This window comes from Lynx canadensis, chromosome B1 (assembly GCF_007474595.2).
Source record: "Lynx canadensis isolate LIC74 chromosome B1, mLynCan4.pri.v2, whole genome shotgun sequence".
NCBI classification, from domain to species: domain Eukaryota; kingdom Metazoa; phylum Chordata; class Mammalia; order Carnivora; family Felidae; genus Lynx; species Lynx canadensis.
This window is the reverse complement of record NC_044306.2, coordinates 442,852-584,940: the sequence shown is the minus strand read 5'-3', so window position 1 is coordinate 584,940 and position 142,089 is coordinate 442,852. Positions and strand designations below refer to the sequence as shown.

Genomic DNA, 142,089 nt, shown 5'->3' with positions numbered 1-142,089 from the left:
AGGGGGTAGGGTCAGGGTCACCCTGCTGTGTATGGTTTGATCACATTACCTCCTGGTCTGACCTGATGTTGGTAATAATTTAGAGTTTAGAAAGTCAGTTCTTAAGTGGAATGAATAGTGTTTCATGATGTTAACACCCTATGTCTAGGAAAGATAATTTGCATATGACACTTACGTATTCACGTTCTACATTATGTCCCATTTCTGATATAATTTAAATCTAAGAAGTTTCAATTATGATGAAACAAAGTTGAGCACCTTGTCAGCACATATGCTGTTGTGTTCTTGAGGGTGAAAGATGACACGTTGTTTGAGGAAGGTCTGAATGTACCTCATTTCCGGGCGGCTCGTTCTCCCTCCAGAACGCACTTCTGACAATCTGTCTTCCCCAGCATCACAGCAGACACTGTCGTGGAGGCCATGCCTGGGACGCTTCTGGCCCCTGCTACGATGCGCACTGACCACGGAGGGTTTAGTGAGAGCGTACCGAGGTGTCAATGATGAAAGCTGTGCACCATCTCACACACGATCCAGAAACAAAGAGCTGATTTCTAGCTTCTCTTCGAAAATAAACAAGCAGGGCGCCTGGATGGCTCAGGCTTAAGCATCTGATTTCAGCTCAGGTCATGATCTCACAGTTCATGAGTTCAAGCCCCACGTTGGGTGAGCATGAGCCGTGCTTCTCTCTCTCTCTCTCTCTCTCTCTCTCTGACCCTCATGGGATCCTCTCCTCTCCTCTCTCTCTCTCTGCCCCTCACTCACATGTGCCCTCTCTCTCTCTCTCTCTCAAAAAAAAAAGAAAATAATAATAATAAAAAGCCAACCAGACAAACGTAACAGAACATGGCAAATGAGTGTTATGGCCTCAACCCAGCGACGCTGTGAGCTGGAGAAGGGAGAGATGGAAGGAAAAATGAGGGGCCCGTTTCGGAGCCCATGCGGAGGACCGAACACCCAGTTCTTTTCATCTCTCGCTATAGCCTGTGAAGTGAGTAGGATTAGGGTCCTTTGCAAGCAGGGAAACCAATGTTTAAATTAAGTGACTTACGCCAGGCTCTTAAGGCAGTAATCTGTAAATCTGAACTTAGTAAATCTGAATTAAATCTAAATTCAGCAAATCTGAATCCGATTTACATGGTTTATGCCCATGTTCACCACTCTTCTTCCCAAGAGCTTATACCACACGAGGACACGGTGTGTCACTGACCAAAACAGGTCTACAGAGGGTCCCCGGCCCAGAGGCTCTGACCGCTGAATGGGGTTAGAAGTGGTGGGACAAGAGACTGGGAAGGGGAGGGGAGAATCTCCAGGGAAGGCGTCTGCAAACAGAAACCAAGATGCTGGGGGATGCTCGTTCTCCACTTTAGGGCACAGACAGATCCTTTTCCGCTTTATTTTTAAATATAACAGGAAAAGTCTATGTGGCAAGAGTTGCCTGCCCTCATACTCACTTTACATTCTGCGCTGCGGTGGACGAGCTGGGATTACTGTTCCCCTCGGCCTGCAGCACACAGCATCCACATTATTTCTGGATCTCCAGGCAAGAAGGACCCACAAACCCATCTGTGATAACACACATTCAGTGTGATGCTGTGTGATGTACCGTGTGTGAAAAAGTACTTAGAGACTACAAAGCATACATTTTTTTAAATTATTTTCATAATTAAATGCGGAAGGTCCCTAAAATGGACGTATGTCATTAAGCTGCAAGATCACGTGAAGAAAACTTATTTGAGGAGTTCCAATATACCAACAATTATGTAATTTAATCCTTTAAAACCTAAGACATAATAGGAAACATTAAGTGTCCCACTCACATAGCCTCTTCAAAAATCTCCACCTGTCATCAAAAAATTGCTACAGTTATTATAAATGACAGGTGCAAAGTACTATCTTTGTATTACTGTGTTGGCTTTTCTGGTATCAGTTTAAAAAGAAAGTCTATTATTCAGGAAACCATACACTCAACATCTATCTACACGCTTTGTATTGTGGTAAAACAGACATAACATAGTGGTGCCTGGGTGGCTCCGTGGGTTGGGTGTCCGACTTTGGCTCAGGTCATGATCTCACGGTTCGTGAGTTCATGCCCCACGTTAGGCTCTGTGCTGACAGCTCAGAGCCTGAAGCCTGCTTCGAATTCTGTGTCTCCCTCTCTCTACCCCTTGCCTGCTTGCACACGCAGGTTCTCTCTCAAAAGTAAATAAAAATTCAAAAAAATTTTTTAAACATATATAACATAAAATAACCATCTTAACCTTTTATATATGTATATGTATGTATGGGCATATATATATATGTGTGTGTGTGTATATATATATATATATATACACACACACACATATATATACACATATACACACACACACACACATATATACACACAATTTTATCTCCATTTTTTTTAAGTGGGCTCCACACCCAACATGGGGTCTGATTGAGTCACGGGCCCTACCAACTGAGCCAGCTGCCTGCACCCCATCTTAACCCTGTTAAGTCTACCATTCGGTGGCACTAAGGACATTCACAGCATTGTACAACCTTCTCCACTACTTACGTACTTTTTAAGGTATTAGTGGCAAAGAGGTTCGGCACACACAGGAATAAGAACACATCAGGTACAATCCTAAGCACCTCCATTTCTGTTAAGATCACAGGGACTACACCCAGTGTGGCTTCAGAAAGCCCCATCGGGACCCCAGACCATGTCCAGCCTGCATGTGACCTGTCTGCATGAACATCCCCCCGACCCTGCACGAGCTGACCTGTCGCAGGGGCTCAGTGTGCAGCACCTCAGTGCAAGCCTAGCCTCTCACGGTAGCTCGAACCGGAGCTGCAAAACAGGTAGCACTGAGCCTGCTCAAAACAGCCAGGCCCTTCGTGCCAGCTCCGTGACCCCGCCTGCTGCCCACCCCGCTCCCCCACACTGCTTTGCTTTACTCTGGTTTCTACGTCGTGTCTCTGCTCGTCTACAGGCCCCATGGCTGCGACGAAAACGTGTGAAGACCGAGTCCCTACCTCACCCAAGTTCTCCACGGCTCCTGGTCTGACCAGGACATACCGCTGTACCCAGGCCACACTCTCAACGGCCTTAGAAACATGTTTTCCTCCTACAATCCACTGTATGTACTGATGAGCATCAATGCATTCCCAACGACACAGAAAGGTACCACCTGGCAGTTACACACCTGTGGCAAAGCAGCGCTAGGACACCAGCGTCCTTAAGAGTCTCACGTCCCACACGACTGGAGGCCACAGACCAGCAAGCTCTGGTTTTCTTCTAAACACATCCTCCTCTCCCAGCTTTACTGAGATATACCGGACCTAGCACACTGTGCAAATTTGTGCACAGTGTGATCATTCGGTATGCGTGTACCCTGTGAACTTTGTGCCACAATAAGGTGAGCTAGCACAGCCTTCAATGACGTTCAAGCACACGACACGTGTTAGGCCAACCATATTAGTACTGCCGACTGTGGTCACCATGCTGGACTCATTCACCTGTAACCGCAGGTCGGTTCCCTCAGACCGGCACCTCCCCAGCCCCCCAGCCCTGCTAACTACAATCCTCTTGAGTTCACAGCTTTCGCGTCCACATACAAGCGAGACCATCCTCTGCCTGCCTTACCTCACTTAGCATAGTGCGCCAGGGCCCATCCTCCTGGGTGCACTGTCAGAAATGGCAGGGGTCCTTCCTTCTAGCGGCTGCTCACCATTCTGTTGTGTGCACGCCCTTCTTAATCATCGGTCCGTCGGTAGACACGCTGTCGTGTCCATGTCTTGGCCGCTGTAAATAATGCTGCAGTGACCAGGGGAGTGTGAATACCTCCATGGGACAGTGATTTTATCTCCTTTGCGTATGTACCTTGTATCTTTTTTTATTCTTTAAAAAAATGTGTATGATGCAAATATGCAAAACACACACACACACACACACACACACACACACACATTTAAAAATATTGACAAACTAACAGGACATTTGGGGTTTTTTTGTTTTTTTTAATTTTTTGTTTCTTTTAACGTTTATTTATTTTTGAGACAGAGAGAGACAGAGCATGAACGGGGGAGGGTCAGAAAGAGAGGGAGACACAGAATCTGAAACAGGCTCCAGGCTCTGAGCTGTCAGTACAGAGCCCGACGCGGGGCTCGAACTCACGGACCGCGAGATCGTGACCTGAGCCGAAGTCGGCTGCTTAACCGACTGAGCCACCCAGGCGCCCCGACACTTGGGTTTTTAAAGAACGAATAGTAAAAGCACAGCTATTATCATCCAAGGCTCTAAACTTTCTAACGTTGTCATTGTATGCTGCTATTCAAAAGGAACTGACACACCTAAATAAATACTAATATAAATAAATATTTATTTATTTAGTATTTCAGTATTATTCAGAAATATTTAGTATTTCATCTAAATAAATACTCATAGGGCAGACATTATCAGAAGACTGCTGAGTGGCCATGGGGGGATAGGAATTTGTGGAGGCACGGACACTTGTCCCCTAGCACCCACTCTCTTTTTGTCCTTAGTAACACAACCCGAGTTTAACTTCTTCATTGTGCTGGTGGCAAAATGTAGGTAACATAAAATTTGCCATTTTAACCACTTTAATGATTTTTAGGTAAAATCATTACATTCACAATACTGTGCGGCCACCAGCACGAAATCCAAAATTTTCCAACACCCCCAACAGAAACTCTGTACCTAATATGAAGTGAGTCCCCATGCCCTTCCCCATCTCCTGACAGTCCCTGTTATACTGTCTTTATGTATTTTCCTGTTCTATGCATTTCACGTAACTGGAATTGTACTGTAAATACTTGTATTTCACTGACTTATTTCACTTAGCATAATGCTTCCTTTTTTTAAAAATTTATTTATTTTTGAGAGAGAGAGAGAGAAAGAGAGAGCATGAGTGGGGGAGGGGCAGAGAGAGGGAGACACAGAATCCAAAGCAGGCTCCAGGCTCCGAGCCATCAGCACAGAGCCTGACATACGGCTCAAACCCACAAACCGTGAGATCATGACCTGAGCTGAAATCGGCGCTTAGCCGACAGAGCCACCCAGGAGCCCCACATAATGCTTTCGAGGTTCATCATGTTGTGCAAAATGTGCCAGAACTTCACTCTTTTTCAAGACTGAATAATATTCCACTGTGTGGATAGACCACACTGTATTTATCCACTCTTGCATGGATGGACACTGGGGTGTTTCTACCTTCTTACTACTGTGAATAAGCATCTGTTAACATTTGCATACAGATATCTGTTTGAGTTGCTATTTTTAAATCTTTTGGGCATATACTTAGGAGTAGAATTGCAGGGTCATAGGGTACTTCCACTAACTTTTAGAAGAACTTCCAAACCTTTTTGCCGTAAAAGGTGAACCATTTTAAGATTCTCACCAGCAATGTATAAGGGTTCCAATTTCTCTTAACCAAAACTTGTTACCTTCCTTTGCTGTTGTTTTCGGGTCTTTTTTTTTTTGTTTGTTTGCTTGTTTTTGACATCTTGGTAGGTGTGAAGTGATATTTCATTATGGTCTTGATTTGCATTTCCCTAAGGACTAACAATATTGAGCATCTCTTCATGTGTGTGCTCACCATTTGTATATCACTTTTAGAGAAGTATCTGTTAATGTCTTTTGCCCATTTTAAATTGTGTTGTTTACCTTTTGTGGTTGGTTGTAGGATTTATACATTCTGAATATTAAACCCATACCAGATATGTGATTTGGAAATATTTTCTCTTATTCATGGACTTTTTATCTCAATAGTGCCCTTTGTGCAGGAAACAAAGCCCAATTTATCTTTTATTTTGTTGCCTGTGCTTTTGGTGTCAACATGAAGAAACCACTGTTGTCAAATCCAAGGTCGTAAAGATCTGCCCTTGTGTTTTCTTCTAAGAGTTTTCAGCTCTTACAATGGTACTGATCCATACTGAGATAATGTTTGTATATGGCGTGAGGTAGGGGTCCAAATTCATTCCTTTGCATGAGGACATGCAGTCTATCAGCAACACTTTTTGAAGGTCCAATTCTTCCCCCATTGAATAAACTTGGCACCCTTGTCAAAAATTAATTGGCAGTAAACATCAGGGTTTATTTCTGAACTTGCAGTTCTATCCCATTGATGTACATGTCTATCCATATACCACCACCATGTTGCTTTCATAACAGTTTTATAGCAAGTTTTGAAACAGACAGTATAGTCCTCCAACTTTGTTCTTTTTTAAGTCATGTATCTTAGATATGTGGGCATCACTGAAATTCTATATGAATTTTAAGATAGATTTTTCTATTTCCGCAAAAAGGCTGCTGAAATTTTAGTAGGTATTTCACTGAATCTGTAGATTGCTTTGCATAGTGTTGTTGTTATAATAATATTAAGTCTTCCAACCCACGAACACAGGGTATCTTTCCATCTACTTGTGTCTTTATCTGTTTTAGCCATGTCTTGTAGTTTTGAATGAACAAGTCTTTTGTTTAGTTAACTTAATTCCTAAATACTTCATTTTCTTTGATGTTACATAAATACAATTGTTTTAATTTCCTTTTTAGATTCTCCATTGTTTGTGCACAGAAAATACAACTGACCTTTGCATGTTAATTTTACACACTGAAACTCTGCTAAGTTTATTTTCCTAGGTTTATCAGCTCCAGCAGTTTTCGGTGTGTAGGTTCTTTAGATTTCTTCTTTAAAATTTTTTTTAACATTTATTTCCTTTTGAGAGACACAGAGAAACACAGCACAAGCAGGGGAGGGGCAGAGAAAGAGGGAGACATAGAATCTGAAGCAGGCTCCAGGCTCTGAGCTGTCAGTACAAAGCCTGAGTCAGGGCTCGAACCCACAAACTGTGAGATCATGACCTAAGCCAAAGTCGGAAGCTTAACCGACTGAGCCACCCAGGTTCCCCTTTAGATTTCTACATGCAGCATCACGTCATCTAGAAATAGATTTATTCCTTTCTGATTTGAACACTCAACAGAAATGATGGAAGCAGGTACTCTTGATTTGCCCCTGGTCTTAGGGGAAATTTTCAGTCTTCTGCCACCAACTTGTTAGCTACAACTTTTCATATGTGACTTTTATCATGTTCAGGAAGCTCCATTCTATTCTTAGCTTAATGAGTGCTTTTATCATGAAAGAGTATTGGATTATTTAAATGCTTTTTCTGCATCAAGATGATCATTGGGCTTTTTCTTCATTCTATTAATGTGGAGTATTACATTGATGAATTTTCACATCTTGAACCACACTTGCATTCCTGGGATAAATCTCATCCGGTCATGGTGTAAAATTCTCTTACTGTGCCAAGGAATTCTCGTTTGCTAGTATTCTGTGGAGTATATTTGCATAGATATTCTCCAGGAATAGTTACATATAGTTTTCCTGAAGTATTCTTGTCTGACTGTAGTGTCAGGTTAATGTTGACCACATAGAATGAGACAGAAGTGTTCTCTCCTCTTCAATTTTTTGGAAAAATTTGATGTTAACTCTTCTTTAAATTTTTGGTGGAATTTACCAGTGAAGCCATCTGTTCCTATGCTTTTGTTGTTGTTGTTGGAAGGTTTTACTGATTCCATCTTCTTACTTCTTACAGGTCTATTTAGGTTTCCTACCTCTTTACATTCAGTCTTGAGAGGTTACGTATTTCTAGAAATTGATACATCTGGGTTATCCAATTTTTTGGCATACAGATAGTTCCTGATTTATGATGGTTCAACTTATAACTTTTTGACTTTATGAAAAATAGTGAGAAACTAATATCCATTCAGTTGAAACCAAATGAACGTCAAGTTATATTTCAAACTTACAAGGGGTTTGTTGGGATAGAATTCCACCTTAAGTCAAGGAAGACTGGACAGTTGCTCATAGTTATGTTATCTTACAATTCTTTTTACTTCTGTTAAGCCACTAACATTCAATTTCTGATTCTAGTAACTTGAGTCTGTGTTTTTCTTAGTCAAGCCAACTAAAAGTTTATCCATTTTGTTTGTATTTTCAAAGAACCAGCTTTTTATTTCATTGATTTTCTCTATTGATTTTCTATTCTCCATGTGTTTATCTGTACTCTAATTGTCATTGTCTCCTTCCTTCTGCCTACTACAGGTTTAGTTTGCTATTCTCTTTCTTGTTTCTTAACACGTACAGTGAGAGTTATCAGGGAGATGCAAATCGGAGATCACCTGATACCTGCCAGAATGGCTAGAATAAAAAGGAAAGAAATCACAAGTGTTGGCGAGGATGTGGAGAAAAAGGAACCCTTGTGCACTACCGCTGGGAATGTGAATTGGTGCAGCCACCATGGAGAGTAGCGTGGAAGCTCATCAAATATTTAAAATACGATTACCACGTGATCCAGTAATTCCACCACTGGGTATTTACCCAAAGAAAACAAAAACACTACTTTGAAAGATATATGTGCCCCTGTGTTTACTGAAGTATTACTGGCAACATCAAGCTATGGAGGCAGCCCAAGTGTCCATCCATAGATGATGGATAAAGAAGGAGTGATACATATACACAATGGAATACTACTCACCATAAAAAAGGGATGACATCTTGCCATTTGAGACAACATGGATGGGCCTAGAGGATATAATATTAAGTGAAATGACTAGAATAAAAAAAACAAAAAGCAAAATCAGACCTATAAATACAAAGAACTGACAGTCCCCAGGTTGGGGGGGGGGGTGCAGAATGGGTGAAGGGAAGCAAGAGGTCCAGGCTTCCAGTTAAGCCATGAAGAAGCCACAGGATGAAACGAACAGCAGGGAACAGTCAGTGGGGCTGTAATGGCCCTGTGTGGTGACAGACAGCAGCTACACTCATGGTGACTTGATCACTATGCTGTACGCCTGAAACTAATGTAACATCATGTGTCAATGGACAACTAGGTGACTGATTTGAGATCATTTTCATTGTGAAATGTAGGCATTTGAAGCAGTAAGTTCCTCTCTGAGTGCTACTTCCCCTGCATCCGATGAGTCTGGGCATACTGTGGTTTTCTATTCATTTGTCTCCTGGCTTCTGACTTCCCTTGCAATTTCTTCTTTGACTCATTCGTTATTTAGGAGTCTGTTGCTTAATTTGCACACTGTGGTCTTTCCTTTATTTCCCTTCCATTACTGATCTCTAGTTTCATTCCTCTGTGGCCAGAAGTTACTCATGTTATTTCAACATGTTGAAATTTACTGAGGCTCGTGCTGTGGCCCTACATTTGGTGCATCTGGAGAGAGTCACATATACACCTGAAGAGGCTGTGGTTGCTACCGGATGGCGGCTCTGCACACGTCTGTCAGGCCTCCTGGTGTTCAGTGTCACTCAGGGCCCTGGCCCCGTACTGCCCTCCTGCATGTTTGCTGTGCAGAAAAAGGGTCACTGACGTCTCCAAGTATTGTGGTAAAACTGCTTATTTCTCCACAACAGAATATACGTTTAATTCTGTCACGTAGTCTTCATATATTTTGGGGATCTGTTGTTAGTTGCCTGTATGTTTATAATTATTACCCTTTTTGAAGGACTGAACCTTTTATCAATATGTCATGTCCTCCTTCGTCTCTAGACCCGCTGGGTTTCAACGGGATTCATGGTGCTCTAGAACGAGAGCCCAACAAACTCTGACCAGCAGGCCAATTGTTACAGCCTGTTTTCATAGGACTCTCAAACCGAAAACGTTTATGTTGTTAAATGCTTGAAAAAAACATTAAAAATAATAATACGACATGACACGTGGAAATCATACGGAATTCAAATTTCAGCGTCCATCATGTTTTACTGAAATACGGCAACGCTCAGTTACATGCTGTCTGGGACTGCTTTCACGTGAAAATGGCAGGCATGAGTGCTGAAGAGGCCATGTGGCTGCAAAGCATAAAATATTTATCATCTGACCTCGTACAGAAACCGCAAGTGTGCCCCTGCTCTAGGATAAAAACTACCTCTCCCAGTTACCTGGAAGACAGGAAGAGCCCCCGGACTAAGTTCTGAACAGTAAGATGTCAGCAGAAACGTTGTGTGCGACTCCTGAGATATGTGCTCAGCGACAGGGGGCGTGCACATCTTAGTTCCCTCTGACTTTGCTTAGAAAGCAGGTAAGGGGGCTGGAGCTCCAGCGTCCAACCCAGCCCATGAGATAAAAACACAAGTTCAGGATAGCAGACCAAGAACACATAAGCCCGTATACTTGATGATGAGGGAATTCTTACAGAGCCCAGCATAGCCCAAGTGTGGCCCTTGCTTACATTATGGAAAAATTAATCACTCTGTAAGTCACTATTTCATTATCTTTTTTGGATATGTTAGAACCTCATCTAGATGAATATTCACCTGCTCCTAACTGCTGGTTTCTTTCCTTTTTTTTTTTTTTTTTAATGTTTTTATTTATTTATTTTGAGAGAGAGATGAAGAACAAGCAGGGGAGGGGTGGGGGCGGGCGGACAGAGGAGCCAAAGCAGGCTTTGTGCTGACAGCAGAGAGCCCCATGTAGGGCCAAAGTCCGAGGCTTAACCAGCTGAGCCACCAGGCACGCCCCTGCTAGTTTATTGCAAGGTCAATGGCATGGCAATTCACCCAATGTCATGTATTTTGGCAAATAATTATTTGTTCCTAGCACAAAAATTAGCAGAAACTACCTCTACCAATGATGGGACCCACACTATTGGAATCACTTGGTGAGGGATTTCTTTCCTTTTTCCATCCACTCTGTAACAGATCTAAGAATATTCTCAACGATCTATATACATACAAAAGGAAAACAAGGTCTTTACCAAAAATAGTACTTGAAATTTATCTATTATCGTATCATCTTAGTCCTAGAAGGATGCTTGAAAATCATACTGTTCATGTTACCACTTGTTTTTTGCCACTGAATTATATTTTAAATAAACTAGTACACAACCCACCCCACCCCACCCCCCCGTCATAGAAAATACAGATAAAAGCAGAGACGTTCACAGTGAAATCTAGGTAAGGAGGCTGGAGCACCTACCCACTGGGGCTCCCCCCTGATTCCTAAGTCCCATGTGCAATGCTCAAACACTCCCATGACACCTGCTCACCACCCCTAGTCACTAGTGCATTAGTAACAGCCACAAACTTTACTTCATCTGCTCTGGTTACTGAGAAGTATTTCTTCCCTTCTAAAGCTTCACTCTTCTCTGAATAGGTTAAATCACCAAATATCTAGACCTATAGGTGGATTTTAATACTATTTCTTTTCAAGTTCGGTGTTTTGTACTGGTGACAGAGGAACTGTTCACTGTCCGGGTCATGCTCCTATCTCCGAGGGGATCTGTGATGTGTATGCACCAGACTCACCTGCTGAGCAGACAGCACTGGTCACTGACCTACGGTTACCAACAGGCTGTGTGTCAGGGCCCTATACTATGGAGCATGTGGGACAGGTCACCCTGTGTGGAACCGGAAAAGTAACCGGCCAACAGCATGTGGCTGAGCATTACGGCCTAACGATAAAACAGAACAAGCTGAACTCAGGTAGCAACACCAGGCCTCGACAGCACCGGGGCAGCCCAGAGGCTCCAGCAGTCACTTCCTAGTCATTCTTCTGTCAGGGGACAAGCTAATATTTTTAGAAAAAAAACTCACAGTTCTTTCTTTAAACACCAGCATGGCAAAAGTATACGGTACATGTTTACGGACCTTTGATGTCATATCTTTTCCCAGATGGACTAACTCATAGGAAGGAAAAAAAAAAATTAAGGATTCAAAAGGCATTGTGATTAGAAGTAATTCTATAAACAGAAGCTAAAATAAAAATCTTGCACCACTCACTTGCTCATTTTTCTGCAGAGAGAACCCTTTCAACACTGTAACCTTAATCCACACCTCTGACTCGTCTTTGTCAAGATGAAGCGAATGGATGGCGACTGCCTGCAGAGAACAATGAGCCCTAGAACTCTATTTAGACACCATGTCAGGATTTCTGGAAGGAGGGATCATGACTCAGTATCTTGCCAATATATTTAAACCATAAGAACTAAATCTGTTTATAGATTAGGAAGCTGTAAGACATCAATGTCCTATTGGAATGAACTCCCAGGCTCTCAAAAGTGAAGCTTTCCACTTAAAAGCTGGAAGCACGGCCAAATAAGGTATAAATCCTAACATTCCAAACCCACTTCATTTACTTTATGAGACTGTCATTTTTGTTTAATTCTCAATGTTGTTTTACATAAGGAAATTATCAGTTAAAGTTCAAAACTTCAACTAGAAAGAATTTTCTTCTTTCAATGTCCCTGATTCTTCTTACTCTCTTTAAATCCAGCTAATGAGTCTTGAGTTCTTTGTGTCTCACGTGCACGCAAGGCAGTGTGGTCAGCATGGATTTTCCCCTGCAAGAGCACATCTGTCTCTCTTTGAAAGCATATACCAAACAGTCTGCTAAGTAAGCACCTGTTCTGAACCAGCATCCTGTCTTTGGATTGCTACTGACCAGCCACCATCGGCTCATGTGCCTAAATCATCTCTGACATTCACCATGGATTCATATCATTATAAAGTTTTTTAACGTTTATTTATTATTGAGAGACAGACACAGAGTGTGAGCATGGGAGGGGTAGAGAGAGGGGGGACACAGAATCTGAAGCAGGCTCCAGGCTCTGAGCGGTCAGCACAGAACCCGACGTGGGGCTCGAACTCACGAACTGTATGATCATGACCTGAGCCGAAGTCAGTCGCCTAACCGACTGAGCCACCCAGGCGCCCCGATTTGTATCACTATAAATGGTCACTCCTTAACTCTTATTCTCCATAGATCCTTTTAGGCAAATTCTACTAGGAATGGTCTATAATGTGGGAATCACACCACAAAACTCCATTTCAAGATGCCATTTATATGCCATGCCTTTCCAATGTTCCCTTCTGAACGATCCCTAATAGGACAGTAGTGTACTCCAGAGGGTCGAGCACAGCCCTTCAGATTCAGGCGATTTCTCCAACGACACCTGAGCAGAGAACTCTTATCTTGATAACAAAACTATTACTTAAGATGGTAATACTGTACTCTGCTTAAATGAGATACCACTCCTTAAAACTTAAGGTTCTCAAGTAAGTATCATAAGAGCATGCAAAGACGAGTGCGTGTTAAGCCCGGGCCTGGGGTGGTGAGGCCATCACCCTCGCTGCACCACTGACTCTCCACCCTTGTCCCCAGGCATGACCAGCCTGAGCTGGATTTCCTGGTGTTCCCTTCTATCCTCATCCTCAGATTCCTGAAACGGCCGGACTTCCTGATTCCACATTCCCTAAACTAGCGGTTCTTTCACATTTGTTTCCCCACTCAAGGGGCCCTTTGAAGAATTTTGAATAACTACCAAAGCATTGCAAATGATTGAATTCCTGGAATACTGTAACAACTGCCATTTTAAACTAAACCATTAGCCTGTTCTCTTGAGCGTACCCAGTGGCCTGGAGATGGCCATGTCCACGGGAGGCCCCCACCCTCAAGGCCAAGGAGATTGGACAGTGCCCCGGGGCTGCTCGCGAGGTAGCAACTAAGAATCAACCCTCCTTAAATAGCGAACCAAGCAGTTAGAAATCATACATTGTTACTTTTACTCCTCGACTCTTAATTCCACTCCATTGACCCCGGAGAATTTCATCCTCAACTAATATATTTTACGCAAGAAAGTTTTTACTGACTACTGTTTCATCTGTCCCTATAGCAAAGATTCTATGTGAGCAAATTAAAGTGTATGTTTTAAGACATCCCATGCCCATGGGGTCCAGGTGTTTACACAGATTTTGAAGTAAGCATCAGAAACTATTTTCGCAGAGACAGGGGTTTGTTATAGTAATGTCACCCCGGCCATGGATTCCCATGATGTCACATGCCAAAGCTGACAGCGATCTCTCACCTGTTCTCAGTGATCCACCAAATGGCAATATGATTAGGTTCTCCCTCAGTTTTGTTGAAAACAAAGAATTCAGAACAAGCTGATACACAGCAAGACCTTACCTGGTCCTTAGAACCATGGACTCTGTCACTTCTCACACCAGGGTTCTGAGTTCCCCACAGATGTGCCCACCAGGGGCAGGTGGGGACGTGTGACAAGAGCACTGTGACGATGGACTCCTCCACCCGAGGCTCCTTCTCAAGCATTACTGCTAAGGCGCAGAGACAACATGGGAATGGGGAATGTCATGCGTCTTGCTGAGCTCTGTTCTGTGATGCAGGACCCTCACCGACGTGTAACACAGGCTTATATACGCAGAAGGAAGTCTCTGCCCCCCGGGCTTGCGAAAACGCCTGCTTTCAAATATGACAAGGGGGGCGCCTGGGTGGCGCAGTCGGTTAAGCGTCCGACTTCAGTCAGGTCACGATCTCGCGGTCCGTGAGTTCGAGCCCCGCGTCGGGCTCTGGGCTGATGGCTCGGAGCCTGGAGCCTGTTTCCGATGCTGTGTCTCCCTCTCTCTCTGCCCCTCCCCCGTTCATGCTCTGTATCTCTCTGTCCCAAAAATAAATAAACGTTGAAAAAAAAAATTTAAAAAAAAACAAAAAACAAAAATCAAATATGACAAGGAAACGCTCCCCACGGCAGACACACACACAGGACTTACTGCTTCTCTAGCTCAAAGCCATCAACACTGATTTTTCAAGTATGTCCGTGTCTACCTGTGAAATACTAAGATCCACAGATTTTCGTAAACAATGCCCTGGAGAAATAAAAAAAAAAAAAAATGATGATGATCTTACAGAATTTGGGCACAGACCTCCCAGAGCGATGGAGGAAGGCCAGCATTAAGGAACCCACGTGAACGGTTCACAGCATGCCTGAAACACAGCAAGCACTGGGTGCCAGGCAAAGCTTAAAGCATCACTAGGGACCTCATATCCCTCCACATAAAATGCCTATCAGCCTAGCAACCAAACTCACAAAACAGGGCCATTCTTTTTCAAAAATAAAATTAATTTACTCTAAATGAAGACCTGAATTCTAGAATTTAGGGATTCTCCAGCAACATGGCCCACTTCTGCCCATCACCCTCAGGAGAAGGCCTGGGTGATGAGTTCTGTTTGCAAACTGAGAGCTAGAGCCAAAATGAACAGAATGAGCAGCCCAGGGCAAAGGAGGAAGTTTAGAGGATAAAGTAGCTATCTGAACGCCCACCCCCCAAAAAGAAGGCAAATTAGTCTCCATGAAGAAACCTGAGATGGGCGCCTGGGTGTCTCAATTGGTTGAGCATCCCACTTCGGCTCAGGTCATGATCTCACGGTTCACAGGTTTGAGCTCCACGTCGGGCTCATTGCTGTTGGCCTAGAACCCGCTTCAGATCCTCTCTCCCTCTCTCTGTGCCCCTCCCCAACTTGCACGAACATGCTCTGTGTCTCTCAAAAAATAAATAAAAACATTTTATAAAACAGTAACCTGAGTAGATAGATATTGGGTCATTCAAAAAATGTTTCTGTAAAAACAGAAATAGAGATGTTTTAGAAAATAAAAATAAATTGTAAAGATTAAAATTTGATTAGAAATGTTAGAAGACAATGTTGAGAAAATCTGCCAGAAAGTAGAACAAAAAAATATAAAAGAGACCTAAAAACATGTAACAAAACACACAAATCAGAAAGAATAGATCTAGGATGAGTTCCATATCCAAATAACAAGAATTTGGAGGGAAAAAAACAAACCAGCAGGAGAAAAAAAAGCAGATGGGAAGAGATTATCAAACAAACACTACATGAGAGTTTACAAAAGCCAAAGGCACATAACTTTTAACCAGAAGAGTCCACACAGGCATCTTGACTGAGAGGGGAAAAAAACCTACACCTGTGTACATCTTCATGATTTTTTTAGAACACAAAGATAAAGAGAAAAATCTATTTGCAGAGAGAAGAAATCACTTAAACAACAAACGAACAAGAATCAGACTTGCCAGCAACAACACTGAATTAAAACAAAGGAAAAATGCCTTCAAAAGTCATACGCAAAATTATTTAGAGTGTAGAATTCTATACCCAGCCAAACTTTCACACATATGAGGGCAGACAGGCAAGATCAAAAAATTTACCTTGTACTTTTATTTTCTTAGGAAATTACTCGAAGATGCACATTAACAAAGTGAGGGTGAAAATAGAGACAGAAAAAGGCAAGAAATGTACCGAGCAATAGGTCTAGCCAGGAGAGAAATGAAAGAGATGTAAAGGGTGAGGCTCACCCTCATGGCTGGAAGGCAATGAGTTCTGAGTGAGCAGAGCTTCAGGAAGTAGCCCTTATAGATGGGGGAAATGAGGTGGTTTCAGGAGAAAAATGGACACTACCCCGTGAGCATTTGGAACAACTGTAAAAGCAATAAAGAAAGAAAATGCAAGAAAAGTGAACACCATCAGAAACTTCAGGCAGAACAAGCAACCACCTGAGAAAGAAAATAATCGACGTGCACCAGGCAGCCCTGCCCTGAATAATATCTCCATTCAGATAACAACACACACTCCTTTATTTTCAACCTACTGAAAAGCACGTAACCATGATCACTTAACAGAATTTAATGGTGTCAGTGATGGACACGTGTCAGCTAAGTGAAACGGGAAAGGAAGGAAGGATCTCCTCGTTACAAACCAGGCTGTCGATCTGGCAACCTAGAGTTGACAGGGTAAGAAGTAAAAGTGGAAGCTGTTAATTAAGCAAATGAGCGAGCTAAGAGAAGAATCTAAAAGGAGTAACTTCCTTAAGCTGAGAGAAGGGGCAGATGTGGTGCGTGGTGAGTAATGTCTAAAGTGGATTAGTCAGGACCCAAGGAAATCACCCTGCAAAGCCCTGAAAACACAGCAACAGCTAAAAGCGAGTCACACGGTGAAAATACTCTGGGGGACACCACAATGGTGGATATGCGCCCACCCCATTCACCAGACCCAGAGAACACACCACACCAGGAGTGACCCCAAGGTCCACTGTGGACTCTGGGTGAGGGAGTAGTTACCCCTAGGTAATCTGCACTGATACAACCTGTATCAGGTTGTAACATACAACCTGTATCAGTGCAGATTACCTAGGGGTAACTACTGTCAACAGAGGTTGATACTGACAATGGGGGGAGGCGGCCATGGGGTCCATGAGAAATCTCAGCATCTTCCTGTCTACTTTGCCATGAACCTGAAACTGCACCAAAAAACAAAGTCTATTCAACAATTCTGAGTTACTCGTGATTCTGCCGGGCCTGGTTACAGGGAGAAGCGGAGCAAGATGCTATTGCTTTCACCGTCATTCCTTCCGTGCTGAGTTTTTTTTAATTATGTGCAAATGTTACTTCAAAATATATGCAAAGATATACATTAACATTAAAGTTTTCATATCAAACAAAAGAAACAAGTGTTAAGGTTTTTCCTGACCTAAAGAAAGGCTTTCATTATTGTTTCAAGGTTTATGCAGAAAGTACCAAGACACAGATGATTTTTATGAAGGAAACACCTGGCAGGCCTTCAGTACAGCCAACCTCAGTACGGCATCCTGCCTCCCCATCCCTCCCAGCTCCCACATCCTCAGAGCAGGGCAGACCCCATCCACCCCAATCTGCTTTGAACCTTTGGGCAGTGATAGTGTGTGGCTCTGGTTCCCTCACGGTTGAACCAGACTGATCACAGAGATACAGCCTGTGGCTCTCTTTTCCTGTGGGATCTCGTCTGGCTTTGGTGTAAGGGTGACGCTAGCCTCATAAAATGAGTTTGGAAGTGTTCTCTCTGCCTCCGCTTTTTGGAAGAGTTTAAGAAGAACTGGTATTAATTCTTCTTTGAATATGTGGTAGAACTCAGATGTGAAGCCATCTGGTCCCAGGCTTTTCTTTGTTGGGAGACTTTGATTGCTATTTCAATCTCCTTGTAATTGGTCTGTTCTGGCTTTCTCCTTCTTGACTCAGGCGTGATAGGCTGTATGTCCAGGAATTTATCCATTCCCTCCAGGCTACCCAAAGTGCCAGCATATCATCACATATGATACTCCCACATGACCCTCTTATTTCTGGACTTCCGGGATAAGGTGTTCTCTTTCATCTCTGATTTACTTGAGTCTTTCTCTCTGTTAGTCTAGCTAAGGGTTTGTCAACAGCAGGACGGCTCTCACAACGACATCATGGAACTCGGCGAGCTGCTGTCTACACGGCATCTAGCACCATGCCTGGTGCACTTGCTCGGGAAATGGTAGCTTAACCTCTACTATCTTTAGTGGTCAGGGTAAGGTGGCCCTTTAAAACCACAGTGATTAGGGGCACCAGTCCCCCTGTGCAGTCTAAAATTCACATATAGGGAAGCCTGGGTGGATCAGTTGGTTAGGCGTCCAACTTCAGCTCAGGTCATGATCCCACAATCCGTGTGAAGGTTCAAGTCCCACGGTGGGCTCTGTGCTGACAGCCCGGAGCCTGGAGCCTGTCTCAGATTCTGTGCCTTCCTCTCTCTCTGCCCTTCCCCTGCTTGTATTCTGTCTCTCAAAAGTAAATAAAACGTTAAAAAAAATAAAAATTAGGGGCGCCTGGGTGGCTCAGTCGGTTAAGCGTCCGACTTCGGCTCAGGTCACGATCTCGCGGTCCGTGAGTTCGAGCCCCGCGTCGGGCTCTGTGCTGACAGCTCGGAGCCTGGAGCCTGCTTCGGATTCTGTGTCTCCCTCTCTCTCTGCCCGTCCCCCACTTACACTCTGTCTCTCTCTCTCTCTCTCTCTCTCTCTCTCGCTGAAAAATGAGTATTAAAAAAATTTAACAAATAATAAATTAATAAATAAAATTCACATGTAACTTCTGCCTCCCCAGAAACACAGCTACTAATAGCCTACTTTTGACCAAAAGGAAGTCTTACCAATAACACAGTCCATTAACATATTCTGCATGCTGTATGTATAATATACTGTATTCCTAAAATAAGGTAAGCTAGAAAAAAATGCTATGAAAATCAAAGAAAAATATATTTACAGTATTGTAAAAAAAAAAAAATAATAACATATTAGCAGACCATGCAGTTCAAATCTATGATGTGCAAGGGTCAAATCTATGATGTGCAAGGGTCAAATCTATAAGTAAACCAAATAAAATCCTGAACAATTAAACCCAAATAAATACAGAAGTAGAGAAATTGATGTTCAGAACTGAACTGTAGAAATTATCCAATCCAGTTCCACATACTTAGAAATGGGGACCGCAGAGCTAAGGCTGATGTGCACATAATCATGGCTGTTTGGCCGAAGAGGCAACAGCAAAAGGAATGGGGATTTAGTGCTCAAGTCAGCGACCAGTAAAGTCATCAATGAATGCATTATAGGAGAATGACCTGTGGGCATAAAAGACGCATGACTATCAGGTGGACAAGTTGAGTGACTCAGGTCTCAGGGGACACCCAGCAGGACTTCGCTATGACTCAGAGAGACTGTCAGGAAAACGGTGTGGACTGTCTGCACAGTGGCACATGGCCGAGAGGGGCCGACCTGTGATCAGGTGTGGCTGGGGACTCACCCGGAAAAGACCGCGTGACAACAAAGCTGAAGGAACCAGACAGACGTGACATGAGGTTAGCGTGGACAAGCCGAGGCAGCCCCCCGCCTGTTCCATCTCTCTGCACACGGACGAAGTTTACACCAGACACACACACAGCATCTGGGGCGACCAATCTAAGGCAGTATGAGTAATCTGTGGTTAATCCACCTTCGTTGCACGTGTGCAAACGGAGCTGGCCAGGATGCTACATGAGGAGGGACACAGAAGGTGTCAGTCAGGTGCAAAGACGCAGGGAGGGATGTCAGTCCAGGCTGCACTGAACCTCTGGCTGGTCATCCAGGCTCCTCGGACCTCGGGACCCTCGGTTTCGCTCTGCTCTCCATGCGCGTGTGCAGAAAGGATGAAGCCATCCTCACCCCCATTCCACGGAGAAGATGACTGAAGCTCAGAGACACCGTGATGGGGGCCAAGTGCGCTCAGCCAGGAGGCCAGGAAGCATCAGAGCCACTGCCGACGTCACCCACTCCCCACCATGCCCCGTGGTCACCCCACACTCATGATCGTAATAGAGCTGCGGGCCACCCGCTCCTGAGAGCACCTGGTGTAGATGGTCTGACGGCTTTGAAATCCACAAAGAGAACAGACTCGGCCTCTGATTACATAGTGAATTTCACAGAGTTTCTGGGGAAAGGCACACAGCTTCCCACCACGTTCAGCACTATCTGCGCTCTGCTGAAATACGACTCTAAAATGGGAAAATCAAAGACATCTGATCTTAGATACAGTAGTGTGGGGTCCACGACTCCACCGGGGCCCATGGACCACACAGCCTGGGAATCAGCACCATTTCCCAATTGACAAGAACAGCACAGGATGCTGAAGGAGACACTCCCAGGCCCAGATTAGCCACGACCTCATTCTGAGGAGGGTGCTGGAACGTCCTGTCAGCCAGGAAAACACAGCTGTAACTCACATCCCTTAAAGCCTGGTGTGAAATAAATCTCATGTCACTGCACCATTGACAATACATAATGGAAGCAACTTATTGAAAGCAAGCTCATTGTGGGGTACCACCCTGTGTAATTTTACAAATCTAGCTCGCCGTTATATGATGCCTGGTTTGCAGATTAAGGTATCTTGCATAGGACATCTTCTGCAGGTTATAAGCTGAATGAATAATTGCGAAAGGGGACCACAGAGGACAGGAAAGACTGAAGGTGGAGGAGGGAAGCATAGGAGTTCCAGGATAAAAAGGGTCTCAGAGTCAGATAGCAAAGAGAAATGGACACAGATCAAGGGAGAAATGTAACACAAGAAACAGGCTGATACAGAATTTTCCAGGTGGGTGATATGGCATGTGCAAAGACCCAGTGGCAAGCAACAGTAAAACACGAACAGGAATCCCACAGGAGCAGTACCCTGTGCAAACGCTCCATAAAGCCTCATGTGGAATACTGTAGGAAAGAGGCTCTGAGAGCCAGAAGGGAGAAATCTGGATTTGACAAAAGGCAACAGAAAACAGCATGCAGAGAAGTGACATGATAAAAATGGCCTTAGAAAGATGATCCCAGCAGCTGTGTGTAGGATGGTTTCAAGCCGAGGGAGACTGGAGGCGGAGACCTGCTAAGAGAACGTTCTACTAATTCAAGCACAGTGGGGGGAGGGTGTGGTCAGGGTGCAGAGCCTGGCGGAGGGAAAGAGCACTCCTATGGAAAGGCCATCCTCAGTTTCTCCATCTGTAAAATAGGAGGCTTGGCCAGACGTTTCATCTAGAGCACTTTGAGATCCAATACGTTCTAGACGATCCAAAAGGTAAGATCTGCAAGTGGGCTGGATAGGAACAGGGATCGGGGGAAGAAAGAAAAGCAAACCCCGAGCCACAGCTAAACAATGAGACCAGTTTGGCAAACTGAGTTCTCGCATTTAGTACTCTCCTAAGAGCCTAACTATACGACTGCATCCCACTACCTCAGAGCAGATGAGGGAACGTTCGCAAGTAGGGGGTTAATGGTGCCAACCTTACCAGACCCTCGACATGGCCCAGGATGGCACCATCTTCCACTGGCTCAGGCAGAAGCCACAGAGAGTCCTTGATGCTCCCTGCACATCCTTTCCTTGGGCCAGAAGACAATTACCTTTGCCACCCTAACAGTGCTCCTAATTCCTACTTGGTCTTCAGAACCCGCCTGAAATGCCGCTTCTGCCCCCAGGCTCCAGGCCACCAAACATCAACCAATGCTTCTCCTTCAGAGCAGTCCCCAGGGTAGACTTGCAACTGTAATTGCAGATACACCCCTAGGAATTGTTATATATTTATTTAACATTCACCTCCCTCCACAGACCTTTACTCCAGCAAGAGCTGTCCTGTTGACTAAAATACACATGATGCTGAGCACGGCGCTTGGCCCATTGGAGTTCAGAAATCACCACATCAAATGAATGCATAGACTGTAATGTTCTCTCTCGTACCCACCAGACATGCACCAGAAAGTACCTTCCAAAGGACCACATAATCACCAAATGTCTAGAAATTCAGCCTAAGTTCTCCAGATTATTACAAACTGCCAGGAAGATTTACCAGACGGAATAAAAATACATATCCTGCTGGCAAAGACATGTGTCCACTCTGTGGCTGCAGACATCGAATTGCTGAGTATTCCCTTCTCTGGGAACAGAGACTGCGAATACTGCAGCCCTGGTTTCTAACCTCTGTTCACTCGACCCTCCATGAAAGGCTTCCACACACACACACAAAGAGAGCTGAGACACGCAGAAATCCACACTGAAAGTTTCTTTGGTGTGCAATGGCCATCCTCCTGGACGTGTGATTCTCTGCTACTTAAGGAGATATCTTTCCCTTTAAGATACAGTGAAAGGTGCCACAGTCCAGTGGAGCTGCGACTTGGGGAAACTCCCCAAGTGTTTGCAGGTGGAGCTGGCAGCTCGCTACGGTAGACATCCATCGGGGCCCCAGGAGAGCGTGGACGTATCATTCAGACACTGCCGCCGAGAGCTGGCTCGGAAATTCCTGTGGGACCAGCCCACCCGCTCCCGATGCACTCGTGCCATAGCTCAGGACCATCTCCTCCCAGCACCAGGGATTGAGGGCAGCAGCTCACTGGGGCACTGAGCCCGCCCCTCAGGAAGAGGGCTGGAAACAATGAAGGCTGTTACTGGGGCATCACTTTAAACAGGGAATCAAAGTCTATACTGTACTGTCTCCATAGCTCTGGCTCTCAGGAGCCCTGAAATGCCCACCCCCCTCACAGTCACACGGACAGGGCCACCGTCCCTCATTTGCAGCAGACCCTACAACTTGCCATGCTTTCTCCATCGCTCATCTATAGATACCTCAAGGAAAATAACGATTATTTATCTCATTTTATTATCTTGGATCATCTTAGAGGTCACACAACCATGTTTAAAAACTGGTAAATCTCCATCTGGTGCATTGATAAATTCTTTATGCCTACAATATTTGACCAGATGAACAAAGATCTCAAAGACGCTTCTGGGCTCATATGCTGACTGCACCAAGTAGTAATCTCCTCTATTCTCTCTCCGTGACTCCCTTCAATTTTGTGAGCACCTTCCACCCTCCCTATTCCTCTGGGGTTGCCTCACCTAGAACTTCTCACTCCTCACAGACCTGCCCATAATTTCTGAAGACCTTCAGTGACACCTGCTATCTCACAGATATTCTTGACTCCTCTTTCCTACAAGGAAATGTTTACTGAACATACTGACGATTTAAATAACTTTTTTCTTCCCAGGCATTGAATGCCCCCATTTTCCTACAGAGAAAGCTTCCGTATAAATAAATTGGGCCATATTCGCCCAGAAGTAACACTAAAGAACACCGAGACTTGCATCCAATAATACATGAAAAGGGTCATTCACCACAATCCAGTAAGATTATTCTAGGGTTGCAAGAATGGTTCAATATCCTCAAATCAATCAGTGTGATACAACACATTAATAAAATAAAGGATAAAAGAAACACATGACCACCTCATGGGATGCAGGAAAAAAAATTGACAAAATTCAACATCTGTTCACGATTTAAAAAAAAAAAAAAAAAACAACCTCTCAACAAAGTTGGTTTAGAGAAAACACACCTGAATGTTATAAAGGCCATCTATGGCGAACCCAGAGCCAATATCACACTCAATGGCGAAAAACTGGAAGCTTTTCCTCTAAAATCAGGAAGAAGACAAGGATTCCCATTCTCACCACTTTTATTCAACACAGTACTGGAAGTTCTAGCCACAGCAACCAGACAACAAAAAGGCACAAAAGGCATTCAAATTGGTAAGGAAAAGTTAAACTTCCGCTATTTGCAGATGACTTACGTAGCAAACCCTAAGGACTCCACCAAAAACTATGGAATTAAAGAATTCAACAAAGTTGCAGGACACGAAGTTAACATACAGAAATCTGTTGAGTTTCCATACTCTAATAATGAAGTAGCAGAAATGGAAATAAAACAATCTCACAGACAATTGCACCCCCCAAAAAAATAAAATTCCTAGGAACAAACTTAACCAAAGAGGTGAAAGACCTATACTCTGAAAGTTATAAAACACTGACGAAGAAACATGGTGACAAGAATGGAAAGACATCCAATGCTCATGGACTGGAAGAACTAATAGTGGTAAAAAGTCCATAATAACCAATGCAATCTACAGAATCAACGCAATCCCTATCAGAAGATGAAAGCATTTTTCACAAACCAGAACAAATAATACCAAAATTGGTATGGAACCACAAAATACCACAAAAGGCTCAAAGCAATGCTGAGAAAGAAAAACAAACCTGAAAAACAAAAACAAAAAACAAAAAAAAACAAGAAGAAAACAATCACAGACTTCAAGAAATACTGCAAAGCTGTAGTGAACAAAACACTATGTCCCTGGTAGAGAAACAGTCACATAAATCAATGGAATAGAACAGAGAGCCAGGAAATCATCCCACGCTTCCATGGTCAATTAGTCTTTGACAAAGCAGTAAAGATTGTCCAATGGGAAAAGACTGTCTCTTCAACATGTGATATTAGGAAAACAAGAGAGCAACATGTAGGAAAATGAAACTGGACCACTTTCTTACATGATACACAAACTCAAAATGGATTTAAAGACCTAAATGTGAGACCCGAAGTCATAACACTTCTAAAGAGAGCAGAGGCAGTAATTTCTCTGACATCAACTGTAGCAACATTTTTCTAGATATGTCTCCTTTGGCAAGGGAAACAAAAGCAAAATTCGACTATTGTGACTACACCAAAATAAAAACCTTATGCACAGCAAAGGAAACCAACAATGAAAAAGTAACCAACTGGATAGGAGAAGATATCTGCAAATGATATATCCAATAAGTGGTTGATATTTAAAATATATAAAGAACTCATCCATCTCAATACCCCAAAATAATAATCCAATTAAAAAATGGACAGAGGACATGAATAGACACTTTTCCAAAGAAGACAAACAGATGGACAACAGACACATGAAAAGACGCTCAACATCACTCATCATCAGGGAAACGCAAATCAAAACCACAATGAGACACCACCTCACACCTGTCAGAATGACTAAAATCAACAACGCAAGAAGCAACAGGTGTTGATGAGACTGTGGAGAAAGGGGGACCCTCGTGCACTGTTGGTGGGAATGCAAACTGGTGCAGCCGCTCTGGAGAATAGTATGGAGATTCCTCAGAATTAAAAACAGAAATGCCCCATGATCCAGCAATTCCACTACTTGGTATCTGCCCAAAGAAAACAAAAACGGTAATTCAAAAAGATACACAACCCCTATGTTTATAGCAGCATGATTTACAATAGCCAAGATATGGAAGCAGCCCAACCATCCATCACTAGATGAATGGATAAACGTATGATATACATACACACACACAATGGAATATGTCTCAGCCATAAAAAAGGATGATATCTTTTTTTTTTTCCCAATAATTAACATTTTATTTTTTTTTTATTTTTCTGGAGTATTTTATTTTATTTTATTTTATTTTTTAAGAGTCTCTTATGTTTTTTTTTTTTTTTATGAAATTTATTGACAAATTGGTTTCCATACAACACCCAGTGCTCATCCCAAAAGGTGCCCCCCTCAATACCCATCACCCACCCTCCCCTCCCTCCCACCCCCCATCAACCCTCAGTTTGTTCTCAGTTTTTAACAGTCTCTTATGCTTTGGCTGTCTCCCACTCTAACCTCTTTTTTTTTTTTTTTCCTTCCCCTCCCCCATGGGTTCCTGTTAAGTTTCTCAGGATCCACCTAAGAGTGAAACCATATGGTATCTGTCTTTCTCTGTATGGCTTATTTCACTTAGCATTACACTCTCCAGTTCCATCCACGTTGCTACAAAGGGCCATATTTCATTTTTTCTCATTGCCACATAGTACTCCATTGTGTATATATACCACAATTTCTTTATCCATTCATCAGTTGATGGACATTTAGGCTCTTTCCATAATTTGGCTATTGTTGAGAGTGCTGCTATGAACATTGGGGTACAAGTGCCCCTATGCATCAGTACTCCTGTATCCCTTGGATAAATTCCTAGCAGTGCTATTGCTGGGTCATAGGGTAGGTCTATTTTTAATTTTCTGAGGAACCTCCACACTGCTTTCCAGAGCGGCTGCACCAATTTGCATTCCCACCAACAGTGCAAGAGGGTTCCCGTTTCTCCACATCCTCTCCAGCATCTAGAGTCTCCTGATTTGTTCATTTTGGCCACTCTGACTGGCGTGAGGTGATACCTGAGTGTGGTTTTGATTTGTATTTCCCTGATAAGGAGCGACGCTGAACATCTTTTCATGTGCCTGTTGGCCATCTGGATGTCTTCTTTAGAGAAGTGTCTATTCATGTTTTCTGCCCATTTCTTCACTGGGTTATTTGTTTTTCGGGTGTGGAGTTTGGTGAGCTCTTTATAGATTTTAGATACTAGCCCTTTGTCCGATATGTCATTTGCAAATATCTTTTCCCATTCCGTTGGTTGCCTTTTAGTTTTGTTGGTTGTTTCCTTTGCTGTGCAGAAGCTTTTTATCTTCATAAGGTCCCAGTAATTCACTTTTGCTTTTAATTCCCTTGCTTTTGGGGATGTGTCGAATAAGAGATTGCTACGGCTGAGGTCAGAGAGATCTTTTCCTGCTTTCTCCTCTAAGGTTCTGATGGTTTCCTGTCTCACATTTAGGTCCTTTATCCATTTTGAGTTTATTTTTGTAAATGGTGTGAGAAAGTGGTCTAGTTTCAACCTTCTGCATGTTGCTGTCCAGTTCTCCCAGCACCATTTGTTAAAGAGGCTGTCTTTTTTCCATTGGATGTTCTTTCCTGCTTTGTCAAAGATGAGTTGGCCATACGTTTGTGGGTCTAGTTCTGGGGTTTCTATTCTATTCCATTGGTCTGTGTGTCTGTTTTTGTGCCAAAAAAAGGATGATATCTTGGCATCTGCAACAACATGGATGGACCTGGAGTGTATCCTGCTCACTGAGATAAGTCTAAGGAACACAAATATACAATTTTACACATATGTGGAATCTTAAAAAAAAACAACAACAACAAAAAACAAAGAACTAACAATCAAAAAGCAGAATCGGCCTACAAATACAGAGAACAAACTGATGGTTGCCAGAGGGCAGGTGGTTGAGGGGATGAACAAAATGGATGAAGAGGAGTGGGCGGTACAGGCTTCCAGTTCTGGAATGAGTAAGATAGGGAGGGGGGGCGGAAAGGCACAGCACGGGGAACACAGTCAGTGACGCTGGAACATCTATGCTGACAGACTCAGCTGCACTTGAGGTGGGCACAGCGTGACATATAGCTGTCCAATAACTACGTTGTACATCGGAAGCTAATTAACATTGCGTGTCAAGTATACTCAAATTAAAAAAAGGAAAAAACACCGAGCCTAATATGCCCTGCTGTCACTCACTGTTCCTCCCGAGAGGCACGTGTCAAGTCCCTACTCTGACCCACGGGGGAACAATGCAGCACATAGGGAAACCTCTCCCCACTGCAGTCACAGGTCCTCGGCTACACCCCTGCTCCCGGACTAAGTTTTCTGGTTTGTGTCCCACACCGTAAAGGACTCCAACTTTCCGAAGACACTGTTTGCATGTTTGCAAGAGAGGCACGATAGCACTTGACCCAGATAAGTCAAGTTAAACACGCGCTCTCAGCTTGCGGTCTGCGCTCTTCTAAGGTGGGGGTTCAGGAGAAGACAATCAGAGTGGAGTGACTGTGGCTTTTGCCTATATTTCTAAAAATAACCTTGAGAAACAAGGTAAGCAGGAGTCTCCTTGAACAAAGAAATGCAAAATTCGAGAGGAAGACTGTCCTGAGAAGCCCAAGAGGCAGGCCGCATGCAGGGAGGCCAACAGTGGGGCGACTCTGGGCTGTGGGACGAGGGGACCCAGCCAGCCAGCATCCCACTCCAGAGGCTTAGTCCTGAGGTACCTGCCACGCGTCAAACTCCACATCTGCCTGACCCTTCAGGGCCCGCTGCCAGAGGCTGGGTGGGTCTTTATGGATCCCACGCTTGCTGGCCACCACTGCAGCCCCCCACTCATACACTTCAAAAGGAGACCCAGTCCCCCTTACAGTGGCATCCGCTGTGTTTCTTGCTGAATGAACGGGCCCAGAGCGTGAAAGCAGGAAGTCTGGCAGGAGGCACAGCTCTGGGCACACACCTGCAGCCTCAGCCCACGTTCCCGCACGACCACACCAGACGCATCCCAGACAGATGCTCAGCAGGCCCCACGCGCACCTGACCCCCTGGGGTCCCTGCACCAGCTGTCTGCATCAGATGCCATTGCTGAGCGCCATTCCGTTTCCATGGCTCCCACCAGACTGGGAGCCTCTGGAAGGCAAGGACCGGGCCTCACGATCCTCTCTGACTGCAGCACATGACTCGACACAACGCGTTTCACAAAGGACGGCCAGTGAGTGAAGTGCATCGGGAGGAAACAAGAAGCTCGAGAATGTCAGACGAAGCAGAATTTTAAACTTGCCCTAAAGATCAGGAGTGAGTTAGGAAATCCAGAAAAGAGCTGGTGTGTTTTAAACCTTACAGTTCCTTTTTAAAAGTCTTCACAAGAGAAAGCAGCAAGGACGAGTAGGGAGGACGCTGAGCTGGCAAGTTAAAGAACGGGGCAGGAGAGAGACCCCTGAACAGGAACCAGAAACAGCCAGGAGCTTGTATCCCACCAGACATTTGTGTCACAAACTATGGGAAGGGACAAGACTGCACAGCACACAGATCCTTCCAGGGCGCGGTGGCCGGGACACCATCAGCATCGCTAACAGCACCTGTCTGCCGGCTGAGGTTCCGGGAGGACCGAACTTCCAGGCTCCAGCACCTTCGCCAGCTCACCTTGTCCATCAAGACAGTGCAGCCCGTCCGACAGTTCAGAAAAGGTCTATTTTGGGGCTGGACATTTTTCAGACACTAAATTTAGCCAGCTTGAATTCTTCTTAAAAAAATGCTATCCCATTCAGCCTTTTGAAACAGGAAATCTACATTTCATTATAAAGTCGGAACACAGTGTTCTCTGATCAGCTGTGGCGCGCAGGGGAAAGCGAGCGTTAGGGACGGCACACTTGGCAGATAAAAATGCCCCGCGGGGGTATTTTGGGAAAGTCGAAGGCATACAAACTAATGGGCTCATGCTCAGATGCCTGATAATCAAATATTGAAAATGTGTGGCCGTTCATAATTTTTAAAATAATAACCTATTTTGCAAGTTTAAAAGAGTGATTTTGAATTTACCTTTTTGTGACCTTTTATTAGTGAGTTTGACCATTCTTGAATGCTTATTGACACCATGAACTCCTTTATTAACTTCCTGCTAATCCTCGCCCATTTTTATGCACCCATGAAAATAATCTTTATATATAAAGGATATTAGCCCGTTAAGGATGAGATCAACGTGCTACCAAGCTCAGCATGGTGAGCACCGAGCTTTTCTGATGTTCCTTCCCTTGGCTCTCAGGGCTCTTACACTTGCACGGCCCTGTCCTGAGCCACAGTCAGCACATGCTTGCCCCCTTTTCCCAGAATGTGCTGAGCACTCAGGCCCATGCTGGTGGGGGTACTCGGCTCTGCAGAGAGGGGGCTCCACTGGCTGGAAACTGGTAGCCTGCCCTCATTTAGAAGCACATCTCTGAGGGTGTGATTACACTGGGGACCCTAAGATGAGGCAACACTCCTGGGTCATCTGGGTGGGTTCCAGATCCAATGACAAGAGTCCCTCGAAGAGAGAGACTGGAGAGAGACAGGAGTCACAGACAAGAAGCCACATGAAGACAGAGGCAGAGACCGGAGTGAGGGGGTCTGTGCAGGGCGCACAGCTCAGGGATGCCTCCATCTCGGACTTCTGGTCCCCAGAAATGCAACAGGACACACGTCTATTTTAAACCACTAGCTTGTGGTAATCTGTCACAGCAGCCCGAATCAACTACATACACCCTTTAATCCAATCATTCATTTTCTGGGAATTTACTAGAGGAAAATTACCTAGATTTCCGGAAAAGATCAGAAAAGCTATTAACTGCAACATAATGGCCAAAAATTTTGGGAAGCCACTTTAACAACAGGGGAATATCTGAATAACACTGCACACTGGATTACTACACTTCAAATAAAATCAACTCAAAAAATGTTTTGAAAATATGGGCACAGTCTCAGAAAAGAGTATGAAGTGAAAAACATGCTATAGCTCCCAATTTTGATTTAAAAAACAGCAAGATAGGGGCACCTGGGTGGCTGAGTGGGTTAAGCGTCTAACTCTTAATCTTGGCTCAGATCATGATCTCACCATTCGTGAGTTTGAGCCCCACATCAAGACTCTGTGCTGACAGCGCAGAGCCTGCCTGGGATTCTCTCTCTCTCATTCTCTCTCTGCCCCTCCCCCACTGTCTCTCTTCTACCCCTCCCTCTCTCTCTCTCTCAAAATAAATAAATAAACTTGGAAAAAAATAAAGTTAAAAAATCATAAGACGGGAAGGAAGCATGTAGGACAAAAACAACGATTGTTTCTAGGTCATGGAATTACTGGTAACTTTTAAGTCATTAATATGTGCTTCTCCAAAATTTCTAAATGTTTATCCTAAATTATCCCGTGACTGGAAAAAGAAAAGAGAATGTATGAATGTCACCCAGCTAGCCTCCGACTTCTCCACCAGCTAAGGGAGAGGAGAGCCTACGTCATAGTAGAGGTTTCAAAAAGTGGTAGAAATGCAAGAGATAACAGCATCTGCAGCCAAGCAAACACGTTACTGAGGTTGACGATAAGACACTGGCCCCTGGGTTCTGCCTGTTCTTGCTCCCCGAGAAAACCCTACATACTTTACAAAGAATGGCCTACATCTCAAATAGAGGGAAACTCTGGGGCCCCTGGTGGCTCAGTTGGCTAAGTGTCCGACTTCAGCTCAGGGCATGATTTCGTGGTTCATGTGTTCGAGCCCCGGGTCAGGCTCTGTGCTGACAGCTCAGAGCCTGGAACCTGCTTCGGATTCTGTGTGTGTGTCTCTCTCTCTGCCCCTCCCCCACTCGCACTCTGTCTCTGTCTCTCAAAAATGAATAAACACTAAAAAAATACATAAAATAGAATAAAGGGAAATTCTAAAGTGCTGGAACGAAAGCTCACAGGCAGAGCCAAAGGAAGAGACTGTGCACTGCTGACGGTGATCCAAGGCGTCCTTAGTGACACTGCTCACGTGGTCACACTGTGGACCCTCATTCGACCCAAGGTACCTATGTAGCTATGTGTTGTAAGCAGTACAAGATCTTAGGGGTCTCACCTTCTCCACAGTTTGGACTCCGGGGATTTATGGGCAAAGGCCAGGTCTTCTCCTTGGCGCAAAGAACAGGACAAGATGCACTTGCCTGGCCGGCGTTGCGCATGGTCCGCGGCCACCCCAATCCAGGGGGCTGCATGTGCCCCGGGGTAGCTGCACGGAAGCTCCGTCCTGACAACTAGGCTGTGATGGGGCCCCACAGATCCCGCTAGTGAGCGGCCAAGGCTCCTGTCTTCCTGAAGCCTGATTCTCAGCTTTTCTTAGGTCTGTAAACCGGTCCAGGTCCTTCCAGTGGATTCTCTCCTGCTTAAATTAGCAGGGGTTTATTTCCGGTACTTGAGAGCAGAGAACTCTAACTGGTAAATCCACTGTTGAATGAACTATGATCGCTGACCAATGACGGGCTAGGTCCTGTGGCGTTAGTGGCTTTTCACAGGGGGCCTATCGTTCCCTACTTGCAATCTTTTACTGGACAGACGCATCGAGAATTCCTCTAAGACACTATTCTACTACGCAAGTGTTATGTGGAGAAGCTATCGAGTCAGAAGAGCGGTGTATTTGAGGCTGTGCATAGAACACGGAACAGCCACCCGCCTTCCGGGTTTCTGGGGGAAACCAGCTTCCTCCCCCAACCTCCCCCATGTAGCCTCATAGCAGCCAGGTGCAGCCCACCCCACGATGGGTAGGGTTGGTGTTAATGCAAGTGATGGCCCTGTCATTCTCTCCAGTAACTAGAGCTGGGAGAAGAGGTCAAATCTTCTGGAAACTCTCCAGGCAAGGTCTCTTCAGTCAGAAAAACGAAGCAAGGAAGGGGTCTCAGAAGTGGTCAGCTGATCACAAAAACTTCCTCCTCTTTCTGGACCCGCAGGGCTCTGCACCCACCGCCAACCTTGCAAGCGACCTGGCAGGTGACAGAGGCCAAGGGCAAAGAGAGGCGGCAGGTGGTCCGAGGCCCTGCCCCTCAGCTGTGCCCCACGAGGTCCTCCGGGTGCCTCGCTCTCCTGGTTACATGAGCACAGAGACCCTGGAAGCCTCGAGTGAGGACAGCAGAGCCACAGAGAGAACCTGGGTCCAGAACCCCCCGTCGGGGCAAAGCACTCACTGCCCCGGAACCCTGTTCTGACCTGACCTGAGCTAGAAGCCAAGCTCTGCCACAGAGCTAACGAACACTGTCACTCTGTGACAGCGGTTGGCGGGGTCCCCAACGGGGGAGCCGGTCCTCTCTTCCCACCAGCTGTGGTCACACCTGGGAGTGACAGCCACCTTCACCATTCAGGCTCAGACCTACACAGTGAAGACCCCAAACAGGACAGGCACAAAGCAGGATCCCTGGTGACATGCTGCCCGCCACCCCTTGTGACAAGAGAGACACACGTCCTGTTTCAGTCATTCTGTGTGGGACTGTCACCCGAGGCCAAACGCATTCTGATACAATCAGAAAAAGAGAAACCAAGAGATCATCAACCAGGCGGCATCAAGGACAACAGTCAGAGCTCTGATCAGTATTCACCTGTCAACAAACACGGAAGGAGCAGCAGGGGACAGAGCATGTTAGGGGCTGGGGACACCGCGGTGACCAAAATTCACAGGACCTTGTCCCTTCCAATCCTGTCCCCTCACACACCCCCATCCCCTCACACACTCCCATCCCCTCACACTGCGACCCTGTCCCCTCACACTGTGACCTCGTCCCCTCACGCACTCCCGTCCCCTCACGCACTCCCGTCCCGTCACACTGTAACCCCGTCCCTGCACACTGCGACCCCGTCCCCTCACACTGTGACCTCGTCCCCTCACGCACTCCCGTCCCCTCACACTATGACCTCGTCCCCTCACGCACTCCCGTCCCCTCACACACTCCTTTCCCCTCACACACCCCCGTCACTTCATACACCCCCGTCCCCTCACACTGCGACCCCGTCCCCTCACACACCCCCTACCTTCGCAGAGCTGATATTCCAGCAGAGGCACGCGGGAAGCGTCCAGCTCCCCGGCTCCGCCACACCACACGTGACCCTCGGCACGTCGCCTGCCCTCCCTGCCCGGTCTCCTCATGCACCACGTGCGGGCGCCGACCTCCCAGGACCAGAGCAGGGAAGACGGGTCCGCGTGTCACGCGCTCCGCACGGACTCGGCACTGGTGGTTGTGACAGGCCGGGGACAAACACCCCAAAATAAAGAACTCACAGCGCGTCGGACGGGAACTAGGGAGCACTCCCTGACAGGGCGCCGCGCGGGGAGGGGTGACCGCCGGGTCCGGGAGCACAGGGGCAGGGGCCGAGCTGAGGCCCCGACGGCGGGACACGGCCCAGCCTGGAACCGGGCAGAGGGGTCCGGCGTGAGCTGAGCCGAGCAACGCGGGGCGAGGACAGCGACCCGGAGGGCTCACCGAGTCGGGCGGGTCTGCGGCGTAGATCGTAGATCGCAGTGGGCAGCCGCCCCTCTCAGGACACCAGAGCTGAGAAGGGGTGAGGCGGGGCCCCCCACCGGGGCCGCTGCGCGTCCTTCCCATCCTTTTTCTCTGCTCAGGCCAGGGACGCTTCGGGGACACGGGGCGACGGTGTCCCCACTCCTCCTAATCCGCCTTCTTCACTTGACGTGCCACGGACGCCTTTCTGTGGTCCCAAGTACTCACTTTCGTCTTAACGGGTGTTGACTTTTCTGTCCCGCGACGGTAACATAGCGAATCTATCTAATGTCTTAGTATTCCTGTTTTCCAACATTTGACTATGAAACGAAGCTGGAGTGAACATCGCTTAGCTGATTTCCTATAAATCCATGACTATTTTCTTAGGATATGTTCCCAGAGGTGAAATTGCTGGCACTAGTTACACACAAAAGAAGTTTTGTTTTCAAGAGGGCCATGACTGTTAATAAAATATCATTAGAGAAACAAGTGGATAAACTGAATGCTAAAAAATACCGTTCGGTGGCTCGAAATACCTATACAACCCGTCTTTCGCAAAAATAAAACTTTTGAATCTAATGACAGCGATGACCTAGAACGTTAGATCATACAGCCAGGAATGTTACGCTAAAATAGCCACAATGGAAGTTTGAAGAAGCAATATTCAACTGTTTATGAAAATCTCTAAGTTATCACACTATATATATTCCACACTTAAGTGTCAGCAAACAGATGCTCAAAAGTTTTGTTCAGAAACTGCCAACTACAAAGAATGTCAGAAAAATGGAAATTATTTTCGAAGAGCCAAAAGTTTCACTATTTTGTCAAATGAAAAAGATAAACCAATCCACTGATGTGTTTGTAAATTCCCCAGCTTGGTCAGCCTCATACCCTCTGAGAAAGAGGATGGAGCCTCTCCTGCAGGGCACCAAGGAGGTAACTGGTTGTGGATTCACTTACTCAAACATCTATTGAGCGATAGGACCTAAAACTCTCTGTAAACCATGGTGGGGGAGGGGGTCCAGATCCCCCCTGTGCACTGCTTCTCCTCCACACCATGGACAGAGCTGGGCAGCTGGCACATGGAAGCATGAGGAGCACAAAGCATGGTCTTCCATGAAATAATCCCTAAGAGAGGCACCAAGAACCACAGGGATAACTTGCTTCCAGCATCGAAAGAACCCGTCAACGGGGAAGCTGCCGTTCAAGGAGATCTGAAAGGATAAATCGAGGACAGCACACAAAAGAAACAATGGTTAAGTGTGGGCAGAAGCCTGGAGTCATTCTGCTCATGGCCAAGTCAGGAAAGAGGAAACCAAGCAGTGATGGGATCTGACAACAGAGCCTCAAAACCCATGGGAGGAGCCATGGGGACGAAGGAAGAGAAAGAGACATAAGGTCAGATCTGGGACACCCGTTGTGCCAGGCTGGGTCCCCCCATTGCGCTTTCAGGCACCGTCACAGATAGCTACATAGATAGGGAGGCAAGGACGCATGAGACCAGCATCCTCCTTCAAAAGCTGTCATTCTGGAAGGGAAGTAAAGGGTTAATCACAGTGCAATCTAAGGTTTACTATAATAGTAGGTGCACAGGGAGAGTTACCTAGCCGATGTCACAGGGTCAGGAAAGTTACTACAATGGCTTCTAAGCTCTTACATGGAGACTGAGTACCACTCCCCAAAGTGTGGGGTGAGGAGAGAGACAGGAAGTGGCCTTGGGGTTGGAGACCATACCCACGATGACCCCATTCACCTGGGGTCACATTTGGACAACACAGTCCCTCATCTTTGACTAAGACATGTTCACTGGGCATGTCTATGCAAGTATGAAGATACAGAAGAGCTAAGAAACCTGAGATGTCCACAGGATATTCAACCCACAAACGCTAAACTACAGCAGGTTAGGGCATGAGGCAAAGTCAGGCAGACATGGCTCCTGAACCCACACCTCTCCTCTGGTCATGGAGACAACATGGAAATACTGGAGGAGGTCACTGTGGCCTCCTGTAGGTCAGGTCTGTACATTCTGCTTTCCATGTCTTTCACGGTCTACTGAAAGACGTACTCATGAAAACACTTCTGTATCTGTACAACTCTTACATCTGGCACAACCTCGAACCCTTGCTGTAAAGTCTACCAGGAGAACATCGTGATTTAGCGCTAAGGACAATACTTTCTTCACTGAAAAACAAGTATGCCAAGTCCAGCCCATAAGGTGATCATGTGAGGTCCTGTATTTTCTGGTTTTCGTTGACTTGGTAAAAAGGAAACTCTGTCAAATTGTATGCCCAAAGAATCATGCGAACCTTCAATAGTTGCCACACTTGTTTGCTCTAATTGTCTATCAGTATTTTTAGCCTTGTCTTTTGTGGTTAACTCAGGTGAAAACATTTTGGAAATAAGTAGCAAAATAGATACACAAGTAACAGTAGAAATAATAAAAACCTAGCTTATGGGAACTCAGAGAGTCGCTTGATTGCACCCAACAGAGGATGGTGCGAACCGGGCTCCACTGGGACTTCATGACGCAAACAGTCAACACTCACCGAGCACTGACGGCACACCGTTCTACGTGCTATACGGCCATCAATTCCTTCAAATGTCAGGACAGTCCCACAGAGTTACTTGCATCTGTCCCTCTCTTAGGGACAAAGGACTGCCGTAGACTGAAGTCAAATCAACTGGCCCTGGGCTGCCCAGCAGGTGGGACTCCAGAGCCCGCACTCTTCACCACCATGCACACTGCCAACATGGACCCTGTCGGTCGGTGCCAAGCTAAATCAGTAGGACCCACGTTCCTTAAGCATGAGAAGATGAGCTTATTTGCCCGGCTTATGTTCTCTATGGACCCCAAAGGGATCATTGCAGCATGGCTGTTTTTGTGCAGAGTATGTACATCATCGTAAAGATTATGACCAACTACATTGACAAAGTTACTTTTTAAAATATTTGCTGCAATTTTATGGATGGGATGACTGAAAAGGCTTACTCCTCTTTGGCAAAGATTTTCTTTCTTTTTTTTTTTTTTCCCCCTGTGGATACACATGAAAGGGTCTATCAGACAAAAATATCACCTCAAGATGGACCAATCTTACACCACAAGGAAAGCTTTAACGTAGACATTTTGGAGAAACTAAAAAATCCTCACATCTCATCTTGTAGTCAGGGACAGAAAACCCAATTCAAATTGGGGTAGATTTCCTGGTTTATATAACTGAATATCAAGCAGTAATGACGCCTCATGCACAATACGCTCTCGAGACCAAGTGGTCTCCACCCACAGCCAGAGCCCTGCTGTCCCTCACAGACTGGTATTCCCTGCAAGGTGGCTTCCTTTTCAGAGAGGCCACCCCTCCAGGTTGTGAGTTTATGGCAAGGACTCCAGGGCCCACATGTTTTTAGCTTGGCTTCCTAAAGTCTCCCACTCCTCACAATGCATATGCCAGTTCTGGGCTCAAAGGAAAGGTCAAGTTCCACGGGGATGCTCTTTCTCCTGAGGCAGGGCTGGGGCTGTGACTTCCTTTAGGCCACGGGGAGCCCACCTCTAAACAGAGGGCAGACCACCCCAGCCAAGCCCTCAAAGTGGGCACAGGGGACCCTCCAAAGGAAACAGATGGCCTCACGGGAGGGTGAATTCACACCGCATGGCAAGTACAACAGAGGCTGGTCTAGAGAGTTTGTCTCCAAGATGCACCCAGAAAGACAGAGAGCTCAAGGTCCAATGTGACGGTTTAGATATCCGCTGGCAAACACTCGCGGGGAGACACGTTCCCTGAAGCACTTGGTGGGAACTGTCAGAACACCAGAGAAACGGGCAGGCACCGCCCCAGGGCTGAAAGTCAGGAGACGCCAAGGGGCCCACGGGAGGCTCACCGCCAGCACCTTTTTCGGAAGCCGGTGAAGCCAGCACACACAGGAATGGCACTCACAGAGAAGAACGGGGTTTCACTCACCACGTCCACGTGCCTGGCCAAGGAGACGGATGCTGACGACATCTGTGACCTGGCCCAGCCAGCACGCCCAGGGAGGGAGAGGGGGCTGGAAACGTAAGGGCTCTTCCACGGGCAGACGCAGGAGGCAAGCGGGAGGCAGTACACCCTGCAACCCCACCCTCTTCACCCAGAGCACACGGGCCGGCTCCCTACACACGACTGCTCTGGTCACGAGTGAACACGGAGCAGCGGGCCCATTCGCCGTTGTCACAAGCACCCGCCAAACGAGCACACACACGTGAGAAGCTGGTGTTCAGCTAGGACCACGGTGAGAGGACACAACACACCCATAAAACTGTGGTGGACGAAGAAGGACTTTTAAGTTCCCGAAGTGTTTGGCCCACTAGCTTCCTGTATGGGAGCCTATAGTTCTCTTATAACCAACATACTGGCAGTGCTCTAAAGAGACTCCCATCTGTCCAAAACGATGAATCACAGCTCTTTTTATTGTATCCACCGAATGACCCTGGCATATCCATTCCAAGGGCCAATAAATAATACTTTAAATTATTGTGCCTTCAAAATCTATACTCCAAGTATTCATCACTCAGCTTCCTCAGTAATCATGAAGTCTTCCTCACGCAGGCACAAGATGTAAGATAATCTGCTAAAAACAGACATAAGAAAACCTCTATTGATATTAATCATATGAGAACACTTTTGTTTCAGAACTGGCGTGGTTCTGGACATCTGGGATCCAACGAGACCCAAATGCTGCAGAGCATGTTTTTGTTCTTAATATTTAATTTGGAATTTCCCCCAATTTCAAAAACAAAGTAGACAAAAATAAGAGAAGAGATTGCCATAGAAGGACATATTTCTGTCCCTGGGGAGATATAATGCAAAGTGTCCTGAATGCTATAAAAAATAAGCGCTTTTTAACTCATCTAAATCATCAGGACATCAGCCATGCCAAACCAGTGGTGAATGAAGACATGTTTCCTTCTGTCTCGGGCAGAACTACTTTGGACAACTCTAGCGTAAGTACCAAGTTTCTTGGAAGGAAAGGGAATACATGATTAACAGAATGAAAAGTTGGCTTAGACAGCTTTTCTGAGCAAACATCTCTGTGGTGAGAAAACACTCATTTGAATCCATGGTCACCTTGGATTACCATTTGGGGCAGTATCTGGCTCGCTCAGCGTACCCTGTAACTGACAGTGATCCTGCAGATGTGACATCACTAGAGGAAGTCACTCAAGGCTTACTGACTTCTTCACCAGGAACAGAGGGTTTCAGGAGGAGAGTTCATGAAGGGGCAGAGAGGCTCACAGACACAGAGTGGGTCTCCCCTGACAGGTGATTGGTGACAGTAAACCACGCTTTACAGACCTTCTCAAGCTGGACAAGACATCCGCAGTGCTCTAGAAACAGGCAGTGTGCTTTAGGACAGGACTTCCTCCCCTACCTTCGTTCATTAGGTCCGTACTTTGCCCAGATGTGCCCGAGCAGACCGTATTCCCCAGTGCCGGCTAGTCGTGTTCCCTGATGTGAGGCATAAAATATTCCAATTTGTTCTCCTCCAAGCAATGAAAAAGTCACATCATCTAAAAGGACGTGGTACACGCTCCACAATTATGCTGGAGCCAAGTCTGTGAGTCACCCAGTGCCTGCACAAGACAATTTGGCTACTGGAAAACCCTGATTAATGGCATTTTTTGAACACAAGAATAACAACATGACCTGCCAACAATCACCCGTTTTTCATCGATTCACCATTTTCTGCCTCAGTTATTACCTATTGCCTTACCCTGAGACTATTTAGGAAGCAAAATGAAAATGGCATTGTAAGGCATATGAACCTCACATGTAAATGTGGCTCCTTCCAAAGTGGGGAGAGGGGGTGTGTGTGACGTCAGCCTTGTGACTGGAGGAAGAGAGTCCCCGCTGGAGGAGGTGCATGGACTCCCCTAGGCTGCGCTGGGAGCCTGGGGATTCTCTAGTCACTAATACAACTAATTTAATTCACCATCTGCAAATAAGTACCAGGTCCCCGAGTTCCAACCACATGCCACGCTCCCCAAGGACACACTGCCAGCAAAAGCCCAAGACCCCAGGGATGAGGCCCCCAGAAAAGTCCTTGTCTGAAGTCCTCTGAGCTCCCCTGCCTTGGCTTCCAAGGGGACAAAGCACCGAGTTTACATTCCGAGCTCCAAAACCACACCAGCCCTCGCCCGCAGCCTTAACACCACCAACGAAGAATTCATTCGCCACCCGTCGCCTGATTTGTAATCAATACAAGACAGCCCAGGCTGAGAAGTCACGAATTCCTGATTCCAAGCCCCGGCCGGGATCGCCATTCGTTAGGCAGAAGAGACCACAGGCGGCTGGAATCACAGCAGCTGACAAGTGTGGAAGAGCGGCTGCTTGGAGTTTCCCATGCAGATCTCCAGCCACCCACACGCTCTCTCCCCTCTCCACCTGCGCCCCCTCCCATCTCCACGCGCGCCCTCTCCACCTGCAAGCCCCTCCCCTCTCCACCTGTGCCCTCGCCCCTCTCCACCCACAGACCTCTGCTCTCGCCACCTGCAGACATCTCCTGCCTCCACTTGGGCCCTATTCTCTCTCCGCCTGCACCCTCTCCCCTTTGCACGTGGCCCTCTCCATTCTACAGACCTCCTTGACCTCTGAGACACTCTGCCCGGTGGCCCCCTCCCGACCTCTCCTAACTCTTTCTCCTAACCTTCCCCCCGCCCCCGGTCCCCCGTCCAGCTGGCTCCAAGCCTCTGGGCGCAGCACGCGCAAGAAGGGCTGCCAGGTGGGCTGGGGCACCCTCCCCAGGCCGGCCCCACCTGCCCGCGCACGCAGAGCCCGTGCCTGCCGCCCCCACCCCTGGCAGCGCAGGATGCAATAATTACATCCTCATTATTTCTCTGCGATCGTTAGCGAGCGAGCCGAGAACAGCAACAGCCGCTGCCGGGGGAGGCTTGGTTACAAAACCCTGCGCCGGGAGCTCCGCGCTTAGCAACCGCCCCGAAAAAAGCCCGGTGCTCGCGCTCCCACTTGAAGAGCGGGGCGGCGGCCACCCCCTCCCCGCGCTGCAGCCGCTGCGACCCGGCAGAAGTGGCCCCTCCGCCCAGCCCGGCCCGCGCCCCTTGCAGGCGCAGCCCGGGCTCCCGGCCTCCCCCACCTCCGACCCTCCCTAATCCCGACCAGCGACCCCCTGCGCCCCGGTGCCCTGGCCGCTGCCCCGCGGGAGCCGGACGCCGCCCCCTCCTCGGGCTCCCGCAGCTCGCCGGCCGAGCGCAGCCCGTCCCGCCTCCGCGGTGCCCGCGCCGCACCCACACCCCGAGAGCCCAGGGTCCGGGGACCCCCGGCCACCGCCGGCGACGCGCCCAGCCCAAGCGAGGGACGAGGCCGCCCGCGCAGCTCGGGACCCCGTGCCCAGGCTGCCCTGGGATCCCTGCCCGCGCCCCACGCAGAGCCCAGACCCGCCGGTTCGCACCTTCCTCAGCGCAGACATCCTCGGGCGCTCAGAGTTCAGTAGGTCCGGGGCGACATGGCGCGTGGCCCGTCCGTCCGCCCGTCCGTCCGTCCGCGGGGCCGCTGCCGCCGCCGCCGCCGCGCGCTCCGACCGCGCTCGAGCCCGGCGCACGGTCGGAGCTCACCGCCGGCGCCTGCGCACTGGGCGCCCGGGGAGGCCGGGCGCGCTGGGGGGCGGCCGGCGCGCGGCGGCATCTGGGGAGGGGCCAGGCCCGCGCCCGGGGGAGCCCAGGCCCGCGCGCCGCGCCCCCGGCCGCCCCGCCCCGCCCCGCCCGCCGGCGCGCAGGCCACGCCCCGGACGCCACCTGTTGCGCCGGGCGCCCGCGAGGGCTGCGGACGCGAGGAGCTCGGCCGGCGGTCCCGCGGTTCCGGCGCCGCCCGCGGGAGAGTGCCCGAGCGCCGCGAAGTTAGCGCGCGGATCCCACACGTGCCTCGGCCCCCGGGTCCCGAGGAGGAACGCGCGCCCAGGTGAAGTCGGCTCCGGACCCAGATGCTCCCTAGCCTGGGAGGACTCGGGAGAACATGCGGGCTCCAGCTGCTGGCAAAGGTGTGTCGCCGTTGTGTCCGTCCTGCGGCTGGGGGTGCGCCGAAGCCGAGCCTCCTCCTCCCTCCGTGGGCGCACTGTCCCCCACCGGTAACTGTGCGTGGTGTCCGCAGGGAAGACGGGGTGCACCATGGCGGCCCCAGGAACAGCCTTCTCTGTAGTAGGAAACCTGGGCGCAGAGCGGCAAGCATCATCCGTGGGGTCTGGCCGCCTCCGTGCGTTTGCTCTCAGCAACACCGAGAAGACAGCGGCCAAGGGAGGAGGAAGGGTTAATTCAGCACAAGTTGCATCGACAACCTGAGCGATCTGGACAACTGAGCGACATTGGCCGTATTTCGATAAACCTTCATTAAATACGCGGGAATGCCTTTCCAAGACCAGATGGCCGGCAGACAAGGAGGGTCACCCGCCAAAGACCTCTCTGCTCCGCTGGGAACCGGAGGCCCAGTGTCCTTACTCCCCTTTGCGCCCTTGCGGTAATGTGCCTGGAGCAGGTCAGGGGGGCCCCTTGTAACGCTTCTGAGAGAGCACACCCCTCCACGTCTCCCCCTGGGTTGTCGGCAAGTCCGAGCTGCCAGAGCAGGGGGGGCCGGCAAGATGAGGGTTCATAGGAAAATGGACAGGGACCAGAATAGGAAGCAGGTGATCAAAAATGTTTGGAGAGGGATGAACCAGCCTTTTCCAGAAATTCCAGGACCTTTAAACAAAAGCCCTGTCTCCGTAAGAGTTCTTCTTCATAGAACTGATCACTCCTGTTAATCCATTGCATCTTATTTGACAGCAAAGGTCCAAGTGCCAAGGGTTGTGGATACAGGATGAATCAGAGAAACCTGTTCACAGTCGCATTTCTCTGCAGCGTTTCTAGCATCTTCCAATTTGTCTCTGCAGTCGAAACCCATGAATCATGTGTGCCAATCTCTACCAGAAGTCTCGATTCTACATCAATTTTTTAACAAAAAAAATTTCCTTCCCTCCTCTCCATATCTGTCCCCAACCGTTCCTCTTTTCGAGATTCATGTATTCATTCATTCATGCTACAGCAACGACAAAAATAACGACAATGTGCTGAGTGTCTGTCATGTCTCCGTACGTGAGCCAAACACAGAAACAGCCACTGGTCCTTGGAGCTTGCGGTCCAGGGAGGGCGTCAGTTTTTAAAACTGAACAGTAATATCATTACAAATTACAACTTCTCAGAAGGACAGATGTGGGGTGTTGGTGGAGAAGGTAAAGAGGGCAGCTCCTACAGCGTGGGGTGTCAGGGAAGAACTCTTTGAGGAGGCCACAGTCGGGTTCAAGTGTTACTTTGCCCCAGGTTCACCTGCAAGCAGGTCCTGAGACGCGGATCCGGGTGCAGGTAGTTTATTTGGGAGGTTGGTCCAGGAAGCTGGAAGAGAGCACGTCAGGGAGGAAGGGGAAGTGTACAGGATACGATATCTAGCCAGCCATCCCTGTAGATGTCTGGGGCTCAGTCTGGAAGCTGGAAGAGAGCACGTCAGGGAGGAAGGGGAAGTGTACAGGATACGATATCTAGCCGGCCATCCCTGTAGATGTCTGGGGCTCAGTCTGGAAGCTGGAAGAGAGCACGTCAGGGAGGAAGGGGAAGTGTACAGGATACGATATCTAGCCGGCCATCCCTGTAGATGTCTGGGGCTCAGTCTGGCTGGGGTCCCTGGGGGAACTCTCTGGAGTGCACCTCAGAACTGCTCGACCATGGCTTGGAGTGCTGGACATGTGTTCATCTGATTTCCATCCCCCAGACTCAGAACTGCTTGACCATGGCCTGGAGGGCTGGACATGTGCTCATCTGCTTTCCATCCCCCAGTCCTACAGTTCCATCCCCACTGGCCTAGTGCGGGTTCCTCTGGCCGAGCAACTCCTATGCCTTCTAGAAAGACCGAGCAGTGGGTTTGGGCTACCAGCAGGTGAGTGCTGGGGACTGTGCAGCAGAACCACAATCCAGAGGACTGCTTGTGCCAGAGCCTGGGACAAGAGCAGGGAAGGGGCTCTAGGAAGGAGGAAGAGCAGGGAGGTGGAGGGAAGGGCAGGTGGGTCGGTGCTCTGACCGGTCAGAGTGAGGGGGACAAAGTGAGCAGAGGAAGAGTGGTGTGAAAGTGGGAGGAGGAGGAGTCCGGGGTTTAGAAAACCTCTTAAGGTCTCTGAATTTTATCCTGTATCCCTGCTCACATTTGAGCGGGGAAAGATACTCTCCACCGACCGTCATGACATTTGTGGATGAAGCAGTTTTATCTCTGCCTTCCCAATCTGTATACCTTTTATTTCCTTTTCTTCCTGCATGAGCCAGGACTCCGTCCCGTGCCATGTGAGAGAGAGTGTGGGAGGGACACCTTTAACCATAGGGTTAACATGACCTTAGCCGCAGGGTTTCCATGGATGCTCTTTATGAAGTTGAAGAAGTTCCCCTTAGTTGCTTGTCTGATGAGAGTTTATATCATGACCGAATGTTGGATTTTGTCAAGTGTCCTTTCTGCGTCTATTGATAGGATCATGCAATTTCGTACTTTAGTTTGTAAAAGTGATGGATTACCTTCACTGGTTTTGAGTGGCAGTGAGGGTTTTAAAGACATTTTGGCTGCAATGAGAAGAGACGGACGGAGGTGAGAGTGAGGAAGACCGCATGCAATTGGGGAGCTCGGTCTAAATACCCGGGGGGGTTCCAGTGAGAGATGGTGCAGACATGAAGGCAGGGAAGGCCAGAAATGCTGCAGGGAGACCATCCTTGGCTGGTTTTCCTGGGCACATTATAGGGGGGAGAAAGAGAGGAGAAGAGGCTCAGTGATGATCCCACGCTGGGCTCTGCACGGGGGCCGATGGCACTTCAGGGAGATCACCGAGTGGTCAGCCTGCATGGGCATGGGTGAGGGGGTCCTGTGACATAGGAACAGGTGCGGCGAGGGTGGTGGCAGAAGACATGCTGCATGTGGCAAAGCGGAGGCTGACGTCGTCATCAATTCTTTCAAGTCTGGGTGTGAAAGACATTATCACCTTAGGACAGGAGGAAACTCTGGTTTCTGGGGAGATTTTGTTGTAAAGCCACCATGTCCAGAGTGGGCTTGAAGACCGGTGGGGATGTTGCCAAAGAGAAGGAAAAGTTCAGGATGCAGCCTCATTGAGGACATGATTCCCGCACACATCCCCTCCTCCTGCACCAACATGTTTTACTTTATTTCTTGGAGCAGTTTCGGGTTTACAGCAAAATTGAGGGGAAGGTGCAGAGACTTCATACGTACTGCCTGCCCCCCACAGCCCCCCACTGTCCACACCCCCACCAGATGGTGCCTCTGTCAAAACAATGAGCCCACATTGACCATCGTCACCCAGAGTCACAGTGAGCCCCATCAGGATTCACTCCTGGTGCTGGACACTGTGTGGGTTTGGACAAGACTCACCATCTCCTGAACTCGAAAGTCCTATTCAGCTGTTTAACTGATGCCTACCTTTCTGTGTCTCTTGAGCGTCCAACCTCACGTGTCCCACCCCACAGGCCCCACCCAAGGGTGCTCCTCTTGGATGTTTCCCATCTCCTCAGTGCGGCTGCAGCCTTCCAGTTTCCTGAACAAAATTGTGTAGATGTGTCACTCTCCTCTTCAGAGCGCAGACTGGTCAACACAAAAATCTCTTGCTCTGTCGTCGAATAGATCAGAAATCCGAGGACTTCTTCCTGCGAGCCCGGATGCTGCCGCCCTGACTCTGGCCACCAAGGTCCCTCTAACTGCAATGGCTGACACTGGTCTCCCTGCTTCCTCAAGGCCCCTCTGTGAGATGTATGTCAGATATCACACCTCTGCTCTCCCGGGCTGATGGTTTTCCTCCCTCGCTGGAGAGCGCAAAGTAGTATGATCCCCTCTGGGTCTTGTCCCAACACTGAGGCCTTTTTCCTGACAGATGGCATCAGTCCTTCTGCCCCCTCAAGAGTCTCAAGGGACATTGCTGCCCTTCTGCTGAGTGATCTTTGCCCAGCTATCACCGAGCCCTGCTCCCAGCCTGGCTCACACAACCTTCCTGACCATCCGCTTCCCCACACTCGTGTCCGTGTGACATATGACATGCTGTGTGTCTCACTTCATCCTCTCCTGTCTGCTGTCATCAGGCCATTCACGACATGTTCTCAGCATCTTGAACAGTGTCCTGCATTGACAGACTCTGGGGAATATATTTTCCAAAGAGGTAAATTCAAGAAGAGGAGAACACAATAAATCCAGGCCGCAGAGAGGGTGCAGTGGGGTTGGACAGGGTGCCCAGGGAAGAAACCCACCTGGGGGAAGTGGACCGGCGGGGAAGAGGACAGCAGGGGCAGGGGTCTTCCCCACAGCAGTCTGCGGGCTCTCTTCCTCCCCTTGGCCTTCACACCCCTAGTTGTGGAGTACCTGTGGACACCTGGGTGCACGGTGGGCGCTAAGTGGACCCCTGCACTGCCCCCACACCTACAGCACTGGCACCCCTGATTTGGGGCCACAGAACCCCAGGTGACACCTTAAGTGGTCACAGAGCCACAGGACCAAGGGGCCCCTCCCACTGAGTCTCCTCTCCCCTTGACCCCCTCCTGCTGACCCTTCCCGCTATCTTCCTATGACCACGTCCCTATGAACTCCTTCCCATGACCCCCTTTCCGTAGCCCCTTCCCCCTGAACCCCTACTCATAATACCTCCTTAAACTTACAGTGTTGTATTTCAATTATATTTTAATAAAACTGGGAAAAAATAAAAAATTCCCTTTTTTCATTTGAATACTGATAAACGGTAATAAGGAGAGGATGTAGTTTAATAGGCTTTATATGAGACTGGAGTTCCCTGCGTCTTCTGACTTTCTTCTAAGGCACCAAAACCGGGAAGCCGGCTCACCCAGTAGTCAGTCACTTCCCTCTGAGCATGCTCCAAGCACTAGCGCCCTTGGTCACGCCCACGGCACCCGCAAAAACCAATCCACAGCCGGGACTCCGCTGATTGGCATCCAGCGGGAAAGACCCTGGATCCCGATTGGGCACGCCTATTGTTGTGGGTGGGCATAGAGGGTCGGAATCCGGAAGCGTCGCAGCGCTACTTTGGCCCTGAAGCTGTTGGCGCCGGGATAGAGCTGGGGTCGCAGCATCGCCATGGCAGCGCTGAGACGGCACGGTATGTTGGGTAGGGGTCTGGGGGCGCGGGCGGGGGGCGCAGGTGGGTAGTGGGGAAGGGGACGCGGCCCTCCCAGTTCCTGCTCTCGGACCCAGACGCCGGACACCGGGCCCACCCACCGCCGGGAACCCAGAGCACGGGCCACCTCCTTCCGGGACCCCCAGCCCACTCTCCGCCCGGGCTCCATAGCCCTCCCTGTCCACCTCTCTCCCGAACCCCCGGCCTACCCCCCGCCCGGACCCCAGAGCCCTGTCCACCTCCCTCCCGGACCCCAGAGCCCTGGCCACAGCCCTCCCGAACCTCAGAGCCCTGGCCACCTCCTTCCGAGACCCCCGGCCCACTCCCGGCTGTACCCCAGAGCCTTGTCCATTTCCTTCCTGGATTGGGACCACCCACCACACAGACCCTAGAGCCCTGTTCACCTCCCACCCAGACCTGGGACCCCAGCCTACCTCTAGCTCGATCCCTGGCCCACCTCCTACCTGGTCCCCAGACCCTGACAGGTGTTGGGGAGGGTGGGGGTAGAGAACGGGGATCGCTGAGGGCCAGAAAGATCACCAGGAGCCAGGAGGACCCCCCCACCCACCCCCTTTGGGTCCCCGGTGTCTCTGGGATACTCATCGCAGCCCTTGGTGTCCAGGGGCACTGGGCAGAGGCAAGGAGGCCTGTGGGACCCCAAAGGAGGGAGGAAGGAGCACATTTCCATGAGTGACTGTGGGATTGCAGGGTGGAGATGGGGCGGTGGACACTTCCCAAAGCCGATGCAGGGACCTGCGGCTCATACTGAGCAGTCTGCTTGATAACTGGAATTCCTCCCTGGGAACAGGTCAGAAGCCTTTTTGAGCCTCATTTTCTTCACCTGTAAAATGGACATAATACTCTACCTTGTACCCAGCCTTTGTTAACTGATAATATTCTCAACCAGCACTCAAGGGGCGGAATACAAATGTATTGGTTAACATTTTGGAGTCTTAGAAACTGTATCTTCTCATTACCACTTAATCCTCAGCATTCAAATGACAAAAGGGAAGGTTTTGTTTATCCCCAGTTTTACTGAGATATGATTGCCATTCAACCCCGTACCTGTTCCACGTGGGCAGCACAGTGATGTAACGTGCGTGGACGCTGCCAATGGTCCCCGTAAGTTAGCACCTCACGTAGTCTCCTTGTGATGAGAACTTGTAGGATTTCCTCTCTTAGCAACTTTCAGCTCTACCACAGAGCATTGTAAACTCTGGTCGCCGTGCCGTACGCGACTTTCTGGGAGTTACTAGTCCTACAGGACTAGAACTGGAAGATCATACCTTCTGACCGGCTTCTCCCAATCCCAGTAACCACCTCCCCTTCTCTGGTAACCACCAGCCTGTTCTCTGCACCCGGGAGTCTAGGGTTTTTTTAGACACAGCAGATAAGTGAGATCATGTGGTATTTGTCATTGTTTGACTTATTTCGTTTAGGGCAAGGCTCTGAGGGTCAACCTATGTGGTTGCAAATGGCAAGATTTCCTTCTTTCTTAATGGCTGAATATACCACTGCGTGTATACACCACATCATCTTGATTCATCCATCCTGGAGGGACTCTTAGGCTGTTCCATGCCTTGGCTCTTGTAAATAGCACTGAAATGAACGTGGGGATGCAGATATCTCTTCGAGCTCCAGATTTCATTTCCTCTGAACAAATATTCGGAAGTGGAGTTGCTGGATCACAGGGTAGTTCTGTTTTTAATATTTTGGGGAGTCCGCCTTCTGTAGTGGCTGCACCAACTTACATTCCCGCCAACAGTGCACAGGGTTCCCTGTCCTCCACGTCCTACTATTTGTTATTTTTTGCCTTTTTGATCACTGCTGTTCTAACAGGTCTCTCACTGGTTTGGATTAGCATTTGGTAAACAGTGGTATCGAACATCTTTTCATGTGTCCTTTGACCATCTTTATGTTTTCTATAGAAAAAATTCTATTCAGATCCTCTACCCACTTTCTAATTAGGGGGTTCGCACTTGTTGATTTTGGCTTTTGTCGCATGCGCATCAGGTGTCATTTCAAAAAAATCACCAGGACCGTCACTGAGAAGTTCTTTCCCTGTGTTTTCCTCTAGAAGTTTTATGGCTTCAGGTAAAAGTGAAGGTTTTTGAGACATTTCCTTTCTTATGTTGCTTGGACTGGTTCAGGCTGCCGTTATTTTTTTCTTCTTTTCTAAGTTTAGAATGGATGATTGTGGTTTTGCCCTTTGAAATGAAAAGTCAAGTGTCCATTATAGTTAATAAGTGCTTGCTTAAAGTAAGCAAAGGAAACTAATTTCTCAAAAAGGCAGAATATGGAGAGTACTAGAGTTCCCTTCTCTGTGGCTTCCTTTATGGGAAAACACCATGCTGGTGCCTCCCTACTGCACCGCATCCTGCTGAGTTTTGACTTCCCCGTAGTGAGCTCTAAAAACAGATCATCATAGGTTAAGATGACTTAATTTCTAACCAGTCAGATGTTAGGCTCCAAAAGGAACATTAAAACATGTTAATGAGTACTCAAAGCACTGTTTTTACACACACATACACACACACACACACACACACACACACACACACCATAAGTAGGACTAGAGAATCTGCAGGTTAAATTGAGGTTCTTGGGAGCAGTCCCAACCCAGGTGGCCATTGTGGTTCTTCGTGGTTGGCTGATAAGCCCTGCGGGTTTCTTCTCCCTCGCACAGGAGTCCTTCCTCTTCTACTATGCGTCCACCCCTTCTCTTCATACCTTCTCACCCCGTGTGTGTCTGTGCCCCTTCCAAGCCTCACATTGAATGCTGTTCCCTCTGCAAGAAATCACGGTCCTCTCCTGTGCCTCGTCAATTGTAAAGGCCTTTCTCAGCTCACTGAAGAAAGCTTTCCTTGTTTTCCGCAGTCAGGAGTCTTCTCTGAAAAGACCTCCTTTTCCCATTGGATCGGTGATAAAATTGTCAAACAAAGTTAGGTTGTTTAAGACGTTGCGGTTGGAAGGGTGGATTAGTATGTATTAAATGTAAGTGGGAAACAAAATATTAGCTTTCTGAGTCTTCTTAACGAGGTCACTGAAGACCATGTCTCTGGGATAACACTCCCTCTTCCAGAAACGCTTACGGGAGATTATAGTTGGAAAAACGTCTAAGCACTTGTAAATTCTGGAAGCATGCGGTTTGGGAAGTGTGTGGTGCTTGGAGAAGGCCGGGGCCGGTGCAGACTTGCGCTGGCATCCCTGCTCTCTCGCCGTCCAGCTGCCCTTCAGAGACACACTGCTTCCCACAGTGGCTGCATCAAGTCAACTTCCCGCAGAACTCTTAACACTGGCTCGCACGGCAAATGCGTATTGAGTCTGCTGAGTGTGTGTGGCATCTCGTTCAGGCTGTGGGGACACAGCAGGGAAGCAAGTGCTTTGTTTCTAGGGAGGTTCCAAGCTGTTCCCTGGGCTAGGGTCACGGTTGCTGATGAGGACACATCCCAGGAGAAAGGTACTCAGCTCTGGCACGTGACACGGGCGGGCTGGCAGTCTGTCTGAAGCGGTGGTCCTAGGGTTTTTCCCTGAAAGGTTGCTCCCACTGGGCTGTGTATCCCCCTGATGCCCTAATTTCCCCTCAGACAGCGTGTCGCAGAACTCTGCGGCATTCATGGGGACGATGCTTTGCCTTTGCAACAATACTACTTGAGTGATTTTTTTTATTTAATATGCTCTATTTTATGTGGGAAAACGTGTGAGCAGTACGAGCAGACATCTCCGGGGCCAGACTCCGCACGCCTCTGTGAGTGAGCAGACAGACGTGAAATGCACAGCCCTCCATGACTGACGTGAACCGCACGGAGGCCCGCACATCCTATGTGGTGGCTGGAGTGGCTTCCTCCCTGCTTGGGGAGGGCGGGCGCATATCCAGCAGGGAACAAAGTGCTAAGTCAGGTGGGGTGGTCGTGCTCACGGGAGCCGGTGTTGGAGGAAGCCGGAGGCAGCAGGACAGCACTTGGAAGCCGGGAGGGTCCCCGGCGGATCAGGGATCAGGTAGTAGCTGCCCTGAGGGCCGGCTTCCCCGGGGAAGAGGTGTGCGGCGGGTGAGCCGGGTCCCCATGTCACACAGCGCCACCCCTCAGCAGCTGCACGGTTAACCCTTCAGATGAGGGAGCAGGGTGAGTGTTCCCGCCACCTGCCTGACAGGCGCCTGTTCGTACCTTTCCGGACAGCTTCTTGTAGCAGGTGCGCAGCATCTCAGGAGGCGCCTCGTCCATCTGTAGAGGACCTCACTGCTGCACTCGCCCGGGTACGGCTTTGCTGCTTGCAGTGTGGACGGTGAGGATGGCGGCTCCTCAGACGGCGCCTCCCGAGAGTCTAGAGCGCCCCGTCCTCACCCCTCCCAGCTCATACTGCGTGAGGCTGTGCGGGCTTTGGCCCGCGTCTTACGGGAGGTGAGCTCCCCTGGCCCCCAGGACAGGGGGTGCTTACGTGCTGGGGCAGGGCAGCCTGGTGAGAGTGTGCTGTCCATTTTGGACCGGGAGGAACACACTCAGCTCCTGTCCCTCACTCCCTGCCACTCACGACTGCACCGTGGTCGCCCCTGTCCCTCCCTGCTCCTGTACTCACAAGATGAGTTGTAGGTGGAGAGGATTAAAGGAATGGATGCAAGTCAAGACCATGGCAGAGTGCCTGTCCCCCAGCAGCACACCTGTCTCTCATCCAGCACCCCCACCCTTCAGTTAATTTTTGTTAATCCTAAGATGTCTCATCAAGATGAAACGGTCATCTCAGCCTCTCATGTTATCAGGATTAAGTGAGTGAGTGCCCGTGGCCCTGGCTTCCCACCTGCACGCGCTGGTACGTTGGTTGGGATCCTGAACCTGGCCCTGACCTGTCTCTGCCTGCACCTGCCTCCTGTGTTCATGAGGCCGGCTGCCAGGTTGGGGAGTGCGTGTGTGATGCAGATGGTCCATTGCTTTTTTTTTTTTAACGTTTGAGAGACAGAGCACCAGCCAAGGAGGAACAGAGAGAGAGGGAGACACAGAATCCAAAGCAGACTCCAGGCTCTGAGTCGTCAGCAGAGAGCTTGACACGGGGCTCCAAGTCGTGAACCACAAGATCACAACCTGAGCCGAAGTTGGGTGTTTAACCGACTGAACCACCCGGGCGGCCCTCCAGTTGCTTCTTAATAAGAATTTCTTCCCGCCATGACTGGTCTTCCCAGGGCGCACCTTGCCCAGGAGCCAGGAGTGCGAGCCACAAGATCCTTGTCCTCCAAGGACTCTCCTTGGATGAGATCTGAACTGTGGTGGCCTCAGTTCCAGATGACCGAGCTCTTGTCCTCATCCCTGTATCCATGACTCTGTGGGAGGGCTCTGTGGTCAGCATAACCTACCCCTCACCGTGGTGCTCCCTGTGGCCTGGGTGCTGAGGATAGCGTTCCTAGACCAGCAGGACTGGGATGGGGCATCTATGTGTGCACGTCTGTGTGTGCACATGTGAGTCTGTGCGCATGTGTGTCTGCGCTCGTGCATGTACGTGTGTGTGTGTCTACCTGTGTGCACGTGTGTATCTCTGCATGTATGTACACATATGAGTCTCTGTGTGCATGTGTGTGTCTGTGTGTGTATCTCTTTGCACATGTGTGTCTGTGTATCTCCGCGTGTGTGTCTGTGTGTGCACGTGTGGATCTCTGCACGTGTGCGTGCGCACATGTGTGTACACATGTATCCATGTGTGAACATGTGTGTCCATGTATGTGTGCCTCTGTGTGTGCGCACGTGTGTCTGTGCATGCGTGTGTGCATGTGTATCTCCACTGTGCACACACGTGTGTCTTCTGTACGTGCGTATCCACGTGTGTGTGCACATGTATGTCTGTGCGTGTGTATATCTCTGCATGTGTGCGCACATGTCTCTTTGTGTTCGTGTGTGTGCACACGTGTATCTGCGTGTACATGTGTGTATCTCTGCGTGTGTGCACATGTGTGTGTGTGTGTGTGTGTGTGTTCATACACCTGTGTGCACATGTCTCTCCAGTCATACCTTCAGCCTTCTCAGTGCCGACGAGGTCCTCTGTCATCTTAGAACCTCAGGCTCTGGTTGGGTTGCACCTCGGTGGGAAGGAGCCCCCGTTTCTTTGGGGAGCTGCGTGCTCGGTGCCAGCTGGCACAGGGTGACTGCTGGGGCACAGCTTCATCCTTATGCCTGTGATGCTTCTACAGGAGACATGGTCTGGCTTTACTGATCACAGAAATTGCCCAGGCCGGAGCCAGCAAGGCTGGATTAGCACCTCCACCCCATGGCGCCAGCTCCCCTGATGGCGTGCTCCCTCCATCACACACGGCTGCCTTCTGCATCGTCACCGCCGGATTCCTGTTTGAACCCTTCTACCAGGCAGGCTTCCTGTGCTCAGTAAGCATTTCCTGAAGGAACGAATGAATGAATGAGTGTGCTCAGTAAGCACTTTCTGAATGAATGAATGAGCTCAGTAAGTACTTCCTGAACACATGAATGAATGAGTGTGCTCAGCAAGTACTTCCTGAACAAATGAGTGAATGAGTGAGCTCAGTAAGTACTTCCTAAGCAAATGATGAATGAACTCAGTAAGCACTTCCTGAATGAATGAATGAACTTAGTAAGCACTTCCTGAACAAAGGAATAAATGAATGAATGAGCTCTGTAAGCACTTCCTCAACAAATGAATGAATGGATGGGCTGTTAGTACTTCCTGAATGAATGAATGAATGAATGAGCTCAGTAAGCACTTCTGAAATGAATGGCCCAGCGACCAAATGCACAAATGGCTCCATGTAAACCAAGGGGGTTGGGTGAATGCTGGGTCCTGGCCGCCCAGGGCACCTGTGCTGGGGGTAGGGACCCTGAGCTGCAGGTTTCAGGCACCACAGGGATAGGCATTTGCTTCCATTAAAGACCCACCCGAGACTGGACAGGATAACTGTGGGAAGGGGCAGTTACAGTGGCAGGAGGGCCAGCTAGCGTGTTGTTGGGGGTTCGTGGGTATGTGGAAACGACGGGGAGTAAGGCAGCAGCTGCGGGGGACAGAAGCTTCCCAAAAACCCTGGATGTGGGGACTGACCTTGCAGGTTGGCAGTTACAGACTACTTTCTCTGGGATCAGACACGGGTCCGATTGGGGTGTGTGGACAGCAGGTTCCATCCCCCAGGGTGGGACGCTGCTGTTCAGAGGGTGGCGGGCCCTGTGATGGCACTCCCTGTAATCCTCAGTTGTCCCCTCCATCCGTGGGGGCCGTCCGGGGTTCTTGCGTGACACGGCCAGTCAGGTGCAGCCACAAGAGGACCTGGAGCGGAGGCTCAGGAAAACCAGGGTTGTTACACTCCTGGGTCCTAGAGACAGGGGCACGACATGGGGATGCCCAGGAAGGCCAGGACAGGGAAGGATTCACACCGTGAATGGGCTTTGTTGGGCTTGGCTGGGACAGGCCGGCAGGGCATGGTAAACAATTTAGGACCGGCTAGTTTGAACAATTTTGGTGAGTTTTGAGCAATAAAGGTGGCCCTTCTTGCCTTGCACCAGGGCCCAGGATGATCAACGCTGAGGGTTGCTGCCCCTGGGTGCAGGATCTGACGGGGGAGGCAGGTGGAGGGGTGCTGCCCCTGGGTGCAGGATCAGACGGGGGAGGCAGGGCGGAGGGGTGCTGCCCCTGGGTGCAGGATCAGACAGGGGAGGCAGGGCGGAGGGGTGCTGCCCCTGGGTGCAGGATCAGACAGGGGAGGCGGGGCGGAGGGGTGCTGCTCCTGGGGACAGGGACAGATGGGGGAGGCAGGGCGGAGGGGTCCTGCTCCTGGGGGATGGGACAGATGGGGGAGGCAGGGCGGAGGGGTGCTGCTCCTGGGGACAGGGACAGACGGGGGAGGCAGGGCGGAGGGGTCCTGCTCCTGGGGGATGGGACAGATGGGAGAGGCAGGGTGGAGGGGTGCTGCTCCTAGGGGCAGGGGGCAGGGGGACAGATGGGGAGGCAGAGCAGAGGGGTGCTGCTCCTGGGGGCAGGGCAGATGGGGGAGGCAGGGGGGAGGGGTCCTGCTCCTAGGCGCAGGGACAGATGGGGGAGGCAGGGTGGAGGGGTGCTGCTCCTAGGGGCAGGGGGCAGGGGGACAGATGGGGAGGCAGAGCAGAGGGGTGCTGCTCCTGGGGGCAGGGCAGATGGGGGAGGCAGGGGGGAGGGGTCCTGCTCCTAGGCGCAGGGACAGATGGGGGAGGCAGGGTGGAGGGGTGCTGCTCCTAGGGGCAGGGGGACAGATGGGGAGGCAGAGCAGAGGGGTGCTGCTCCTGGGGGCAGGGCAGATGGGGGAGGCAGGGCGGAGGGGTCCTGCCCCTGGGTGCAGGATCAGACGGGGGAGGCAGGGCGGAGGGGTGCTGCCCCTGGGTGCAGGATCAGACAGGGGAGGCGGGGCGGAGGGGTGCTGCCCCTGGGTGCAGGATCAGACAGGGGAGGCAGGGCGGAGGGGTGCTGCTCCTGGGGGATGGGACAGATGGGGGAGGCAGGGCGGAGGGGTGCTGCCCCTGGGTGCAGGATCAGACAGGGGAGGCAGGGCGGAGGGGTGCTGCTCCTGGGGGATGGGACAGATGGGGGAGGCAGGGCGGAGGGGTGCTGCCCCTGGGTGCAGGATCAGACGGGGGAGGCAGGGCGGAGGGGTCCTGCCCCTGGGTGCAGGATCAGACGGGGGAGGCAGGGCGGAGGGGTGCTGCCCCTGGGTGCAGGATCAGACAGGGGAGGCAGGGCAGAGGGGTGCTGCCCCTGGGTGCAGGATCAGACAGGGGAGGCAGGGCGGAGGGGTGCTGCTCCTGGGGGATGGGACAGATGGGGGAGGCAGGGCGGAGGGGTGCTGCCCCTGGGTGCAGGATCAGACGGGGGAGGCAGGGCGGAGGGGTGCTGCCCCTGGGTGCAGGATCAGACGGGGGAGGCAGGGCGGAGGGGTGCTGCCCCTGGGTGCAGGATCAGACAGGGGAGGCAGGGCAGAGGGGTGCTGCCCCTGGGTGCAGGATCAGACGGGGGAGGCAGGGCGGAGGGGTGCTGCCCCTGGGTGCAGGATCAGACAGGGGAGGCAGGGCAGAGGGGTGCTGCCCCTGGGTGCAGGATCAGACGGGGGAGGCAGGGCGGAGGGGTGCTGCCCCTGGGTGCAGGATCAGACGGGGGAGGCAGGGCGGAGGGGTGCTGCCCCTGGGTGCAGGATCAGACGGGGGAGGCAGGGCGGAGGGGTGCTGCCCCTGGGTGCAGGATCAGACAGGGGAGGCAGGGCAGAGGGGTCCTGCTCCTGGGGGATGGGACAGATGGGGGAGGCAGGGCGGAGGGGTGCTGCCCCTGGGTGCAGGATCAGACAGGGGAGGCAGGGCGGAGGGGTGCTGCTCCTGGGGGCAGGATCTGACGGGGGAGGCAGGGCGGAGGGGTGCTGCTCCTGGGGGATGGGACAGATGGGGGAGGCAGGGCGGAGGGGTGCTGCCCCTGGGGACAGGGACAGATGGGGGAGGCAGGGCGGAGGGGTGCTGCCCCTGGGTGCAGGATCAGACAGGGGAGGCAGGGCGGAGGGGTGCTGCTCCTGGGGGCAGGATCTGACGGGGGAGGCAGGGCGGAGGGGTGCTGCTCCTGGGGGATGGGACAGATGGGGGAGGCAGGGCGGAGGGGTGCTGCCCCTGGGGACAGGGACAGATGGGGGAGGCAGGGCGGAGGGGTGCTGCCCCTGGGTGCAGGATCAGACAGGGGAGGCAGGGCGGAGGGGTGCTGCCCCTGGGTGCAGGATCAGACAGGGGAGGCAGGGCGGAGGGGTGCTGCTCCTGGGGGCAGGATCTGACGGGGGAGGCAGGGCGGAGGGGTGCTGCTCCTGGGGGATGGGACAGATGGGGGAGGCAGGGCGGAGGGGTGCTGCCCCTGGGGACAGGGACAGATGGGGGAGGCAGGGCGGAGGGGTGCTGCCCCTGGGTGCAGGATCAGACAGGGGAGGCAGGGCGGAGGGGTGCTGCTCCTGGGGGATGGGACAGACGGGGGAGGCAGGGCGGAGGGGTGCTGCCCCTGGGGACAGGGACAGATGGGGGAGGCAGGGCGGAGGGGTGCTGCCCCTGGGTGCAGGATCAGACAGGGGAGGCGGGGCGGAGGGGTGCTGCTCCTGGGGACAGGGACAGACGGGGGAGGCAGGGCGGAGGGGTGCTGCCCCTGGGTGCAGGATCAGACAGGGGAGGCGGGGCGGAGGGGTGCTGCCCCTGGGTGCAGGATCAGACAGGGGAGGCGGGGCGGAGGGGTGCTGCTCCTGGGGACAGGGACAGACGGGGGAGGCAGGGAGGAGGGGTCCTGCCCCTGGGTGCAGGATCAGACAGGGGAGGCAGGGCGGAGGGGTGCTGCTCCTGGGGACAGGGACAGACGGGGGAGGCAGGGCGGAGGGGTGCTGCCCCTGGGTGCAGGATCAGACAGGGGAGGCGGGGCGGAGGGGTGCTGCCCCTGGGTGCAGGATCAGACAGGGGAGGCGGGGCGGAGGGGTGCTGCTCCTGGGGACAGGGACAGACGGGGGAGGCAGGGAGGAGGGGTCCTGCTCCTGGGGGCAGGGCAGATGGGGGAGGCAGGGCGGAGGGGTCCTGCCCCTGGGTGCAGGATCAGACGGGGGAGGCAGGGCGGAGGGGTGCTGCCCCTGGGTGCAGGATCAGACAGGGGAGGCGGGGCGGAGGGGTGCTGCCCCTGGGTGCAGGATCAGACGGGGGAGGCAGGGCGGAGGGGTCCTGCCCCTGGGTGCAGGATCAGACAGGGGAGGCGGGGCGGAGGGGTGCTGCTCCTGGGGACAGGGACAGACGGGGGAGGCAGGGCGGAGGGGTGCTGCCCCTGGGTGCAGGATCAGACGGGGGAGGCAGGGCGGAGGGGTCCTGCCCCTGGGTGCAGGATCAGACGGGGGAGGCAGGGCGGAGGGGTCCTGCCCCTGGGTGCAGGATCAGACGGGGGAGGCAGGGCGGAGGGGTCCTGCTCCTGGGGGATGGGACAGATGGGAGAGGCAGGGTGGAGGGGTGCTGCTCCTAGGGGCAGGGCAGATGGGGGAGGCAGGGCGGAGGGGTCCTGCCCCTGGGTGCAGGATCAGACGGGGGAGGCAGGGCGGAGGGGTCCTGCCCCTGGGTGCAGGATCAGACAGGGGAGGCGGGGCGGAGGGGTGCTGCTCCTGGGGACAGGGACAGACGGGGGAGGCAGGGAGGAGGGGTCCTGCTCCTGGGGGATGGGACAGATGGGGGAGGCAGGGCGGAGGGGTGCTGCTCCTGGGGACAGGGACAGACGGGGGAGGCAGGGCAGAGGGGTGCTGCCCCTGGGTGCAGGATCAGACAGGGGAGGCGGGGCGGAGGGGTGCTGCTCCTGGGGGCAGGATCTGACGGGGGAGGCAGGTGGAGGGGTGCTGCCCCTGGGTGCAGGATCAGACGGGGGAGGCAGGGCGGAGGGGTGCTGCCCCTGGGTGCAGGATCAGACAGGGGAGGCGGGGCGGAGGGGTCCTGCTCCTGGGGGCAGGATCTGACGGGGGAGGCAGGGCGGAGGGGTGCTGCTCCTGGGGGCAGGATCTGACGGGGGAGGCAGGGCGGAGGGGTCCTGCTCCTGGGGGATGGGACAGATGGGAGAGGCAGGGTGGAGGGGTGCTGCTCCTAGGGGCAGGGCAGATGGGGGAGGCAGGGCGGAGGGGTCCTGCCCCTGGGTGCAGGATCAGACGGGGGAGGCGGGGCGGAGGGGTCCTGCTCCTGGGGGATGGGACAGATGGGGGAGGCAGGGCGGAGGGGTCCTGCCCCTGGGTGCAGGATCAGACGGGGGAGGCAGGGCGGAGGGGTCCTGCTCCTGGGGGATGGGACAGATGGGAGAGGCAGGGTGGAGGGGTGCTGCTCCTAGGGGCAGGGGGCAGGGGGACAGATGGGGAGGCAGAGCAGAGGGGTGCTGCTCCTGGGGGCAGGGCAGATGGGGGAGGCAGGGCGGAGGGGTCCTGCCCCTGGGTGCAGGATCAGACGGGGGAGGCAGGGCGGAGGGGTCCTGCTCCTGGGGGCAGGGCAGACGGGGGAGGCAGGGCGGAGGGGTGCTGCTCCTGGGGGCAGGGGACAGGGGGACAGATAGGGAGGGAGATTGGAGGGGTCCTGCTCCTGGGTACAGGACAGATGGGGGAGGCAGGGCGGAGGGGTCCTGCTCCTGGGTGCAGGATCAGACAGGGGAGGCGGGGCGGAGGGGTCCTGCTCCTGGGGGATGGGACAGATGGGAGAGGCAGGGTGGAGGGGTGCTGCTCCTAGGGGCAGGGGGCAGGGGGACAGATGGGGAGGCAGAGCAGAGGGGTGCTGCTCCTGGGGGCAGGGCAGACGGGGGAGGCAGGGCGGAGGGGTGCTGCTCCTGGGGGCAGGGGACAGGGGGACAGATAGGGAGGGAGATTGGAGGGGTCCTGCTCCTGGGTACAGGACAGATGGGGGAGGCAGGGCGGAGGGGTCCTGCCCCTGGGTGCAGGATCAGACAGGGGAGGCAGGGCGGAGGGGTCCTGCTCCTGGGGGATGGGACAGATGGGAGAGGCAGGGTGGAGGGGTGCTGCTCCTAGGGGCAGGGCAGATGGGGGAGGCAGGGCGGAGGGGTCCTGCCCCTGGGGGATGGGACAGATGGGGGAGGCAGGGCGGAGGGGTCCTGCCCCTGGGTGCAGGATCAGACGGGGGAGGCGGGGCGGAGGGGTCCTGCTCCTGGGGGATGGGACAGATGGGGGAGGCAGGGCGGAGGGGTCCTGCCCCTGGGTGCAGGATCAGACGGGGGAGGCAGGGCGGAGGGGTCCTGCTCCTGGGGGATGGGACAGATGGGAGAGGCAGGGCGGAGGGGTGCTGCTCCTGGGGGCAGGGCAGATGGGGGAGGCAGGGCGGAGGGGTCCTGCCCCTGGGTGCAGGATCAGACGGGGGAGGCAGGGCGGAGGGGTCCTGCTCCTGGGGGATGGGACAGATGGGAGAGGCAGGGTGGAGGGGTGCTGCTCCTAGGGGCAGGGGGCAGGGGGACAGATGGGGAGGCAGAGCAGAGGGGTGCTGCTCCTGGGGGCAGGGCAGACGGGGGAGGCAGGGCGGAGGGGTGCTGCTCCTGGGGGCAGGGGACAGGGGGACAGATAGGGAGGGAGATTGGAGGGGTCCTGCTCCTGGGTACAGGACAGATGGGGGAGGCAGGGCGGAGGGGTCCTGCTCCTGGGTGCAGGATCAGACAGGGGAGGCGGGGCGGAGGGGTCCTGCTCCTGGGGGATGGGACAGATGGGAGAGGCAGGGTGGAGGGGTGCTGCTCCTAGGGGCAGGGGGCAGGGGGACAGATGGGGAGGCAGAGCAGAGGGGTGCTGCTCCTGGGGGCAGGGCAGACGGGGGAGGCAGGGCGGAGGGGTGCTGCTCCTGGGGGCAGGGGACAGGGGGACAGATAGGGAGGGAGATTGGAGGGGTCCTGCTCCTGGGTACAGGACAGATGGGGGAGGCAGGGCGGAGGGGTCCTGCCCCTGGGTGCAGGATCAGACAGGGGAGGCGGGGCGGAGGGGTGCTGCTCCTGGGGACAGGGACAGACGGGGGAGGCAGGGAGGAGGGGTCCTGCTCCTGGGGGATGGGACAGATGGGGGAGGCAGGGCGGAGGGGTGCTGCCCCTGGGTGCAGGATCAGACAGGGGAGGCAGGGCGGAGGGGTGCTGCTCCTGTGGACAGGGACAGACGGGGGAGGCAGGGCGGAGGGGTCCTGCTCCTGGGGGATGGGACAGATGGGAGAGGCAGGGTGGAGGGGTGCTGCTCCTAGGGGCAGGGCAGATGGGGGAGGCAGGGCGGAGGGGTCCTGCCCCTGGGTGCAGGATCAGACGGGGGAGGCAGGGCGGAGGGGTCCTGCTCCTGGGGGATGGGACAGATGGGAGAGGCAGGGCGGAGGGGTGCTGCCCCTGGGTGCAGGATCAGACAGGGGAGGCGGGGCGGAGGGGTGCTGCTCCTGGGGACAGGGACAGACGGGGGAGGCAGGGCGGAGGGGTCCTGCCCCTGGGTGCAGGATCAGACGGGGGAGGCAGGGCGGAGGGGTCCTGCCCCTGGGTGCAGGATCAGACAGGGGAGGCAGGGCGGAGGGGTGCTGCTCCTGGGGGCAGGGGACAGGGGGACAGATAGGGAGGGAGATTGGAGGGGTCCTGCTCCTGGGGGCAGGGCAGATGGGGGAGGCAGGGCGGAGGGGTCCTGCTCCTGGGGGATGGGACAGATGGGAGAGGCAGGGTGGAGGGGTGCTGCTCCTAGGGGCAGGGGGCAGGGGGACAGATGGGGAGGCAGAGCAGAGGGGTGCTGCTCCTGGGGGCAGGGCAGATGGGGGAGGCAGGGCGGAGGGGTCCTGCCCCTGGGTGCAGGATCAGACGGGGGAGGCAGGGCGGAGGGGTCCTGCCCCTGGGTGCAGGATCAGACGGGGGAGGCAGGGCGGAGGGGTCCTGCCCCTGGGTGCAGGATCAGACGGGGGAGGCAGGGCGGAGGGGTCCTGCCCCTGGGTGCAGGATCAGACGGGGGAGGCAGGGCGGAGGGGTCCTGCTCCTGGGGGATGGGACAGATGGGAGAGGCAGGGTGGAGGGGTGCTGCTCCTAGGGGCAGGGGGCAGGGGGACAGATGGGGAGGCAGAGCAGAGGGGTGCTGCTCCTGGGGGCAGGGCAGATGGGGAGGCCGGGCTCTGGATGGAGCAGTTTGCACACGGACGTGACTGCCCTGCTTTGCTCTCTCTTAAGAATGGGCTGCCCTGGGAGTGGTGGTCTCCGCAGCCAGAAAGTTTTAAGATGTCAGAGCATCATCACCCAGCTCATCCTGGAACAACACGGGTTTGAAGTGCATGCGTCCACTTGTGCGTGGGTGTTTTCCGGTCAGAACCGTGCAGTGCGATGAGTGTGTTGTCCCTTCCGAGCGACTTTCCTAATGACCTTCTCTTCTCTCTGGTTTCCTTTGTTGTGAGAACGCACGACAGGATACATGTAGTGTACAAGGCAGGTTTTCATCGACTGCTATTGGCCAGACTTCTGGTCACGTTTAGGGAGACTCACAAGTTCTCCCGACGGGGAATTTCAAGGACACAAACGTCCATGCCCAAACCCCACATCGTTCAAGGGGCAGCTGTACCCTGAAGGTGAACTGCGCGCAGCGTGTGGTGACACTGGCCTTATCCTAAGGGCTCTGCCGGAAGGCACACGTGACGTGCGTGGTCCACAGTCACAGCCCGGCTGACGGTGACACAGAGCAGCACCGACAGCCAGCATGGGAGGGCATTGTTTGGGGGGAGGCCCACGCGTGCCTGGCTCGGGGGCTGGAGAGGAGGCGCCTGGAGGAGGCCCAGTCCCCAAGTGGAGGTGGCTTTAGGGACACCCGTGGGGTAACGTTGGGCAGTGGAGGGAGTGGGCACTCCCCAGTCTGCTTTTGCGCAAAGCAAGCGGTTAACCTCCCTACTCGTGCCAGTGACCCGCGGCCAGTCTCACCTTGTGCGCTTTGGGCAGAATTCGAGATCTGAGCGACGAAGAGCCACTCTTCGTGGAACTGGGAGTGATAAAAGTTCTGGAGCAAACGTGACGGGTTATCCTGGGTCCCCAGGATGTCGAAGCAAGTTTCTCGAGGCCCTTGCTGGGCCGCGCCCCGGTCCGCGGCGTGCCCTTCGGGGTCCCGCGTGGGGCAGGGCTCCGCCGTGCCCACTGGTGGCTGATCCAGCCAGTGATGCTGACACTCTGCAAGAATTAGAGACAAACTTTGGACTTTTCTTTAATGTGAAAGTTTGGGAGAAAATGAATATTCGGTGTACATCAATCCTTACACGGGAGAGCACGTGTCACTCATGGTGTATGTTCTAAGTACGTCCCATTTGAGAGCAGTCTCTGGTTCTATTTTGAGTACTATTTCCCTTTTAATGAGTATTTCAGAAAGCTTGCCAACTCTTGCTTAAATCTTAGCTCATCATTCTTACGTTTATGATTCTATTATGAAACTCATTAAGAAAGTATCATTTATTAAATTAACATATTATACTGAACTTTTCTATCTTGTGAAGTGATATAGTGCTATTATCAATTTACTCCTTTACTCCTTGATTACAGACAGTGGTTAAATACCTTGCTTCATTATTGGGATAAAATGGAAAAATAAAACATTGAACATTGTTGAGAAAGCTATGGATAGGCTGGCAGGTACCAGGCAGGCATTTGAACGCAGTCTTTACGGCAAAGATAAAATTCAGAACATGAGATCCCAAGAAATACAGTAACCGTGAGAAATTTAAAGCGTCTGTTAAAACAAGATACTCACAAGTCATCCATTTCAGGATGGAAAGGGGGGATGGCTTGACCTGGCATTTGCTGAGATGGGAGATTTCTCCCTTCTCGCTGGAGCCGTGACTAGTGCGTGTGTGTCTGTCACTGGTGCACTCTGGACGGTTTTCCTGGCGTCAGGCCAAGGTGAGGACAGGGCACGGTCTCTCAGCCACGGCCACCGAGCTTCTGTTTTCAGTAGCAGCGTTTCTTTTTTTTTTTTTTTTTTTTTTAATTTTTTTTTTTTCAACGTTTATTTATTTTTGGGACAGAGAGAGACAGAGCATGAACGGGGGAGGGGCAGAGAGAGAGGGAGACACAGAATCGGAAACAGGCTCCAGGCTCTGAGCCATCAGCCCAGAGCCCGACGCGGGGCTCGAACTCCCGGACCGCGAGATCGTGACCTGGCTGAAGTCGGACGCTTAACCGACTGCGCCACCCAGGCGCCCCAGTAGCAGCGTTTCTTGAGTATGATTTCAGGAAGCCTGGCAACCGTCAAGTTCTGGATGATCACTTTTCCACATGCAAGTGTGTTCACCAGAAACCTAGAGAGTGTCGTAAACCTATTCTATGTTTTCCTCTCAAGCATTTTAAAGTTATGTGGATATTTGGGGTCCCTTCCATTTTTGTGTAGTTCCAGTGAGCATGTAGTCTCGTTGGCCGTGCTCCTTCCCAGTAATGTCCACCCTTTAAAAGACTGCTTTTGAACTAATTGCCTTCCTCATGTCCCAGACTAGCCCCACACACGTTTTGCTTGTCCCCTCAGAGTTCCGCTTTTCCAGGAGACCGTGGTTTGCAGGGATGAGAACATAGGTTCTGACAAATTTGCCTGTAGAATCACAAAGGAGTAAACACTTCTCATCCGCAACAGACAGCTCTCCAGATGTATGGCGTATACTTAGGAGGACTAAATGCACAGCCGCTCCCCCACTTTAAATAAAGTAGACTGTGAACACAAATATTGAGGGGAACCTGTATTACTTGGTGATCCAAGTGAACTTTTTTAAGAGAAAGAAAAACATTCCTGATATTGTTGGGGGGGGGGGTAACTTCCTCAGTGGTGTCAAAGGTCATGGGGTGCTTTTTCTGTGCCACCTTTTATAATTCTCTTTTGCTTTTTTTCAGAATGGAATATTCTAAAAGAAAATGTTCCTGTTTCCTTTCCTTTTTTCATAAGAGCTTTTTCAAATGGAGCACACAGCCATTTTCCCCTATTGTGAGACTGCCTGGCTAGGAAGTGCTGCAGAGTGCAGCCAGCTGTCCTGCAGGAGCTCACCTGGGGGCGAGGGGGGACTCACCTGCGGGGACTCACCTGGGGGGGCTCACCCGGAGGAGCTCACCTGCAGGGACTCACCTGCGGGAGCTCACCTGGGGGGCTCACCGGGGGACTTACCTGTGAAGGCTCACTTGTGGGAGCTCACCTGCGTGAGCTCACCTGGGGGCGAGGGGGGACTCACCTGCGGGGACTCATCTGTGAGGGCTCACCTGGAGGAACTTACCTGCAGGGACTCACCTGCGGGAGCTCACCCAGGGGACTCACCTGCAGGGGCCCACCTGTGGGAGCTCACCTGGGGGAGCTCACCTTCGAGGGCTCACCTAGGAGAACTCACCTGCAGGAGCTCACCTGGGGGACTCACCTGGGAGACTTACCTGTGGGGGCTCACTTGTGGGAGCTCACCTGCGAGAGCTCACCTGGGGGGCTCACCTGCAGGGGCTCACCTAGGAGACTCATCTTCGGGGGCTCACCTGGGGGAGCTCACCTGGGAGGGCTTACCTGCTTGCCCTCCAGAAGCTTGCTTCACACCGCACACATGGCATTCTCAGGCTTCTGCTCTAACATCACGTCAAATGGGAAAGCATTTCCTTGAAATGCTGCCGTTAACACCTTTGTTAAAAATGGAATATACTCTTCCCTTTTTATGCCCGAATGTGAGATTTAAACCCAGTAATTGCATTGAAGAAGAGTTAACATTTGTAGTGAGTAAACACACACACACACAAGGTCAAAAGGTGCATTTCAGCAAACCAGAAATGAAAGACTTTTTAAAAATGATGCTTTGCTATGTACCAGCATCCTGAAAGACATAATGATATGGTAAAACCTTGGTTTGCGAGCAAAGATCATTCTGGAAACATGCTTGTAATCCAAAGCACTTCTTCTACGTGAAAGTGAATTTCTCCAAAGAAATAATGGAAACTCAGATGATTCGTTCCGCACAAAAATATTCATATAAAAATGATTACAATACTGTAATATAATACAAAATAATAAAAGTAAACCAACTGACTTGCACTTATCTTTGAAAACCTTCATGGCCAGCGTGAGGAAGACCGGAGAGAGGAGGGTTAGTTACTATGTAGGATGACTTCCACTGTCACTGACAGAATGACTGCCATCTGTTGGCTCAACGGAATCTTTTTCTTTTCGTGCAGCTTTAACAAGGAACCTACCCAATGACACTTGCCTTTGCCTCCTTTTGAGGATTTCATGGAACCGTGACATTGCATTGACGATCATGCCCAATCCTGCAGCAAGAGCGAGAGAGAGAAGAACCATCGGCTCAGTTGTGATCATGTGACGTTTGTTGTCACATACGGCTTGTATTGTAAGACCTCACTCATTTATCAAGTTAAAATTTATTGGAAATGTTTGCTCGCCTCACGGAACACTCCGAACAAGTCACTCGCGATCCAGGGTTTTACTGTACCTTCTTTCCTGCTCTGCCTTTAACATGACTCACTAAGTAGATTTGGCCAGTTGGAAGACATGCTTTGTTTACAGAATTAAGTCCATATTTGCAGGAAACCATCAAGCGGTTCGTCGAGTACATGTTTCATTCATAACTCTGTAGGCTCTGAGTAGCAGTGAGAGTTTAAGTGGCTGTACAACATGTTGTTAGGCCTGAAATAGCTGGCTACTTCTGTTTAAATAAACTACGAACTCTTTTAGCGACAGGAGAGTCCATTTGGCTGCTTCCATGCACCGTGGCCACATTGTCCCCTAGAGCTGCAGTGTTGCTGTGTGCATGCGGTGGACCGAGGGCTTGTTTGTCTCGGCACAGCTGTGCGGACCTGAAGGTCAGGCACCCCACAGAGTCTCATTCCCGACTTTATCGTGTCGTCTCAACACTGAGATAGAGCGAGGCACGTGACTGAATCTTCCAGCAATATTAGCTGCCAGAAAGTAATTGTTATTTTGTTATACATTGCTCCTTAAAGCTGATTTTTTTTAGTTAAAGTGATATTTTTACAAAGACGTTATGCTCCAAGTTCTGGCAATTGAAAGCATCGGACGTGCATTTATTAGCAAAATGATTTCATTCTGAGATACCTGGATAGTTAGATTGGGTTCAGATTTATTAGTTAAAATTCTCATTGAAGACAAAACTCCCCCTTGACATTGAGAAACCCATCATGACGTCTCTTAGATCATCTGTTCTTGTGCCTATTGATGGTGCGCTTTGTAAGTAACTCATGGATCACGGACAGTAGGACATAAAGCCAGCATTTCCAGTGCTCGGTATCCTCGTCAATCCCAACGACTGTCAGGAATTGTGTACCAAGTACTCATTCTCCTGTGACAGTGCTGTACCAAGGAGCGGGGGTAGGAAGGAGTCTCTCGAGCACCTCCAGCTTCTGGAGAGCCAGATGCCAGCCTTGTCCTGAGAAGCACCTAGTCCCGCGGGATAGGACGTTTTTGCTTATGAGGTTTTAGCACCTGCTGGTGCAGGAGAGAAATCACGTTCGCCACTTGGGTCTGCGAGACTCTTAACCCAGCTTGGCTTAGGGTGCTGAAAGGTTTTCTTTCTGTTCTGGCTGTTGGACCACTGGGTTGAATTTGTTTGTTTGTTTTTAGTGTTTATTTTTTGAGACAGAGAGAGACAGAACATGAGTGTGGGAGGGGCAGAGACAGAGGGAGACACAGAATCGGAAGCAGGCCTCAGTCTCTGAGCTGTCGGCACAGAGCCCGACGCGGGGCTCGAACCCATGGACCGTGAGATCATGACCTGAGCTGAAGCTGGACCCCTAACCGACTGAGCCAACCAGGTGCCCCACTGGGCCCAGTTTTAAAGGCAAAGTTAGGGGAACTGTGTCTATCATTTGCTAAAATGTAAACTGAACAGACCTTCTCGGCCTTTGTGAATCGGCACATCTGAATCTGCACTGTTCTCCCTCCACCTCCACATGGTCACATGGGATTTAAAGCTGAAGTGCAGAACTTTTGTATTTAAGTTGTGTTTGTGTTGACATTTGTCTTCAAGCCTTGAGTACGCGGCCTCTTTTCCTGTGATCTGAGGTTGTCTGGAGGCTTGTTCACAGCGGCTCAGGTCACTGATGATCACCCCAGGTTTCCAGCCGCCGGCATCCTAGACAGACGAGGTGCACTGCATGTGCCCCTGTTCCTCACAGGCACGTCCAGGCCCTGCTTCTGACACCGGCTGCTTGTACACGATGAGGCCGGAGCCGCTCGTGGTGTCGGGAAGTGGCCCTGGGCATACAACATGGGGTGGGAAAGGCGAGTTCAGTTCTGCGTCATTGAAATAACAAGTGCTGTGCGTAAACACCAGCGTGGGTGTGGAGTTTCGCCCTTTAGTGGCTGGTGGGAAGTGTGTGAGGGGGAGAGGCACCCCAGAGAGCCCTACTCGTGGGTGAGGTGGGAGGGCCACATGTGGTAGGTGCAGCCACATCTGTCACACAGCCATGCCTGTCTCAGTGCTGCCATGTCGGGGGCGCTTCTGCCCATCTTGTGATGGGAAGTGCTGGGGCTCAGCTAGCCTTAACGCGGGGTCCCACCTAACAGAACATTCCTCTCTGCCCTTTAAGGAATCACACGGCGATGGAATTTCTAACTGATATCATTGAGTACCACGGAACATTTTTTTTTTAATGTGCAAAACAAGCTGCTTCTCCCCACAATCCAGTTTGGGTGCTACTCCGAGACACCCTGCCTGTGAACGTGTTCTGCAGAAGGCTCTGGGAACACTTCCCCTCAGCAGATTGTACTGGAAACACGCTTTGTGCCGGGTCCTATGCCAGTGAAGATTTTGTAGAACATTCAACAAAAGTGCATGGGGAATCTTTTACTGCTAGGACCTGTGGCCTTAGATGGTTGTGTCACTAGCACGGACGGTTTTCCTTCCTCCCTGGGAGCCACCAGGCTGCACAAGCTCCCAGTGCCGGCCTGGTTTTAGTAGATTATCTGAGGAGCCATCAGGGTGGAGGGCACCCTTTCGTATTTTTAAACCCTAATTGTGTTTCTATAACTCGGCCAGGTCAGTGGGAGTCATTTCTAGTAGGGACACTGCCTGAGAGTGTGATGAGATTGGGAGGGTCTGTGACTTCAGGGTCCTGTCCCTGCCGAGGGCCACCCACTTCCAGTCCCCATGCGCCCAGCGATGGAGGGATCTGGAAGCTGGCCTGCCTGCCCCGAGCGCACTGACTCTGCCTCTGACTGCTGGCCACCCCAGAGCAGCTCTCTCCTTCATGCGCCCGTTTCTACATTTACCAAGGTTAAAACAAACTTACTTTATTACGCTTTCCCTCACCTCTTCCAAGATGCCGTTTTGAGATTCAAGCCCGTTCTTTATCCACATTATATCGGACAGAAATGCTTATTCATTATGACAGCTTTCTCCCCGGTTAAAGCAGAATGTCAACTAAAATAAACAAAGTGGAAAATCTCCCTGTACTTGCTGGAACCAGGCTTGTCTTCCTGAGCGCGGCGGGGAGTGTGTGCGGATGCACTTTCCCCAGGGAGTGTCCTGTGCTGTGGGCCCCCCCCGGGCCCTGCTCCGTCTGCCCGGCTCCACCCCTCGCCCCGAGCTACTCTGTGTGATCCTGTCTAGGGGGACACTTTGCATCCAGGACCTGGACCCCAAATTCGGAGGCTGGTTCAGTCTGTACTTTACACAATTTCAAAGAGAGAGAACATTGCAGGGAAGAAAGACTACTTGTAAACCCGGTCATAAACACCTGAGTTCCTATGCTCCACTCTCCAGGCCTGCTGCCCTCTCTTCCCAGCCCGGCTCCTGTCCCCACACCTGTGGACATCCAGGCTGCTGGTCCTGTAGGGAGTGGGTCCTCTGATGGACCAAGCTGGGGGTCCCCTGATGGAGAGGGCTAGGGGCCCTTGGAAGATGGTGCTGGAGTGTCCTCTGATGGACGGTCCCAGGGGTTCCTCTGATGGACGGTCCAGGGGGGTCCTCTGGTGGACGGTCCTGGGGGGTCCTCTGATGGACGGTTCTGGGGGTCCTCTGCTGGACGGTCCTGGGGGGGGTCCTCTGATGCATGGTCCTGGGGGGATCCTCTGGTGGACGGTCCTGGGGGTGTCCTCTGATGGACAGTGCAGGGGTTTCCTCTGATGGACAGTCCAGGGGGGGGTCCTCTGGTGGACGGTCCCAGGGGTTCCTCTGATGGACGGTCCAGGGGGGTCCTCTGATGGACGGTCCTGGGGGGTCCTCTGATGGACGGTCCTGGGGGGGGTCCTCTGGTGCATGGTCCTGGGGGGATCCTCTGATGGACGGTTCTGGGGGTCCTCTGATGGACAGTGCAGGGGTTTCCTCTGATGGACGGTTCTGGGGGTCCTCTGCTGGATGTTCCTGGGGGGATCCTCTGATGGATGGTTCTGGGGGTCCTCTGATGGACAGTCCAGGGGGGTCCTCTGATGGACGGTCCTGGGGGGGGTCCTCTGGTGGACGGTCCTGGGGGGATCCTCTGGTGGACGGTCCTGGGGGTGTCCTCTGATGGACAGTGCAGGGGTTTCCTCTGATGGACGGTTCTGGGGGTCCTCTGCTGGATGTTCCTGGGGGGATCCTCTGATGGATGGTTCTGGGGGTCCTCTGATGGACAGTCCAGGGGGGTCCTCTGATGGACGGTCCTGGGGGGATCCTCTGGTGGACGGTCCTGGGGGTGTCCTCTGATGGACAGTGCAGGGGGTTCCTCTGATGGACAGTTCTGGGGGTCCTCTGATGGATAGTACAGGGGGGTCCTCTGCTGGATGGTCCTGGGGGGTCCTCTGGTGCATGGTCCTGGGGGGGTCCTCTGATGGACAGTGCAGGGAGGTCCTCTGATAGACGGTCCTGGGGGGATCCTCTGATGGATGGTCCTGGGGGTCCTCTGATGACCTCTAATGACAGTGCAGGGGAGTCCTCTCATGGGCAGTCTGGGGGGGTCCTCTGATGGACAGTCCTGGGGGGGGGTTGTCTGATGGACAGTGCAGGGGTTCTTCTGCTGGACAGTCCTGGGATTCTCTGATGGACATTCCTGAAGGCCCTCTGAAGGATGGTCCTGGGGGTCCTCTAATGACATCTAATGACAGTGCAGGGGGGTCCTCTGATGGACAGTCTTGGGTATCCTCTGATGGATGGTCCTGGGGGAGTCATCTGATGGAAAGTGCAGGGGGTTCCTCTGATGGACGGTTCTGGGGGTCCTCTGATGGACAGTGCAGGGGGTTCCTCTGATGGACGGTTCTGGGGGTCCTCTGATGGATGGTCCTGGGGATCCTCTGATGGACGGTCCTGGGGGTCCTCTGATGGATAGTGCAGGGGGGTCCTCTGATGGATGGTCCTGGGGGGTCCTCTGATGCATCGTCCTGGGGGGATCCTCTGATGGACAGTTCTGGGCGTCCTCTGATGGACAGTGCAGGGAGGTCCTCTGATGGATGGTCCTGGGGGGGGGGGGTCGTCTGATGGACGGTCCTGGGGGGATCCTCTGATGGATGGTTCTGGGGGTCCTCTGATGGACAGTCCTGGGAGAGTCATCTGATGGACAGTGCAGGGGTTCCTCTGATGGATGGTCCTGGGGGGGGTCCTCTGACGGACAGTCCTGGGAGAGTCATCTGATGGACAGTGCAGGGGGTTCCTCTGATGGACAGGTCTGGGGGTCCTCTGATGGATGGTCCTGGGGGGTCCTCTGATGCATCGTCCTGGGGGGAATCCTCTGATGGACAGTTCTGGGCGTCCTCTGATGGACAGTGCAGGGAGGTCCTCTGATGGACGGTCCTGGGGGGATCCTCTGATGGACGGTTCTGGGGGTCCTCTGATAGACGGTCCTGGGGGTGTCCTCTGATGGACAGTCCTGGGTGTCCTCTGATGGATGGTCCTGGGTGTCCTCTGACGGACAGTCCTGGGAGAGTCATCTGATGGACAGTGCAGGGGTTTCCTCTGATGGACAGTTCGGGGGGTCCTCTGATGGATAGTGCAGGGGGGTCCTCTGATGGATGGTCCTGGGGGGGGGGGTCCTCTGATGGACTGTTCTGGGGGTCCTCTGATGGATAGTGCAGGGGGGTCCTCTGATGGATGGTCCTGGGGGGTCCTCTGATGCATCGTCCTGGGGGGATCCTCTGACGGACAGTTCTGGGCGTCCTCTGATGGACAGTGCAGGGAGGTCCTCTGATGGATGGTCCTGGGGGGGGGGGGGGTCCTCTGATGGATGGTCCTGGGGGGATCCTCTGATGGATGGTTCTGGGGGTTCCTCTGATGGACAGTTCTGGGGGTCCTCTGATGGATGGTCCTGGGGATTCTCTGATGGACGATCCTGGGTGGCCTCTGATGGACGGTCCTGGGGGAGTCATCTGATGGACAGTGCAGGGGGTTCCTCTGATAGACGGTCCTAGGGGCATCCTCTGATGGGTGGTCCTGGGGGGGGTCCTCTGATGGATGGTCCTGGGAATCCTCTGGAGGATGGTCCTGGGGGTGTCCTCTGATGGGTGGTCCTGGGGGTCCTCTGATGGATAGTGCAGGGGGGTCCTCTGCTGGATGTTCCTGGGGGGTCCTCTGGTGCATGGTCCTGGGGGGATCCTCTGATGGACGGTTCTGGGGGTCCTCTGATAGACGGTCCTGGGGGTGTCCTCTGATGGACAGTCCTGGGTGTCCTCTGATGGATGGTCCTGGGGGGGGTCCTCTGACGGACAGTCCTGGGAGAGTCATCTGATGGACAGTGCAGGGGTTTCCTCTGATGGACAGTTCTGGGGGTCCTCTGATGGATAGTGCAGGGGGGTCCTCTGATGGATGGTCCTGGGGGGTCCTCTGATGCATCGTCCTGGGGGGATCCTCTGATGGACAGTTCTGGGCGTCCTCTGATGGACAGTGCAGGGAGGTCCTCTGATGGATGGTCCTGGGGGGGGGTCGTCTGATGGACGGTCCTGGGGGGATCCTCTGATGGATGGTCCTGGTGATCGTCTGATGGATGGTCCTGGGGGGGGGGGGCGTCTGATGGACAGTGCAGGGGTTTCCCCTGATGGACAGTCCTGGGGGATCCTCTGATGGACGGTCCTGGTGATCGTCTGATGGATGGTCCTGGGGGAGTCGTCTGATGGACAGTGCAGGGGTTTCGTCTGTTGGACAGTCCTGGGGGGTCCTCTGATGGACGGTCCTGGGGATCCTCTGATGGATGGTCCTGGGGGAGTCGTCTGATGGACAGTGCGGGGGTTTCCTCTGTTGGACAGTCCTGGGGGGTCCTCTAATGGACGGTCCTGGGGATCCTCTGATGGACGGTCCTGGGGATCCTCGGGGAACAATGCTGGGGGATCGTCTAGGGGATAGTACTGGGGGTCCTTGAGGGGACAGTGCTGGCAAGGCTTCAGGGGATGGTGCTGGGGGTCCTCGGGGGACAGTGCTAGGTTGTCCTCACGCACATTCCCTTTTCTCTCTGGTGGTAATGTCAGGCTTTGTCTTTATTTTAGGTAAAATCCATTTGCAATTTAAATGAACCCCCGTGAATAATTCTTTCTTCTCTTTTTCACTTGTAGTGTTCGTGGAGAAAGTTCTGAGGAGGCTTTTCCCTAGTGTTCCCCGTGGCCAAGAAAAGAGGGCACCCGTGGCTCCAGCTTCTGGAAACCCAGCCGAGAGGGTGGCCACTACGGACCTCAGGGGCAGGAGTGCCCCCACCTTGACAGGTGAGGGGCTTGCGGGGGGAGGGGGGGGTCAGTGACCTGGCAGTTGTCATGTTTTGCCCTGGAGCAGGCAGCCCTGGCCTGGCTGTCAGGGGTGGTGACCGTGCACGTCCTGTATCTGGCAGTGCAAGGTCACCGTGCCCACACTGTGGACTTCAGCGTGCTCAGTGCGGAGAGAAGCTGGTGCTGGCACCTCCATTAAAGACCAGCTTGAGTTCACTGTGCTGGGCAGAGACTGTCCTCGTCCCGGTGCAGGTGCGGAAGCAGTGTGAAGAGCTGTGGCCGGGGCGCGGGGAGGACCCCTTGTGAGAGCCAGGGAGCACGGGCAGTGGCTGGGGCGCGGGGAGGACCCCTGGCCATTTCCATGTCGTTGTCCACACCCAGGAGAAGTGAAAGCACATGTTGCACAAACATTTTCACGTGGGTGTTCGCAGCAGCAACGTGTCCTTACCGTTGTCCTCGCCACCGTCCACGCCCTTTTCCACGCCATTGCCCACACCACTGCCTGCACCGTTGTCCACACTGCTGTCCACGACACTATCCAGCTCCTGCGCCAAGCAAGTGCCCAGGGTCCTGCAGGCTTACTTTGCTCAGCTGCTGGTCCCCCGTTTGCAAAAGGAGGACCTACCAGGCATAGACACCACCACGGTGTGCCCACCAAAGGGACGGTTGGGAATACTGGTCTCAAAGAAAGAAAGCGAATTATTCGAAGGACACGCAACACATCTCTTTCCAAGTCACGTATATGACATTCCTTTGCTTTCAGCAAAATTGAAGGCAATAGTTGAGTTATCAGCCGATCGTTAAAAATAGCTTTGTGAAGGGACGCCTGGGTGGCTCAGTTGGTTAAGTGGCTGACTTCAGCTCAGGTCACGATCTCATGGTTCGTGAGTTCAAGCCTCGCATCAGGCCCTGTGCTGATAGCTTGGAGCCTGGAGCCTTCTTTGGATTCTGTGTCTCCCCCTCTCTCTGTTCCTCCCCCACTCGCACTTGGTCTCTCTCTCAAAAATAAATAAAGATTGGGGCGCCTGGGTGGCGCAGTCAGTTAAGCGTCCGACTTTAGCCAGGTCACGATCTCGCGGTCCGGGAGTTCGAGCCCCGCGTCGGGCTCTGGGCTGATGGCTCAGAGCCTGGAGCCTGTTTCCGATTCTGTGTCTCCCTCTCTCTCTGCCCCTCCCCCGTTCATGCTCTGTCTCTCTCTGTCCCAAAAATAAATAAACGTTGAAAAAATAAAAAATAAAAAAAAAAAAATAAAAAAATAAAAAAAATAAAATAAAATAAATAAAGATTAAAAAAAATAGTTTTGTGAAGGGGCGTCTGGGTGGCTCAGTCAGTTAAGCATCCAACTCTTAGTTTCGGCTCAGGTCATGATCTCACAGTTTGTGGGTTCAAGTCTGCTTGGCATTCTCTCTCTCTCTCTCTCTCTCTCTCTCTCTCTCTCTGCCCCTCCCCTGCTCACGCACTCTCTCTCTCAAAATAAATAAACTTTAAAAATATTTAATAAAAAGTAATAATTTTGTTTGATGATGGATTCCTCTGTGATTTTTGGCATATTATTTACAAAGAATTCAATGAATCAAGTAATATTGCTATTTTTAAAAAGCCACATGCCGTCTTCTACCTATTTTTGTGTTCAGAGTTTCTGAGCAGTTACCTCTGTAAAATGAAACGGGTAGTGTTCCTGTAGGACCCTGTCTCGTAGCAGTGACACATGTGCTTCCATACTCCTTCCCTCTCAGCAGAGAATCTTGGCCCAAGGGACTTGCTCTGTAGTGGGTAATGATTAAAAGCAGTAATTGTTACTTTGATCAATTGCCTTTTACTAATTCTAATAATGTAGAAAAATTATGTTTACCATCATAGACATTTTTTAAAGAAGACGGCTTATTTGAGAAGCATGATGCGATAAAGTTATTATATTAGGGCAAACCTGTGGGGGAGTTGGAGTTCCAGAGGACAGAAGGGTGAATGAGCCAAGAGCTTGATCACGTATCTTATTTAAGTGGCTGTGGTGCGTTGGATCCCCTTTAGACACAGCACGAGTAAGTCTTCCATATGGCGGCTCTCAAGCTCTATAACTTGTATGTACGGAGGCACCAGTTTTAAAACTTGTTTTTAGGGAATCGTGTGCCAGACCAATGCCCACCTCCATGCTGACAGGCGGGCTAGCAGGTGGCTGGGCGTCGGTCAGGTAGGTTCGTGCTGTTGAATCTGGGCTTTTTATGGGTCCGTGAAAATCAGTATGTGGAGACACATCTATGAATGCCTGGAGATGTCATGAAAACAGACAAAGCTCTTTGGTAAAAACTGCAGTTTTCCATTAAGATGTGAATATTTTCTTATAAAATCTTGATGATACGACAGCTGTCTTGGAACCCCTTCCACCCAGGTCTTTTACTTCTTAACCTTTGCCACTTCCCTGAAAGCCTGCTGTTGTATAAAAAAAAAAAATGTAACAAATGGAGCTCAAGGGCCTTATACCCAGTGAGTAAGTTAGGCAGAGAAAGACAGGCACAGCATGATCTCACGTTTCCGTGGACGCTGAAAACCTCAAACAGAGAGAATGGACAGAGGTTGCTGGGGGCTGGGCTGGGGGACGGGGAGATTATGGTCACGGGAACCGACCTAAAGTTATAAGGGGGATAAGTTCTGGGGGCTAATGTACAGCGTGAGGACTACAGTTAGCGATTCTGTACCGTGTACCCAACAGTTCCTGAGAATAGATGTCGTACTTATGTGAGGGGAGTGGCCATCACCTTGCAGTGTTTAAGTTGTCACATCAGTACACGGTACACCCTGAGGTTTCACAGCGTAAGTGAAGTCTTCGAGCACCCTCCAGCCACGTCTCCCTCTCGTCTCCCTAGAATTTGGAAGCCCCGGTTCCCATGTAGTTTCATGCTTGCCGATACAGTGTGTATACTTTAGTATATATGTGTGATTCCTAGCGGGCTTGTGAAACTTTATATTGATGATGGCGATTGCTGTCTATGTAGCCACTGTCCTGTGCTGTTGTGTGACTGTATCGGGATGTACCCCCCACCTCTGGTGTCTAGCAATCTGAGTTTTCGGAGCCTCGTGTGGTTTCCTCCACAGCTCTCCTTCGAGTTTCTGAGCTTCTTGGGTCTCTGGGGTTGTGATTTTCATCACGTGGGGAATGTTCCCTAACTGTTTCTTGGAGGGCTTCAAGTTCACATACGAGGCCACCTGACATTGCCCCACAGCCTACAGATGCCCTGTTGGTCCCTTGCCTTGTCCTTTTCTGTGGGTTTTGTCGGACTTCCATGGGGCTAAGATGTTCTTACACCTCGGCCGGCTGGGTGCGCGTGGCCAGGCGGCAAGGCAGAAGTCCACGTGGCCGCAGAAGCTGCCGTCTGTCATCCAGTGGTGCCCCATGGAGCTCGGAAGGGGCCACCTCTCCTGTGCTCCTGCCCACCCTCCCAACTCTGTCTGGCCCTTCCCTGAGGTTGCTCTGCCCAGTGCCAGGCTGTGAGCCCCAGCCCCCGCCTGGCAGCTCCTCACAGGGGCACCCACATCACGCTCAGCAGAACACGCAAGGGTCTCCCCCTAGAGCCCTGGGCTTGCTCAATGCAGCCCGCTTCTCCCGAGGACGCTGCCCATGGCCTGCAGGCGTCGGGCCTCCCTGGACCCCAGCTGCCAGGCCCCTCCCCCAATCCTCGAGCTCACTCCGCCCCAGGCCAGCATGGCCTCAGTCTCATGGCTGGTTCCCTTCCTCAGAGATCAGCATCTGGAACTTGTTTCGTCAGGTTGGCCTGTCTTTGTGGTTGTTCTGGACAGGATGGTGCACGCTTCCCACCACCCCGTCTTGACTGGAGAAGCACATCGTACGTTCTTCTGGCTTTTCTAGAAGTAAGGATACGCTGGGTCACCATCGACCTCTCCTTTACACACGGGCGTTTCCCGAGCACGTGTCCCCAGAGAAGTAGCTTCAGGTTTATTGTTCATTTTGCCAACTTGCCTGTCAGACGTGCACCACTCAAGTGACCTGCTAGTTCCTGTTTCCCCGGGTCCTACTCAACAGTTATTCCTGTTGAGTCAAGCTGACCCTTGAACGAGCCAGGGGTCGGGATGCCAGCCTCCAGGCAGTTGGGACTCCCAGAAATTTACCTACTGTTGACCAGAAGTCTTACCAATAACACAGTCAACTAACACATGTCTGTATATGTACTATATACTGTATTCTTACTACAGAGTCAGCTACAGACAAGGAAACGTCATTAAGAAAATTATAAGGAAGAGAAAATGTATTCATGTTATGTACTGTACATATCAAAATAAATTTCCATATCAGTGGACCCCAGCAGCTCAAACCCATGTTGTTCACGTGGAGGGAGCCTGCACCTCATTCTACTGATGGTTAGTGAGGTAAAGAGCTCGGCGGCTTGCGCATGTGCGTAAACCATACTGTTTGCCCGTTTTCCTCTTGGGTTTTTTTTGGAGTTTATCTTACAGATTTCACTTCTTTTTGTATTCCAAATCCCAATTCTTGGCCAACTGTACACCTTCTCTCCATGGATTCTCTTAATTTTTGAAAACAACAATGTGTTCTATTGTTTAGAAGTTCATAGAATGTGGTTTCTCAGTCTTTAAGTCTGTGGTTTGTGCTGATTGTGTCTGGCTTAAGAAGTCTTCCTTGTGGCGCCTGGGTGGCTCAGTCGGTCAAGCGTCCAACTCTTGATTTCAGCTCAGGTCATGATCCCAGGGTCGTGAGATGAAGCCCTATGTCGGGCTCCGTGCTGGGCGTGGACCCTGCTTGGGACTCTCTCTCCCTCTCGTATGCTCATACAGCATTATGTCCGTGGCAGACACCGCCCCGTCCCTCCCCATCCCTATAAATGTCAAAGCCCAGAGCTCGTCTCCCTTCTCTGCTCTGTGTAGGTACCAGCCGTCAGCCCATCCCGAATCTGACCCCTTCCCAAAGGAAATCATTTGCTTGACTGATGTACTTCCCTTACCTCTTAGGAGGAAAGCCTGCCTGAGTTGCATGGGCACAAGTATTGGTGGCCCCGAGACTTCCAGAAAGGGTAAAAGAACTCTATTTGAGGTGCAGGAGGAGGGGCCAGTGATACCAAGATGGCAAAGATTGTGCAGAAAATGATCTGACCCCTCACCCACCCTCAAAACTCCATTAAAATAGCTCAACTATTGTCCACGTGAAACCTGCAACGGATGTTTACAGCAGCTTTGTTCGTAATTCCCAAAATGTGGAAGCAACCATGACTCCCTGCAGTGGGTAACAGGTACACTGAGGTCAGTTCAGACCCTGCAGCGGGTGGCAGGTTTGCTGAGGTCCGTTCACACCCTGGAATATTTCATGGCCTTCAAGCCGTGAAAAGACACAGAGGAGGCTTAAATGCAGATCTAAGTGAAAGAAGGCTGTCTGAGAAATCTACAAACTGCATGATTCCAACTACATGACATTGCGGAAAAGGCAAACCAGGTAGACAGGGAAAACGTGAGTGGTTGCCAGAGGCTGGGGGCGGGGGATGGCCAGGCGGAGGACAGAGGGTTTTTAGGGCAGTGATGTGAGTACAGGGAATCCTGCATTGTCCAGACCCACAGAATGCACAACACCAGGAGTGACCCTCACGTGGACTGTGGACCCTGGGTGATGACAGTGTGTCCGTGTCGGATCTCTGACTGTAACAGATGTGCCCTCTGATGGGGGTGGGGGGGTGCCCATATTGTTGGGGGGGGGCAGTGTGTGTGTGCAGAAGGGTATAAGGGAAGTCTCTATACTTTTCTCGATTTTGCTCTGAACCTAAAACCTCTAAAAATGTAAAGTCTTAAGTATTTTCTTAATTACTCAGCTCTCGAGGTGCTTGGGGGTGAGTGGACAATTTGTAGAAAAGGAGGATGCTGAATTTTGCGTCTGGAATGACAGGGACAAAGGAGAGGTAGGAGCCAGGCCCAGGACTGGGGCCAGAGCAGGGAAGACAAGGTGTCCCCTCCAGGACTCGTGGGGGCTCTAGGAGGGCTCTGGGCCGACCGTACCGTGTGGTCGGGGGTCAGAGCCAAGTTTCGATCATTCTACCGGAGACAGGAAGGCGGAGCTTACAGCCTGTTACTGGTGTGGGGGCTGAAAGTCTGAAGTCTGAACACCTAATGGCCACACCTGCTGTGTGTGTAATGGAAGGAAGGAACTAAACCAGTTTTTGATGGTGGCACGTGGTGTGAGGACACTGTGACAAACGTCTCTCCTTCGGTCAGTGACAGCATTTACTTGAACGTTTCAAAGCCTGGCTGTGCTGCTGGCTCTGTTCTGAGATGCTGGGTTGGACACCCGGAACCGGCTCGCACGACCGTGACCACCATTAGGAAATACAGGGGTCAAGTGTGCAAGCTTCTGAAAGCGCGTCTCCATTACGGACAGGCCGAGGGGCCAGGGGACCCTGTAGGGACGCCTGTACATCTGAGCTCCTGTCCCGAACACATCTTCCTCCTCACGAAGTCTGTGCTGCTCCTCAGGCACAAGACAGAGTCATGGCCCCGGGCCTCTCCTCCGGCTGCCTGCCCCTGTGTCCTGTGCTCGTTTCCCTTGTGGCTCTCTGTGTGGCCATGAGCACCGCGTTACTGGCTCCCTCCCGGGCAGAGATGAGGCTGCCGTGTATCACAGTGTCCAGTGCCCCGCGGGAGGCGCTCAGCGACCTCAGTGTGAGCCACTCCAGGTCCGAATAAGGAGCTAAAAGGACAGGACGACCAGGCACGTGTTGGCGACCACCCCAGAATGGGCTCCACTTGAGTCACGCGGGTCCCCGGAACTCCCCCCAACTGCACCACTGCCCCCACACTCTCTCTGCTCACACTCCGAGTTTATTCAGAGTTTGTTCCTGTGCATGGTCCAGTGACAGAAATGACAGTGCAGCACGGGGACCAGGGTCTGTAGTGTCATACTGCCGTGTGCTGACAGATGGTGACCGTGCCTCTCGCAGGAGCAGGGCACTGTGCGTACAGTGGTCGAGTCCGTATGTGGTACGCGTGAACGGATACAACACGCTCTGTCAGCTGTACGCGAATCAACTGTGGCCAATGCCACCCGATGTCGGAAAGAGAATGGCAGGAGGCAGGGTGGTGGGGATGCCGTTCTGGACCACGTGTATCAAGAGCCAGCAAAAAAGGTGCTCATCCTTCGGACCAGCAGTTCATCTCCAGGACTTTGTCTGAAGGAACTCCGTGGTCAAGTGTGCAAAGTTTGTGCAACAAGGACAGTCGTAGAAGCTGTCTGTGATAGTGAAAATTTAGAGTCAATCTCCATGTGCGAAATCTAGGACAATGGTTGAATTATAATTAAATTATAATTTGCCAAAACGTGGCATATTATGTAGCCGTTAAAAGATCGTGTAGATGTAAATATATCTTAATATATTTCCTCATCATGTTCTCTTAACTTCTGAATGATATGATACACGTAATATACAAATGTGTGATTATCAAATGCATGTGGCAAGATCCCATTAAGGTGTGTGTGTACACAGCATATGTGGGTTGTTCGCACACCTGGAGAAATCCCAGATTGTGCACCAAAACGTCAAGAGATTCATGTTGTAACAGTGGAAGGTATGCTCTGTAGAATATTGTTTTTTCTGCTTAGTTATACTTTTACATCATTGTAAAACACAGAGGTTAGTTAATCACGGATCCTTCCTTTCTCCTGGCTGGATCTTGGGCTGTCCTGCTGCTCTGGCCAAGTGCTCGGTGTCCTGAGATCAGTGCTAACAGCAGTGGCTGGGCTTTGTGACCTGTTGGGTTTCGTGTCTCCAGTGGATGTGGTTGGGGAAGGGCCAAGGCCAGTGAGGGTCTCATCACAGTATGCCATGTTCACAGCCCCCTTGTCTCCTGCAGGTGGAGACTCCAAGGTCCCTCCTCGAAGGCGGCTCTACACGGCGAGTTTGCCTCCTGAGGGGTACGTCCCAGCCCCCCCAGAGCCGCAGGCCAGCCCGGCCTCCGAGGACAGCTCGGGCAGCGATGACGCGGGAAAAGGATGCCCCCTCTCAGGTGAGGCGTGATTCTGCAGCTTAACTTCACCCAAATTTACCGCAACAGGGCCGGGGGAGCAGGTCACTGGACGGATACCCAGTGGGCTCATTTGTGTCCTGCAATCATTAAAAGTGATGTCACAAAATTCATAGCGGCAGGAAAACAGACTTGAGGCAGGAGGAGATTTAGCTGGGACCCGACCGTGGCCGTAATCACTCATGCTGCTATTAAATGCGTCACATGTTAATGGTAGTTGTTGTGGTTTAAGTAGAACTTTTTTCTTGATTTTCCATTTTATTCAGCATTTCTGAGATTGTATATCAATTTTGTAATGATGGAAATAACTTGCTTTGCCTCACTTTTGTGAAAGAATTGAATGTCTGTCTTGCTTTTGTGGTCGAAGGTCGCGTGAACAAAAGACATACCTGCTTTGGTGGATGTGCCGATGTTACGTTAAATCCGCAAATAAGAGGTTTCACCCAGACGAGTTTCAACAAGTATAAACTCAGAAACTCTATCCTACAAATGTCAAGAGAATGTGGTTTCCTTGTACATTGATCTTTCCAAGTCTCTAATTAAAGGACCAGAAACCATAGAACCAAAAATGGGGTAGGTGAGGAATAATCTATTCACCTTTTCAAACCCTGTTGAAAATCTTTGGAATGTGATTAGTAGATAAAGGGATTATTTCTTTAGAAAATTTAACTGTGTTCTTACGAGGATGAATTACTTTGGGGAGCACACTTCACCGTGTGCTCAGTCTGTTCAGTAAAAAACCATGTGTCCCGTGCTGCTGTGCTCAGTCAGTTCTGGTTCACCCACAGCTGCACACAGTCGGCCCTGCCGAGGAGGCCAGCACGGGCTGGGCCACGTGAGGGACCCCAGTGCCAGAGGCTTGAGTCTGTCCTGTGACCGGTAGGCTCCGAGCTGTAGGGATGCCCTCCTAGGAAGTCGAGGTGTTTGTACGAGGTGGACGGATGCCCTGCGGGAAGCCAGCCAGCTGGCCCTGTGGTGCCGCCCTGACAGCTGTGCACTGACGAGAGCCAAAGAGAAAAGACCAGGGAAACTAAGGACCTGGGATGCATTCCTTTTAAGCTCCATGGTCACCTCATAGTTCAACGCAAATTGTATACCGTTGACTGAAGCGTTATCACAGGGCATGTCTCTGTGAGGTGTTTGTCAGGAAAATTTGTTAGTTTGTCTCTTCCTCTGTTACCTGTTGTGGGCGTGGCCATTGTGGAGAGAACCTTCCGTGGGTCTTCCTTTCCCCGGGAAGGGAGTGATGATGTGGGGGATGGTACTTGGCCCATCACCCACCAAGGAGAGAGTGGACAGGTCTGTACCCGAGATCAGTTCTGTCCACATTGCTCTGTCCACTGAGACTCGCCCTCACCTTCCGTCTGGGCTCCCATCGACTTGGGCCCTGATGCTGTGTGGCCGGCCGTCTGCCACTCGGGTCTGCAGTTCCTCACCGGCTCCACCCACCTCCGTGGGGACCACGGCTTGGCCTTAAGAGGCGGCTCTTTCTAGAGGCCCTGTGAGTCCAGGGTCCTATGTCCACTTTTCCAGAAGAGCTTTGAATACAGATCCAGGCCTGGGAAGTCCTTATCTTTCACTTTTGAACACTTGTAACTGACGTCTAAATGTTTCCAACTACTCTGTTTACTGTTTATCAGATATTTTCTCCCTGTTCCTTGTCAGCCCAGGAAGCAGGGTGTTGGACGTGATAAAGTTGGAGAAGGCCTCCCACCAGTGGTCCTTGAAATGAAAGGCCGTGCTGTGCTGTGCGGTGGGCGTGTGGGCTGGGGTCTCGCCGAGGCCTGGGGCCCACGCTGCTGCACAGCCATACCTAGCTCCCTGTGGGGCCAGAGGACGCGCCAGGCAGAGGTGTGCAAACCTGGAAGCTGGGAGGAATCGTGAATCTTTTCATTTGCGATTTTAAGCAAAGAGAACATGAGAACTGAGATTGGAAAAAGAAGAAAAAGTCAAATCGTTACTGTTTTTCAAAGAACCACTTTAGACCATTGACTTCCATTGGGAATACCCAGGACCAGTAAGTCAATTACATAGTGACTTAGAGAACACTTAAGGAGAAAAGGGGTGATCCTGTCTTGCCTTTGTGCCCACTTGTGGCCGCTGGGCCTGCTGCTGCTTGCATGCTCTGGGCACCCTCACCAGGACTCCTGCAGGACAGAGCTTCGGCCCAGAGCACACGGGAACCGAGGCACGTCCAGGTGTGGTACCAGAGCCAGAGTCCCCAGGCCGCCTGGGGAGCTGGCGGGAAGCCCTGGTCCTGGTCGCCCCACACCGCCCTTGGGAGCACTCGTCAGGGTCACCCCGCACCACCCCGGGGAGCCCTGGTCCTGGTCACCCCGCACTGCCCCGGGAGCCCTCGTCAGGGTCGCCCCGCACTGGCTCCATTGCAAGTGTCCCCTGGCCCTGGGGTAAATCTGCACTCGGGGCTTGTGAAGTGTTGTCATTAGATCTGTTCCAGGCACACGGGTTTGCTGTAGAGACAAGAATGTGCTCTTGTCAACCCAAGTATCAACTGTGTGCTCCTTGCTCTCTGTGCGGCCTTTCTCTGTCCTGTAGGTAGTGTCTGAGTGTAACAAATACAGACTTTGAATTCTTTTAGGCTTAATATTGGTTAGGAATGGGTGGGTGGGTGGGAGCTGTCGGGAGAGGAAGTAGTGTAATCAGACTAAATGCGTACCGTCGGCCTGTAGGACCCCCTTGCACGTGAGTCACTTCAGTACCTTCTACAGCTTTAGATAAAAAGAAATCCGTGCTCCCTGTGCTCCTTACTGCCTTAGACACCCCAGCTCTTCCCATCTTGCTCACACAGTGTTGCATGTTGTTCTCAAGAAGCTGATAAATGTGTCCATTACGCCTGGAGCGTCCCGCCGTGTCCCGTTTCCCCCGGAGCAGCCCGCCGTGTCCCGTTACCCCTGGAGCGGCCCGCCGTGTCCAGTACCTGTGGAGTGGCCCGCTGTCCTGTTCTTGGTTGTTTGTGTCGCTGTCCCAATGCTGAGGACACCTTCCCCAGCCTCAGGACAGCTGGGGCCTCAGGGGAAAGGGCCCCAGGTCTGCAGCACCATGTCCTGTGCAAGGGATCCTTCTGTCCTCTGGACTCACTTACCTCACCTGCCTCATGGCGGTAACAGCCCGGACTTGTGTGCCAGTTAAAGTGGGTTTACTGCAAAATTGCGCCAACATAAGCACAGCCAGCTTTTGTTCCCCGCGACACCGGAGCCTGGACTTGAGCCTTTAGTCAACGTTGGGAGGTGAGGGCAGTAATTACTTATAGAAACAGCCCGTGAGGAAAGTCTGCTCTCCGAGTTCATAATCACCAGTGGTTTCGGCCATATGGACGTGGTTTTGTTCAGATGAATCTGCAAAGTCGTTAACATTAAGTCTTGTGATCATTATTCTAATAACATGCACGAAAGGAAATACTGACCTCGTGGCTTTTGGAAGCAGGAGCTAACTGCACGGTTCCCTGCAGACTCACTGTGAGCCAGGCATCTGTCCCTTCCACGTATTGGCAGGTGGCTTCAGACTTGTCGCCTGTGTCTGGGCTGAGGGAAGCCCCACCCCTGGCTTCCTTGAGGCCTCCGAGGGCGTCACTGTAGCACGTAGCCCAGCGCCCCACCTCGTTTGACTACCAAGTGCAGTTTTTACCAAATGCAGATGGAGGCCAGGGGGAGGCCCAGGAAGGCACTTGGCCAAAACCTGCTGACCAGGGGCCACGTCCCACCTGCTTGAGGGTGCGTCAGGTGGCTGGGAGGGGCAGTGGAGGTGGGGTCGCTCTGCTGACGACCTGAGCACCCTCACCAGACGTGAGGTGGAACGAGCTGCCAGCCCCTGGAAGGCTTTCGTGCATCCTTGGGCCCCTGAGAGGCTGGAGCTCTTGTGTGCGCTCACGTTGTGTTCCTCTGGTGTCTTACCAACGCACCTGATGCTCTGGGTCCCTCCTCAGTGAAGTGAGCCAGCACAAACCTGATGAATGTTTGGTCATGGGCCCCGTGGCACAAGATGTCAGAGTATTATTTTGAAATCACGTGCTGATGCACTCAGTTCACCTCTTCAGCCACGTTTGTTCTGTTTGCCCTTAATTTTCTTAAAGTAGAGCCACTGACTTTCCAGCCGTCATTGGCATATACTCATAAGAAATTTGGATTAGAGAAATATGTAGATTTCTACTTTAGCTTCAAGTGAATGCATTGCAGTAATGGAATGAATTGTAAATACTTTTATTAGATATTGATTAACAGTTATTCACCTAAAAAACGTTATAGAAGGAGACCCTGAGAAAAGAAGGTAGGACATTATTTCAGACAAGGACGTCTGTTCTCACTCCACATGTACTCAACACAGCATGGGAAGTCCTGGCCAGATCAGTCGGGCAAGAGGAAGGAATAGAAGGCATCCAGATTGGCAAGGAGGAAGCGAAACTCACTATTTGCAGATGACATGATATTACATAGAAGAAATCCTAAAGGCTCCACAAAAAAATTGTTGGAACTGATAAATTCAGTAAGGATGTAGGATACATAGTCAGTATACAGAAATAAGTTTCGTTTCTATACATTGACGACAAACTGTTAGAAGTAGTCAGGGAAACAGTCCCCTGTACACCTGCATCAAACAGAATAAAATATCTGGGAATAAACTTAACCAAGGAAGTGAAAGGCCTGATAAAACACTGATGAAAGAAACTGAAGACAAATGGAGACACCTCCACGCTCATGGGCTGGAAGATTAATATTGTTAAAGCGTCCGTACTGCCCAAAGCAGTCCACAGAGTCAGTGTCAACCCTATCAAATTACCAATGGCATTTTTCAAAGAAATAGGACAAACGATCCTAAAATCCATATGCAACACAAAATACCCTGAAGAGGCAAAGCAATGCTGAGAAAGAAGAACAAAGCTGGAAGCAACACAATCGCAAGTTTCAAGTTCTATTACAAAGCTGTGATAGTCGAGTCAGTGTGGTACTGCCACAAAACAGACACGTAGATCGGTGGAACGGAACAAAGAGCCCAGAAATCAACCAGCTGTATGGTCAGTGAATCTGCAACAAGACAGGCAAGAATACACAAATGGGGACAAGACAATCTCTTCAACAGATGGTGTTGGGAAAACTGGACCCCTTTCTTACGCCATACGCAAAAATAAATTCAATATGGATTAAAGACCTAAATATGAGATCTGAAACCATGAAAATGCTAGAAGAAAACATGGGGGAAAGCTCTTTGACATAGTTCTTGTCAGTGATTTTTTGGATTTGACACCAAAAGCAGAGTCAATAAAAGCAAAACATAAACTATCTGGACTATACCAAGATAAGAACCTTCTGCACAGTTAAGGAAACCACTAACAGAACAAAAAGGCAGCCGAGGGAATGGGAAAAATATTTGCAAAGCCTATGTCCAATAAGGGGTTAATATCCCAAATATATAAAGAATTTATACAACAGTAGCCCAGAAACGAAAAATCTGATTAAAAAATGGGCAGAAGACATGAATGGACATTTAGACACTTTTCCAAAGAAGGCCTCCAGATGCAACGGACCCATGACAAGATGCTCAGCATCGCTCCTCATCAGGAAAACACAAATCAAAGCCACGAGGAGATCCCACCTCACACCTGTCAGAGTGGCTACAGTTAACAACTCAGGGAACAACAGAGGTCGGCCAGGGTGCGGAGAAAGGGGAGGCTTCTTGCTGATGGTGGGAACGCAAACTGGTGCGGCCGCTCTGGAGAGCAGTGTGGAGGCTCCTCACACAATTCGAAGAGCCACGTACGACCCAGCAATTCCACTTGTGGGCACAGAACCTCAGGGAGTGGAAACAAGATCACCGAGAGAAACCTGTCCCCGTGTTCACTGCGGGTGGTTCGCAAAAGCAACACGTGGAAACAGCCCCTCGCGTCTGTGGAAGGCTGGGTGGATGAAGTCGCCATCGTGTGAACGTACACTAGATGTTGATCAGCAGGAGAAAGAAGGAAATCCTGCCATTTGTGACCACGCGCATGGACGTGGAGGTGAGTGAGCCACGTCTGAGGGAGAACGTGAAATCCCGCATGGCATCCCTTATGTGTGGAACCTAAACAAACAAAAGGCCAAGTCCTAGAAAGAGAGCACCGGGGAGGGGTTGGGAGAAATGGGACAGGCGGGTAATGGGCACAGATTGCAGCTCTGACAGGAGAGGAGTCCGGGCTGTTTGAGAAGAGGACGGTCACACCCTATGCGGCAGGCAAGGACAGACACAGGGCGTGCAGTGACGGTGAGCAGGACCACATGAGTCCCATCAGAAGCCCAAGCACCGGCCCCACCGGTGCATGCCGCCAGTGCGGGAGATGCCAGGAAGAGGGACGTGTGGGGGTCTGAGGCCCGAGTTCTCCAGCCCTCTCAGCCACCTGACCGGCCTTCTGACCGTGGGGGTCACGTTTCTCTCGTCTGTGTGATGAGGGGTTTGAACTAGACAGTTCTCTGAAGGCTGTGCCACTTTGAAACGTTAGTGCACTTGTATTTCCTTGAATTGACTGTCCCGTAAAGTAATAACAGATAAAGAGTAGCCATGGAAATACTTTTAACTCTGAAGCAGCATCTTGGAGCCACCAGTGAGGGGGTGTGCCAGCATAACACGCGATACCGGTGGACGGGGGGCAAACTGTTCAGCAGACAGTGTATTCTGGGGAGACCAGCATCAGCCAGACGGACAGCATGACGTCGGAGAGCAGGGAGCGAAGGAAACACGAGGAAGCACCGGGCTGAGCCCCGTGGGGCCACCCTTCACTCAGCACGCGGTCCCTGTAGACTGACAGCTGGTCTCCCGCCCGGCTGTTGTGGACGGCAGGGTCCCCACCCCACTGCCTAGCCTGTCCGCGCACTGCAGATGGTGCTGAGCACTGTCGAGAGGTTTCCTGAGGCTTCGGGGAAGGGAGGTGCAGACAGACCACGTTCTCCCGGGTGGCGGCCTGTGACCTTCCTGTAGCACCAGCCGCCAGGTCACTGCACTCTCCCGGGTCTACACGGACACAAATTTGGTTTCACGTGGGACTTCACAAATCCTTCCTAAGAGCAGTTGACACCTTCTAAATTATTCAGGAGATAGGGAATGAACAGTAAACGGGGACAAGTTGTGTGGTTATTGCAGACTTCAGCTCAGGTCATAATCTCGCAGGCCGTGAGTTCAAGCCCCATGTCAGGCTCACTGCTGTCGGCACAGAGCCTGCTTCAGACCCTCTGCCCCTCTCTCTCTGCTCCTCCCCCACTTACACTTTCTCAGAAATACAGAAAAGGTTAAAGAAAAGTGGTCTTTTGGAATTAAGGATTTCCATAGCTCTGCCGTGCCTTGAAACAACGAGGCAGCACGAGAACCCCGTGAATTCTGAACGGAGGTCCCATTATATTCCCACGCCTGTCCACTCTCAATCTCAGCGTCCTCGGACCCTCAGGAAACACGAGTTTGCCCCAAACGGGGGCTTGTGAAGGAGCAGGTGGCCGCAGAAGAGCCAGTGATGGCTCCACCCCCAGCTGCGCGGAGGACAGTGTGGAGGCGCCCCACCCCCTTCCCCCGGGGTGCTCTCGTCTGTCTTTGGGTGGCGTCTCTGAGAGTGTCCCAGCCATCTGGACCCTGAGACGCACTAGCTGGTAACCCAAGGAACCCCATTAGTAAGCAGTTAAGGAGACCCAGATCTCCTCCCAAATCCAACCTGATCACTCTGATGGAGAGAGAGAAACCCTGGACAAGAGAGCACCTTCCTGGTGTGGGATCAAAGTGGACCACAGGCCACGATACTTCGGGCTCCAAAAGACAGTGGATTCATAAGAGAAATCACGGCTTTTGCTTTTGACTTTGAGGGCGCAAGGAGATCTGGCCTCCCCAGTCTCCTTGCTTCCTCCTCGAGGCAGGATCTGAAACACGAACTGTTTGCTGAGAACCTAGAACATCAGACACGGAGAGACAAGCATGGCCGAAACACAACGCTCTCGCGTGTAGGGCCCTCGGCCTAGTAAGTGGAGTAGAGCCTGTGACGATTTTTGTCCTCACTTGCCGATGTCGTTAGTGGGAGGGGAGCCCTGGGGTCACAGGTTTGAGCCTGGACTCGGCAGTAAGAGAAGGCTGGCTCATAAGCAGGAAATAAGTTAGTTTTGGGCACAGGGAATGAAGAGCCATAAAAAGGCCTGGTATGTTGATGTGAAAAATGTTGTAAAGGGTCAAATTTATCATTTCACCATTTTTTTCATTGTACTTTACTCAGAGCTCTGCACATAATGCAGCCAGCAGCTACATTCTGTCCTTCTCGGAAAAATGATGACATTCATTTGTGTGTAGTCATTGCCCAGTGGACACAGGCCACAGGTTATTCTGGAACTGCTGACACCTAAAACGATGCTTATATCGCTTATGTTGCCTGCATATCAGATCTAATTACTAACGTGCATGACTCTTTTTCAAGAGAAGTGAACCGTGTCTGGGTCATATGAAATTTGCGAGCTAAGTTGCATTAAGACGTTACCCTTAGGAAGCAAACAGGAGATGTTTCCTTGGGCGAAACCATCCCTGAGCCCGGCAGCCGTGCTGGGTGTAAGCGGTCAGCTGACAACATGGTGTGGGCTAGTTCAGTCTCCCCGCAGGGACCGCTGTCTGTCATCTGTAAAATGGGCACAAGACGCGACACAAGACCCGGCCTCCACGGGCTGCCGGGGCAGAGAGTCCTGTTGGCTTCAGGGAACGAGGCGGGAGAAGGATGCGTGTCCTGGGAGCAAAGTCCTCACGCTTGGCACCTCATGACCAGCCGGCCCCCTGGAAGCTTCTGTCTTCAGAGAACAGGTTCACACGAGGGCTGAGACCAGGCACTGAGCGAGTCTGCGGACGTGTGTTCAGAAGCCACCGGTGCGGAGTCTGGTGGACAAGGATGGACGGTGACCCCATCCACCGTCGGGTGGATGTGTGAGGGGCTGAGTCGGGAGAGGGTTGGTGTGTCCACACGGGCCCTTCCACACCCAGTGCCCTGTCTGGACGCACACAGGCTGTCAGTGCACACCCGGGCTTTGGCCTGGAGCCCGCTGGCCCTGGAGCCCCCGCTGAGTGTCCTGGGGGTGGAAGGCAGGTGCCCAGTGAGCCCACAGCTTGCAGCCCGGCGGAACCTGTGGCAGGGACCACGTGCCCGGCACACGCCTGCCTGCTCGGCCTGTGACTGCCCCCCACCCCGTTCTGTTCTTGGAGAATATATTCAGTCCATGTAAACCTTTTATCACTTTGTATTTATTGAAAATTGAGGTGTCTTTTCCTTATTTGTGTTTTCATCACTTTCCTGACTTCCCATCCTTTAAAAATCCCCCTTCACCTAATTGTAACTTCAGTGAATCGTGTTGGTTTTAACCTTTTATTTAAGGGATGTAGCATTTTGTTGCCGTGTATTAAACCATTTATTTTTTTACTTTGAAATTTTCACCATTTTATTGGTCATTTTATTGAAAGTTATCATAGGGAACTAATGTGAATCGTTTAGAGAAGAATGTATCCGAATCTTTTTGTGGGTGAGGCCGTCCGTCCACTAAGCACCTGTTCCTCAGTTTTCAAGACCCAATAAATGGACATGAAAAGTAGTTTCATTTTCTGAAAACATAGAATTTAAGCCTGTTGGAAACTAACCCAGAAAATTTGGAGATCTTCTCAGTGTCAAAACCTGCTTCAGGAAAGAGCACAGGAAGTAATGAGGCTGAAGATTATTAAATGTGTATGTTGACCACGTGTTTGTTACGTTCTTGCAAAGTTGATACTTATATAGTGGCAACAGATGAGAACATCGTTGCTTATCAGAGCAAAGTTCGTCAGCTGGCCATAGGCACACAGACTTAGAGTCATGAAGTATTTATTATCTGGGCTGGTGTCTTAGCCAGCCGCCCTTCCTGTGACATGCAGGTCTCGTGCGTTCTTTCAATTGTACTTGGAATTGAAAGCTAAATTACACATCGGGACCCAATGGAAGCTCAGGCAGAACTCTGCCCTGCTCCTGATGTCACGGCTGCGTCCCCCACCACCGCCCCCCCCCCGGAAGTTTCTGCTCTAGATGCCCAGAACCAATACCACAGAGAGAGAGAATCCGTTTTTAAAGTTACAGGGACCTCTTACAGTCCCCTTTGCCCAAGATGCCTGCTGGGCTGTGAACCCGTCCCTCCCTGGCTCTCCCAGCATTCCCCTCCCACACCCCCCGTTCTCACCTGGCTGGGCGTGTGCAACCGGCACAGATTACTACCCGATACTGTCCTGAGTTTTAGGCACCCAGACTACGAAAGTGACCAGAAGCCGCTCATACCTCTATATCTTCACAATGACTTTGATGTAAACGGGGTCATTGAGCACTAACTATAAGCTCACTGCTTTGCACTTAGCGCTTAGGGACATTGACCGCTGAAGGGTAATTATCACAAGTGTTTGTAGCCTTAGCTTTGAGTCTAGAATAAAACTCACATTTCCTTTACAATATTTAGCCCTTTACAAGCATTTAGCCCGATGCAACATGATACGCTGTGAGAATTGGAATAATCTGGAGACTATGGCTATTTTTAGTATCTAACTATTTCTATTACAGCAGTTCATCAGGATGTTGGTACCAAATAGTAGCTGCAAGAATTCGGACAAATTGTGATTATTTTTAAAATTAGCATGTCTGAAAGGTATGTTTTGGGGATGGCAGCTTTTCAAAATTAGTGTGCTTCTCAGAGTATAAATAGTCAAGCCACTGGTTCCCTAATGTAAATCTTCCTATAGCTTTAATTGTGGGTGAGGGTTTGAAGAAGGCAAGATGGTAGGCATGTAGTGGGCCCATGAAGATGGAACGTTCTAGAATCCATGGAGCAGCACATTTGGAGAAAGTCACTTCAAAGAGCTGCACCTCAGATTGTCTTGTGAAACACAAGGTCAAGGTGGGCGAAGTAGGTAGAAGATGAGCATTAATGTACTTTCCATTGTAAAAGAACCTTGTTTTGAGGGCAGGGACCTTTAAAGAATGGAAAAGCGTGATAAGCTGCGGAGTGGAGAGTCTTCTCGCTGGGTCCTTGTTGTGACCTCCCTCAGCTGAGCCCTGCGTGGGGCGTTCCTCCACCAGCCTGAGCCCCGGGGGACACTCACACCAGGAGTCTGTGACGGACTGTCCCCACTGTGTGGTGACTGGAGCCTGTCGGCCAGACTGGGGGGCGGTGGCCTTGTTCTTGAGGGCCTAGATGGACCCTTGGACCGTGCTGGCCAGCTAGGAGGCGGGAAGAGGGGCCAGCCCTGCATCACAGGGCAGGGTGGCCACAGAGCTGATGGCGGCCCTATGCGCAGCTCAGAAGGCCCTGCAGACCAGGGGGCAGACCTCGGTCCTCCCGCCTCCGTCCACACCGTTCCTGGGTCCCCAGGGCGGGCCACGTGGGGGCCGCACCCGTCCTCCGGGGGTGATGGCAGCAGAGGTCCTAACCTTTATGCTCCTCGTGCTCGGCGCTCCTCTGCCTCGATGTCCGGTTGGGACAGCGTACTCCTGATGGCCTCCTGCCAGGGGCCGGTGCTGGCGTTATGCCTGCGAGAGAAGTGACACGTGGCGGGATTTGGGGCCCGCGGTGGACACCCAGGCGCTCGGGCGACTGGTGGGACGCGCTAGAGCACAGGCTGGGCGAGAATGTGGGGCCGGTGTGCCCAGGGCCCTGCGCTGGGACAGGCCTGCCATGTGCGGTGTGGGCGCATCGAATCGGGCCGCGGCGTGCCTTCCGTGACGCGATTTTTGTGTGTCGGTTGCGCCTCAGCAAACCGGGAAAGGAATAAAAATAAAACAGGAGCTTGGGGCTATCAGGCCTCTTTTCTTTCTGCCCCTTCCCTTCACCTCCATCCATCATCCCTGGAAGCCCGGGAGGTCGCCGTGCATGGGAGCCGCTTACAGGTGTAACATGGGAGCCCGCGTTGTGCAGTTGTCACGTTCGGGGCAGTGCAAGGGTCCTGAGACAGAGACACAGGGGCACAGAGACAGGCACAGAGGCAGAGACACAGGGACACAGATGTAGAGACAGAGAGAGACAAAGATAGAGACAGACACAGAGACACAGAGACACAGAGACGTAGAAATAGAGAGACAGACACAGAGACGGAGACACAGAGAGACAGAGACAGAGACAGAGACAGTCTCTTACTTGACACGGCAACGGCCGCAGAGCCCTCACTTTGGCCGGCGTCCAGCGCCAGGGTTTCAGGGCGAACAGGCCCAGTGTGGCCTCCACGAGTACATTACGTGTCACTGAAGTAAAATAAAAAATCCGGTCACGCTGGCCGTTCACCGAGTGCCCAGCCTGCGGTACAGTGGACATTCCCCTCGGCAGGATGCTGTGGGGACCGCAGCATCCAGGGGCCTGTGACGTCCAGTGAGGGCACACAAGAGCCCTGTCTGGTCCACAGGGTCGGGGAGGCCGCCTGAGGAAGGGCCTGTGTAGGGCCGAGGGGCGCTCGGCCGCGGACACCCCCCAACACAGCGGGCAGGTGGGGCCAGGCCACGGGCCCCGGTGCCCCAAGGCACGGGCACTTCAGGTGACCCCTGAGGACAGGGGTCGAGAGATCAAGAGGTCAAGCTCGAGGTGCGGGGTGGGGTGGCCCTAACGCATCACAGAGTGAGTGGCCACCATGAGCAAAAGGGGCTTCCTTCCATCAGCTGCCCTGGCCGGCGTCCCCCGGGAGCTCGCGTCCCCGCCCGGCCGCGGCCTGCCCTGCCTGCACCCCCTCCTCTGTGCGCCCTCTCTCTGCCCCTCCCCCACTCACTCGTGCTCTCTCTCCCAATGATAAACTTTAAAATGCACATGTATTTAAATCCCAAGCCAGAGGCTGTTAGGATTCTACCTGCAATTTATGTCAGTTCTTGTTTCGGGAAACTCATCGTTTAGAGGAGAAGGCAGCTACCACAGACTAATTTAAAATTTAAGTGCCACAACCCTTCGGTGTCTTAGTGCCAAATAGTCTTACTGTCCACTGTTCTCTGCTGACGCTGAGGACATCATCACGGTGAGCCCAGCAAAGGGGCTCTGATGAAACCATGAGGTGTGTAAGCCGTGTGTTAGCTGTCTTTCCGCCAAGATGGAAATGCAGCTTTGTCTAGGAGATGCTTTGTGTCCTGGCAGGAAGCCAGGCAGGGTGGTAAAGACAGGCTGCGTCTGTCCCGTGCCCCTGGCAGGGCGCACTGAGAAAGCCTCTCTGTAGGTTACACTGGAGACATGACTCCGAGGCCGTATCTGATTTCCTTCATCTGAGTCATTGCTGCCCCTGCGTGTCCAGGAGTTTGCATTTCGCTGGTGGTGTTTATTTTTTTTAATTTATCTGCTTTGAGAGAGAGAGAGAGCACAAATGGGGGAGGAACAGAGAGAGAGAGAATCCGAAGCAGGCTCTGAGCTGTCAGCACAGAGCCCAGGACGGGGCTGGAACCCACGAACCGTGAGATCACGACCTGAGCCGAGATCAAGGGTTGGACGCTCAACGGACTGAGCTCCCCAGGCACGCGCCCCCTCCCCCCCCCCCCCCCCCCCCCCCCCCCGTCTAGGTTTTAAATACGGCATTTAAATAAGCTGTGTTGTTTTCCTGTATCAGCTCCTACAGAAGGTGCCCTGCCCCACACTTCACCTTCCAGAAGGTTAGGAACTCTTTGCCGCCTGGTGGCGTTACGATCTAGGAGCGTGAAGAAGCATGTGTGCACAGACGTGGGCGGGGCTGCCTGAGAATCACCCCTGCAGTTGCCATCTGCACCCTGCGCGGGCGCCCCTCCTCCACCTGGGTGCTTCACGGTCTTCCGCAGGGAGACCAGGGAACGGCGTACGGGGGGAGGCCCGGCGTGGCCGTCCTGCCCCAGCTCCATACCGTCGTGAGACCGCGGTCTGCGTGCCCTCGCTCGCCGTCACCGTTGTGTGCTGTTTGCTTCCCCGGTGCGCAGCGATCCGCCCCCCCCCCCCCCCCCAGTGGAGCTGTGTGCTCGCGTGCGCAGGGCAGCCCATCTGCGCGGTCCCACTGGTGTTCTGTGTTTGCACAACCGCCGTCTGTCGGGGCGTGTGCCACTTCTGTTACGCCTTCCCTCCCAGCTCCAGCACGCAGTTCCTCGCCTCACCGCCCCACCAGCATCTCCAGCAGGCAGCGTCCCGCACCCTTCCCGACCTCAGAAAGGGCTTCTAGGACGCCACCCCACGCACTGGGCTCACTGTGGCTTTTCCGTAGCTGTCCTGTGTCAGATTCAGAATGTTCCAGTGCCGTTTCTGCTTTGCTACAAGTTTTTATCGCGTTTCCCTGGAATCTGTTTAGTAATGCTTCGTGTAGGGTCATGGGAGGGACTTCCCGCGGCTGGCCCCTCTCTGAAGGTCCCCATCAGGGTCTGGAGTGAGGACAGATCTCACTGTCTGTTCTCTGGAAACGTCTATGTAAGTTGGGCGTCGTTTTCTCCTTATATGCTGAATAGAAATAACAGGTGAATCCACATAGACCTGAAGTGCTTCCGCAGGATTATTTTTAGCTAAAGGTTCCATTTTTTAAATAGAGACAGAAAATTCTCTGTTTCTTCATGTGTCCATTTTGGTAAATTATGCTTTTCTCAGGATCCTGCATGTCATAAAATTAATTAGTTGCATAGACTTTTTCAATGTCTTTTTATTCACTTAACGGTGCAGGTGCACCGTCACCTACACCTGTCACGCCCTGGCTGGTGACTCATCTGCCTTCCCTCGTCAGCCAGACGTGCCAGCTGTTTGAACTTGTTGACGTCTCTCTACCGCATTATTTTCTTTCTTTATTTTCTGCTCTTATGTATATTTCTTCTACATTCATTGTGTTTAATTTGCTGTTGTTTTTCTAGCTTCTTCTGGTGAGTGTTTACCTCATCGGTTTATAGCTTCCTTCTTTCCTGATACATTTAAGAGTATAAATTCCCATTTAAGTAGAATTTACTGGCATCCCATATGTTTTGAAATGTTATAATTTCATCAAATTTAAAATGAGTTATTTTCTTATGGCAAAAACAGTATCTACTCATTGCCCTAAAGTTGGAAATCAGGAAAGTACAGCAGGAAAAGCCAACCTATGCTCGCACCTTCCAAGTTAACACCGTTAACGTGCCGGGTGTGGACTCACGCTATCATAATGTGCGTCCTTTTCCTTTTTAAAGGTACGTACACAACACATACACGCCTGTGTGTGTGGAAGAGTGTTGTGTGCTGATCGTTTCACGGCCTCTTCTTTCCTGTTACTATTTCATACTCTTAACACGGAGAACCGATAGCGTGCTTGCACTAAGCACCCAGAATAGGAAATAAGCCACCAGGTACACGTGTGGCTTCTCCAAGACCCAAGGGAATCAGTGACCAGCTCTGGGCACAGCGTGGCTGACAGCGAGGACGCCCCTGGTCACCTGCCTTGTGCCCCCCCCCCCAGGCGGCTCTCCTTTGAGATGGTAAGATGATAGTAAAACACAGTATGGATCACTTTTCTCCAGATTAACGAAGGCGAGCACATAGATTTTGAATAGACAACAGTGAGGAGAAATTTATGTATTTAGTTAGTTTAACCAGACCTGGGAAATCAAAAATGAAAACAAAGACAAAAAACAAGGACTTCCATAAGCAGCGGTCACCTCTCAAACATTGACATTTTGTAAGACCAGCTTTGGTCTGTCAGCCATACCTCGCAGGTCCCCTGCCAAGGCACGCTACATCAAATAGAATGGAAAAATACCGTGTTCAGTTACTCCCTGGTGATTGAGGGGAGAAAACACACTGCTCGTGGGACTGGACAGCCGTCTATGTCATGATTTCCTGGGGAGTGACTTTGGCCCCATGCCAAGTTCAAGGTATGGCCATCATGTGTATCACGAGAAAGAGCTGTCATTCAGAAATCAGCAGTGACTTTTTTCTCCCATTTCCAGGACACGGAGTCTAATTCGGCAAGGGCACAAAGCTGGCAGGGTGGGGGCATCTGTGTCGCCTGAGAGAGATGGGGACTCGGGCCCATCTGGACAGACGCTTCCAGCGAGCAGTGTGGTGTGGCCGCCCAGCCGGGGACGCGGGGTGCAGGCTGCGTAGTGGACCCTGGTGTCCGGAGCACTGGCGCCAGAGGGAGTGACCTGTACTGTTGAGGCACCCACAGTGCCATCACCTGCCGGTTCGTGTCTCCGACGCCATCAAAGGGCTCGTAGGAAAGCCACCCGAGGGACCGCCCCGTGGAGCACAAGGTAGACATCTTGTGCCCAAGTTCAGAGGTCAGGGTGGACGCCCTTGAGTAGAAAGTAGAGGGAAAGAGATTTTTATTCAGCCTACTAATCGTGTTGATTACAGCAAATTTCAGCTCAGTAAAGTTGGCTCTTGTGCCGTGTGTCACCAACTTCACACACAGTGTCACCTCCCACCCGTAATCTGTCACAGGCAGTAGAATGCTGCTCAGACAAATCTAACGAGAACTGGCTAAACAAGAGACTTTCTGGCAAGTGTTGGGGTCCCAGGTCTGCTCAGGCAAGGCCTGCAGGGTGCTTAGCTGGCCATGATGCACTGTGGCCATGACATGGTGTGTATGTACTTGTGGGCTCTGTGTTTGTAGGATTTCCAGGGTCACGGTTTCCTCTCGGTGGCCGTGTCCACCATCAGGGCGCTTCCAGCCAGAGACCCAGTTGTTAGCACTGTCTGCCCACCACTGACCCATTTCTGCAGACCAAGAGCCCAAACGGAATACCTCTTGCTGATTCCCACGGGCAAGGTGCCACTATTTATTGTTTATTCTCACATCCAGTGAACTCTTACAAGGCACCAAAGTAAAATTAAAAAAATAAATAAACAAGAATTAATGTTTTTTCCCCCAAGGCCACAGTACTGAAAATTTACTCCCAGTAAAATTGCAACAACTCTTACATCCTTGAAACCTCACCATTTATCCTAATTATAGCAACAGTCAATGTGTGTGTGTGTCTGTATCTATACAGGACCTTCCAGAAGAACACGTCAGCTATTCATTTAACGGTAAGTCCCAGGTTCCTTGATCACATAATTAGTTGAGATAAAGTTGAGAATCACTGAAGTAAATGTTTTAAATTCCTTTTCTACCGAATTTGCAAGATTCCAAGCGAAAACTTTTTTAGCTTCATCTGTTTGTTACAGTTCCGTCCACAGAAAGTGGTTGTATTTGAATTTTTGTTTTTATAGATCAGGATTTTCACGATCAACCAAAGAGAAGAAGAGCTAGAAAGCATAAATCAAAGACAAATTTTAAAGATCCCAATAATATTCATGGAGAACAAGAAGAATTAGAGAAACAGCAGAGTCTTTTGCAAGAAAAATTGCAGCCACAGTGCACAGATGGCCCCACCATCAGCAGAAATAAAAAAAGGAAACTGAAAAAGAAACAGCAAATTAAAAGGAAAAAAGCAGCCGGCGTGATCACCAAAGCTTCTGGCGTCAACTTCCTGTACCAGCCTGAGCAGAGCGACAGCGAACGCGACGTCGAGCAGCAAAGTGATGGCGAGGACGGACCAGACGCCCGCGAGGGGGATGGCGCAGACGCCCGCGGGCACTGCAGTACAGACACCGGTGAGGAAAACCATAAAGACAGCAATGAGGAAGGTGTTAAAAGTATCAGTGAAAAGGCGGCTGGTATCCTGAATTTTCTGAAGTCAACACAAGAAATTTATTTTTATGACGGTATGTTTTTTCTGTTCTTTTGAATAGCGGCATCCACTTATTTGGAAAAGTAAACAAAGAGGGTAAAATATTTAAGTGTTTAAAATACAAAACATTAAGGTATTCAATAGTCAAAATAAGTCATTAGTTTCGAGGCAAAAATGAGAACATTTAAGTTCGCTCCCCCAAAGCTGGGGAGTGGCCTCGTCCTCGCGAGGCACACGACGGAAATGTCAAAGGCCTGGCAGGGCTGTGGCCCAGACATAATGGCCTCGTCGTCCCGATTCCTCTAGAGCCCGATCGCAGAGCAGGGTGGCATTCTCGGCTGTATTTCCCAAGCAAAGGCAAGTCCAGACTGCAGTCCGACGAGCTCACGTTCCCTCCATCAGCTCAGAGGGAGGGCGGGAGGCACGGCCGGCTCCTCTGGGACACACTTCGTGTCACCCCCCAGGTGTGACTTGCTGATTTGAGATCCTCGGTGAGCGGCTCTCTGTGTTGACCGGGGAGACGAAGGGCGAGAGCCGATATATTCTCACGGACGGTGACTCCTCCCACTAGTGTGGGGGTTACCGCCAGCCGACTTCCGGACCAGGAAGGGACAGGTGCACACGCAGAGCCCCGCGTTCACACCAGGGACAAAGCGCTCACATTGAACCGTTGCCTGAGTCAGGGCCGGGGTGGTTAGTGCTCCCCGTTCCCGCGAGACTCTGCCAGTGCCGTATGCGCGAGGTGCAGACAGACTGGCTGTGTGATGACCTGGGAGGCCGGGGACTGATTTAAGCAAGGATGTGGAAGGACCACTGTCAACAGAGCAGCGGAACCACGTCCCCCCGTTAGCACGTGTGTCAGTACTTTGTACGAACAGGTTGAAAACATACTTAGCAACCATCCAAATGACGCTAATAGGAAGACCGTGAACGCAGTGCAGAACGGGAGGCTGGAAAGCTCTCCGTCCAGGATCTGTTCCGTGTGTGGGACAGTGTGTGTGGCAGGCAGCCTGTCCTGCCAGGGAGCTGGGACAGCCAGGTTAGGTGCACAGGGCATCCGCGAGGTTCTGGGGAAAAGCGCCTCAGGGGACAGATCCTAGAGGACATGGCAGCACGTGAGGGTCGAGCCAGCATTCCCCAGGCAGTCTGCCAGGTCTGCACATGGGTCCGAGTCTGCTGAGAAAGGGGAGCGGGAGGACCACGCGCTCTGTTGGTCTCTCTCAGAATCTGCCAGACTGCACGCCAAGGGATGCGAGGTGGCCAGGAGCACAGACGTCTTGGCAGTTTTGAGGTGCAGACGAGGGTGACCAGGGTTGACCCCTGGGGCACCACAGATGGCCACGGGTAGGGCAGAGGACAGGAGCGTGTGGCCAAAACCACGAGAGAGGAGAGCAGGGGTGCGTCCGCAGGTGCGGAGGGCACGGATGTGACCAGACAAGGAATGCAGAGGGCTTGATTAAGGAGCTCACAAAAATAGGGGGAAATGGAGAAAAACAGTGAAGAATTAGAGAATTTCACTGGATAATTTTGGTCTGCTAGGATAATCACACGGAAATTCTGAGAAACAGAATCGCTGAAATGACGACTCCATGCCGGGGGTAAACAGCCCTTGGGTTCAGCACAAGAGAGAAACAGCAGCTGGAAGCAGACTGGAGCGGTGTCCGTAAGGGGGGGTGGGAACAGCAGACAGGAGCGCACTGGGTGCCGGGACCCAGGAGAAGGGGTGACACTTGTGGTTGGCGTCCAGGCCGGGGTGCAGGGGCCGTGTCCACACGACAGTCGGGAGCTCTTCAAAGTGGGTAAAGGCCATCAAGTCATAGACTCAAACAGCTGTGTGAACTCCAAGCAGGATTGAGGCAGAAAACACCACACCCAGGGGGCAGTGGGGTCTGACTGTTTGCCGCTCAGCACAAACGGGGGGGCCTTTGCTCCCGGGCACCTCGGCCACCTTCAGAGCTCGGCCGTGTCCCTGCGGCCCAGCTGCGTGTCTGGAAGGTGTTGCGTGAGACCCATGCACACGGACGCCGGCCCCCACCGTCCTTCAGCAAGTAGCGTGTTGTGTGCGGGTCAGTGCTCTGCTCTGATGATGGCTCCTACATCCCAGACGGCTCGTTCCAAGTAGAAGTGGGTTACACTTGAAGCTTTCCTTAGGAGACGAAAGCTTACCTTCGGTTTAAAGCATAAACGTAAAAATGTGTCTCTAAGTGCTCCTCCTGGTTTCGTTTAGGTATCTGCCAGGATCCAGGCTCGGCCGTCCTCCTGGAAACCACTCAGGAGCTATTTAAGCATCTTGACAGTCACGGCCTGTCCCCCTCAGATGTGCTCCTGCTGGATCACATGAAAAGCCTGTTACTTCTGCAAGATACCCAAGGGCTGAAACGAGCCCTCGAAATGTTCCCGGAACGCTGCACACTGCCGGCAGGTATGTATTGACCGCTTAGTCCTTATGCTGCTGCAGATGCTTGTGTCCGTGTTGGTCCCGAAAAGTTACGCTCCACCAGGGCGGTCAGGAATCAGAAAACGTGAGGACGCACGTACGGCTTGGGAGAATGGAGGAGTGTGGTCCTCGTGTCCCTGCTTGCTGTAAAAGCAAGTCACAAGTCAGGGGCGCCTGGGGGGCTCAGTCGGCTAAGCGTCGTGATCTCACGGTTCCTGAGTTCGAGCTCCTCATAGGGCTCTGTGCTGACGGTGCAGAGCCTGCTTGGGACTCTCTGTCTCTGCCCTTCCCTCGCTCATGCTGTGTCTCTCAAAAATAAATAAATAAGCTTAATAATAATAATAATTCGCATGATAGATGCAGAAATGCCTGTGCAACCTGATTTTCCAGTCTTGTGAGCTATGAACTAATAGTTTATTGGGGCCAAATATTGTCAGAGAAAATTTCTCCTCTCTTTCTTCCTTCTCCACCACTGCATTGCTAGAAGGTAAATTTTTTTCTATCCTCTGAACACCTTGAAGAAGGGTGAATTGTAGGGTTTTCCCCGGTTACTCGCTCAGCCTCGATTGCTGATTCCACACCAGCTGTTGGGTGCAGGAGCCACCTGTGCGCAAGTGTTCCCGACACCATGGTCGTGACTTCTCGTTAGTAGCTTGAAATGGGCTGAGGTGGGGACGCTAGGCCACATGAACGTGCAGATAGCAAACCCCAGAAAATCGGGGTCTCTCGAGCGCCCCTCCCGTGCACACCCCAAACAGGCGCTGGACACGTGTTGAGACGCATGAACGAAAAGGGGCCTGCCGATTTCTTTGTGGGAATGTCAAAGTAGCCACGATGGCGGTCCCACCAGAAAGCTCGAAAGCTCGGGCTGCACCCCGGAGCCCAGACATCCCATCAGGAGAAAGGACAGGCGAGTGCAGGGAGGCGCCTCCGAGGTCGGGTGAGTGACGGGACCGCGAGCCTTCGTTCTCATGTTGAGGGGCTCGGTCACCGAGCCCCGGTCCTGGCGGAGCTGGCTGCTGGAGCCCCTCCCTGCCCCTCTCTGTCCCTCTCTGCTCTCGGCTGCCGCAGCCTCAGAGACCTGGGCAGGCGAAAGCCCGCCCTTGGGCACGGCGTCCCGGTGCAGAGACGAAGACGGGATGAGGACGTGAAACACGTCATGTACGCACCGGAGCCGCAGCCGGCAGAGAAAGAAGTCCGCAGGAGGGGACATTCTTGCAGCCGAGGACAAATGCGCAGGGATGGAGCGTTTCAGGTGCCATGTGGTGGGAGCAGGTGGTGGCTGTGGACAGGCAGGAGAGAGGCCTGCCTGGCCGTGGTGCCAGCCCCGGTGCAAAGTCGAGCCAAGGCACGAGCAAGACCCCAGCTGTCGGGTTGAGACCAGAGTGAAGTGTCCGGAGTGGGAGGCCAGGGGCTTTGATTGTGCTCTGGCTGAAAGAGGCCGTCCGGAGGTGTGGTAGGTTCAGGTCGGCTGTGCAGGTGGAACCCACAGCATCGCCGGCCGACCAGGCGTGGGGCCTGCACCCCCGGAAGAGCCTGGTGGCCGGTCATGAGCTGTGACACTCGGGGTGAGACAGGGACCCTTGGGAGCCAGGGCCACATGCTGGCTGGACACCCAGCTGGGGGACTTAGGATGAGGCCCTTCACGGAACAGAGAGGGTGGAGGCTGGAGACCCCGCCCAGGGCCACCATGGGAGGAGGCCAGGGGGAGCCTGAAGGGAGGGGTTTCAAGCTAGCAGCATCACAGCGGAGGAGAGGCTGACAGACCCCAGGGCCCTTCTGCTGAGGAGCCGGGCTCGCGGGGCGCGGGGCGGCCATAGCTTCCTCGGAGAGGTCAATCCAGGGTCCGCATTCATTGTTGGTTGTCCTATACTGAGCATTTAACTAATTTCAATTTCCAGAAGTTGTTTCTCAAATTGTGAAAAGCCAGTTTTATTAAATTAAATATGAAGTTTTTGTGAGACAAACATAAGTCACTTAAAAATGTTTTAATTTGGGGGGCACCTGGGTGACTCAGTCAGTTGAGTATCTGACTCTTGATTTCGGCTCAGGTCATGATCCCAGGGTCGTGGGATCGAGCCCCAAGTCAGGTTCCATGCTGAACGTGGAGCCTGCTTGGGATTCTCTCTTTCTCTCTCTCTCTCTCTCTCTCTCTCCCCCCCCCGCCCTTCCCCCACTCCCATTTATACTCTTTCTTTCTCCAGAATAAAAAAGAAGAAGATAAACTACATTTAAAATGTTTTTGTTACTTTTTTGTGTGTTTCTCTCACAGAGGCCTTTCTTATGCATTGCTCTGAAACGTGTCAGAAGAGTTTTCGGCAGTAATTGGGGATTTAGCAGAAATGTTTCTCTCGGTTTCTTATACTGAAACCATCAGATGTGTTTTGTCTACAAGTGCACTTACTTTAAGTGATTGGCAGAACTAAAACGTATATATGAAGCACTTTTCTTAAAAATGGATTCCCTTTTGTGTATGTAGGATATACATTTAAATTTTTTTTTTAAGTTTTTAATTTATTATTAATTTTTTTTGAGAAGGAGAGAGTGTGAGCAGGGGAGGGGCAGACAGAGGGGGAGAGAGAGTCCCAAGCAGGCTCCACACTGTCAGCACAGAGCCTGACACAGGGCTGAAACTCACAAACCGTGAGATCTTGACCTGAGCCAAAGTCGGACGCTTAACTGACTGAGCCCCCAGGCACCCCTGCATTTAAAATGTTTCTATTTCAAGCTATTTTATTAAAATTAAGAAAAAAAAGAAGTGGGGTGCCTGGGTGGCTCAGTCACTTGAGCGTCCGACTTCGGCTCAGGTCATGATCTCACGGTCTGTGAGTTCAAGCCCCGCATTGGGCTCTGTGCTGACAGCTCAGAGCCTGGAGCCTGCTTCCGATTCTGTGTCTCCCTCTCTCTCTGCCCCTCCCCTGCTCGTGCTCTGTCTCTCTCTGTCTCAAAAATAAATAAAAACATAAAAAGAAAAATTAAAAAAAAGAGAAGTTGTAAATGGTGAAGCTTTGTTTTCAAACACGGCATGTCTGTCCCCGACTTTTCCCTGGAAGTAGCGTGGGAAGCGTGGGGAGCGGGTGCGTGGTCTGTGGGCTGGGCGTGGGTGGCGGTGTCCTGGAAGCCGGCGTAGGGCCCTCCCTGAGCTCCCCCGCCAGCTCAGTCATTACTGTTCCTGACGCTGGGATGTCTCGTGTGGCCAGGCCCTGGACAGTCTCCTCGCAAGCTTGGTGCGTGTGTTTAGTGTGCGGACAAAGCACATCTCACCATATACGCGTGCACACATTTTACCACCAATATCAGCTGCCACTACTGTGTGTCTGTCACGCACCCTGCTTTACGCCTCGCAAGGGACTGAGGGGCCAGCATTGTCACCGAGGAGACGAGGCTGCAGGGGTCAGGCCTCCGTCCCAGGCAGAAGGGCGCCTTCAGAATGGCCTTGGCCGTGTGCCTCTCTTTGCTCGAAGCAGCACCTCCCGGCAGCCCCGGCTGTGTCCGACTTGGCCTGCGGGGGGGATGCTCCCTAGGACAGCGCCTGCTTGGAGAGGGTCAGCGGGCCGCTGTGCGTGGCGGCCTGCGACATGTCAGAGCGGCTAGGAGGCCTGGCACTTGTGAAGAACCTGCACTGGAAGACGGACCAGCCCTGAGGCGGGAGACGGGCCCGTGGAGCCAGAGGCAGGCTGGGCGCCAAGGTGTATGGGCCGGCTCCCGCGTCTCAGCACCTGTGTCCCCGCGTCCTCACTTAGGATCCTGCTTCCGACCTGCCAGCAGCCCCTCACCTGTGACACACGGCTGTCTACACTGGGTTCCAGTCTGCCTTGTGGTCTTCCTGGAGCCCGGGTGGTCAACATGATATCGTACCCGGATGTTCTGAAGGTGCGACAGCTTGTAGACCAGCGGGGCTCTGACCCACGTGAAGTTCAGACGTCCAGATGTGCCGTGTCCGGTAGGACTCACGTGCGGCCTGTTCCTGCCAGCACTGTTTTCGTGCCAGAGTTGTGCTGTTTTAGGCCCATCGCAGGTTTTATGCCTGCAAAACGATAAATCACCATTTTTGTTCGGGGGCTTTCTTGTTTGGTTTTATTTTTGGTTTTGTTTTGTGTTTGCTTTGCAGACCATGCCAGAGTGCTCGTGGCCTTCTTTAATTACTGGATCACACACGTCCTTCCTGAGAAACAGTGAATAGAATCGGTGCATCTATTTGAGAAGAGCTAACATTTGGCCAGAAAATGTAAAAGGCAAACATGAAATCGACAGAGACATGACTCCTGCGTACAAAAAGACGGAATCCCCTAAGTTTTCTTCACAGCCCAAATGGAACGTAGCCCAATGGGAACGTTGAAGACCTCACCGCCATGTTATTTATTCATGTGTTGTGCACAGCGGGCAAGATGCGATCTGAGACTTAAGTGAGAAATTGGGATAAAATGGAAATTTTTCACTTATCTGAAATTGCTTGTCTCAGATTACTACACAGTGATCCTGTTTTTCTGATTCTGCTAAAAATTGAAAACGGATTTTCTGTTAAATAAACTACAGTTTGAAGTTGTTATTTATTTTTATGAAGCTTAAATTGCTTTGTGTTTGCAAGTCTGTGTTCTAAGAACACCTTGTGGACATTAAATGCTCTGGTTTCAGTAGCTTGGCTCTAGTTGAATTTGTTATTTTCTTCCTTGTTTCCTCTTCTCTACTTTGAGAAAATCCCGAACATCATCGTGCTGTTTGATCCTTCCTGTTGTTCTGGTGACAGTCACCTGTGTTTAGGGTTACTGGGTTTTTTAAACATCTGTCAACTGACACACTTGTTTTAAAAATTTTTTTTAATGTTTATTTATTTTTTGCGAGACAAAGTGTGAGAGGGGAAGGGGCAGAGGGAGAGGGAGACACAGAATCCGAAGCAGGCTCCAGGCTCTGAGCTGTCAGCACGGAGCCCGACGCGGGGCTCGAACTCACGGACCGCGAGATCGTGACCTGGCTGAAGTCGGACGCTTAACCGACTGCGCCACCCAGGCGCCCCTAGGATTACTGGGTTTTTTAAACATCTGTCAACTGACACACTTTTTTTAAAATTTTTTTTAATGTTTATTTTTTGCGAGACAAAGTGTGAGAGGGGAAGGGGCAGAGGGAGAGGGAGACACAGAATCCGAAGCAGGCTCCAGGCTCCGAGCTGTCAGCACGGAGCCCGACGCGGGGCTCGAACCCACAGACTGCAAGATCGTGACCTGGGCCGAAGTCGGACGCTCAACCGACTGAGCCACCCAGGCGCCCCATCAACTGACACACATATTAGGAAATCATTGGCTCTGCCTATGAAAAACTATTTTTTATTGTGGTAAAAGGGACACAAAGTCACCATATTAGCCATTTTTAAGGGTAGGATGCTCAGCCACTACTTTAAGGCTGGATAACGCTCCACTGCATGGATACACCGCCTTCTGCTGGTCCGTCATCTGTTGATGGACATTTGGGATGTTTCCCCTGTTCCCGTTGTGAATGATGCCGCCCTGAACATCGCACACACAACCATGCGGACACTTGTCTTCCCGCCTCCCGGGGGTAGAAGTGCCTGGTCTGACAGTCACTCCGTGCATGACTTTTCAAGGAACTACCGCTCTGCCGCCCACAAGGCTGCACCGTGCCACGTCCACTAGCCCCTCGCCGAGGCACCATGGTCTCCACATCCTCACCGACACCGTTACTTCCTGTTTCCTTGATAGTGGCCATCTGGACAGCTGCAAAGTGTCTCGCGGTGGTTTGGGTTCACATTTCCCTAATGTTGAATGCTTCTCATGCCCTTGTTGGCCATTCTCTTTTTTGGAGAAATAGAGTTGATATCACTGTCCGTTAGTGAATGGGATTATTTGTCTCTTTGTCATTGGATTATAAGAGTCCTTTCATAGTCTGGATATTAATCCCTTATCAGAGAAATGATCTTGTAGTGTTTCTTTCCCATTCTGTGACTTCTTTTCTCTCTCTTACTACTGTTCTTTGATGCACAAATTGTTTACATTTTGATGGAGTCTAACTTAATTATGTTTTCTTTTGTTGCTGGTGTGCCTGGTGTTGTATCCAGGAAATAACTGCCAGACGAGTATTATTTTTCCCTCATGTTTTCTCCCAAGAGTTTTGTAGTTCTTTATAACTCTTACATTTAAGTCTTTGATCCGTTTTGAGTTAATTTCTACACATGGTGTGAGGTAAGAGTCTAATTTCATTCTTCTGTGTGTGGATGTTCAGTTTTCCCAGGATCATATATTGAAGGGATTGTCCTTTCCCCATCAAATGGTCTTGCACCCGTGTTGAAAATCATTTGACTGTGTATATGAGAGTTTATTCTGGGCTCTCTGTTCGACTCCATTGGTCTGGGTGTGTCCTTATGCCAGGGCCACACTGTTTTCATTACTGTAGCTTCGTAGAAGGTATGAGATTAAGACGTGTAAATCCTCCAACTTTGTTCTTCTTTTTTGAGATTGTTTGGGCTATTTGGGGCCCCTTGAGATTCCATGTGAGTTTTCGGCTGGGTTTTCTGTCTCTAGAAAAAACACCTTTGGTATTTTTATAGGGATTTCATGGGATCTGGAGATCACTTGGGGTGGTATGATCATCTGAACACCGTTATTGAAGTCTTCTATTCCATGAACATGGGACGTCTTTCCATTTATTTCTCTACCTAAATTCCCTGTGCTGATGTTTTGTAGTATTCGGTGGACTAGTCTTTCTCTCCATTAAGCTTATTGCTAAGTTGTTTTCTTTCTGATGCGATTGTAAATGCAATTGTTTTCTTAATTTCCCTTTCAGATTGTTCGTCACTAGTACAGACTTGCGGCTGGTTTTTGTATATTGGTTTTATATCCTGCGGAATCCATACATTAGCTCTAATCACGGTGTGTGCACACATTCTTCAAAGTTTTCTGCGCATGGGATCATCTTATCTGTGAAGGAGATCATCCTTTCTGTTCCTTCCCTTCCAGTTTGGATGCCCCCATTCTCCAGAGGTCCCCTCCCCTCACATCCCTCATGTCCTTCAGAGACACCTGTTCCACTAAGTAGAACCTTCTGGAGGCAGACTGGGACAGCCAGGATTTGCTGCCAGTTCTGGAGATCCATCGGTTTGCAGGTAGCTGCCGTTAAGCTCCCAAGCTTAACAAACGTCAGTGAGCGGAGCCACCGACCAGGCCGGGACACCTGCATGGGCCCCCACACCCTCGGTCAGGAGTGTCACCTGTGTGGGCGTCCCCCCCAGCCCCCCACACCCTGGGACAGGAGTGTCACCTGCTTGGGTGTCCCCCACCCCACCAGGGTCACTGGTGTGGACCCCCCACACTCTGGGACAGGAATGTCACCTGTGTGGGTGTCCCCCCAACCCCCCACACCCTAGGATAGGAGTGTCACCTGTGTAGGCATCCCTCCCCTCCCCTCCCACCCTCCGTCACCAGCACGGGTGTCCCGCCCACCCACTGCATCCTCTCCCCCTGACACCCAGGAGCCAGGCCCCTTCCTGCAGGGACAAGGGACCTCTCAGCAGGTGGGTGTCAGCTGCTCGCCTTCAAGGACCTCGTGGCCAGCCTCAGGAAGCCTGACTTTCTGGTATGCCATGTTGTAACCCTCTCCACAGGCCTGCAAGTTAGCAACTGTGTCTGCCAATATGAAAATATGGACAAATTCATAATTTTCCTATTAATTCTCAACATCCAATTTGCGTCCTTTAATAACGAACAGTTTACATTTAACATACTGCTGATGGAGAGGAAAACCCTCCAAGTGGCAGACAGGGCCCTTTACTTGGTTTCCTTCTCCGCACACAATCCCTGTAAACTGTCCCCCTCCTCCTGCCACATCTCGCTGGGTCTCACGTTCTGTGTGCTCCTGACCACACTCGGAAATGCAGAGAAGCAGGGACAGAATCTGACAGGTGGGATGGTCAGCCGGCTCCGTCTCATTCTAATTCCAAACGGAAGAATGCCTCTTCCAGAAAACAACAGCAAATAAATCCTGTCTCTAATGTGTCAGCATCAATACGATAATCTGTTTATCCCCATGGGGCTGAAGTTGGTTAGTAATTAGATCCATTTATCTTTTATGATAGTGCACAGTATTCGTGGAGTCCATGTAATTTGTTTTCTGTGAACCGTACCCATCACGGCAAAGAGAAGGAAGCTCCCGGGAAATGGGAGGAATATTTATTAGCTCGTTAATATTGAGACAGTGGTGCCTGGGAGAAAAGCCCACCCATGCTTTCCTGCCGTCCTGAAGCCCGAGAGCCTAGAGGAGGCCACGGCGTGTGCGTGTGAGCACTTCTTGCCCCCCACGACCCCGGTGCTGCAGTGTTTTCAGAGAAAAGCTGTGCTGAGTTCACCTGCACCCACCTAGCTGATTCTGGATTTTTCTTCTGTGTCCAGCACTTACTCCAGGGAACGGGTCTCGTCATGTGGGCCACTCACTCTTCAGAGAGTCTGATGAAAGCATCAGACCATCTCCAAAATAAGGAGTATTCACACATTTCCACCCTACCCACCCCCACACACAAATACCGTGTGCAACTTTAAAGAGGCATATTCTCCAGTGTGTTAATGTTCTACTTCTGCACAACAAACTACCACAAACCAGTGGCTTAAGACAGCATCCATTTATTCCCTCCCAGTGTCTGTGGGTCAGGGGCCCGGGCTGCCTGGGTCATGTGCTCCAGGCCTCACTGGACCTGGACTGTTGGCAGAGCTCTGTTCCTGTGGTTCAGGACCAAGGTCCCGGTTTCCTTGCTGGCTGTTGGCCAGGACATCTCTCAGCCCCTTGGGGACCCCCAGGTCCCAGCCACAGACCCCTCTGAGTCCCTCCGAACCTAGCAGTGACCCCTTCAACCCTGGCAGAAGAATCTAGGAAGAGCTGAGCTTTCTCCAAAGGGCTTCCCCTGACGGATGCAGCCCCACCCCCCCTCCCCAGAATGCTCTCCCTTTTGACCAATTTAAAACTGATAATTGGGGACCTTCAGGACACTGCAATAAATGCGGGCAAGGCTTTATCGTACTGACGACTGCCCATGGGGCACCCTGCCGCTTCTCAGTGACCGCCACACAAGATGCCTGGGTCGTGCACACATAAGTCACAGAACACATGGGTGTCCTGTGTATACACGCACATGAGTCAGCACACACGGGTGTCTGGTGGGTACACGCATGAGTTGGCACATGCAGGTGTCAAGGACTGTTGTAAAAATTGTGTGATTAACCCAAGGGAGGCTCCTGTCACGGAACCTGCTGCAGAGCGGAGGTGGAAAAGAGTGTTTACTGACCTAGTCCCGGGAAGTTGAGATCAGTGAGTCGGCCTGGTCAAGTGGTGTCTCTTATTTGGGGAAAACACAACAGCACTCCAGTTCCCTCAGCCCAGATTTTTAAAACCCTCCACAAATGAATGTATTTCTTACACTCCTGATTTTGTCTTCCTTTTGGCTGTGTAAATACAAATTTCCAGAAAATAATGTTATCATCAACACGGACTCCAAATATTAAACCCTCTTCTTCCCCTTAGTGGGTTTTTCAGGGAATACATTCCTAGAGGACAAACACCCTGTGCAAAAGCCCCCTTGGCCCCACCATGGCGATGCCACCCTCCGGGACGGGTCCCTGTCACCGTCACCGCCTTCCTGCGCGGCTGGCTCGCTGGGTTTCCTTCCCTCCAGCCCCCGGGCCTCGACCTTTGCCCTTCGGCACTGGGGGCAGCCGTGGGTTCACAGTGACTGTTCATACTTGGCACGGAAGGGGTCCGATGCAGAACATGCCGCCCCAAACACGGCTCTGGCATGTCAGCCGCCGGGGGCCGAAGGCGCTAGAGAGGCAGCAGACGGACGGACGCGCTCCCTACCTCCGCCTTCCCCCCCGAGGCAGGCCGTGACATTTCCTGAAGGAAGCCACCCTCCCTGCGCCGGGGAGAGCGGAGACTTCCTGTCACCAGAGACGGGCTGACACCCCCAGCAGCCCGGTCGTCCCCCGTGTCTCCCCGTCTCTGCTGCCTGCTCACCGCCCCCCCCCCCCGCCGTCTTCATTTTCTCGCTGCAGACTCCACGCATGCGTACAAATAAATACTAACACGTGCGTCAGCCTAAGTCCTGGGCAGTGTGACCGCCCACAACCAGCCAGAGCAGAGACGGAGGCCGCAGGAGGTCAGAGCAGCCACGAGGAACGTGAAGGGTCGTGCAACACACGTTCCTCGGGGCCGCTCTCAGTGTTCTAGCACCTTCTGGACCAGGAGGATGATGTCTGTGCTGCTGGGTAACAGAAAGTCCATTTTAGGCAAACTGTGAGTGGCATCAGCCATACGGGACAGTGGGTGCCACACAGAGGGTGAAACAGCGGGGACGAGGTCTGAGGAGGGGTCGCCAGGCCTCACCCGGGTGGCCAGCAGGCCGAGGCCGCCGAGGAAATGCTGTAAGCAGTCCCCATAAGATGCCTGGAAAGGACGGTCATCTGTCAGCCGTTGCGACGGTCGGCTTTACAGAATAAATAGCCCACGTCAGTTCTTGTGACATAAGAGCTGCTTTTAATGGTCTTGTTATTTGGCTGCCGTACGCTTGGCAAACTGACAAAAGACAAACGGGACTTTCCGGCATGTTCTATCCACTAATAAAATGTGGGTTGTGTCTCACGATTCCACTGAACTTGACTCAGCGTGGGTGCGCGGGCGCGTGGCGAGGGAGAGGACGCCCAGGCTGGAGCGAGGAGGCCCGTGGGGTGCAGGAGCAGAGCGGAGGGGCCTGCGGAGGAGGCCAGCAGCTAAGGAAGAGGCGAGGGAAGAGGGCCCCACGGGGAAGGGCTCTCAGCCTCTTGCTGTCCCGGCCAAGACACCACGGCAGGGAGGCCGGAACAGGTGTCCGTTCCTCACAACCCTGGCAGCCGAGGTGCGGCTGGTGTGCGGCGAGCCCTCGTCCAGGCCTGAGTTCAGGGACAGGGGCTCTGTCGTCCGTCCTCTGCGCACAAGGACACCAGCCCAGGGGCCCCGGCCCCACCCTGTGACCTCACTCTCTGGCTCCTCAAAGACCCCACCTGCAAATACAGTCACACTTGGGACGGGCCTTCAGCGTGGGCTTTGGGGGACAGGGGGCAGCCCGTAGCGGGCGGAGAACAATTGGAGAAGAAAGAGGGCTGGTCCGAGGTGCCGAATGGCCAGAGACCCAGGAGGAAGCTCCGCAGGGGCCGCAGGCGCCTCCCAGCAGAGGGGACGAGGGGCAGCCGCCACGTCTCTGGCCTGTGAAGTATGGAGCCCCCGCCCTTGGTGCGTGGCTGAGGGTGGCACGTGGAGCTGGCAAGGCTCACCTCCCAGGGGCCACGTCGTGGAGCTGTCGCAGTGAGGAGGCGCCTGCGGTGTTCAGACCCTGCCGGGGACACCGATCCTTGGGTCGAGACCAGGGCGACCTCGTGCCCGCGAGACGGGTGGAGCAGTGGCCTAGCTGGGCGGGGCCTGGGTGCCGTCCCAGGTGCGGGGGGCCATCCGGCTCTTCCCACTGCATGCGGTGTGCTGGGTACCTGCACGCACGGTGGGGGGGGGGGGTTCTCCTGACCCCCGTGGGAGGGACCCCAGCGCCCCGCCCACTCACGTGCTGTCACCTGTACAGGGCAGGCTGCACTGAGGAAGCTCCTACTGTGTGCTCACCTGTTGGAGGTGCTGAGACCCTGAGGGTTGGAGGCAGGATGCCCGTGGCCATGCGTGACCGTGGGCTTTGGTTTTCCATCTTCCCTCCACTGAGGATTGTCAGGTGGGACAAATTAACCCAAGCGCAGAAACGCTTTGGGTCGGACTTTAAACCTTTACAATTTCATGTCTTGTTTTCTTCAGTGGAGAAAATAAAATGTAGCGAGAGGCTCAGAGACCCATGGGAGGTCTAAAATGGACACAGGGGATGCTTGACTATCCACGCAAATGTGCCCCTGAGAGCAGGACTTTGTGCAAACATTCGTGCGCTGGGGGCAGGTGGTGCATGCGGCCTGGCAACGGGCTGGCCTCTGTTTCCTATTTTTGTCCTGACTGGGAGTCCTTCCACAGAAGGTCACCTGAATGTCTTCAGTGCAGGTGGAAAGGAAACTACGAAAAATATAATTGTACCAGTTTTTCTGTTGGTTGTCCGGGAGGGAAAAATACACAGAAGGAGCAGTTTGCTCGAACCTGATTGCAACTTCACAGACCAGACTGGAAAGAAATCAAAGAGCTTCACAAAAACAAAGCTTTGATGACGAGCCTTTGGAATCACACAGCACGGCCCCCAAGATAAACCAGAAATACCCAGCAAATCAGCCCCGCGTTTACTATCTGGCCTGGCCTCTACTCTGCCAGGAGTTCATCCTGAATTTACACCTCCAACAGTCGTTTTAGCTACATCTCCACACACACGTACATGTTATGGACTGTGATACATAATTACGTGTGATAATGTGTAATATGCAATGCACACGGACAGCGTCTGTTGCTAGTGATAAACTTCACATTTTCACCCGGAAGCTTGAATTTTGGAAAACCTGTATCCATCAGTGTTATTGACGTGGTTTCCTATTCCGCTTTGCAACTGACTTGTAAGAATCTGCAACTTACCGGGTTTTGCTGTTGCCTAAAAGTATCCATAATTATTCAGAAAGGCTACTAACATACTCCTCACTTTTCCCGCTCTATAGTAAATTTGCCAAAGAGCTTGCTTTTGAAAATGAAAGTTACTTGTCATTAAAATGTGTTATTTGTGTTAACATATGACGGGTTTGTTATTCTTTTAAGTTAACTAACATAAACTTTGTATCTCCGTTGCAATTTCTAGCGTGGTGAGTACTGACGTCCACACATGCACACAGCACAGCCCACCGTGTTCCTCACAAACTCTCAGGCCTACGTTCAGGAGCCACTGCCGTCTACACATCTGCGCCAATTCCCCCAGACTCCTCGGAGAAGGGCTGATTCCAGGCCCCGAGCAGAGGTACCCGGGGGTCGGAGTTTCTTGTTCCAGGAAGCACGTAAGGGCTCAGACAGTGCAAAGGACTCACCAGAGTGACACAGAAGCCAAACTGGGAATCAGGTAAGCACCCAAGACAGCAATGACCTTAGTGGATCAAACAGTCGGAGTTTGGGGACGAGGGGGGTCACGTGGCCCCTGGCAGGCCACCCCGAGTCCCACAGTAACCGCCAGTGGGGAGGCGGGAGCCCGGCCCCCTGCTGGGCAGAGCCGACCCTTCCCCAGATGGACTGCAGCCAGTCGCTGGGGGCTCCCACGAGGGGGAGCTGTTGGGGGGGAAGGAGTGGGCCCCACGCGAGGTCCCAGCGAGTCCACGAAACCTTCCCCAGGGACGGCGGGGGTGTCCTCGCTCTCGGGCAGTGTCGGGTTTTCCATATGGCTCGGGAAGAGGGAAGGCATGTGCGGTGGGGGAGTCTAGGTGAGAGGTGCGCGCGGTCTGTTCTTGCAGCTTCTCTGCGGGAGGGAGCGTGTTCGGATCCGCGGGAGGGAGCGTGTTCGGATCCGCGGGAGGGAGCGAGTTCGGATCCGCGGGAGGGGGAGCGTGTTCAGACCAGAAGCTGGGAGGGAAAGGGGTTCACTTACGGAGGGCCACATGGAAAGCGCTCCGCCACACAGCTTGTCGTCTGAAACAAGCTGGGCCTCACCTCACCGGCTGGTTGCCCTGCTGGGAAGGGCGGGTTCAGCGCCCCCCCCCCCCCCCGCCCCCGACCCCGACCCCGCGCGGTGAGAGGGGCTCCCCAGGCCCCTCCCCTCAGTCGGAACCTCCCGCCTCAGCTGCCTTCCCGCCAGCCCTGGGGCGCTCCTGCCTTCCTTAAGGGCAGTGGGTGGTGGCCCTCTAGGTTCTGGTGGGGGAGACGCTCCCTGGCACTCCGATCCCAGGGTGGGGGGCGCACCGCGGCCTACCTCGAGCCTCAAGAGGTTCCTCTCACCTGGCATTCCGGGTCAGCAGCCCTAGCAGTGCTCTACACACAGAGACCAGCCTCCACCTTCGCGTCTCTCCCTGACCCTCCTGCTCGGGAATCGCCACCAAGGCCCTTGGGCTCAGTGACTGCCCCGTGAGGGGGCTTCTTTAGAGGCATAAACTCACAACTCACGATGATGAGGAGAAGGGAGAGGAAGCAAAGCCCTTGGGCAGATCTGGAAAATCAAATCCTAGTCTATTGGTACGAAAGACAATGAGCAAGAGAAAAGGCCGTGTACAGACTGAGTGTGGTCACATGGGAAAGAGTGAGCAGCATGATTAATTCAGCAACTGGAGCCCAGGAAACAAAAGGACGGCCACCAACCGTCCAGCCAACCACACACGAACCAACCAACCGAACAAGCACACAACCAACCGAACCACAAAAGAGCAAGCTACCCACCGTGGTGGGCGTGTGATGTACAAGCGCACTCACAGTTTGAGACGCGAAATCTGCTTTTCTGAGACTTGGAAGTCTCTGAGAGAAGGCAAAAGAAAACTAATGAAATGCGTATCAGATTTCTTAAATGTCAGCAACTCCGAGAGAACCCTGGACGTGCTGATACACACACACAAAGCTCTGCACAGGCCTAGTGACTATTTGCTGTGTCTGCTTCACCGACAGCCTGTTGCTCTCGCTGTCTGCACACAGGGTAGAGGAGACCTCGGGAAGGCACGCCGTCTGCGGACGACGGCAGGTGCCAGACCTAGACGAGGGGCGGAGCCCAGCACCACCGCTCTTCCCAAGACGCCCACACCTGTGCCTCGGACTGGGGCGGCCGCTGAGTCCCGCTGCGGACCCAGGCTCTGCGGAGACACTTCCGAGGACACGGCGAGAGCGTGGCTCCTGGTTTCCGCCCGTTGGCGAAGCTTCTGTTGGGAGTGTGGCCAGTAGGCGTTTCTAACTGAAGAGAAGGTGCCCAAGTTGGTGGAGCTGGAAAATCGTTTACTTTTGTACTAAAAAGCTCCTTCAGACACTCACTCATGATTTTACCATTGTACCCTCTCTCTTCCCGATAGTAAGATGCATTTATCTACGCACGTGCCGTTTTCCATTAGGAAAAATGCAACATTTATGCATAAAATTATTAACCGACATTGAGAAAGGGGTTCAGGGAGGCACGTGTCAGGAACAGAAGGAGAGGGGAGACAGGGGACGTTCCCGGGGATCCCCCACTAGGCGGACCCTCTGCAGCCGAGCCGCGGGGCGGGGCGGGGCGGGCGGGATTACTTCCCCCCACCCCAAGCTTGCTGACGTTGGCCTGTGTGTCTCAAGCTCCCCCACGCCTTACTCTGTCAGTCTCCTGATAGCAGGTGCCCAGGAAGGGCCTCACGGGGGGCGTCACGGAGAGACCACGGCTCAGCCGCGGGGGGACGTGGCTTGTGAGCCAGGCTGCGCAGGGCGGCCGCGCCGGTGCCGTGAGCACAGTTGGAGCCTGGACCGGGCTGAGGCTCCTGTGGGACAGACTCGGTATCACCTGCTCACACTTCCCAACACCCCACAGGAACACCCTTAGGATGCCCGTGTGGAGGGTGGAGCAAGGGGAAAAAGCTTCTCCCCCACCCCGGGTTCCAGGGGGGGCCCTGAAGTTCACCTGCAGCCACACCGCGGCACGTGCGTCTCCCCCCACCACCGGGTTCTCTTCCCTCCCCTCCGGGTTCTCTCCCCGCCTCCCCCCGGGTTCCAGGCGGGGCCCTGCAGGTGCACGTGCGCCCACACCGAGGCACGTGGAAACCCCGGAGTGTGCTAGCAGGTGGAGGGCCCCCCATCGCAGGAGAGGCTCCTGGCATTGGGACCGGCCTCACCAGCACCTCGAAGAACAGAACATTGGCAGCGGGGAGGTGACCCAGAGGGAGGGACTTGGGCTTTTAGGGCAGCAAACCTGGAGGGTAGAGGTTGGGGAACCAAAGGAGGTCACGGTGCCCACAAGGGCGGGCAAGGGTCTAGCACGACCCCTCCTCTTCCTGGCCCGGGAGAGGGGAGCCTTTGCCCACGGCATTTCTGTCCTTGTTCTAGGCCCACGGGTGGAGCAGGGAGCAACTGTGTCTCGTGTGTCTTCTCAGCCAAGTGGCCTGTGCTGCGGTGGGTGTTGTGGCTTCCGGCTCCTTCCAGGGCCGTCCAGCTGTGGTTCAGGGTGCCAGTGGCCTGGCAGGACACTCGGGAAGAGGGGGCCAGGGCTTGAGGGAGGAAACACGAGGGAGAAACACGGCGGAGCGGGTGGTGAGTGGAGACCCTCGGAGGACTGTGGGCAAGAGACAGAAACATTCTGTCTCCTGGGAAGGTCACGGCCGAGGGCAGCCTCCTGGAGGAGAGGCGTCCTCGTTCGCCACGGTGTCGGTGTCGTTTCCTCGTCTTAGCTGGTTAACAACCAGAAGCATCGACCGCGTTCCTTGCCCCGGAAGCAAGCGCGGGCAGAAGGGGCGGCCGCAGGGTCAAGTCCCTTTCCGGAGCGAAGCCCACATCTGCGTGCCTCCCCCGCGAGAAGTAGCCATTCAAGTCCTTCCCGCATTTGTTTGTTGGCCACACGTTCTTATGAATCAGTTCTGTTTCATCTGAACCTCGTGGCCCTGGTCGGACGAGGCCACTTGAATTCCCCGGACCCAGGCGTCCTCGGGGAATAAGCACCACACCCTCATTTATCCCTAAGAGAATTAACGGTAATCCCCTGATCTCCGAATGACTGCATAAACCGCCTGCCACGCTCTGGCCCTGTGGGACAGCAGGCAGGCAGCGGGCCACCTCGGTCACCCCCACCCCTGCTCCGTCCACAACGCGCCCCTTGGCCTCCCAGAGACGCCGTGCCCCAGGACCTTCCCTCGGCATCTGCTCTGGAGAGACGGGTCAGTTCTTCCCAGGGTGGCCGGCGTCCTCCGCCAGGCCGATGTTTGCTCCCTTCTGACGCTGTACTCCCTGGGGCTTCTGTCTCTGCGGTCAGCAGGTAAATTGGGTGACACTGCTCACCTGCGGTCATTCTGTTCCCTAAGCCTCCCCGAATTGCTCACATTGTCTGTGACACTTTCCTGAACCAGCTGCGAGAAAGGCCTTTCCCGTCACCCTCAGATGACCACGGCTCCCCTACGAAGGCAGGGGAGAGTTCCATTTATCCCCTACCCGGTAGGAGCCAGCTTCCGGGTGGAGACTCCACGGGGACAGCTAGGTGTGTGTGTGTCCATCTCTCTAGCCAGTTAGGGACTCGCAGATTTTCCTGGGGCCAGCGGGAGCCCCCTGAAGCTGCCCCTGTGTCCTCCCACTGTGCTGTGTTTTCGAGTTACCATTGCTGTCTGAAAGCAGCAGATGGGGGGGGGGGGCCTCACACTTCCTGTGCCCAGAGCAGGAATCAGCCGCTTCTCCAGGGATGGGTTCGGAATCAGAATCAGTATTTTTCAGAACCCTTCTTCTTCACAGACTCCCCCTACCGCCACCGCCCGTGTGGTTCATAACATCAGGTAGGTTTGGGGTACCTTCACCCCTATAAAACCTGGCACAGTTCCTGGTACATAGAAGGTGCTGAATAAAAAAAAAATAGAATGTCAGTTTTCTTCCTGCCCCTAGACTGACAACCTGCACTGAACCAGAGCATGAATTTAAGCCCAAAATAACCCACATTGACTTGCGGTGTCTCGCTCAACGTAATTGTCAGTCTCAGGGGCGCCTGGTGGCTCAGTTGTTTCAGCGTCCGACTCTTGGTTTCAGCTCAGGTCCTGATCTCGTGGTTTGTGAGTCTGAGCCCATCATGGGGCTCTGTGCTGGCAGTGTGGGGCCTGCTTAGGGTTCTCTCTCTCCCTCTCTCTCCGCCTCTCCCCCACGCACAATATCTCTCTCTCATAAACTTTTATTTTATTTTATTTTTAATGTTTATGTATTCTTGGGACAGAGACAGAGCGTGAACAGGGGAGGGGCAGAGAGAGAGGGAGACACAGGATCCGAAGCAGGCTCCAGGCTCCGAGCTGTCAGCACGGAGCCCGACGCGGGGCTCGAACCCACAGACTGTGAGATCATGACCTGAGCCGAAGTCGGACGCTCAACCGACTGAGCCACCCAGGCGCCCCTGTCTCATAAAATTTTTAAAAGTACATCGGTTTCGTATCGAATCTAGCCATTGAAAAGAAAACGTGGTAAGCGGCTCCCAAGTCGTGTGTTTTCCGGAGATCACCGATCTTCCTGTGACCGCACCCGCCTGGGACCGCACTCAGCCTCCGTCTCCTCCTCCAGGCCCTGTGTCCACACAGTCCCACGGGGGCTGGGGCCCTGCCCTGTGAGTCTGGGGGACACTCAGTGCACAGCACTGCTTGTCACCGTCCCACCGGGGAGACGTGGTGAAAGCCACTGGCACCACCGCCGGAATCCCCGCGAAGTCCCCTCCTGATTCCCCGCCTTGGCCCCAGACGCCCCAACGACACAGCCGGAATGCCCACCTGCACCTACTTGTCTGCGGACTCTGCCCACCCACACCTGCTTGTCCGCAGACTCACAACCCGCACAACTGTGCTCTGCGTGCTCCCTGCAGACAAGAATGTGCCCTCTGTGCCGTCAGAGTCTGCCTGGGTGCCGGTACCCGCACTGCTCTGAACAGGCTGTCAGGACAGGCGGATGTCCCCCAGGCCCACCGCCCGTGCCACACGCTCCCGTGAGCATGTGGCCAAGTCTCACCTCCTCTTCGGACCTCACCCTGACCCCTGGGGCACCTGGAGAGACCCCAGCGTGTCGCGTCAGCTCTCGATCCCCGTGTGTCTGCTGTTAGCTGGGCCTTCTACACACCCTGCACCCCCAGAAGGGCCCCTTGCAGCCCAGGGTCGGCCAGCCCACACGCTCCAGGTGGGTGATGCCCCAGGCCCGTCTCCCAGGCCGGGAGCTGGCGGGTCTGAGTCCGCCTTCCTGCGGAAGGACTGTCTGGCGATCCGGAGCTGGCTCCCGGTGCCACAAATGGGCTGACCTGAGCTTCTCGGGTGCATGGCTGCCACAGAGCTCAGCTCTCGCCCGGGGGACTGAGAACGTTCCACAGACAGGCAGGGCGCCCCTGTGGGCGCTCTCTGTGCTCGGCCTCGAGGGGGCAGAGCACAGACGGGAGGAGCTCGTTCCCAGCCAAGAAGGCGGCTTCCTCACCGAACACAAAAGCCACTTTGAGTTGTGCTGTTTTCTCTGTAAGCTCCGCTCACTGTGCACGTTCTGGTAGCACAACACCTCAGTGCCCGAAGGAAGCTCTGTCTTCCGATCTCCCCAAACCTTGGGAGACAGCAGCAAAGCGCTCTGGAGAGTTCAAACCCCCTTTGTCCTCACTCACGGCGTCAGTCACATGCGGCCAGTGCTTGTGCACGTGTGTGGAGACTCGGGCCAGCGCTTTCCAAGTGATGCGCTTACCGCGGAAATGCAGGGGTCCCTAAATCTTTCTGCTGAGCTGTAAATCACGTGCAGCCACGTGCAGATTTCCAGAACAGACTCACCGGAGCAGGTCCACTGGGACGCGGCAGACCTAGCAGGCATCGGGCACGGGGGGGGGGGGGGGGGGGGGGGCCAGGCTGTTCCTGCTCGCTCTGCTCCGTTCCACGTGAACCCAGACCAAGGGCCACGGCCACCCGGCGCCGGGTCAGCCCGGGGGGGTCACCCCTCTGCGCCCTCAGCTGCGGGGAGGACGTGTCCCGCTCTGCCCCGGGCAGGGCCCCGCCGCGCGTACCTGAGCGTGGACACTCGGTAAATGTGCGGTGGTGTATGCATACAGGGGGCTGGTCCTCGGCCGAGGGACGCTGTCACATGGGGAGACCGTGGTGGCGTGCTCGTTTCTGTTCACGCCCTAAGACTGAGACGTCTCGCTCTTTGCGCATCTAACCGTGGATTGCAGCCGCCGTCCTGTATTCCACAGTCTGAGCTGACGGCCCACTCCGTGGGCCCCACGCCCCCATCTCCCTTCCCCGGTCAGTAACGGGTTTGCTCTGACCCGCTGGGCCGGCCGCATAGCTGTGTTCTGACGGCGAGGCTCCTGGGGGCAGCGAGGGGCGTCACTCCCGGGCCTCACGGAAAGACCACGGTCGCCACATTCCGTGCCTCCCTGGAGCAACCTGACGTGGCCACACACGCCGGCCTCAACCTGCAGAGGCTGGGTCAGGTGGTGGCAGGATGGCTGGAACGGAAAGAAGGAGGAGGTGTCGCCAACCCTGGGGCCTGGCCACGTCTCCCTGGAAGGTGGGCCTGAGGAAGCAGGCGGCCATGCCCACCCTCACCAGCCCACTCCCCACGTGGGCTCGCCCGACACAGCACAGCACGCCCAAGGTGCGTGAGGCCACGTGCAGGTGCATCTGGGTCTGTACAGAGCAGGGCCATCCCATCCCCGCCACCCCCTGCCTCACTCGCTCCAGGACGCCCACCCCACGGGCGCCCCCACCTGGCGCACACGCTCCTTGCCGGCTCCCCCTCCGGATGGGTGTCTCATCCCCTCTGTGACTCGAGCAAGTATCCTCGCACGCTTCCTCGGGGACCGCCCCTGCGGGATCAGCTCGTCCCTCCGTTTCCTAGGGTTCTGTAGGGATTCCGTGGTCCTCGAAGCCCGGTGGGAATTCGCTGAACGCTCTGGGTGCATATCCCTCCTCTGTGAGGACATCGTAAGACCCCTCCGGCATCTCAGATGTCCGTTAGCTGTGCTCGGTGCATCCTTACTGAACTGCCCAGTCTCCCCCAATTTCCGACCCGTAAAAAATCCTGAGTGGTGCCATGGTCTTCGTTTGTTGTTCGCCAGCAGTTACTGGAACATGTGGCTGATTTATGGATAGATTTTCCTTGTTCGTGAACCCTCGCACTGACCCTCACTTGTTCACGGTGCCCAGTCTCCTTGTGGTCACGGATTCGGTTAGTCAAATCTTCACATTCACAAGCGAGGTGGACCATACTTCCCTTGCTGTCTTCACACCGTGGCCACCCCGCCTGGGCTGCTCTCCTGACAGCCTAGCGTGACAGGAGACCTCTCCCCACCCTGCGGTGCTGTCTCCTGTTCTTCCTGCCCTTCCTCCTCCTCAGTCTCTGGTCATGGCTGTTAGACCTACGTGATCTGAAGCTCCCTCTTCTCACCCCCTGTTCCTTCGCCCCGTGTTAGGATTGAGTTGTGCTGAAGTCCTGATGTCCAGGCCTCAGAAGGTGACATTTGGAAATAGGGTCATTGCATATGTGATCTGTTAAGCTGCGGTGAGGCTGTACTAGAGGAAGGTGGGTCCCCAGCCCAGTGTGACTGTGCCCTTATAAGAAGGGAAAATATGGACGCCGACATGCACACGGGGAGAAAACCACGTGAGACAGAGGCAGACGATGGGGTGATGCATCTACAAAGCCACGCAAAGATTCCTAGCCGCTGGAAGAGAAGTCGAACATTCTTCCTCACAGCTCCCAAAGGAGCCACGCCCCCTGGCACCTTGATCCTGGACTCCCAGCCTCCAGAACTCTGAGACAGATCATGCTTTCTATCGTGTGGGCCTCCGGTTCATGGCATTTCGTCACAGCGGCCTGAGCAAACTAACACACTCTCCGTCCGTCACACACGCCTCTGGTCCCTTCCTGGCGTCCGCTTTCTGAGGACCTATGCGGACGCACCGGGACTCCACGTGACAGTGGAGTGAGGACACTCACAGGGTGGCCCAGCGAACATCCACACAGAAGAATAAACAGGTCTGCAGGTAATGTCCGGTGACCTTCATGAGTCCTGCTAGTCTAGTGCACTGACAGGGAACACTGTGAGGGGCTGGAATTTTCTTTGTACCACTCACCCAAAGAAAATCTCGGTTGAGGATTCATGTAATCAGAGTAACTTGAGTTGGGTTTTTACCTGATAAAACTGTGGTATATTCAACCTGACTGCCTGCATTATGGTTCCCCAGAGAAACAGAACGATAAGAGATATATAAAAAAATATTTAGCATAAGGAAGTGGCTCACGTGGTTGGCCCAGCAAGTCCAAAGTCTGAGGGTAGGTGGGCAGATTAGAGACCCAGGACAGCCCGTGTTCCAGTCCAAGTCTGAATGCCACACCCTGGAGAATTGTCTTTTGCTCAGGCAGAGGATGGCCTTTTTGTTCTAGCCAAGCCTTCAACTGATTGGATGAGGCCCACCACAGTAGGGGGGGGCACTCTGCTTTCTGGAAGTCCACTGATTTAAATGTTAATGTCATCCAAAAACCACCTCACAGAAACGGCCAGAGTAACGTCTGATTAAATACCTAAGCACCGTGGTCTGGTCACATGCACACATAAAACTAGCCAACACACTGCATTTCCAAGGAATCAGAGAGGATTCCGTTTCCATGCGATAAGGACAGTGGCAAACAGCACACAAAACTGTGTTTTAGGTGTTGTCAGTTCAGAGATGGAGACGGGAGGGTGGGGAGGGTGGGGAGGGTGGGGAAGAAGCAGACGCTCTCCGAGGTGAGGATACGGGACGCCGGGGTGCATGACTCCCGGCCATCGGTGCCACCCTGACAGGTCAGTTTTGTTCGTTGTTGGTTGTTCGCCTCGGCAATGCCAGCCTCTCCCCTTGAGGGGAGGTTGAAATGCTCATGTGGCTGTTGGGGGTCAATGTCATTCGTGTACCCGGTGAGACCCAGTGTGGACAACCCATGCCTGCATAACTACTGACAAATGGAAGTCAGCTTTTAGGGGCTCCCGTGGTTTAGCTGCACAGCACTTACCTGAGTTCAAGCTGGAATCGGGTCCAACGTCACGCTGTCCGTGATGAGCCTGACACAGAGGAAAACCCAGCTGGCCTCTTGGGGCCCTGATTTCTACCCTAAACTGAAAACCTTACTGGCGGTGCTAATTCCTGAGGTTTGCTTTGTGGGTTGGCACGGCCCGGACACGCCCAAAGTGCTGGCGGGTGGGCAGTGCTCAGTGCTCAGTCTCTCCCGGGCCGGCGGCTGGGCAGTGCTCAGTGCTCAGTCTCTCCCGGGCCGGCGGCTGGGCAGTGCTCAGTGCTCAGTCTCTCCCGGGCCGGCGGCTGGGCGGTGCTCAGTGCGCAGTCTCTCCCGGGCCGGCGGCTGGGCGGTGCTCAGTGCGCAGTCTCTCCCGGGCCGGCGGCTGGGCGGTGCTCAGTGCTCAGTCTCTCCCGGGCCGGCGGCTGGGCGGTGCTCAGTGCGCAGTCTCTCCCGGGCCGGCGGCTGGGCGGTGCTCAGTGCGCAGTCCCTCCCGGGCCGGCGGCTGGGCGGTGCTCAGTGCTCAGTCTCTCCCAAACTGGTTGGGCAGACACAGGGGCCGCTGCCCTGGCCACGTCCCAGCTGGCTGAGCCACATTCTTTCTTATCTCCGTCCACCTCTTCGACCTCATCACGAAGCAGCTCCCCAGGGCTGTGTGTCCGCATCTATGCAGGCTGCGCCCCGGGAGCTCACCCTGTGTTTTCACGGGCGGTGGCCCGCTGCGTCCCTGAGGCCGCAGCAAAGATGACACATTCACCCCCGAAAGGAACAGAGGAGGAACACTGCCCTCTGTCAGGAGACATCGCAGAGAACACGGTGTCATGTGACTGGCAACGTAAATTATTGTTGACAACCGGAAAAGCGTTTGTAACAGAGCCCATTGGAGCTTTTTAAAATCCTCGTAATGTCTCCCTCTCTCTCTGCCCCTCCCCCGTTCATGCTCTGTCTCTCTCTGTCCCAAAAATAAATAAAAAAAAACGTTGAAAAAAAAAAATTTAAAAAAAAAAAAAATAAAAGGGGCGCCTGGGTGGCCCAGTCGGTTAAGCGTCCGACTTCAGCCAGGTCACGATCTTGCGGTCCGTGAGTTCGAGCCCCGCGTCGGGCTCTGGGCTGATGGCTCGGAGCCTGGAGCCTGTTTCCGATTCTGTGTCTCCCTCTCTCTCTGCCCCTCCCCCGTTCATGCTCTGTCTCTCTCTGTCCCAAAAATAAATAAAAAAAAAAACGTTGAAAAGAAAAAAAAAAAAATTTTTAAATCCTCGTAAAACACTGGAAACTGACAAAGGAATACGTGTGACCCGTGTGACCCCTCCCGAGTGTCCTGTGGTGACCGATGTGTGGAGACACCCAGGCTGCGGTTAGGGACAAACAGCAAGGAAAACGCCTCTTTCAGCTAATTGTTAAGGTATTTAATGTTCCAGGAAAAGTGTTAAAGTTCTCAGGGTTCGATAAATGATGGTGGCATTTTTCACACTGAAAATGCTGGAACAGATCCTGTTTATGCTCTGTTTTCAGGAGGCGGGTCGAAGGCTTTCTCAACAGTGGGCCAGTGGATTCGGGGAGACGAGGGTCGGCTAACGGCACAGGCGTGCTTTCTGCCGGTTGCGAGATGTGAGGTCGTGACGTAACGGCCACTCGTTTATGTCCACGAGGGTCCCCGGTGAGACGCGCGTTGTTCCGCTTGGTCTTCTGCCGGATCAGCCTGAACGGTTTCCCCGGTCCTCCTGCAGGTGCTCTGTGTCCAAACCTGGCACGGGCTCAAGGTCAGGGCACGTGAGCCAGAGCCCTGGGCGCCCACGGGACTGGGCTTCCCTGCGACTGTGGAGCTCAGCCCTCAGGCGGTGGCCGCCCATCCAGAGGCCTGTGCGTCACCGCTAGGGGCTGTCCGGGTGGGTGTGGCGGCATCATCAAGGCCCTTCTTAGCTGGAACATGTGTGACCCAGAAGAGCTAGGGCAGTCCCCACCCCCGCGTGGTCAGCTGGGGAACAGACACCCCCCGAGACCAGCAGCAAGTGGCCGGTGTGCCAGCGGGGCTGCTGGGGTGTTGTGCCTCCGGTTCCTCGCCCAGGACCAGGTGACAGCGGCAGGACTAAGGGAGACAAGCGCCTTGTGTCCTCAGGAGGCCAGACCGCACCTCCGGGAGCCCTCACACGGCCAGCGACTAGGAGGCAGAGGCGGGTTAACTCCCTGCCCACGTTGCTGCCGGTAAGTAGCCTGAGGCACCGAGCTCTCCTTCCTCACTGTTTCTCTCCCAGGCAGGCGGCGTGGACGTTGTGACGGGGAGGCCCGGGGCCCCGTGTTTCCTGGCGGAGTGGCCCCTCGAGGAAGAGTGGGGTCACGGCAGTGGGGGGACGGGGCTCAGGGACAGAGCCAGCGGTGGGAAATGTACCTACTGGGACCGGACATCCTTGGAACAGAAAGCACTGTGCAAAACCAAGCTGGGTTCCGTGTTTCATTAAATGTCAATTTAATTTTTTTTTTTAACGTTTATTCATTTTTGAGACAGAGAGAGACAGAGCATGAACGGGGGAGGGTCAGAGAGAGGGAGACACAGAATCTGAAACAGGCTCCAGGCTCTGAGCTGTCAGCACAGAGCCCGACGCGGGGCTCGAACTCACGGACCGCGAGATCGTGACCTGAGCCAAAGTCGGACGCTTAACCGACTGAGCCACCCAGGCACCCCTCATTGAATGTCAATTTAGGCAAATTTCCCAATTTTAGTCTTCGTGAGACCTGAAGATTTTGCTGGCACTTTCTCGTCACTCCTGATGATCTTTTTCAACCTGTGGAGGATTGCTCTGAATATATAAGGTTGCTGTGATAGGGAAAAAATTCTAATTTTTCTCCTTTTAATTACAGCTTTGAATGCAATATCGATTTTGCTCAAAGTCCTTCTAGCCTGTAATTTAGTAAAACTAATTCAAGTGAACACACATTTCTCCCCGTTAGGTCTCATAAGGGTTCGTGAAAGTCTTAATTAAGCATCTGCTAAAAGGTAAATGAGTTGCGAAAGTGAGCATGGCTGTCACTCTGGACTTAGCTACTACCAAACATTTGAGAAAGAGCGAGACTAACTCCTGCTTTAATTAAATGATGAACATCTCTGCATTAGACTCTGCATGGGAGTCACCTCGTGTAGGACGCAGTGGGGACACTTGAAAACGAGGACGGCCCTGCGCCCAGTCACCAGCGTGCAGTCTGGCGTCCAGAGGCACGGTCCACAGGTCACATACAATTCAAAGCAGCACAAGGCGACACTTCCCCAGGGTAAACCAAGCTCGACTTGAGTCATAATTGGAGGCAGAGCTCCAGTAAGAGACACCACGAGCCAGTGTTTGAAATACTCGGGTTTTCCACTGCTTCCCGCGTCCACATGCCCGAGCGCCCACGTGCCACCGAGTTCACGCAGCGGACGACGCAGGGAATCAGGGACGAGAAAATGCCCCGAGATCCCGGGAGGCCTTCGGTGGAGGCACCGGCAGGGAGCAGTCTGCTGAGGGAAGAGTCACGGGAAGGGTCCTCGTCGCAGCTCAGGGAGCACACGGGTCCCGCGGAGGAGGTGCTGACACGGGCTTCTCCTGAGGCCAGCGCCTACCTCTCCACGGGCAAGCGGGGGCCGTCTGTCTGCTGTTTGCCCCCAATCTTTGCACTAGTCGGGCCTCTGGCACAAGAGGGGTGGTGGTGGAGCCAGCCGGCGGGAAGGGGGCAGGTGGGGCCTCGCGGTAACACGGGCCCCTGCTCTGTCTCAGAGGAAGCCAGTGCCACGTGTGGTGTCACGGCTCCCGGCACGTGTGTGGGTCCTGTGCAGAATACTGGGAAGAGGACACGGGGCTGAGTCCAGGAAGTGTAACATGAAGGTGGCCGATCGATTTCAGGAGAAAGCAAGCCGTGCCAAAATTCGCACACACGTACGCAGACACCTGTCTGGGAGCCCTGGAGACCTGCTTGGGGAGGCCGGGAATGTTGGGACACATCGGTGACACGTGCACCACGGAACACGTCGGACCAGATGTTTTCTTCCCGAGAACAACAGCAGCGAGATTGCAGCCTGTGCCCAGCCCCTGGGAGGGCATGGGGCCCTGCTATCATGCTATCGTGCCTGCCTGGGGACCCCAGTGACAGACTGAATATGCAAAAGCCGGGCTGTGTGCTATAGAACTCTGACCCAGCCCTGCAGCCGCCAGCCGGAAACCAGCCTGTCTACCAAGGTCACCAGCCCTGGGGGCCCAGCCCATCCTTCGATGTCATCAGCCCTGAGGGCCCAGCCCTGTCCTCAGAGGTCACCAGCCCTGGGGGCCTAGCCCTGTCCTCACAGGTCACCAGCCCTGGGGGCCCACCCATCCTCAGAGGTCACCAGCCCTGGGGGCCCAGCCCATCCTCAGAGGTCACCAGCCCTGGGGACCCAGCCCTGTCCTCCGAGGTCACCAGCCTTGGGGGCCCAGCCTCTCCTCAGAGGTCACCAGCCCTGGGGGCCCAGCCCTGTCCTCCGAGGTAACCAGCCCTGGGGGCCCAGCCTGTCCTCAGAGGTCACCAGCCCTGGGGGCCCAGCCCGTCCTCAGAGGTCACCAGCCCTGGGGGCCCAGCCTGTCCTCAGAGGTCACCAGCCCTGGGGACCTAGCCCTGTCCTCAGAGGTCACCAGCCCTGAAGGCCCAGCCCTGTCCTCCGAGGTCACCAGCCCTGGGGGCCCAGCCCGTCCTCAGAGGTCACCAGCCCTGGGGCCCAGCCCTGTCCTCAGAGGTCACCAGCCCTGGGGGCCCAGCCTGTCCTCAGAGGTCACCAGCCCTGAAGGCCCAGCCCTGTCTTCCGAGGTCACCAGCCCTGGGGGCCCAGCCCGTCCTCAGAGGTCACCAGCCCTGGGGGCCCAGCCTGTCCTCAGAGGTCACCAGCCCTGGGGACCTAGCCCTGTCCTCAGAGGTCACCAGCCCTGGGGGCCCAGCCTGTCCTCAGAGGTCACCAGCCCTGAAGGCCCAGCCCTGTCCTCCGAGGTCACCAGCCCTGGGGGCCCAGCCCGTCCTCAGAGGTCACCAGCCCTGGGGGCCCAGCCTGTCCTCAGAGGTCACCAGCCCTGGGGGCCCAGCCGGTCCTCAGAGATCACCAGCCCTGGGGGCCCAGCCCTGTCCTCAGACGTCACCAGCCTTGGGGGCCCAGCCCTGACCTCGGAGGTCACCAGCCCTGGGGGCCCAACCCGTCCTCAGAGGTCACCAGCCCTGAGGGCCCAGCCCTGTCCTCCAAGATCACCAGTCCTGGGGGCCCAGCCCATCCTCAGAGGTCACCAGCCCTGAGAGCCCAGCCCTGTCCTCAGACGTCACCAGCCCTGGGGGCCCAGCCCTGTCCTCCGAGGTCACCAGCCCTGGGGGCCCAGCCCGTCCTCAGAGGTCGCCAGCCCTGGGGGCCAAGCCCTGTCCTCCGAGGTCACCAGCCCTGGGGGCCCAGCCCATCCTCAGAGGTCACCAGCCCTGAGGGCCCAGCCCTGTCCTCCGAGGTCACCAGTCCTGGGGGCCCAGCCCATCCTCAGAGGTCACCAGCCCTGAGGGCCCAGCCCTGTCCTCAGACGTCACCAGCCCTGGGGGACCAGCCCTGTCCTCCGAGGTCACCAGCCCTGGGGGCCCAGCCCGTCCTCCGAGGTCACCAGCCCTGGGGGCCCAGCCCGTCCTCAGAGGTCATCAGCCCTGGGGGCCCAGCCTGTCCTCAGAGGTCACCAGCCCTGGGGCCCAGCCCTGTCCTCAGAGGTCACCAGCCCTGGGGGCCCAGCCCGTCCTCAGAGGTCACCAGCCCTGGGGACCTAGCCCTGTCCTCAGAGGTCACCAGCCCTGGGGGCCCAGCCTGTCCTCAGAGGTCACCAGCCCTGAAGGCCCAGCCCTGTCCTCCGAGGTCACCAGCCCTGGGGGCCCAGCCCGTCCTCAGAGGTCACCAGCCCTGAGGGCCCACCGGTCCTCAGAGGTCACCAGCCCTGGGGCCCAGCCCTGTCCTCAGACGTCACCAGCCCTGAGGGCCTAGCCCTGTCCTCAGAGGTCACCAGCCCTGGGGTCGCAGCCTGTCCTCAGAGGTCACCAGCCCTGAAGGCCCAGCCCTGTCCTCCTAGGTCACCAGCCCTGGGGGCCCAGCCCATCCTCAGAGGTCACCAGCCCTGGGGACCCAGCCCTGTCCTCAGAGGTCACCAGCCCTGGGGGCCCAGCCCGTCCTCAGAGGTCACCAACCCTGAGGGTCCAGCCCTGTCCTCAGAGGTCACCAGCCCCGGGGGCCCAGCCCGTCCTCAGAGGTCACCAGCCCTGGGGACCCAGCCCTGTCCTCCGAGGTCACCAGCCCTGGGGGCCCAGCCTCTCCTCAGAGGTCACCAGCCCTGCGGCCCAGCCCTGTCCTCCGAGGTAACCAGCCCTGGGGGCCCAGCCTGTCCTCAGAGGTCACAAGCCCTGGGGGCCCAGCCCGTCCTCAGAGGTCACCAGCCCTGGGGGCCCAGCCTGTCCTCAGAGGTCACCAGCCCTGGGGACCTAGCCCTGTCCTCAGAGGTCACCAGCCCTGGGGGCCCAGCCTGTCCTCAGAGGTCACCAGCCCTGGGGGCGCAGCCCGTCCTCAGAGGTCACCAACACTAGGGGCCCACACCCATCCTCAGAGGTAACAAGCGCTGGGGGCCCAGCCCGTCCTCAGAGGTCACCAGCCCTGGGGACCCAGCCCTGTCCTCCGAGGTCACCAGCCCTGGGGGCCCAGCCTCTCCTCAGAGGTCACCAGCCCTGGGGGCCCAGCCCTGTCCTCCGAGGTAACCAGCCCTGGGGGCCCAGCCTGTCCTCAGAGGTCACCAGCCCTGGGGGCCCAGCCCGTCCTCAGAGGTCACCAGCCCTGGGGGCCCAGCCTGTCCTCAGAGGTCACCAGCCCTGGGGACCTAGCCCATCCTCAGAGGTCACCAGCCCTGAGAGCCCAGCCCTGTCCTCAGACGTCACCAGCCCTGGGGGCCCAGCCCTGTCCTCCGAGGTCACCAGCCCTGGGGGCCCAGCCCGTCCTCAGAAGTCACCAGCCCTGGGGGCCAAGCCCTGTCCTCCGAGGTCACCAGCCCTGGGGGCCCAGCCCGTCCTCAGACGTCACCAGCCCTGGGGGACCAGCCCTGTCCTCCGAGGTCACCAGCCCTGGGGGCCCAGCCCGTCCTCCGAGGTCACCAGCCCTGAAGGCCCAGCCCTGTCCTCCGAGGTCACCAGCCCTGGGGGCGCAGCCCGTCCTCAGAGGTCACCAGCCCTGGGGGCCCAGCCTGTCCTCAGAGGTCACCAGCCCTGGGGACCTAGCCCTGTCCTCAGAGGTCACCAGCCCTGGGGTCCCAGCCTGTCCTCAGAGGTCACCAGCCCTGAAGGCCGAGCCCTGTCCTCCGAGGTCACCAGCCCTGGGGGCCCAGCCCGTCCTCAGAGGTCACCAGCCCTGAGGGCCCAGCCGGTCCTCAGAGGTCACCAGCCCTGGGGGCCCAGCCTGTCCTCAGAGGTCACCAGCCCCGGGGCCCAGCCCTGTCCTCAGACGTCACCAGCCCTGAGGGCCTAGCCCTGTCCTCAGAGGTCACCAGCCCTGGGGGCCCAGCCTGTCCTCAGAGGTCACCAGCCCTGAGGACCCAGCCCTGTCCTCAGACGTCACCAGCCCTGGGGCCCAGCCCTGTCCTCGGAGGTCACCAGCCCTGCGGGCCCAGCCTGTCCTCCGAGGTCACCAGCCCTGGGGGCCCAGCCCGTCCTCAGAGGTAACCAGCCCTGAGGGCCCAGCCCTGTCCTCCGAGGTCACCAGTCCTGGGGGCCCAGCCCATCCTCAGAGGTCACCAGCCCTGAGGGCCCAGCCCTGTCCTCAGACGTCACCAGCCCTGGGGGCCCAGCCCGTCCTCAGAGGTCACCAACCCTGAGGGTCCAGCCCTGTCCTCAGAGGTCACCAGCCCTGGGGGCCCAGCCTGTCCTCAGAGGTCACCAGCCCAGGGGGCCCAGCCCATCCTCAGAGATCACCAGTCCTGGGGGCCCAGCCCGTCCTCAGAGGTCACCAGCCCTGGGGGCCCAGCCCTGTCCTCCGAGGTCACCAGCCCTGGGGGCCCAGCCCGTCCTCAGAGGTCACCAACTCTAGGGGCCCACACCCATCCTCAGAGGTAACCAGCCCTGGGGGCCCAGCCCGTCCTCAGAGGTCACCAGCCCTGAAGGCCCAGCCCTGTCCTCCGAGGTCACCAGCCCTGGGGGCCCAGGCCGTCCTCAGAGGTCACCAACTCTAGGGGCCCACACCCATCCTCAGAGGTAACCAGCCCTGGGGGCCCAGCCCGTCCTCAGAGGTCACCAGCCCTGGGGACCCAGCCCTGTCCTCCGAGGTCACCAGCCTTGGGGGCCCAGCCTCTCCTCAGAGGTCACCAGCCCTGGGGGCCCAGCCCTGTCCTCCGAGGTAACCAGCCCTGGGGGCCCAGCCTGTCCTCAGAGGTCACCAGCCCTGGGGGCCCAGCCCGTCCTCAGAGGTCACCAGCCCTGGGGGCCCAGCCTGTCCTCAGAGGTCACCAGCCCTGGGGACCTAGCCCTGTCCTCAGAGGTCACCAGCCCTGAAGGCCCAGCCCTGTCCTCCGAGGTCACCAGCCCTGGGGGCCCAGCCCGTCCTCAGAGGTCACCAGCCCTGGGGCCCAGCCCTGTCCTCAGAGGTCACCAGCCCTGGGGGCCCAGCCTGTCCTCAGAGGTCACCAGCCCTGAAGGCCCAGCCCTGTCTTCCGAGGTCACCAGCCCTGGGGGCCCAGCCCGTCCTCAGAGGTCACCAGCCCTGGGGGCCCAGCCTGTCCTCAGAGGTCACCAGCCCTGGGGACCTAGCCCTGTCCTCAGAGGTCACCAGCCCTGGGGGCCCAGCCTGTCCTCAGAGGTCACCAGCCCTGAAGGCCCAGCCCTGTCCTCCGAGGTCACCAGCCCTGGGGGCCCAGCCTGTCCTCAGAGGTCACCAGCCCTGGGGGCCCAGCCTGTCCTCAGAGGTCACCAGCCCTGGGGGCCCAGCCTGTCCTCAGAGGTCACCAGCCCTGAAGGCCCAGCCCTGTCCTCCGAGGTCACCAGCCCTGGGGGCCCAGCCCGTCCTCAGAGGTCACCAGCCCTGAGGGCCCAGCCGGTCCTCAGAGGTCACCAGCCCTGGGGCCCAGCCCTGTCCTCAGACGTCACCAGCCCTGAGGGCCTAGCCCTGTCCTCAGAGGTCACCAGCCCTGGGGTCCCAGCCTGTCCTCAGAGGTCACCAGCCCTGAAGGCCCAGCCCTGTCCTCCTAGGTCACCAGCCCTGGGGGCCCAGCCCATCCTCAGAGGTCACCAGCCCTGGGGACCCAGCCCTGTCCTCAGAGGTCACCAGCCCTGGGGGCCCAGCCCGTCCTCAGAGGTCACCAACCCTGAGGGTCCAGCCCTGTCCTCAGAGGTCACCAGCCCCGGGGGCCCAGCCCATCCTCAGAGGTCACCAGCCCTGAGGGCCCAGCCCTGTCCTCCGAGGTCACCAGCCCTGGGGACCCAGCCCTGTCCTCAGAGGTCACCAGCCCTGGGGGCCCAGCCCGTCCTCAGAAGTCACCAGCCCTGGGGGCCAAGCCCTGTCCTCCGAGGTCACCAGCCCTGGGGGCCCAGCCCGTCCTCAGAGGTCACCAGCCCTGAGGGCCCAGCCCTGTCCTCCGAGGTCACCAGCCCTGGGGGCCCAGCCCGTCCTCCGAGGTCACCAGCTCTGGGGGCCAAGCCCTGTCCTCCGAGGTCACCAGCCCTGGGGGCCCAGCCCGTCCTCAGAGGTCACCAGCCCTGGGGCCCAGCCCTGTCCTCAGAGGTCACCAGCCCTGGGGGCCCAGCCTGTCCTCAGAGGTCACCAGCCCTGAAGGCCCAGCCCTGTCTTCCGAGGTCACCAGCCCTGGGGGCCCAGCCCGTCCTCAGAGGTCACCAGCCCTGGGGGCCCAGCCTGTCCTCAGAGGTCACCAGCCCTGGGGACCTAGCCCTGTCCTCAGAGGTCACCAGCCCTGGGGGCCCAGCCTGTCCTCAGAGGTCACCAGCCCTGAAGGCCCAGCCCTGTCCTCCGAGGTCACCAGCCCTGGGGGCCCAGCCTGTCCTCAGAGGTCACCAGCCCTGGGGGCCCAGCCTGTCCTCAGAGGTCACCAGCCCTGGGGGCCCAGCCGGTCCTCAGAGATCACCAGCCCTGGGGGCCCAGCCCTGTCCTCAGACGTCACCAGCCTTGGGGGCCCAGCCCTGACCTCGGAGGTCACCAGCCCTGGGGGCCCAACCCGTCCTCAGAGGTAACCAGCCCTGAGGGCCCAGCCCTGTCCTCCAAGATCACCAGTCCTGGGGGCCCAGCCCATCCTCAGAGGTCACCAGACCTGAGAGCCCAGCCCTGTCCTCAGACGTCACCAGCCCTGGGGGCCCAGCCCTGTCCTCCGAGGTCACCAGCCCTGGGGGCCCAGCCCGTCCTCAGAGGTCACCAGCCCTGGGGGCCAAGCCCTGTCCTCCGAGGTCACCAGCCCTGGGGGCCCAGCCCATCCTCAGAGGTCACCAGCCCTGAGGGCCCAGCCCTGTCCTCCGAGGTCACCAGTCCTGGGGGCCCAGCCCATCCTCAGAGGTCACCAGCCCTGAGGGCCCAGCCCTGTCCTCAGACGTCACCAGCCCTGGGGGACCAGCCCTGTCCTCCGAGGTCACCAGCCCTGGGGGCCCAGCCTGTCCTCCGAGGTCACCAGCCCTGGGGGCCCAGCCCGTCCTCAGAGGTCATCAGCCCTGGGGGCCCAGCCTGTCCTCAGAAGTCACCAGCCCTGGGGCCCAGCCCTGTCCTCAGAGGTCACCAGCCCTGGGGGCCCAGCCTGTCCTCAGAGGTCACCAGCCCTGAAGGCCCAGCCCTGTCCTCCGAGGTCACCAGCCCTGGGGGCCCAGCCCGTCCTCAGAGGTCATCAGCCCTGGGGGCCCAGCCCGTCCTCAGAGGTCACCAGCCCTGGGGCCCAGCCCTGTCCTCAGAGGTCACCAGCCCTGGGGGCCCAGCCTGTCCTCAGAGGTCACCAGCCCTGAAGGCCCAGCCCTGTCCTCCGAGGTCACCAGCCCTGGGGGCCCAGCCCGTCCTCAGAGGTCACCAGCCCTGGGGTCCCAGCCCGTCCTCAGAGGTCACCAGCCCTGGGGACCTAGCCCTGTCCTCAGAGGTCACCAGCCCTGGGGGCCCAGCCTGTCCTCAGAGGTCACCAGCCCTGAAGGCCCAGCCCTGTCCTCCGAGGTCACCAGCCCTGGGGGCCCAGCCCGTCCTCAGAGGTCACCAGCCCTGAGGGCCCAGCCGGTCCTCAGAGGTCACCAGCCCTGGGGCCCAGCCCTGTCCTCAGACGTCACCAGCCCTGAGGGCCTAGCCCTGTCCTCAGAGGTCACCAGCCCTGGGGTCCCAGCCTGTCCTCAGAGGTCACCAGCCCTGAAGGCCCAGCCCTGTCCTCCTAGGTCACCAGCCCTGGGGGCCCAGCCCATCCTCAGAGGTCACCAGCCCTGGGGGCCCAGCCCTGTCCTCAGAGGTCACCAGCCCTGGGGGCCCAGCCCGTCCTCAGAGGTCACCAACCCTGAGGGTCCAGCCCTGTCCTCAGAGGTCACCAGCCCCGGGGGCCCAGCCCATCCTCAGAGGTCACCAGCCCTGAGGGCCCAGCCCTGTCCTCCGAGGTCACCAGCCCTGGGGACCCAGCCCTGTCCTCAGAGGTCACCAGCCCTGGGGGCCCAGCCCGTCCTCAGAAGTCACCAGCCCTGGGGGCCAAGCCCTGTCCTCCGAGGTCACCAGCCCTGGGGGCCCAGCCCATCCTCAGAGGTCACCAGCCCTGAGGGCCCAGCCCTGTCCTCCGAGGTCACCAGCCCTGGGGGCCCAGCCCGTCCTCCGAGGTCACCAGCCCTGGGGGCCAAGCCCTGTCCTCCGAGGTCACCAGCCCTGGGGGCCCAGCCCGTCCTCAGAGGTCACCAGCCCTGGGGCCCAGCCCTGTCCTCAGAGGTCACCAGCCCTGGGGGCCCAGCCTGTCCTCAGAGGTCACCAGCCCTGAAGGCCCAGCCCTGTCTTCCGAGGTCACCAGCCCTGGGGGCCCAGCCCGTCCTCAGAGGTCACCAGCCCTGGGGGCCCAGCCTGTCCTCAGAGGTCACCAGCCCTGGGGACCTAGCCCTGTCCTCAGAGGTCACCAGCCCTGGGGGCCCAGCCTGTCCTCAGAGGTCACCAGCCCTGAAGGCCCAGCCCTGTCCTCCGAGGTCACCAGCCCTGGGGGCCCAGCCTGTCCTCAGAGGTCACCAGCCCTGGGGGCCCAGCCTGTCCTCAGAGGTCACCAGCCCTGGGGGCCCAGCCGGTCCTCAGAGATCACCAGCCCTGGGGGCCCAGCCCTGTCCTCAGACGTCACCAGCCTTGGGGGCCCAGCCCTGACCTCGGAGGTCACCAGCCCTGGGGGCCCAACCCGTCCTCAGAGGTAACCAGCCCTGAGGGCCCAGCCCTGTCCTCCAAGATCACCAGTCCTGGGGGCCCAGCCCATCCTCAGAGGTCACCAGACCTGAGAGCCCAGCCCTGTCCTCAGACGTCACCAGCCCTGGGGGCCCAGCCCTGTCCTCCGAGGTCACCAGCCCTGGGGGCCCAGCCCGTCCTCAGAGGTCACCAGCCCTGGGGGCCAAGCCCTGTCCTCCGAGGTCACCAGCCCTGGGGGCCCAGCCCATCCTCAGAGGTCACCAGCCCTGAGGGCCCAGCCCTGTCCTCCGAGGTCACCAGTCCTGGGGGCCCAGCCCATCCTCAGAGGTCACCAGCCCTGAGGGCCCAGCCCTGTCCTCAGACGTCACCAGCCCTGGGGGACCAGCCCTGTCCTCCGAGGTCACCAGCCCTGGGGGCCCAGCCTGTCCTCCGAGGTCACCAGCCCTGGGGGCCCAGCCCGTCCTCAGAGGTCATCAGCCCTGGGGGCCCAGCCTGTCCTCAGAAGTCACCAGCCCTGGGGCCCAGCCCTGTCCTCAGAGGTCACCAGCCCTGGGGGCCCAGCCTGTCCTCAGAGGTCACCAGCCCTGAAGGCCCAGCCCTGTCCTCCGAGGTCACCAGCCCTGGGGGCCCAGCCCGTCCTCAGAGGTCATCAGCCCTGGGGGCCCAGCCCGTCCTCAGAGGTCACCAGCCCTGGGGCCCAGCCCTGTCCTCAGAGGTCACCAGCCCTGGGGGCCCAGCCTGTCCTCAGAGGTCACCAGCCCTGAAGGCCCAGCCCTGTCCTCCGAGGTCACCAGCCCTGGGGGCCCAGCCCGTCCTCAGAGGTCACCAGCCCTGGGGTCCCAGCCCGTCCTCAGAGGTCACCAGCCCTGGGGACCTAGCCCTGTCCTCAGAGGTCACCAGCCCTGGGGGCCCAGCCTGTCCTCAGAGGTCACCAGCCCTGAAGGCCCAGCCCTGTCCTCCGAGGTCACCAGCCCTGGGGGCCCAGCCCGTCCTCAGAGGTCACCAGCCCTGAGGGCCCAGCCGGTCCTCAGAGGTCACCAGCCCTGGGGCCCAGCCCTGTCCTCAGACGTCACCAGCCCTGAGGGCCTAGCCCTGTCCTCAGAGGTCACCAGCCCTGGGGTCCCAGCCTGTCCTCAGAGGTCACCAGCCCTGAAGGCCCAGCCCTGTCCTCCTAGGTCACCAGCCCTGGGGGCCCAGCCCATCCTCAGAGGTCACCAGCCCTGGGGACCCAGCCCTGTCCTCAGAGGTCACCAGCCCTGGGGGCCCAGCCCGTCCTCAGAGGTCACCAACCCTGAGGGTCCAGCCCTGTCCTCAGAGGTCACCAGCCCCGGGGGCCCAGCCCATCCTCAGAGGTCACCAGCCCTGGGGACCCAGCCCTGTCCTCCGAGGTCACCAGCCCTGGGGGCCCAGCCTCTCCTCAGAGGTCACCAGCCCTGGGGCCCAGCCCTGTCCTCCGAGGTAATCAGCCCTGGGGGCCCAGCCTGTCCTCAGAGGTCACAAGCCCTGGGGGCCCAGCCCGTCCTCAGAGGTCACCAGCCCTGGGGGCCCAGCCTGTCCTCAGAGGTCACCAGCCCTGGGGACCTAGCCCTGTCCTCAGAGGTCACCAGCCCTGGGGGCCCAGCCTGTCCTCAGAGGTCACCAGCCCTGAAGGCCCAGCCCTGTCCTCCGAGGTCACCAGCCCTGGGGGCCCAGCCCGTCCTCAGAGGTCACCAACACTAGGGGCCCACACCCATCCTCAGAGGTAACAAGCGCTGGGGGCCCAGCCCGTCCTCAGAGGTCACCAGCCCTGGGGACCCAGCCCTGTCCTCCGAGGTCACCAGCCCTGGGGGCCCAGCCTCTCCTCAGAGGTCACCAGCCCTGGGGGCCCAGCCCTGTCCTCTGAGGTAACCAGCCCTGGGGGCCCAGCCTGTCCTCAGAGGTCACCAGCCCTGGGGGCCCAGCCCGTCCTCAGAGGTCACCAGCCCTGGGGGCCCAGCCTGTCCTCAGAGGTCACCAGCCCTGGGGACCTAGCCCATCCTCAGAGGTCACCAGCCCTGAGAGCCCAGCCCTGTCCTCAGACGTCACCAGCCCTGGGGGCCCAGCCCTGTCCTCCGAGGTCACCAGCCCTGGGGGCCCAGCCCGTCCTCAGAAGTCACCAGCCCTGGGGGCCAAGCCCTGTCCTCCGAGGTCACCAGCCCTGGGGGCCCAGCCCATCCTCAGAGGTCACCAGCCCTGAGGGCCCAGCCCTGTCCTCCGAGGTCACCAGCCCTGGGGGCCCAGCCCGTCCTCCGAGGTCACCAGCTCTGGGGGCCAAGCCCTGTCCTCCGAGGTCACCAGCCCTGGGGGCCCAGCCCGTCCTCAGAGGTCACCAGCCCTGGGGGCCCAGCCCTGTCCTCCGAGGTCACCAGTCCTGGGGGCCCAGCCCATCCTCAGAGGTCACCAGCCCTGAGGGCCCAGCCCTGTCCTCAGACGTCACCAGCCCTGGGGGACCAGCCCTGTCCTCCGAGGTCACCAGCCCTGGGGGCCCAGCCTGTCCTCCGAGGTCACCAGCCCTGAAGGCCCAGCCCTGTCCTCCGAGGTCACCAGCCCTGGGGGCCCAGCCCGTCCTCAGAGGTCACCAGCCCTGGGGGCCCAGCCTGTCCTCAGAGGTCACAAGCCCTGGGGACCTAGCCCTGTCCTCAGAGGTCACCAGCCCTGGGGTCCCAGCCTGTCCTCAGAGGTCACCAGCCCTGAAGGCCGAGCCCTGTCCTCCGAGGTCACCAGCCCTGGGGGCCCAGCCCGTCCTCAGAGGTCACCAGCCCTGAGGGCCCAGCCGGTCCTCAGAGGTCACCAGCCCTGGGGGCCCAGCCTGTCCTCAGAGGTCACCAGCCCCGGGGCCCAGCCCTGTCCTCAGACGTCACCAGCCCTGAGGGCCTAGCCCTGTCCTCAGAGGTCACCAGCCCTGGGGGCCCAGCCTGTCCTCAGAGGTCACCAGCCCCGGGGCCCAGCCCTGTCCTCAGACGTCACCAGCCCTGGGGCCCAGCCCTGTCCTCGGAGGTCACCAGCCCTGCGGGCCCAGCCTGTCCTCCGAGGTCACCAGCCCTGGGGGCCCAGCCCGTCCTCAGAGGTCACCAGCCCTGAGGGCCCAGCCCTGTCCTCCGAGGTCACCAGTCCTGGGGGCCCAGCCCATCCTCAGAGGACACCAGCCCTGAGGGCCCAGCCCTGTCCTCAGAAGTCACCAGCCCTGGGGGCCCAGCCCTGTCCTCCAAGGTCACCAGCCCTGGGGGCCGAGCCTGTCCTCAGAGGTCACCAGCCCTGAGGGCCCAGCCCTGTCCTCAGACGTCACCAGCCCTGGGGGCCCAGCCCTGTCCTCCGAGGTCACCAGCCCTGGGGGCCGAGCCTGTCCTCAGAGGTCACCAGCCCTGAAGGCCCAGCCCTGTCCTCCGAGGTCACCAGCCCTCGGGGCCCAGCCCGTCCTCAGAGGTCATCACCCTGGGGGCCCAGCCTGTCCTCAGAGGTCACCAGCCCTGGGGCCCAGCCCTGTCCTCAGAGGTCACCAGCCCTGGGGGCCCAGCCTGTCCTCAGAGGTTACCAGCCCTGAAGGCCAGCCCTGTCCTCCGAGGTCACCAGCCCTGGGGGCCCAGCCCGTCCTCAGAGGTCACCAGCCCTGGGGGCCCAGCCTGTCCTCAGAGGTCACCAGCCCTGGGGACCTAGCCCTGTCCTCAGAGGTCACCAGCCCTGGGGGCCCAGCCCGTCCTCAGAGGTCACCAGCCCTGGGGGCCCAGCCTGTCCTCAGAGGTCACCAGCCCTGGGGACCTAGCCCTGTCCTCAGAGGTCACCACCCCTGGGGGCCCAGCCCGTCCTCAGAGTCACCAGCCCTGAGGGCCCAGCCCTGTCCTCAGAGGTCACCAGCCCTGGGGGCCCGGCCTTTCCTCAGAGGTCACCAGTCCTGAGGGCCCAGCCCTGTCCTCAGACGTCACCAGCCCTGGGGCCCAGCCTGTCCTCGGAGGTCACCAGCCCTGAGGGCCCAGCCCTGTCCTCCGAGGTCACCAGCCCTGGGGGCCCAGCCTGTCCTCAGAGGTCACCAGCCCTGGGGACCTAGCCCTGTCCTCAGAGGTCACCAGCCCTGGGGGCCCAGCCCGTCCTCAGAGGTCACCAGCCCTGGGGGCCCAGCCTGTCCTCAGAGGTCACCAGCCCTGGGGACCTAGCCCTGTCCTCAGAGATCACCACCCCTGGGGGCCCAGCCCGTCGTCAGAGTCACCAGCCCTGAGGGCCCAGCCCTGTCCTCAGAGGTCACCAGCCCTGGGGGCCCAGCCCATCCTCAGAGGTCACCAGTCCTGAGGGCCCAGCCCTGTCCTCAGACGTCACCAGCCCTGGGGCCCAGCCTGTCCTCGGAGGTCACCAGCCCTGAGGGCCCAGCCCTGTCCTCCGAGGTCACCAGCCCTGGGGGCCCAGCCCGTCCTCAGAGGTCACCAGCCCTGGGGGCCCAGCCCGTCCTCAGAGGTCACCAGCCCTGGGGGCCCAGCTTGTCCTCCGAGGTCACCAGCCCTGGGGGCCGAGCCCTGTCCTTGCACCAGCCCTAAGGGCCCAGCCTGTCCTCAGAGGTCACCAGCCCTGGGGGCCCAGCCCTGTCCTCAGACGTCACCAGCCTTGGGGGCCCAGTCCTGTCCTCGGAGGTCACCAGCCCTGCGGGCCCAGCCTGCTGAAGCCAGACGTGTCTCTAGGAAGTCAGACCTCTGTCTCTAGCAACCCACCCAGGAAGCCCAACAATCATGCTGGGACAGCTGCCCCCACAGCCAGAACTCGATCAGTAACTGACAGCTTCCCCGATTTTGTCCCCACTTCCCTCTTAGGACCAACCACAGAAAGCCAAACACGTTCCCCAAACCAGTTCTGAGGACGACGCTCCAGGCCTGCCCAGGCCCGACTTCACGGTGCCCACAGCCTGCGTCAGGACACGGACCTTCCTCCCCCTCCCCCCGGCGGGGGCCCCGCTCCTGTGCCTGCCCGTGACCTTCTGCCAGAGGCAGGTGAGCCGGCTGACGGCCCTGGGACAGCAGGCTCTGAGTCAGCAGCCCCTGCCGGCCCCCCCGCGGTGCGTCCCGGCTGTTTCCATACCAGCAAAGAGCAGGACCTCACGTGTTGGCGAGGCCACCAAGCCCAGGGTGTGTGCGTGCGCTGCAGGAAGCCCATGCCCCCCACATCGTGCCAGGAGCCCCTGCCCTCTGCTGAGGAGCCCCTCGACCGCCTGACCTGGGTCTGGGCACCGGGGGTGAAGAGGGCGGTGACTTCCTGGAGCTCACAGGTGTCCGCAGGCTCCTCAGGCCCCTGGCCCTGCCCCCCCCCCCCCCCCCCCCGCCCCCCCCCCCCCCCCCAGCGCCCGGGCGGGCCTCCCCTCTCTCACAGCTCGGACTCTGCTCTTCAGGAACGTGGGCCAGACGCTGAATTCTCTCCGGCTATTGTACAGCACACAAACATCCCTGAACCGAACAGCTTTGACGGTTCGGGCTCTGCAGAGGTTATCCAGAGTACAACCTCGGACCAGATGCACCTTCTTGGAATTCCCTTCCAGAGGGTCCCCAGAAGGCCGGAACGGGGGTGCCTGCAGGTAACCGTATGGTGTGTGGGCAAACTTGGGAGCAAGGCTGGAAATGAGAAGGGTCAGCCCTGGCCCCCCTTCATCAGCCCTTTGGAACTGGTGCTGGGGAGTCGGCTGGAGCTCCTGAAAAGCTGTGTTTCTCACCACCAGGCCAGCCTGCTGCAGCCCAACCCCCAGACATGTGCAAGGCGGAGCCCCAGACAGGAGCTCCCGGCCTGGCCCTCCGCAGAGGAGGTCAGGAGCACGTGTGTCCCAGCCTCTGGCCCCCTGCCTGTGCCCTTCTGCCCCGGCTGCGTCTGGGGCCGGCAGTGCCTCCCTCGTGCTCAGCCTGGGTGGGCTGGTTGGAGGGGTAACTCTGTTGACCCCCTCCAGGGCTGCAGGATGAAATGAAACAATGTGTCCTCTGAGAGCTCCCTGCCGCTGAGTTCTGGGTCGCTGACTCGGGTTGGGGCTCCCAAGGGAAGGGGGGCTGGACGGTGGCTGCAGCAGCTGAGAGGAAGCCAGTGGCCCTGGGGTCGTGCCCA

General features: G+C 54.3%; 1 protein-coding gene across 4 annotated transcripts; it reads left to right on the top strand.

Moving 5' to 3' along the window:
• The first annotated feature begins 46,719 nt into the window (after positions 1-46,719).
• Positions 46,720-105,670, top strand: ERICH1 (glutamate rich 1). 4 transcript variants are annotated; one of them, XR_003968147.1, is made up of 8 exons: positions 46,720-46,814; positions 53,005-53,194; positions 72,802-72,948; positions 80,806-80,958; positions 98,136-98,630; positions 100,824-101,018; positions 101,792-101,973; positions 102,105-103,070. XR_003968147.1 is itself a non-coding variant. In XM_030312039.1 (6 exons), exons 1-6 carry the CDS (start codon positions 46,793-46,795, stop codon positions 105,210-105,212), a joined length of 1,080 nt encoding a protein of 359 aa, XP_030167899.1. In that variant the 5' UTR covers positions 46,720-46,792; the 3' UTR covers positions 105,213-105,670. The 4 variants fall into 4 exon arrangements, 1 of the variants encoding a protein (XP_030167899.1); XR_003968145.1 differs by lacking the exons at positions 53,005-53,194; positions 102,105-103,070 and adding an exon at positions 105,145-105,223; XR_003968144.1 differs by lacking the exon at positions 53,005-53,194.
• Positions 105,671-142,089: the final 36,419 nt, after the last annotated feature.

Excerpts from the sequence above, each read along its gene's own strand:
- ERICH1 (XM_030312039.1), top strand. The coding sequence starts at position 46,793 with ATGGCAGCGCTGAGACGGCACG. Across the intron at positions 46,815-72,801 it reads GGCAGCGCTGAGACGGCACG|TGTTCGTGGAGAAAGTTCTG; the intron begins GTATGTTGGGTA and ends TTTCACTTGTAG. Across the intron at positions 72,949-80,805 it reads GAGTGCCCCCACCTTGACAG|GTGGAGACTCCAAGGTCCCT; the intron begins GTGAGGGGCTTG and ends TGTCTCCTGCAG.